Raw genomic sequence first — 117,478 nt, forward strand, 5'->3', positions numbered from 1 at the left:
CACGCAAATAACATGGGCAGTGTGTGATGCCAAGGGCACGATATCTTGAGTCAGCAATTTTATGCACACAACTCTGCAATCATCTTCTTGCCTACTAGTTTTCGAAAATATGTTGACCAAGTAGATCACCTGCCGTGTTTAAAATCTTGTTATATCAGATATGAGCTTTAAGTTTTATTTTCCTTAAGAGCCAAGAATACAAGTTTGTTTTTCAACTGTTGTACTTAAAGTATGCAGGTTCTCTTCATAACTCCTATCAAAACGTATTTTTCAGACATTGAATTAGAAAGCAAGGACGGTCCCTTGTCTAGACTTTCAAACAGTAAATGTGATGTGATGACCATTCCTCCCCTCATGCTACCTATTGTTGTTAGTCCTTGGTCTCACCAGACATTTTTTCCCCTTGCTGCTGCAGTGCATGGTGAGCTGCCCACAACCGTACATAGTTGATAACCTCATCCCATTTGTGCTCCGTCTCACCCGTGCGTTAAATGTTTAAAAGGGTAACCTTGTGGTGGTAAAGAATGGCCCACTCACCTTCTGAATGTATTCCACTCCAAATGAAAAAAAAAAAATAAAAATCAGTTGGAGGGATGAACTTATTAAACACATCAGTAAACTTTACAGTACAAACTATCAACAAGGAGTGACAATAAACTGAACTGAAAGTCATACCGACTTGAATACTAATAGTTTGGCCTAATCTATCTGTTTAGGTCTATCAAGGCATTAGATAGCAGCAGATCTATTAAATGTAAATCCAAAACAACAGTGAGAGAGGAAACTCCAAGCAAACCACAAAGTTGACACCACGTCTGAAGCAGTACGAACATATTTCCTCTTTTATTTACATTCCTTTTCAAATGTTAACATTTTCGCTATAACTTTTGATCAGGTTGGCATTATTTATTTTTTTCCTCATTAAAATAAATTGGCACAATTAAAACATATGTAGACAAAAGTTTATTTACACCATACAACATTTCGTTTTGTTTTTTGTTTTTTTTTAAATATTTTATACAGGGCTGCAGATGGGAGAGCTTGCCGGGGATCCTTCAAGCAGGTTCCGCAGTATTAAAGTTGTGAAATATATTATTTATATAAAAGTGAGTATTATCTTTATTGCATTGAAAGCAATGAAGAATGTAGCCGGACAAACATTCATTTTAATATGACACAAAAGATACTCTTAGCTTCCCCATGTTTCATACTAGAAAGTAAAAAGTGTCGCAATGGCCAAACGGACTGTTATAAACGTTTTAAAAACCTGCATAAATATATACATTGTGCTCCTGGGCCTAGCAGCAACCAGACCCAATGAAGCTGGGACCACATGGCGTGTAGTTTGCTCTGTGAGGTTTCTTCTTGACGTTGTAATTTTTTTTCCCTCTTTCTCGCCAATTCCTTGAAAAGATAATTTGAAACACGTGATGGTAGATATTGTACACCAGGCTGCCCCACACTAAGTACACTAGTGAGAATACAAAAAAAGTAACACTGATGGTTTTCCTTATCCTTTTTCCCCCCATTGTTCCTCTCTCTTTCTCTCTCATCAGTCTTGTATTGGCACATAAAGTCCCTGCCATGCTCCGATTATCCCGACACGAATGCCAAGGCTGTTAGAAAAGTCTGTTACTTGATTCAGTGCAAAATACATCACCTCTTCTCCGTCTTCTCCTCCTTCCCGAGTTTGCATTTTCTTCTTTACTTTTAGACCTCTGTTTGGAAATCCCCCTCCTGGACGTCCAAGGGGAGGTTGACACACTTTTCCCACTCAGCAGGCGTCATTTCCAGTGAGTCCTTGGCGCTAGAGTCTAGTACATTCATAGTGGCGTAATTCTGGTACTCGCACGCTGGGTTGTAGCTCTCCCACGGGTTCTTGTTTGGCATTGCCTTGTCCTGTGAACACGGCCATGTTAGTCACCACCACATCTTTGTCACATGGAGTTTTGTAGCTACAATACTATGCAGTCATCCCCTCTAATCCGGGAATCCGGGATGTGTTCCAGATTCACCTGGAATACTTGGTTCAAACACATTCCAAACTTTTCTAACCAATAGAATGATTTTTAAAACTCACAACTGAAACATTTTCATGAGGGGAAGTAAAAATAAACAATTGAGATAATGTGGTTGCGCCCTTTTACAACTGGGGATACGGGTGTGTTCTCCACCAGTCACAACCACATTAGCTCAGTTTATTTTTTGTATTTCCTCTCTAAAATATTGAACTGCGTATAGATCTCCTTATTGGTGGAAAAAGTTTGGAAGTAGTGTTAGACTGATTATGGGTCGGGCCGATTATTGGGGCCGATATTTGGCATTTTGCCGATTATCTGCATTGGTCTTTATTATTATTCCAACAGCCAATAAGTGACCAATTTAAAACTGGTTAGGGATTATAGTTTAGTCCTATGGCTATAGTACTTTTTATCCAACTGTAAGTTACATTAAGCATATGTTGGATCTTAGTTCTGAGTGATTCCTATCGCATACTGTCAAAATATAACATTTAGGCACTTTCAAATCATATCGGTTGCTGACTATTTGGAAGTGCTCTATCCATCTCTTTATATCATATCAGCCTAGCATTTGAACAGAGGTGTGTAGATTTTTTTCTATTCACTGTATGCTGTTTATATGTGAGCCATTTGCCTCAGTGCACCCGCACTGACTGCGCCAAAGACGTTGTCGCAAATAGGAAGGAGGCTCCGCTCGCAGGCAAGGAATATGAAATGGAAAGTCATTTCTGAGAGAATCACTGCAGTAGATTCATTGGTAGTGGACGAGGGGAGTCGGAAAAAAAGGAGGGAGGGTGTGTGTATGTGCGTATGTGTGCTGATCTTCTCAAGGTTTGTGTTTGCACTACTTGGAAAGATTAACAAGATGGGGCTATGATGGTTATTATTGTTAGAGTATTATTATAGCTCAATGTTTAGAGAAAATCACATTAAATTAACCTGTAAGGTATACTATATTCCTGCTAAAACACAAATATCCCTACATTTTTGTGAGTAGTGTATAATGTGAGTCATAGCTCTGCAAAGTCTATTTAGAAGCCCACACAATCTTCTATTTAATGGTCTATGCACCTCGGATGGCGTATTTTTGATTTAGCGCTGCCTGTTGTTTGTAGATGTGTGTGTATTTCAATTGCCTTGCTGTGATTTAGACGTCTGGCTCACAGTAGCATAGAATATCTCATCCATCCGATTCAAATTGGCTGATTCAAAAATGTTTTATCCATTTAAGATCAAATATGTATTCGGATCTGAAGATTTAAGATTACAGTTTCTTTGCTTACAGTGGTGCCGTTCACATTAGCTGTACAAGCTTTTTGCTTTTTAGTTACTGTTCTGTTAATCGCACAGAGAATAGGAGGGTGGAGTCAAACTGGCAAATTTCAATTTTTCTGAGTTTAAAATGGAACCACCATAGAAGTGTGATAAGCATCTGTGCAAGTACCCGCCAAATTTAAAATATTAAAGACCAGATTTAAGATTTTGTTTACCGAAGATGACCACTTGGAATGAGCAACAGTGGTTCAAATGTATGAATTCAAGATTTTTGCAATACAAACAGTCCTTGAGTTCTGTTTCTACAGTGGCGATGTAACCCAAATTTATATGTCTAATGATTTAAAGCTGGGTACTGCGATGGAACACACACAGTTATACATCCCCCTGGTTCGATAGCTTAGGTGTAAACGGCATTGGCGGATTAATGTCAGATCATGTGTTACAGCCCTCATGCGGCTATTTTGTCGGATCCAGGTGTCAAATAGGCAACTGACATGACAAATATCCGAAGTGACTCACATGGGAGGAATAAAATGGGAATTGTGTCATAGTGTAAACGCAGCCTTAGAAGAACAGCACACACTTTAGGTCAGGTAGGGATGCTGATAGATTAAATCATCTGCCATGCATTTATGGTTTGGAAGAAAAAAAAAAGATGATTTCGCTAAGTAGGTAAATGTGTATGTAAATCAAAGTGCATTCATGGCCTTGCATTGGAATGGATGCACTCTCGATAGCAGCTACATTAGCAAACATCTTTGTTCCCTGTGACTGGCCTGGTGGAGAAAATGCATCTTTTCTTTAAAAAAACAAAAAACAGGAGAGGGTAGGCAAGCTGTCACCCGAATAACCCCGCTTGCCCCCCATGGTCAGCTGCTGCCGCTGTATTCATGCACAAAATATTTTTTTATAACCTCTCATTAGCACAATTACACACAAGTAGCCTGCACTGCACATCTAAATAAGCTCTAGCTGGATTTGAATGTAGCTGAGAGCCACCCCCCACTGGTTTCCTGTTACTCACCATGCTCCCCATATTTGGTATGTCTCGAAATCGGTCCAGGGTTTGAAATTTCTGATTCAGTTCCTGGAACAGCTCCATGTGTCTTTTCCTGGTGTGCATGACTTTCTGCAATGGCAAGGGTTTTTGCTTTGGTATTGACAGCCAATAATGCAAATGCATCTTCTCTCCACCCACTTGCACTCTGATCAATGTGTTAGTGTCAAGGTAGTTTGCTTGTAGGCCAGGTTTTAATCAGATCTGCTCGGGTCTGCATATATACTGTAACATACCGCCAAAATAAAGGAAACATTGGGATGATATGTACGAGGACGGCAGAAGTACTTAATTCCAAATGGCAGGAGTAACCGGATCTAACTTAATTCTTTTGTGACAAATTGCCTCATTTAACGTTTTGTTGGCGTAAGAGGAACCCTTATAATCCAATCTTGGCCCAGGGCTTCTTCCATTTAAAGGGGTTGCTGCGTGTCTACTTGAAGCAAAATGCTCCCTATGCCAGAAGCTTTCGTTCTGTTTCCTTTACTTTGCGAGGGTGCGCTATATATTTCTATATATATGCAGTAAAACCTGATTTGGCAATGCAAAGGAATGCAAAAAACTGCCAAAAGAGGGGTGGAATTTGCACGGCAAGACTAGTGCTTCAAATCAGACGTGAAATGAGCAAATGACTTTAAAAGCATATCGTTTAAAAGTCAGCGCAGAGGCGATGGATGGAGGAGATGAAGGACAAAATGTTGATGAGAACGCTCGTCCTGTTTGTCAGTTGACAGCCTTGCTTTTACCTTAACTACATAGCATGACAATAAATCTTGTAAACTCCAATAAGCTTAAGAGGCACAACAAGTTCGAGTAAATCAAATGACAAACACAAGGATGGCTTTACTCTGTATATTAAAAAAAAAATAAAAAAAGATGCATGTCTTGAGGCAAGGAACATGTTTCCACATACCTCAAAGTCCAAATCGGAATATCGTGATTTTCTTCTCTGTAAAAAGAAAAACAAACATGAGAATATGATGAAGAAAAAATACAGGTCAGAAATAGAACATAAATACTAAAACCTTTATCAGAAAGTCTCTCTTAATGAAAACTGTGGTGCCTTCACTTACGTGATTTGCATTTAAGTCAAAGTTTGTAAATAGCTTTACAGAAAAAATATTTTATTGTTTATTGTAACAAAATACCCCATTTTTTGTGTTGCTACACCAATAGTGACCGTATTAACACCTTGTTATGGTGTCGGTGTTGCTAGTTAAGGTACGTAAAAATACACCATGCCATATTATGTGTGAATACCTCTAAGGAACTCATGGAGATCGTAGAGCCCGTCTCACTCCTCGAGAGGCCAGCGCTTTCCTCCATCTCAGCAAGGAAGTTCTTGACGGCCGTGCGGGGTTCAAAGGGCAGGTTCTGCATCTGCTCAGGGGCGCTGGGGTACTGCTGCTCCAGGTTCACATTCATGTGGTCCACACCCGACGGGCTGATGTTGAAGTCAGGGCTCATCTTGTAATGCATCAGCCTCTCGTGTGGCAGAGTATCCATGGTGATGTTCATCTTGGTGTCCTCCTTCAAGTGAGCCGGGAGGGTAGCTGACCCAGAGAGCGTTGCCGCCGAGGCGCGGGGCATGACAATGTAGTCCGTCTCCATCATCTGACCCTGAGATGGGTGGCCCTCCATGTCGTGGGTGCCCATATTCTGGTCACTCTGGCGCATGGCGTCGTCGGTGCACAGGTAAACGGTGCGGCGCATATCGGCGTTGTTGTCGCCCAGTGACTGCTCCTTTAGCTCGCCCACTCCCATGGGCATGTGCAGTGCTGAAGGCTGTTGAATGATCACTTTAGAGATGATGTTGCCAGGCAGCGTAGAGTAGTTGAGGCCTTCAGGAGCTTTCTCGTCCTCCTCGTCATTGAGGGATATGCGGGAAAGCGTGCCGGTGACGGTAGCAGCGCGACACGAGCCCATGTCCTTGTGGAGGGCTGCCAGGAAGAAGACACATGTTGGACGTACATGTCTGACAGCGTGCGCATGATCATAAGAGAATAATTCCAGGCGATATCATCCAATTTGCGAAGGAAGTGAGTAAAGTGCACTGACAGGTAACATAACGTCGGCTGACCTTTTTGACAGTTGATGCTTTCATCTTGGCAGACTGACACATTTAACAAACGGGTTCATTAGAATTTTAAAGTACCTGTCTAGCAATCAAGTGTTTTTTTTTTTCTGCAATTATTTTCGCCTAATGAATAGGAATAAGAAGTAAGGTTTAAAAAAAATCACACAAGACAGTGCTGCTCAGCTAAATGGACATAAGGTTTCAATGTAAAACAAATGCTTTTATGTTCATTTTATTATTGGTACTTCCTGATAAAGGCTCTGTTAAGTACATTCTCATCAACGGTCGCACTCATGGCGACAGCGTAGAATACGACTTGTGCACTGCTAATATCTGTCATTGTAAAACCGTGCGCACAGAAAATAATCTGTGAAATACGCTGAAGTTTTACAACCATCTGATCATGATTTATTCATGACACCTGACTGCTTTTCCTTTTTCGTGTCAGGTAGGTGCACTTTAGTTTGACAGGACTGCACCGTGTTGAATGATGTGGGCCAAAAGACTTTCTGAGAGCTGTGAATAAGTGTGGTTTTTACAATTGAGTTAGGGTTAACACGTTCCAATTTTTTTTTTTTTTATACCAATTCTTAAAACTTTCTTATCGGTGGCTCAAAAGTACAAAAGAACAAAAGTCTCAATATTATCGATCAAGGAATAATCTCTAAAGGCGCAAACTCCTATTTCTGATGGTGTGGAAAATATTTATAGAAAGCCTAATGACAGTGTGTCATGCATCGTGTAAAGATTTCTACATAAAAGGAGTAGCCATCAGCTGTTTTGATACTGTTTTATTCTCAGATTAAAGTCGATGCTTTGGTAACTGTGAAAAACTCCTGTGGGGATTGTTGGCTGTTATGTAACTGCAGCTATTTTTACTGGATAACCTCTTTTGTTTTGTTTTTTTGCAAGGAGAGGCAATTGTTGTAACAGTGCTCAACATAAATATTAACACCGCATCAGATTTGTTGTAGAAAAAAAGAAACGATTCCTTTCAGACTCAATATTCAATGTCAAAATGCTCTCATAAATGCGGGTCAGTGATTGCAAATTAATTTTGTCAACAGGCAATGTAATAATCAATCAGATAACGTCACAAACAACCAGTAAAGCAAAAAGTTCAGTTAAAAGATTTGAAATTCACAAAACAAGACTGCAGGCGAGTCTAACCCATTATCAGATTTATGAAAATCACTCTTGGCAGTTTAAACTAATGTGCTTTTACCTGATCGGCAAGCGATGTCTACGTCCTTCTCGAAGTCCGTCTGCAAACAAGGGATAGCGTGACAAGTAAAATATTTCATGTGTACTATATGAGAAACACCTCTTAGAATGATGCACGTCATTTAAACCAAAACATGAAATAATTTTTTCAAAGCGTGAATGCATATCTATGCATGAGGATTCAAATGGTGAAGGGAGGGCACGTTGCCCCAGCTGCAAATAACCGTATTGAACTGAGAGCCAGACGGCACTCTGCTTTTGTGAAGACTATTTCCCTCCAAGGGGGTATTACAATACTAATGGCCGATCATTTCTCCAACATGCTAGTGGTATTGTGGCGCGAGATGAAAAGACTGACATCCCAATTTCAAAGGTCGGGCAGAGAGCGATGCTCCATTATCCCGGGAGAGGAAATGAGAGAGATGCGCGCCTGATGGGGATGGGGTCACTAATTTCAATCAAACGGAAATAAAGGGTTGAGCTTTAAAGGACTAAGAGGAGCACTAATGTCATGTAGTATCTATTCAGGGATAATTATGAGACAATAAAAAACAATCCACTGCTAAATGATGGGAGGTGTTGTTGAACCTCTAAGGTAGAGAACATCCTCAAGCTGAGATTTGCAAGTTGCCTCTCATGAAGAAGATAAATGCAATTCATTGTGAGGCGTCCATTCCATCCTCCTCTATTTATCATTATTGACTTATCCATTTTGCACTGAGCTGCCTCGACAGATATGCATGACTAATTTGCATACAAAGAACAAGCTGACTCAGCAAAGTGGCATGACCCTGCTGTTGAGTGTGTACAGTTTTCTGGAGAACATTGTCAACTTATGTTGACCTTACTTTATGTTGTACTGAACACAGGACAGAAGCACATGCATTGCTTTCGTAAATCACATCAAATTCAATTTGAAATGTTATGTCGTCATATTTATGTCGGTTCAGCCGTGGCTCTAACGACAAAACACACTTACCATTATCTGAGCGTGGCCATTAGGAAAGCCCCCTGTTGCATCACCACTAATTGGATCTTGGCAGTTTCTGAGTCGACATCTGAATGCATCTTGGACCTAAGGGCAAGAATATTTCTCAACTTTTCCTCGAGTTCTTATCAATATATTAGGGTAAAATCGGGATGATAAGGGAAATAAATTGTTACTGAGTAGGAAAAAATGGCTCTACCTCTCTCCGTAGGATACAGTGCACCATTACGATGACAAAACCCTGCAGTGAGTCAAAGACTGCAAAGAGGATTTGAAAGAGGATGGAGCGCTTGTCCGTCATGGCGAGCACTGCGGACATCCAGGTCAAGGCTAGCAGAGGCAGAACGACGCAGGAGCTCCATAAAGACGCCCTGAGAGGATTTAAAGGAAGGAAAAAGGCATATTACTGCTGGGTATTGGTAGTTATCTAAAGGCTCTTAATTCACCAGCACAACAACAATGTTATTTTTATTTTTTTGCCATGATCTGATTTATAGCGGTAACAGCAGTTGCCATGGCAGTGGCTCTGCATTATCGAGGTGGACCTGCTGTATATGCAGCATTGTCTTATTGATTCACAGTCACTTACATTGCGTTGCTGGCTGTAGTCGCTGACAAAGCAGTCGTTGATACAACACCACATTTGGCGCACTTGAGAGTCAATCCTGTATGCGGCTCACTCATCTGTCTGCAGGGCAGAAAAGACAACGGCGTGACCAAGCACGCTAACAACCGCAAAGTGTGCGTTGTTGAATATTAGCACAAGCGGCCAGCATGTGGGCGTAAGAGAGTTTCATCTTGGACTTATTCTGCCAACAAAATATGTATTTATGTCGCTCCCGTGAGAGAACTGACCTCTTTATGTCCTATGATATCTTTAACAACATTGAAATAAGATCCAATTCTCTAAATGCTTAAAGCAGAGGTAAATGTTAATTGCTTTGTTTGCTCTACTAATCCTCCTCTAATTGTAAAAGGCAATTTACCTTCCAGCAACTGTTGGAAAATACAAATATACAGCAATAAACGTATTCACTGACAGAAGTGAAATTATATAAATTATGGATTAAGAAAGATGACCTAACTTCTAATGTCACATGCCCCATCGGACATATTAATTAACTAGCGTCAAAACAATATACTAATATAATACAATAGCAAAGCAGATGCTAGACAAGCTAAACATTTTCTTTGAAATTGAAACAGCAAAGCAAATACTTGTGAACAGTATTGTTAGCACCAGAATAGAACAAGAGATCAAATGAGGTATTACTCATGCAGTATTGAAGTAATGCATAATAAAAGAAGAAAAATGAAGGTACTAACAAGGACGTGCTGTCATACCCTGCTCGATGCTTCATCTTCTTGTCCAGTATGCCGTCTCTGGACACTAATTTATTAAACACCAGAATACCGATCACCATGTTGACCTGGAATTGAAGCAGATATCTTCGATAAATCATACCAATGCAACTATTATTTTAAACTTAATGTTAAAAGCATCCTTTGCCGGGATGACATTTTCCATTAGTTGCGAATGATAGATGTCATTGTCCCATTTTTCTCCCCACCTCAATTTTGCGTGTGTGCACTGAGCTTCGACCTCTAGCTTCTGTTTTTTTTTTTTTCCCCATATCTGTCACATTTCAGCCAGGGGATGAGCCATGCCGTGCACACTCAGGCCGGCACGGCAGCCTTAGGAAAAGATCTGCCTAATAAGAAACACTTTCCCTCTCAAAGGCACCTTCATCAAGCATTAGCGGCAACTTTACTGACGGAAAACTGGAGCAGCAGTGTGCAAATTTAGCCTTTATGTAGTTGCTTTACAAATAAATTGAAGTGTTCCTTGTTCATGCTGCCAGGCTTAGGTTTGAGGTGAAAGAAAACTAGACCAAACATTAAAAAAATTTCATCTCTGACTGAATGTCTCTCGCTCAGAAACTTTTATAAAATATGACTTTATTACAGATTCCGCCGCTGAATATTTGTTTCCCCCCCACACACAAAGTGACATTCAGTATTCCAGCGGGATGTCACTCTGACAGATTAAGAGCTTCAATATTTTTATTTTAACAACTGAAACATCTGTAACACATTTTGTGAATACCAGTGAGTTTGCTTATAACAAATTTTCCCAAACTTGAATAAATTTTGTTGGTGTTTATTGTTTCTGTACAACGTTGACAATAAATCAAGACTGTAGCTCCCCATTTTACCACAATATTTCTTGTGCCTCCTTGCTATCGACTTAACTTATACGTAAGATCTAAATTTCGCACCTATCCCCTGTAGTCAAGAATTGGCTCTACTGGCTGAGGCTTACCAGAACAACAGCAGCTGCAGGTCCAACAAAGGCATACAGGAGCCCTCCCTCCAAAGACAGCCAACAGCTGCAGAGAAAGCAGGGAGCAACAGTTAACTTGCAGCCAGTGATTAACATCTGAGTTAATGGCACACAAAATAACATCCATGAGTATTCCCCCCCCCACACACACACAATCATCAGGGGAGTAGGCGCCATATGCCGTAACTCTATTTCCAGATTTTCACACACTAAAGAGATTCTAAACAGTGTTCATGCCATCGCTATCAAGCTGCGATACAACTCGAGAAATTGGGGTCCTGCTGAGCAATCTCTAAATCAGATTGCGTTTGCGGGAACTGTCTTTATGACTCTGTTTCGGATAAGTGGGCCACTGCAGAGGCACTTAATCATTACACTTAAGTGTTATCGTTCATGTAGCGAAGTGAATACTCAGTGGTAGGAAAAAGAGAAACTTACTATAAGGGTGTCCCATAGCCTTTTGTTTTGGTGAATCCCATCGATACAGCAACTACTAAAGCCGGTAATCCTTGAAAAGAAAACAATCAATGATTAGTCAATTTATAAAATTATATGAATGTGTTTATAGTAAGACATTAAAGTTGCAGAACTTAAAATCCCATGTGATTTTTTTTCATAACCAAAGTCCTAGAGGCTTTAGTCATTGTAAGGTTAAAAAAAAAAAAAAAAAAAAAAAAAAAAAAATCCAATGCCCTGGTGTGACGGAATCAGTTCCTCTTCTGTGTGCTCAGAATATTAACGTTTTGGAAAGCGCGTGCAGGTGCTATTGATGTAATCAGTTTCCTGGAGGCAGGAGTCGCATGCGGCCCTTGTGGTCGTCCGTAGTCTGCCTCTGCAGTGCTCACGCACACGCGAGTCCCATAAATCATCGCCCGCAGTATTTCATACAGGGCGGAATTATGAGACAACAGGTGACATTTGCCCTGCATCTCTTTAGTAATCCATTTTAAAATTGCTCTGATTCTGAATGATGACAAATGCCACGTATATTTTTAATCAAGAAGAGGAATCTGGGGGAAAAAAAAGTCTGATTTAGCATCCAATAATCTGTTGAGGCATGTTTCTTATCATTTTAAATGAATAGCTAGAGCTATGTTCACGAAGCAGTGGCTTTGTAATGACTAAGAGAGCCATGTTTGTTGCTAGGTAACAAGAAGAATGAACGTGGGCTCTTTCAAAAACATTTCTTTTCTCTTTTTAAAAGAGACCTTTCTGCTTGTCTGGAAGAAGGAACACTGAACCAGGACATACTCAAATATTTTTGAAATCATGAACAATTGAGGTTTTTTGGAATTTGAATTAGACTCGTGGGTCTATGGAATAAAAAAATAAATAAAATTCTCCCACCAAGGTTAAAATAAAGACATTATGTAGAAGTAATAGGAAATGTTACACAACAGTTGTATTCAAGTCGTACAACACTACTTTATATAATTCATGTGATGACAACTATTACATGTTCAGTGAACAACTCTGCGTAACTTGCTATGTAACCTCTACACTGGAATAACAACTCAGGAACCTCTCTCCCATCCATCCCATAATTCAAGGTTGGTCCATGTTGAATTGAGTGCAAAAGCATCATAGCCTGATAGGATGACGATCCGGCCTCCTCATACAATTACTTTTACAAAACGAACCTTGAGTTGAAGGGCAGAAGCAGTGAGCTGTCAATGAGATATTCTGCCGCTTACTTACCCCAGCCTAGACAGAGAAAGCGCTTGCGGATGAGCCTAGTCCGAACCTTTCCTGTCACTGCCATGTAAGACTGCCAGGCCTCCGTGAGAACCCAGCAGAACGATGCCAAGAAGAAGAAGTGCAGAAGGGCTGTTGTCATAATGCAGACACCCTGATCACAAATAGAAAAACAGTAAAATGTACAATTATCAAAAAAATGCCTCCAAATTCTCATTAATTTGAAAACAAGCTTTGAACATGACAAATCAGAGCACAAAACGGTTCTTGGTTCATGTTCTTGCTTCTGCCATCCAAACACATAATGAAACTAACCTCCTTTGGCTTGGTGAAAATAGCAATCAATTCCCCCTAAAAGCCAAAACCATCAGTACATAAAACATATTTGAACCAGTTGGATATGCAGCATCAGAGGCAGCAATGGCCATAAAGATCTGGCCACGACGTTGCATTCCTCTGCATTGACCCTCATTAGTATGCTGCGGATCCCACACGCAGCCAAGGTCAACTGTTGTGTTGTATGCTGAGCAATGAGAGCAAACAAACCAAAATACTTCTTAAATGACAGAGCAGAAGGCTGCACTGGAAGCAGGAGATAGCATTCCGGCTCAATAATGGAACGGCTCTTTGCGGCTTCATTAGTTCGTCCATCTTTGTTCCACGGAGAGACGTCGCCGGAGGGAGATTGTTTACGAGAGGATTAGAAATAAAGAGGCATCCTTAAGAGTCTTGTCAAGGCACACTGACACTGACTGAGGATACTTTGCACTTTTTTATCTACAAGTAGTGTCATGCAGTCGAGTATAGTGTGAGGTAAAGAGTGAAGTGCATCATTCCATCCTAGCGACTTCCCCTGTAAGTGTCCATTGAGAGAACCACACTAAATCCACCCCCTGCTGTGCACATGGGGTTCAAACACAAGAATAATCCCGTATTACCGCGTACCCGACAAGTGGGTAGGTATTTACTTAAGCCCATGGGAGACATTAAACACATATATGTGGATTGAAACGCGACAAAAGAAGCTTTTCAGTAGCGTGGGATCAAGGCAACTGTGAATAAATGAAGGAGGGTAAAAGTGTGACATGCTTGACACAATTCACAATTTCTTGTACACTTTACAGTATTTCAATTTTTAAAACGTAGTGCACTTAATGAAGTGTCTGGTACAGTAAGTGAAACTAATAACCCATAACTACTTGCAACACAGTCATGCTCTAGTTATGCTTGAAAGTATCAACGTATCAATCCAATCAAGGTCTACTAATAATCCCAAGGCATACTTCAATCGATTGCTCAGTAATGTCACATACCAACCAACCGACCAATATGTAATTCAGAACTCATGTACATTTTGAAGCATTATATTGACAGCATCTGATGCGTTATTATTTCAATAACGACCAGCAATTGAAAACACTAAATATACAAACAGCGTGTATTTTCTATTCACTGCAGAATACTTGTGTTGAATAAACAGCTCTGCTGTTTCCTGGAAACAGGTCATTTGTATTATATTTGCTTTACTGATCTGCCTATACCATTCAACATCACAAGTGCATGCAGATGAATACTTATCATTATGCGCATTATGAAAGCACCGGACGACTGTAGCCAGTCATACAAAACGAGCGAGGATGAAACCGGGAGTTCACACTGGCCTTTAGAAAAGCAAATGTCGGGAGCTCACTGTGTTGGTATCCATGGAAACAAAGAAAGTGAGGAAGGGACCACATTATAATATCATAGAGCTGATAAGCCTGCAAGAAGGAGAACCGTTAAAACATGTTGGTCAGAATATACGTCTGAAGAATTAATTAGACCACACAAGGAAAGTCTCAATCATTTCTATATGTTGGTATATTAAAGAGTAATTGTTGCAACAAACTCTCAAACACCATTACATGATACACTCGTGGCACTGGTGGCATTCAGTGTATGCAAAAGGGGATTTCCGTAATACATTTGAAGAAAATAATACTTTTGAAGTATTAGTAACTGACTCTAATTGGATTAAATTCATGTTGGCTTAACGTTTCATACTAAATCCCTTAGAGCACAAAACAGTTTTATTTGCCAATCATTGTGAATTGTTTCATTATTTACTATTCTTTCTTATAGATTGCAGCAGAACTCTTTGCTTGCTGCAGACTATAAATAAAATATTTCTCATCCTGTAATACATCTAGTTTTTAAGCGTGGAACACTAAAATAATATTGTAAGTTTGCGGGAGTTCGGGTTCCAATTCTAATTTTTGTAAATCACAACAGTGCCCGTGTGTCTTGATTTGCCTTTTGCAAAGCAACATGAAAACAGAGAGGACAAAGGCAAAGCACAGACATGCAGAGGTGACTCACTGAAGCTCCTGCTCCCGAGAGGACACCTCCGCAACTCAGAGATGATTTCTATTAGGTGACAAGCAACCCAGAATCCACAAACAATGGAGCCAATTACATGCACTTCTTTCAAGAGTTGGAGCAACAACAAGTGAGGCGATGTCATGCAGCACAGCAATTAAACCCACACCAGGACTATGTTTTCGCTGGCCTACTGCTCTAACACGAGTTCTGATCAAACTCATGGAATATTTCTCAAATATTATTGCAACACGAGTGGAGTGCCTTAAAAACAAATAAAGGCACAATTATTTCTATTTATACTTTCTTTTCAACAGCACTGAAAGAGCCTGACAAAAAGAATCTAGCTTGCCAATTATTGGTGGAACATCTCTTAGTTCTTGGTGACCAATTAAGGCTCACCATGCAATTACCGGCTCCAAAAACATGAAGCACCGTTTGCTTTCTAAAAAAAATCTTTCAAGCAATGTTATCTTACTTTGGTTGGAGGTCTCTTTGAAATAGCTGTGTCTGATTGTTGGGAGTTATATTTTCAGTATGCTCGAGGATTTTGATCAACCCACTGAAGATACAAATGATGCAAATATATAATTAAGAGGACTCAGTGCGTATTATTTGATAAATGGCGGTCCTTGTAATCAAGACATGAAGATGACTTGATTGAATCAGACAAGGCTTAAAATCAACCCGGTTTTAAAATCCCTCCTTGGATCAATTCTGTGCAGTCATCGTCTTGGCTGCGACTGTGCACCAGATAAATGTGGACCAGCCAGGATTTCATCATGTGTGGATTCCGATTTTGACAAATGCAACAGGCAGAAATATTCTTTATGCAATACGTTGACCTTTCTTTGAGGATTCAAACATAGGTGTGTGTGCCAGCAAATCACATTTTATGCAGTTCCTCTTTCCTGCCATCGTTCATTATCCATGATTTCATTTTCACTGAGCATAAACACTGATTTATGAAGTGTCCTGTAAAAACCTCTGGCAAGGCCATCTTCTTCCTGATAAGTTTTACCTTCACAAAAAGGATCCACAAGTAACAATTCAGTTTGATGAGCGAGCACTCGGCAAAATAAATAATCTAGACTCATGAGACAGGATGGTGGATCTGAGTAAAAGTATAACTTCAATCCCACAATTGACACAATAACATGTCTTTGTAATCTGACAATGTGTCAGCGTAGTGCTGCCAAATGACTGAGGAGGGCATCTGTGTGGGCAGCTAGTAAATCATAACAACTGTTTGCCAAACTTTTTTTGTAATCCTTTACAGGCCACTAACCGAAGCTGGAGCGCTAATGCATATTTATGAGGAGCTGCCATTGTCCTTTTGAATCCTCCTCACTTAAACGTCAACTTCAGCCTTTCATTATCAACAACAACAACAACAAAGAACAAAAATGTCTGAAGTGTCTCACTGAATTGAGAAAAGTACAAGAGTTGCTTTTAAGCTACAGTTGAACTTTTAAGATTGCTGAAGATATTCTCTCAACTGCTTCATTAGTCTTTGACTGAGTGGTGCACCATGTTCCCTGGCGTGTATGTGTCATATGCTACAAAACCCACTGGCAAACTATTGCAGAGCTGCTCATTAGAACCCCCCAACCCTTCCAAAATAATTTCAAGTCATCACTTCAGAGTCATCCGTTGTTTTGTAATTTTTCCTTTTTTGGCGACAAATGTCTAGATGAGCCACATTTGGTCAGTCAGTGTTGCCAAGGACAATATAACTCGATTTAAGACCATCTGACACTCCACCTTGAACTATTCAACCTTGAACTGCAAGGAATACTTTATTTTCCATTCAGGTTATGTTCATACTAAAGGCTTCTTAGCATGGTACCCAAAAGAAAACGAGCCATTTGCTTGACAGGGGCTGCACTAAAGCGGTTACATTCTTGTTTGTTTGCACTCTATAACACGGAGAACAGCTGGCATGCAAAACGCACCATAAAACAGATTACACATCCGATAAATGCAGTTTTTTTTTTCTCTCCCCCATGTTCAGTCTTCTTATGCCTCTTAACAAAACACTAAGAAACATTTGAAACACTTTTCCTGCAACTTAGTCTTTAGAAAATGTTGTGGGAATATGCTTATTTAATGTTAGTTGTATCCTATAAATCTTTTAGTTCCTTCTGGTAAAACTTGAGTTAAAAAAAGAATATAAAGCCAACATTCTCAATTGAGATGGACATCTGACTACATTTTCTTGATTTGTTGTTGACTATAGGGGAAATAATATCCAATTACTTGTTATTTATAATATATATGGTTAAAGAAATTGGAGATAGTAATAAAAATACTACTACTACCAGGAGAGGCTATCATGTTGTCGTTCTTTAGATTGCAAAGCAGTTGCGGCTGAATTATTTGTGCCCCTGCTAGTTGCATACAATTTCCAAGTCATACACCATATTGGCTCAAGACTTGGGAAAATGATATGGACAGAATTTGATTGCTTGTACAGTGCCTGGCCCTACTTTTCAAAGTTCAAAGCATCCATAAGAGCTCTGAAAAGTTACAGGGAATGCTGCATTTCCTTGTGACATCAAACCCAAGCTTAACATGGAAAGTACAAGTCCCCAAATTGCATTCATTTGATTCCATTGTGTTTGTTTTTACAATCATTGGACCTCTATAAATCTCTTTAGAGGCACTACTACCACGAAATGAGGAAATGACACTTACCACATTGTGTGTTTGTGTTTGCCCCACAAGGATCAATATATTGGAGCAGATGATAGATAAGCAGAAGTTAAGCAAGATGATGGATCGTTCCGAGCGGATGTATCTAAGGAAGCAGAGGACATAAAAATGAGACTGCACTTTTAAATAGAAGACACATAATTTAACGTTTTCTCATCATGGAGCAGTCATCTATTACCTCCATAACACGGCGTAGATCACCGCCAACGTGATCAAGGCGAGGCATGACAGACCGCAGCCAACTATCAGCGTCACAGATGGGACCCCTGAGTATTCCATGGTCTGTGGAGCAGGACAGCAGGAGATCCAACATTGCATGCAAGACAGTCAATATTTACTGATGCGCACAGAGGGGACCAGTCCAAAATAAGCCACAACACAATAGGTGCATAATGTTTGTTCATGTGTATTGAAGAAGTGGCTTGTGTAGTGGTCATTGTATTCACCCTTCCCTCTAGGGGAGCTCCAGAGTGTGTGATGCGTTGTTAGGTGTGTCAATAGAATAGAATAGAATAGAATAGAATAGAATAGAATAGAATAGAATAGAATAGAATAGAATAGAATAGAATAGAATAGAATAGAATGCTTTTATTGTAATTGTACAACAGGTATACAACAAAACTGGGAGTGCTGGCAACAGAGGAAGTGAATAAATACTACAACTAAACATGCAAGTATGTAATGCACACACTATGTACTGTCTCCTCCATCTCCATTGCAATGTTACATAAAAGACTAATACTCTAGATTCTGATGTGAATTTATTGTTATTATTATTATTATTATTATTATTATTATTATTATTAAAATGCTCAATACTATTAATTTTAAGTAGCGTGACTGGGGCCTAGCAGTAATTTCTGGACCTTCTGCTGCAAGCCAATGCAGGCCAGGCTGTACTGTACTGTGAGCACTCTATGTTCTCACGGTTAATTTCTCCAATAAAACAAACTGGGACTACAATTTTTTTCCCAATCCATTGTCGTGCATTATTAAAGCCACAAGATAGGATAGTGAAAAAAAACGTATGGCGACTTTAAGCTTATTTTTGAGGAAAAACGCGTGTTAGATGACAAACACAGAGTTACTGTGTATAGACTAGAAAAGACCCCCCGTCATTGCCACACACAAACACGCACAAACTCCACCCTCAGCATCGAATTAACTGGATTAGCGCCCCCTTTCTTATCCTACCCTAAAGAAAAAGATAATAATGAATAAGAACGACGGATCACTTACCATTTCTCTGGGTTGCTGAGCCAAAATGGCGAAGGTAGACACACGATCACATAAGCATTTTGTATGCGAGGCATCTGTCAGCACAGTTCTACACGCCTTTGTGGACCAAGCTCCCCAAGAATCGTTCCTGCAACCATAAGAAGGCGATTTTCAAACACGCTCCTTCCTCATGTGGCGTTTGACGGGACGCAATTCTTCTTCTTTTTTTTATACTTGTATTATTCATACGGCCAGAACATGCGCGAGGGCTACAGAAAATAATGAAATAAACAAATGAAAAAGAAAAGCGCCGCAGCTCTCGGAGCATGCAGCTGTACAGCGCCAAGAGAGCAGAGAGAGCTTCGGCGGAAAGGAGGAGGGGGTTGGTAAGGGAGCTGTCCACATACCCGTGTGCTGATTCCAACATAAACATACCGCGCAGTTATCAATAACGCTTAAACACGAGCGGTCATATTTACCTGCATCGCTTCCTGTGCTTCCTTTCTCTTACTCTGTCTTTCTTTCTTTTTTTTTTATTCCATCCACATGCCTCCGTTCCGAGCGGCCGCTTTCCCCCTCTTTACGCACCTGTTATTCCGTTCTTTTCCTTGCTTTTTTTCTCTCCCCCTGCACTGCTTTAATTAGCAGCCTTTGGACGCTTCCTAGCAAGGATTTTTCACCCTGGAATCAGACTGATGCTGCGCGACTCTTAGCCGGCGTCAGAGAAGGGGGGAGGCTGGCCCAATGAGAGCAGATATGCGCGCTATCGCGGACTGTGTTGACTCGGCTGGGGATCCACTTCCAATGCGGGGATAATAATGCTTCGGGATAATTCCTCAAAGTCATCGTAAGACTAAAAGGGTGGTCGCCCTTGGGCAAGAAGCGAGTAAAATTTGTACCCCGCAAAAGTGAGACCACCCCGCCGGAGCTATGTGAATGGTTGCTACCGGTATCCACTTCACATGACTGTGTTGGGGAATGGGAGCACCTCTGTTTGTTATTCATATTTTCATTTGAGTCGTTAATTGTCACACCAATGTTTCTACTTTTTATACTATAGATAAACAAATTTAAAATAAAATAAACCAAAATAAATCAATAACTCTCCGTGACTCTGAACTTCTTCATATGATATGAGCTAAGAATCACCTGTTACGTGTCACAACATCCAAAACATATTTCCTGACAAAACATATTATCTATCTATATCTATATCCATCTATCTATATAGCTTTATATATCTATATATCTATCTATATCTATATATCTAGTGTATATCATTCCCTTTTAGTTCGTAGTGGTGTCTAACAATGTGTGTATAATATTTTGAACCAAACGATGCAATGCACAAACAAAAAACTCCAGAGCACAGATCTCTGCCAATGCTACACGAGCCTAAATTCAATCAGAAGAGGATTTATAGATAACGACTTCCTGTATATCCCTGAACGTTGTCATTGAGATTCATGTATTATTTACCCGTAAGCTAAAAAAGAAAGAAAAGAAAATAGTGCAACATCAACAATAGCAAACAATAACTGCCTGACAGTGCAAACAAAAACTTAACCATCATTCTAAAGGCCCATTATTTGATACAGCTTTTATATCACATCTAAATCAATCTTGCAGGTTAATGTTATGACTTGTGAGTGTATTGCTAGGTGTATATTAATGCACCAAGCAACCTCTGCTGTGTCATTTGATCAATATGGCAGCAATGTTTATTATTCCAGGAAGGGACAGTGGAGACTGTAGTCTGAATTTCCCAAAAGGGCTGAGCAGCTCCAGCCTGTCTGCTCACACTCACACATCAATAAAATAAAATCTACTATGTGGTCCCTTATCATCTCTTCTTCCCATTCCAGAGCTTGAATTAACAAGTGCTACACGTTTCTTCTTATCTCTTGCTATTCAGCTGACGCATTGGACCGATTCAAATCATTTTTAAGCACGACTCATCTGACTGAGCCTGACAAGATAATAATTAATTAAGCTGAGTGGACAGCTAAAGTGTGGATCCACTTATGATATATAACGTGAAAATCCCTTTTTTCTTTGGCTCAACGACTTTTGCAAAAAAAAAAAAAATCATTTTAAGTGGGCATCATGTAGGCCGTGGACATGATTGGAGAGCTGGCTGTCAATGAGGATCCTCACCATAGCAACAGTCAGGCACACTTCGTCTCTCAGCTCAAGCTCTGGAAATTGGTGGACTTTAAACCATAAATGTACAAATCAAAGCAATTGCAACACTCAACTTTCTCTCTCCCTCTCTCTCTCACACACACACAAACACATCATGTCTATCTGGCAATTAACCTTCAGTTATACCCAAGAGGTCTGCAAAATCTTTGAAATGACTCAAAGACACGACTGAGCATGGATTCATTCCACTGGGGCCACAGATCCATTTTTTAAAACTCCTTTCCAGATAATTGTGTGAGTCTGTGCTGCCGAATTGTATGTTCTTTTTTTTTTTTCTTCTTTTCAGTTTTTACCACCCAAAAGGTGTTGATCCAAGCCAGTCGGAGAACAATTGCATGGCTCCAAGGGGAGAGTGGTCTAGACACGGTCAGTCATCAATGAAAGCCAAACATAGGCCTGTTTGGAAATCAGCAAATGTTTCCTGTACTTGTTGAGCTGACTTTTTGTGCTTGTTTGTTTCAGGTAATTCCATGTAGGGCTGTGATGAAGTGCTGCTCACAGCCTTCAACCAGCCACAGGTATTGATTGATGACTTGTTGTTTGAAATGAAGTCACAACTCCCTTGGTGAGAACTGCACATGATCATTTTCAACTTTGGAGAAGTTTCTGTAGGGGCCAGAGAGGCCGTCTTGTTGACGATTAATATTTGACACCTTGGCTATAGTTTATGACCTTCGCGGTGCATGCTGACTTGGGACTATTGAATGTCACTCTTGATATGAAGACATGCTTAATTTATACAGCCTGTTGACCAGGAGGTGCCTGTGACAACCTGGCATTAAAAAGTCCAGGAGTGACATTTGTGACAAGGCTCCTGTTTAATATTTTTAGACGTTAATATACAAGACACATGACCGCAATGTGACAAAAAGACATGTCGACCTTTAAGCACAGTTGGTATTCATTTTCAGACAAACACCACCAAACCATGTCCTAAAGGTCCTTACAAATTGCATTTAAGAGTTAAATCTGGGCTAGGGAACTTTTTGTTTTTTTTTAATCAGGAGCCATTTACGAGTAGACTTCTATATTAAATTTCTAAAGGAAATATGATGCAAGACGAAGTAAATGCTCATTATGATATACTTGTGGCTTAAATGTTTTGGGGCTTTTTATAAGAGTTCCTCTGAGGTTTGATTTGTTTTTAGGATTGCATGGTGAGACAGATCAAATGCCCTCAAAGGCCTTATATAGCACACAGGCCTTAAATTCCCTCCTTAAATAGTTCCCAAAACTCTATGCTTTTCTTTGCATATGCAATTCATTTGCTATATTTCCTCACAGAAAAAGAGCCGGGTTATATTGTTACCTTCATGTGCAAAAACAATAATAGCAGTTTTAAGTTCTTGCCAGTTCATCCACCTTTTTCTACTGCGAAAAAAGTTAGGAATTTTGTTGCAGCAGCAGCAGCAGCAACAGCAGCAGCACACTCACCTCTCATTTCTGCTCTATTTGACACAGATATCATCAAAATAAGGATAGCATTGTGCACTTCTGATCTGCAGTGCACTTTCCATTAAAAACCTAAACTAAAGGCAACAAAAGCTTTCTCTCTCTCGTAGAGACAAAATCAGATCAAGGGCACATTGGGGTGCAAATGCGGCAATTGGGATGACTGTGACGTCAAAATTTTGACAGCGACTGAACTCAGATATGGAAATGTCAAAGAAACCTAGTGACAAAAGAGCGAAACTATTAAATAGGCTCTTTGTCAAAGTGAAGCAAATTGAAACCAAATAAAAAAAAGTATTTCGCAGAGTAAAACTAGAGTGGAGTATCTTGAACTCTTAAGATGCATCACCAACTTTCAGCTGTGATTCAACATCTGTAATTTATAAAACAGCCTTAGTCCTTCTTCCATGCCCCCCTTATTTTTCAAATTAAATTATCGTACATGAGATAATTGTCTTATAATAAATTTCATTATATGATTGAAGTCATCGATTGATTCTGCTAACACGTCCCTTGTCCCCTTCCATGTCTCATCCCTTTGGATAGGACATTGCCTCGAGCATAAGCCTGCTGAGTTGGCAAGCTAGCGTCATGGAGAGGACGCTCGCTCTGACAATGATTACTTGACCCATACGGTCATCGATGTGACATGCAAATAATGCCCCAGACAAGGTTGAGATAATGCCACTGCTGCAAATGGATGATAGCTTGTCACTTCAGTCTCCATTGTTTTCAATCAAAATACAATGTAGAAATGATTCGGTTTATGTCTTTGGTTTCATAACAGAATGAAAATGACCGTTTTCTTGAAAAATGAGTTGCCTGACTTTTGGCAACACCCAATGTAGAAAAATCTATTAAAAAAATCACTTTGACAAATAAATAAAATTAATGGATACAAATTGATGGATTTTTCCAGCGCAACACCGTCAATAAGAACAATTTCATCTTGCATCTTTAATCTAAATTTGGTCTCATCTTGCAATGTGGCCCATTTGGCCTCGAGCCAGAATTAAGATGCAGCAGATGCTTCTCACCACTCCAAATGTGAATTATTGATCAGCCTTGATTCTGTATGATATTCAAGAGGTACATCTTGTAGAAGTGCTCCACCAAAGTTTCACTTATACATGAATGTTGCAGGTGAAAAATGGGAATTAACATCACCTCATGAATCCTTACAAATCCTTCTCAACCACTATAAAGATTGAGGTGCTTTGTCTCATTTTGTTACAAACTTACAAAACACACCAAATTCTCTCTCTAAGTAGCTCAGAGAGTAAATCCTTCGTAAATCCAGCATGAGTCTTGGCATTGCAGTTAAAATGAACAAAAGAAACATATTGCAAAACCCATTTGGTTTTATATCATAATGTATTAACATAAACAGGAGGAAACAACCGCTAAATAGCAGGATATTTTTTTCTAGCATGTGCAATGCTGAGCATTTTTGAAATGTGTTAAAACAGTGGTGAGATGTGGCTAATCCTGACGTGACAAATTCCAGATTAGTGAAACCTTTTACTACATTTAGAAGATAATCTATGAAGGAGCACAATTTCACTCTTATTGTTCATCTTCTTGTTTTATTTTTCCTGTGTTGTTTACTTGTATGTGCGTTGTGAACTCTGTCTTGTCACCCTGGGATAGTGAGAAACGTAATTTCGATCTCTTTGTGTGTCTTGACATGCGGAGGAATTGACAATAAAGAAGACTTTGACTTTGACTTTGAATTTAAAAATCAAGAAGATAATCATTTGGCTTGAAACACTGTGGTCAACGTAGATTTAGTAGATTTGAAGCTTTAAATGGCAGGGAAATGCAAAAATGGCTGGATTGGAATGTCATTCTGAATTCGGACTGCCTTTAAGTATTATTTGAGACAATCTGGACCCTTTAAATGTTGGCATTAACACAATTTTTAACCAAGGACTACATTTCTAAATATAGTCAAATCTGGGTCAGACTAAAAGTAAACAGAATGAATGAATGAATGAATGAATGAACGAATGAATGAATGAATGAATGAATAAATAAATAAATAAATAAATATCATAGGTGGTGAGTTTAAAATTTAAAGTGCAACTTGAATTATCACAATTTTAAGTGTATAATTTTTACTTCAAGGGTCACCTATTGGTGATTTATAAATGATTATTAAAAATGATCTCATTTAAAAAGAAATCATGAATACAGTACATTCTAAATACATTTCACACCCATAGTTATTTAACAGTATTTGTATTACTTTAATTGTCATGATCTGTGTTTTTGTGGATTTGGATTTTCTGTCTATCTATACAGCCTTTGAAAGCGTCTGATCTGTCTGTAATCCACCTTCTAAAAAAAAATCACCTGTGTCCTAACATTAGATTTTGAATGCTCTTTTGTATCCAGTAAATAAACATTCCGCAACAGCTGCTACACAGCCTCATAGGTTTCAGGCGTATCCACAAGGTCTGACCCAGGCTTACAATTAGTCAGTGCACCAAGCTACACATAAACAAAACTCCCATCCTCACACGCTTGTATTGTTTAAAACAACATGTCTGACAGATGGTATATTTCCCCTCCTCAACGGTGTTATGAAAGCATCTCCTATTTTAATCGGACTCGCCAACTGTGTGCAACGATAATCACCCCGCGGAGTCATTTGCCGATAAAAATGACTGGGTGTGGATCATAAAATAATGGAGGTAATAAACACCGGCTTTGTTGAAAGTCATACAAACATATGGGGAGTTGTCCCAGTTGTGTCTTTTCTGTTTTGAAATAGACCAGCTGCCCTCAAGAAAGGAAAAAATGTCTTCAATCAAAGATATTTTGCTGTAGAAATTGCATCCTCATTGGAGAATGCTCCTTTATGGCTTTCTAATAAATGCAAATTCACTTCTAGGTGAAAGTACAGCCGATGATGATACTTGTTGGTTATGCTATGTAAAGGTACAGCTACGTTCAGGTAAGAAGATGTTTTTGTCTATATAGTGAATAATTCCATTCGTGGTTGATTCAATAAAACCTGAAGTCACTTAGGGTGAAAAAAAGTACTTTAAATTCATATCATTTGGAATAAAATTTATGCAAACATCAGCTACTTTGCTGAAAGATACAAAAGGGAAACAATAGAGGCACCTGCATGTGTTTACAACACACGCAGACAAACTAAATGTGGGCTGAGAGGCTACAGCATATTCAACAATGTCATCATCCAGTAAGCTTGCATTATGTAAAATGTGGGCTTCAATGTTGTGCAGCACATTCAACACACTGAGTCATGGAACTCCTTTGTGCAATGGCTACAAGCAACAACTGTTTCATCCAATACAGTACATGAAAATTGTCCATTTGAGCAGACTGAACCATTCAAGTAACATGCTCCACATTCTGCAAGAAGGCTGGCAAAAGCAGAGTCAGCCAGCATGATCAACCAACATAAAAAATAAATACAAAGAATTCAAAATCAGGACATGCAGACTGGATGATGATGAAAGACTCATTTTGAAACTATGGATGGTGTAGTCTTGAGTGTTGTGAATCCTTTTTAATCCACATTTCCTTATTGATGCATCTTCTCTGGCTAATAGGATATTGATCTAATGTTGTTCTATGTAAAAGCAGAGTTGCGTAACTACTTCTATACTGTAGCTGTGGTTTGAAGGCGTGACTGTCATGAGTCATGGCTGACTCATGTTAGTTTTGATGTAAAAGTGGCAGCAGCTCCTCAACTGAAAACTCTGCACAATATTTTTGCTATTCTTGTTTCCACACAAGACTACACTTCATCCAAAGTTTGTTGGCAGTATTCTTGTAGTTTCTGGAGGAAAGCTTATTCCATGTCAATACAAGAATTAATTTCGAAAAACAAAAGGTGGCTCGTGTTGATGAAGTGAGTGTTCAAATTGGCACTTTTCTCATTTTCAGCACTCTACCTTTCACAAATGTTTTGTAATGATACAACTGGATTTTATAGCCAACAGGATCGTGACAATTGACAATTGAAATCCTGGTATCAAACTTCTCTGCTCAAATATCTTGTTTGTTTTCTAATCTCCATTATTATTGGTGCATACAAGACATCGGCATTATAAGTTTTCAAATACATCCGACACACAAAGACCAAAGTACTGCAATTCAAGATAAACCTCAGATAAATTTTCAGTCATCTCCTTTCCAATCTTCTTGTAAACCCTTTGATAATATTAGGCTGCATCAGGAAAAAGATTTTGAATACTGCTGGATATAATATGCTCAAGAGGTCTGGTATTTATCATGTCTACACCATTCACAACATGCTCCAGGCTTAATTTACCGCACTAACCTACCATTAGAGATTTACTTTTTTCAAAACCATAACAGTTGCCTCCAAAAATCAAATAATTCAGTTATACAGTAATTCAGGACTTAATAAGACTTCACAGCTATAACATTTTTTCTGTAATGATAAATTACTTCCAAAATTCCCAAAATCATTTTTCCTGATTGATACAAAAATAAATTTGTAACTTGCTTGCTTCACTGAACAATTCTCAAAGCTTCACATGGAATTGAATAAGTGGGATGCAGTTTTACTCACATTATGTTGTTGTCCCACAGTGCACAGTGAGGGTTGAGTGTTCCCTGTAAGACATAGAATTGGAGAACATGTTTACCGAACAATTAAATGATGACAACAATTTAAACCACATGAAAACTTTGGTTTGGGAGAGTGTGAATCTGTGCTTACATTGGCCAGGTGAGCCAACTCAATCTCCAGGTGGGACTGGATGGCCTTAGGCTCTGGCCTGACAGTGACAGCAATGACCTTGGAGTTCACAATTGTGTGGTTCCTGAAACGCACACAAAAAATATGACAGAATGAATAAATGTCATTGTTTGAATTATCCTGTCGACAACATTTTCTATTACTTTGAGACCTCGAAAGTTGTTGTACAATAACTGGACACTTTAACCGGCGCAATCTCATAGGAGTCTAATATAAGAGCAATATCAAAAACATTGCCTTTAGAAGGAGGACTATAAACGCAAATAGTTGTAGACAACCATAAAGCATTTTGGACAGCTTTTGGATTCCCTAATGTTTGCCAGAATGAACATGATGCTGATTTGGCCTCTCTTATTTAAGATGTGCTACTTACTAAAGTGCTGTTTCAAAAATTATTACGAGCGATTCAACAGAATAGTCGCTTTTTAGAGGAGAGCAGAAGCAAAGCTGGAAACTGCTAGCCTCACAAAGGAAGGCTGTCTTTCCAACACCAGTGGAGCTGAGAATATTTTTTGTCAGACCTTTTATACGCTTTGAAACTCTTTTCAGAACATACTGTAAAATGGATATCAATGGACTTTTTGTTGAACTCTGCAGTGTGCCGCTCTGAGTGCACCTGAATGACTGCATTTAGAGGGAAGAAGTTATTGTGTTCATTTTAGAACTTTGCAAGCTTGACATTTGGGCAGAAAGGGAACCCTCTTTCGTCTGCCACTTGGTTTTGATCTGCTTTTACTGCTGAGAGAGTTCACTGTCACATCTCACTTGCAGACACACGTCCCCAGCATATACCTGTACACGCAAAAGGCCAGCTGCTCTGCTTCCATTGCAATGGCTTGTCTGGCTTTGGGAGTTGATCTACAACTCCAAGAAATGACTACTAAGCAAATTCTAATGATTAAAAAAGAGAAAAACTTGTATTTTGTATCGTTCTTCGGGTTTCAGTTGAAAATACAGACAAGTTAAACACAGTGTTCTTACTTTGGTGAAGGTAGCATGAGGCCAAGAGTCTTGTAAAGAACTGTTCCTAAAATGAAAACAGGGGATCTCTCCATGTCTAAAGGGAAACAAGAGTTAACAATAGATAAACAGAATTAATAAAAAAAAAGAAACATTTTCAGGAGTAAATTTATTACATTGCAAGAAAACGAAATGTAATTTTACAAAGTAAATCCAAAGCTCATTCGTTCATGTATCATACACATCCTGATATACAATTTAAATGCATTTTCAATGATCATCTTTTAATGCTAAAATCATACTCAAAATTATGAAGTAGAGTTTCTAAAGATTATGATTACATACGTATTTGTTTTTATTTTTTTGCCAGTTATTATTACAACTTCTTCACTCATTCAAACCGTGAAACTTTCAAAACGAAAAAGAATGAGAACAGTTGGGATAACAAATTTGGTGCAGTTTCTGTAGGCATTTATTTTGTTATCTGTGATATATTCCAGTATAGGGAGATAACAGCAATTAACCTAAACGGCAAGCACTTGATAAGAAAGCAGGAACTGCTGAGTCGACTGTGAGTGAACAAGCATGACTAGGCAAGGCTGACCTAACCCCTTCGATTGAAGTTAAGAAATGTGATTTTTATTTGCCAGCTTTAATAATGGCCTCCAGGTTTGTCATTATGCACTCAGTGGGAAATAAACTCGATAGGCAATGAATTGAAAAATAGGAAAGCGACTGCACTGAATAATATATTTGAATAAATGTACGATTAAGAGATTATTTCTATAGCTTCAGGAAGCTCTGTGATATATTGGGAGACCAACCTGCACTTTGGGAGACAAAGAGGACTTTTGGGATGACCACCTTATCTTCAGAGTTCCGAGCCCAGTCCACCATGCCTTTACGGCCCTTCATTGGGAAGTTGATGTCAGTCATGACTGACACGGCTGGAAGTCGCTGGATGCTGGCCACTGCACAAATAACACAGTTAAACGTGTAGGTCATGTATCGATGAACTCAGAGCAGCTTGTATGAATTTAAAGCCCACTTAATTCTCAGCTGACATACCCTGAATTGTTCAGGTGCCAATGAACTGAGAAATAATGTTTTATTATTTCCCAAATCTGCTCGTTAAACCTTTTTCATAAATGTCCTCCATGTTTTAACCCAAATACTTAACCATATATTGAAAATTAAATATTAATGATGACCCCAAGTCGAGGAAACCCAACACTCAGATTTTACCATTTCAGTTCTAAATGTATTTGATTTTAACATTATTATTCAACTTTCCAACAAAGCAAACACAAACAATTATTCATGCAATGGAAAAGCAAGATTAACTTCACCCGGGCTGAGAAAACAAAACATCCCATTACCCCATTTTCCTATTGGCTCCATTAAGCAAGTACATAGAATATAAATCTAATTTATACTACTAATAACTTTCAGCCTTATAAGCAATAACAGCTTAAACTAACAGAAACCGTTTTGATGGTTCTCTGTCTTATAATTATGTGAATAGTGTTTGTGTCATTACCATGCCAACCGAAGACATCTTATTTCACGGTCTATCACAATAGTTCTCAACTGGTATCATCAGCGCAGCCTCATTATTAAGCCTTATCTGGTACTCATTTCATAACCATAACTAAAAATAGCATATTTATCTATTGTCCTCAATAGTAAACAGACTCATTTGTTGAATATAAGAAAAGCAACTCTGTACGCATAATTTTCCTTCATGTGGTAAATATAAGGCAAAAAAAAAGGGCCAATACACCAATAAAAAATATCTCTATTATCCAAAACCCAAAATTGGCAAGTACGGTGGGCCACCTACTTTTCATGTTGCATTACTACTTAGTGTCAGCCCTAGCTTTACTCTTCCTTATTGTAAAAACAACCAATAAGGAACCCATCTTTTTTTTCATAACATGTTATCATAACACAAACAATTTTATTGGTGTATAGTGCTCTTACGTTAATAAACTTTTTTTACAAATTAGTGGATTTCAGTGAGCTTGAATTTAGCCAGATAGTGGTTGTTCAACAGACTAAATAAAATGTACTATGTACTTTTTTGGGGCATTATTACTATCAAACTTCACCTCGGTAAACCAGACAACTGGAGAGGGAGCCCTGGAGCAAAATAAAAAATATCCTTACTGTTGCTTACATAAATGTGCTCCCAATAGAAAAGTACCTAATCCGAGCTCGAAGTGGCACCTGACAACCAGTATACAGGTAATCTCTTTAATCGCTCTTTCCTTTTCTCACCTCCCTGTTGAGGTGCCACAAAGGGTCTGTCCGTGCACAGCGGCAATTCTCCAGATCAAGCAAAACCAGCCTCGGCATTACAAGTGGAGGATAAAGCTGGCCTGTTCTCCACCTGCTATCACAGCCCGTGCCAGTCAGGTGCTGCTTTAGAGAGGGGAATGTGAGGCTAATCTCCATTGATGCAAAAGCCCCATTGTTCATCGTTCTTTGCCAACAATACCATTTAAATCCTGGCAAGGCTCCATGCTGGGATGAAGACTGCGACGGGAGAAGGCGTGTCTGTATGTTTGGGATGATCCAGGAGCGGCCATGAAATCACATTGCAGCAAGTGCGTACGGAGGTGCCAGATGCCGGGTGCGGCAGCCGTTTGGGTGTCTTTTTAGTCATGGGTCACAGCATGAAAAGCAAGACTAGGAGAGGAGAGGCTGCTTTTCACAGCCCAGGGTAATTCTGCATGTAAACGGGGCTTTGCATCTGACGGATGGGGCCCGGCAGCACAAATAAAGCAATCATTCACGATTGTGATGCGATTCACTGCACCGAAAATGTGGTTCATTTTCACATGAGGGAATTATGGCGCTGCTCATTATGTTTGAATGCAGCTCAGCCTTAACTACACTACTCACAAAAATAAAATAAAAAATAGAGAGCGTGGGCTTTCAGGTGAAAATTCACGATGAACCCAAAATGCATTTGAAACTTTGCAAGAGAACTGAATTAGTGTTTTATTTCATGGAACTCTGACTGTGGATGCTATGCTAAACAAAGTCCTCTAGAGGGAATTTAAAGAATGTAAAGGGTGTGCATGTGTGCGCCCTTGAAAAACAACACTTTACTAAACATTGTAATAAGTCAAGCCTTTTGTTACCAAACGCATAGTCGTGGTTTTTAATGCACGTTTTATGGACATGATTTCCTTTCTTTCAAATGTAACTTTCAATCGCCTGTCAGTGTGCTGTTAACATGATGTAAAAGCTGCAATCTTATCATCAACTACTGGTCTAATGTTACCCTGTCAAATCTTAGAATTGGTTACATGTCACACAGGCACGTTAAAAGCTGCTACTAGAGTGTCATTAAGCCCAATTGGATGAAGAAAGAAGAGCCAATAAATGGTCCAAAAATATCAAACACACAAACCTCTTTCCAAGTGTCCTTTGCTTAATTTGTTTCATTTTTTGTGTGCATTTGTTGCATCGTGCTTGCAACGCTCTTCTTGGGGGCCTCCTATCCATCATGATGGAAATTATACACCCTAAAGAGCCTCAGAGTGTCGAGTATTTCCTATAAGTGGGTCAAATGCTGGCCACTGTAAAGAATACAAGCTAGGAAAAAATTCCGACTCCTTTAGAGGAATTGCCTACCAGCCCAGCTGTTCATGCTCACACTCATTTGCATGAATAAATCAAGACCGCTGTTCCATTATTCCATCCCAGCGAGGCGGCATCCATGGATGACTGAGAAATGAAATGCCACTGAGACCCGTGATCATCCACGAGGCAGTGCGACACAAACTAAAAGAACCCATGAGAACATTAGCGAGGAGAAATATTGTTCCAAGACTCATATCAAGAGACGTTTTGTCCCAAAGAAGGGGCGTTTTAATCTCCACTACAACCGGTGGTGCATTAAAAATGGTTTTCAAGCTCATTACAGCTACATTGAATAACTTGTAATTTCACTTCAGCTCGATAACATTCTATCAGACACGCCCACAATGTTCTCCCACATCTCAAACAATCTTGTTATTGCTGAAATTGCACTTTAGTACATGATATGCATTGTGCTGCTCTAATTACACGGATTGGTAGCATCACAGTTGAACAGAGAGCACACATTTGCCATAAATACGCTATTAACATTTGATTAGAATATGACTAAATCCTTCAAAAACGGATTGAAAGATGAAGTGCTCCGCTGAAAACTTAATTACTTATTTAATTAGAAATGCATGGTCAAAGATGACAGTAACTTTTCTCAGTTTCTCATCCTTAATCGAACCAAGCCCCAATTGTAAGCAAGAAATAATCTCTTGGATATCCACCAACCATTAATTATGAAATAATAATGGCCTTGTCTCAGTGTATTCAGAAATTACACAACTTGCTCAGTGTGACATCTGGGCCTGTTGAACTGAATACAAAGTGGATACTATACTTGCTATGACTTATTCTGCTGTGTGAATGGCAAGAGTAGAGTACATGAAGTGCTATTTAATTCTGTAAATGTTGCTAATTTAACAATATTCTTGCTAGATATCGTTTGTCAATGTAGTCAATTGTTTATTGACAAATGAATTCACTTACTAATCTGATTTGGTTTTTTTATAGCTCTGTAAAAATGTGTCTGTCAAAATAGTTGCTATACCAATCATTGGTGGAATGTGGGTTTTCATGAGAATCTAGCACATTTACACCCCCTAGCTCTGTTTTATAAAACATTATTGATCCCCATCAGTTTTTCTCCACATTGTGTTTCACGCACCATTTCTTCTAAATTAATGATAGCTGTAGAAACAGAAGCTCGGAGGCTTACCTAAGTTGCCAGTCATCAAATAAGAATTGTGGAAATCCTTCATTCCCAATCCAACGATGTGGATGAATTCCTCGATGACCTGCATGAGCTCCACCGCTCCGGGATAGATCTGCACCAGACAACAAATTATTAAATAAATCTTAGAGAAAGCACCTCATTTTCCACTCTGCTGCTCTGAGTTCGCACATACTGAGTCTGTCTGTGGGGGTAAAAAATGTGGGGAATAAAGTCAAAACAAATCCAAATAAAAATGTGATTAGAAATAAGCCCGCGGTTAATGCTTACTGAAGCAGATGACTGTGCCCCATTGTATGAGGTCTGGCATTTGAACATTATGATTCTAGGTAGGCCTAGAGCATTTTTTTTTTTTTTTTTTAAATGTATTTGTTTTCTGTAACGTTTACCTGACAGGCCGAGCACACCCCATACTGGTCATAGGGTACATACATATATATTTATACACATGGACAGCTAAGTCACGAAATGAACGTGGATGTTTGATGTGGTGCTTTGTGGTCAGCACCAAGGACAGCTCCACAGGCTCAGCCATTGCCACTGGGGGCGCAGTGTAAGCCATTCCCTCCTGGTCAATAAATCATATGCAAGACAATCCCAGAACTGTCCTGGAAGAGATGAAACCACTATCCGGGCTGCTCGTTCATATACTGACAGGTCACTTCTAAGCACAAGGAATGACGAGATTTGAAAGTATTCACAAACATCGACTTCAGCTTTATTTCAGCAAATGTGTGAGGATAAAATGAGGCTCTCAAGTAATTTAAAAAAGGCCTTTAAGTGGCATTTAGCAATTAGCACCTCATTCTGAGTTTATATGGGGAAAGCACCTAAGGCAGAGCTATGTATGTGTAAGTGTGTGTGTGCTTATGTGAGTGAGGTGCCACAAGTGGATCTGCCAGTTGAGATCCTCTAAGAGAGTCAAATCAGTAGCGGGAGTTGGGGTGGGCGTGGTAAAAAGAAAAGCACATTGCATTGCCCCTTCCGGCATGTTTGACGCACAGCTCAGTCGTACGTATTTCACTAGTCTCCATGGCAACTGTAAAGATGTGAAGGCAGCACAGGGAAATGGCTGCAATAGAGTATCTTTAGACAAAGCTCTTGCTTCCCTCGCCATGGTAACAGTGACAGGAGGTGAATATATAGTGATCCAAAGTAAGGTGATTTATTTTATTTTTTTGCATCTTTAACGTATAGTGTGTGGGCGTTGTATAAACTGAGTGACATGCACTCATTAAGGCAACACAAGGCAGCAAGTGCGGAAAAATGATAACTCTGAGTTCTGGCATTGTCTGTCGAAAGCAAAATAGAGTGTGAATGTTAACTTGGTGGAAATGAAGCAAAAATTCCTTTTTTTCTGCATTTCCTGAAATCTGTTCAGTACGTTCTCTGATACATTTTGCTTCACTGAGTTTCAGTGAGAGAAACAAGCAAATTATAGGCCCTGTCAAACTACAGCTACTATGAATAGGTATTTAAATGCAGTCTATACAAGCAACTGCTGTCAACACCAAAGTGATGTAACTGGATTTCAGTTTGTGTCAGTGTCAGTGTTACCTCATTCAGGTGGATCTGGCAGCGGCATCAGAGCAGATGCCCTCTCCAGACTTGCATCAATCACAGATGGCATCTTTTGTCTAGGTTGTGTATGTTTTCGGGAGTTTCAGCTTACCGACACAAGCCGCTGCATTAAAAAGACGGCATCTCCCAAAGCTCTGACTTGGTGCAACAGAAGATTTAGCCAGGAGCTCCTATTCATAGATAAACGACGTTGCGAGGGAGCGTATTGTTTTCAGCTGAGCATCGTTACTGCAGTGCTGCAGCCCTTAAATATGCATCCTGTGATTTTCCCAAAAACTGCCAATTTCTCTAGCTTGCCAGAGAGAGAGAGAGGCATGCGAGTGGAAGACTGACTTTTAGCTGCTGCACTATAATCAATAAAACATAAAGCCCGAAGTGCAACAGAGTGCTATAAATTCATCTTAAGTAATGGTCTAATCACCCTAATTGCCATGATTTGTATCTGCTATGTGGAACAATGTGCAGAATGAAAGAGCCCTGCAGTGCATTTTATGGTTGGACAAGTCTCTGTGGCGGTGTTGCTGCCACCAAGTGGTGATCTGCGGAAGTAACCATCAAAATGAGGCCACATGCACTATCTGAGGACACTTGCTAAATGACCCCTGTGATTCAGAGCGTTATCTAAGCACAAACCTGACTTTTATTTAAGTCTATGGGTGACATGGCACAACATTGCGTGAGTTTTTAAGTGCACAACACTCATGCTGACCTGAATTATTCACTGCAACATGCCTACCTTCTGTGCATCCTCCCATTTCTCCTTGTTGTCCTCCTCCAAGAGATTACTGATGATTTGAAAGAAATTCTGTGGAAATATGACAGGAAATATGATTAACTCTATCACACACGTGAATTCTCTCAGCTGCTTAAAATGAGCAGCATCTCATTCTATGCATCACTATGAGGTCATAAGTCTGTGCGATGGCATATCAGGGGCAACACAGTCTCCTTGAACGCACCCCTGAAGCTTGCTGCAAAAATATTGAACGCTGGAGGAAATAAGCACAAGCTGCCACCATGGGGGGGAAAAGCAGATGAAAGGGAATGTTTGAGCAGCTGTGTGCATTGTCTTGTTCAGCGGGAGAGAGTCGGGAATGCTTGGGGTGCATGCCTGCGGTCGTAATAGGACCTCGGTCTGATCCTTAGTCTTGTGATTTCGTCTGGTCCACGGTGTGCCTGAGGGAGAGTCTCTCTCTCTCTCTCTCTCTCTCTCTCTCTCTCTTTCTCTCTCTCTCTCTGTCTCTCTCTCTCTCTCTGTCTCTCTCTCTCTCTCTCTCTCTCTCTCTCTCTCTCTCTCCATCTCTTGACACAGGCTATCTTGTTTTCTACTTGAATGCTTATGCTCCCTCTGGTGGTAATGTGCCCACTTTAACACTGCATTAGTGCAGAGACGCGTCGTGGGGGGGGGGAGGTCGAGGTGGAGTGGGGGTGGGGGCTGCTGACTATCTGACTGCACTGTTGCCGGCCCACACACCCCAAAGAGCTCCGGTAATAACCATGGACACAATACTTTTCTCATTTCACAGATTTTTTTTATGGTGAGAAAATGGCTGAATGGGCTCAAGGTCGCCCGTCGACACATTCGACACATGGTCGACACATTCCCGTAGATTATTAGAGACGTTCATGGAGACTACATGGGACCACTGAGAGTTTCGAACATTACTGTTATATCTATTATTCATTTTTCACATGCCTTGAAAATTGTCAGCAAATGTCATGTTATATAAAAGATGCCAAGTTCTTTTTTTTTGAGTCCGTTACATAGTATGTATCTATGGCAGATGAATTTTCCTTCCCATGTTATCTTTCTGACAAGCAAAAAGGATGCAACAACATACATTGCCAATATTTAGAATTCATAAGTCATACAAAATGGCCAGAAAGTATAATTGTCTGGATGTAGTAATCATTCTATGATTCATTCATTTCTTCAAAATGAAGCATGGTGGTGCCAGTCTCATGCATTGGAGTTGTTTTTCTTCAGCGGGAACTAGGGTGGAGTGAATTATGAACACTTCCTTCTGTCTAACATCTGAGGGGTGTACACAGGAGATGTCCTCACAATCTGACAGATTTGGAGCGTTTTTGCAAAGGGGAAATATTGCTACATTAAGAGTGCCGTGATAAAAGCCAACGGTGCTGCAACAAAATATTTGCTTGAGGGTGAGTTTATTTATGCATCCAGATTATTGTATTTGAACAAGGGTGTGTAGACTTTTTATATCCATTCTTTGGGGTAATCTTATAATGACAAAAAAACAATCGTGCCTACAGAGTGCTAACAATTCTTTATTTTGATTAACACTGTCAGGGAGGTATTTGTTTAATCAAATGATTATTTCTGTGTTTGTAGAACTGCACTGCATCATACGTTGAGCTGGATTTATTATTTTTATCTAATCATATTTTACGCCGACCACAAATTTGTAGTTGTTAAATGCTTGATATGGGCATGATTGATTAATCGATTTATCGATAGGATATAGTATCTGAATTCATTATTAATTGCATCTTATACAGTTGAAGCAAAACAGAGCACACAATTGCTTAAGTGGTCATGTGGTTTCTCTTGAGTTTCTAGTCTGCGGTTTGAAATAGAAAACAAGTGTAATGGGCAGACAGATTATAAAGACAGAGTCTCCATTTCTGATGAATTAATTGATCATGATTTTCCCCATCCTTGATGAAGGCAATTTGGTAATATGATGGGAATTGGCCTAAAATCAAACCAACCAACAATTGTCTCTTTTGAGTTCTATTTTGGTGAGTGGGACCTGCAGACAGTGAGTAAATCACACGCGTATGCTGGAGTGAGCAGAGATCCCGAGGCCCGACAAGGGTGTCTTTGAAAGTGACACGGCTCTGAGCACATAAATTATCTTATTGAAGATGCAGGTGGAGGTTTAGCTATAATCTCTATCATTGACATAAAGAGGATCAGGACTGCAGTCAAGCCCAACATGATGAGATGAAACAGCTTAGGCTGTGGAGGAGACTTCTTAATACAATAGAGCCACAGGCTTGTTTGTTAGCCATTGTGCTGCCTCAGACATTTCTCTAATATACGACAGTGTTGGCAGGGTAGATCACTTTCTACGTATTTTCTAGTCCCACATATGTACCACCACTAGATTTTTTGTATTGATGTGCTTTTTCATTGCAGTCACTTGGTCTTCATAAATTACACTGAAAATAAATTTGCAGGAATACAACATTGTCAAATTACACTGGTGAACAGAATTTTACATTTATAATCAAATGTGCAAGTAAACTAGATTTTTGTCTTGCGCTGATTCTACTCGTTAATTTACCTGCACGTCATCAGAAGACGGCTCATAGCTGGCCCTCTTGAAGGTTTCCGTCACATTGCGGAGGATCTCCACAGAAGAAAGCAGGTCGCCGGCATAGAAGTTTTTCCTCTGGGTAAGGTCCAGCAGGTTTTTGGTCACCTGGGACATGCCATCCCCTGCCAGCATCCTCTGTCCCTTCGCAAGGTGGCCCTGAACCTCCAAAAACAGGAGAGAAAAGAACTTGGGGCATCGGCGTCCTTCACATTTTCAACAGACAGCTTCACATTGGAGGAAATGGAGTGAATGAAATATGAAAAGAAAGCTTATTTTCTCAGAGGCCCTTTATATGACACTTAATATTTGAGTCAGACTCGATTGCATTGTACTTCGCAAATGTCTGAAATGAGCCAATGTGAGTAAAAGGAGCTAACTGAAGCAGAAGATACACGTTTAGGGAGGAATTGCAAATGAAAAATTATGCTCAGTCTATAAAATATAAATTGGTAGTGGTATAGCAATACGGTACATTTAAAAAAAAACGTGACAATATTACGACTGCATGTTGTGTGAGTGATAGGATTTTAAATAATTACAATAACAATTTGCGTTGAGAAATATAGTTGATATAGTTTAATAGTATTTTAAATTAAAATTCAATTAAAACAAAAGTCATGAAGGAGGCATAAAAGCTCCCATTTGTTTTTGCTCCATCAGAACGTAATATATTGGAGACTGTTATGCCAAAAATTAAAATGACTTCACATAAAAGACGAGGCGTCGTAATTTAAAAGTGGGCATGTTTTTGAGTGACTTGTAAAAGTTATTTTTAATCAATGGAATTGCAAAGACTACCCCATAACTCCTTTGAAGTGACGGCACAATCTAATGTTTCTGTAGCCCCCCCCAAAAAAAACAGCATTACAATGCAACATTTCCGCCATATTTGGATGACTTGACTCTGTTTTTGTTCTTGGTTCCAACGTAATTGTAGCTCAGCTATTTACATCTGGGTGATTTAAGTCCAATACAGCAATAAAGCACGAGGGAAATGTGAGAAAATGAAGACAATTTATTACAGAACCAGCAATGGCAAAATGTTTACCACTCTATTGAAAGAACGATGTTTAGCCTCAGTGCAACGAGAAAGGATGATTGGTGGGGCGAAAGCGCTCGGGGTGGGTGGGTTACATTTTGATACATTGGGGGCAGAGGATGTGGGAGGGAGCTGACTTTGCACCTACTGATTGCTGCAAGTATCTGAATTCATTTGTTATGCATCGTGCATAGCTGGGCTGCTCCCAGAAGGCCATGCCGCGGTGATCCAAAGAGCAGCGTCGACTGGTCGTGCCTGTGAGATAGAGTGTGCGAGGAAAGGCGACAGATTTGGAGAAGAGGAAACAGTGGGTGGGAGATAAGACGGGAGATGAGGATGCGGCCGCAGAGAGTTTAGGGGTGGGATTAAGACCAAAGGAGAGTTGAATGACAGAAGGGTGCGGCGATGTCAGGGGGGAGTTGGAAACAGGAAATGAAGGAAAGAGAAGAGAAAAGGCCAGACATATTAGTTCTTTTCATAAGATATTTAACAATCCCCTTTTGTCCAGTTCTGCAGCTCATCATTCACAATCAAAATTTGATGCTGCATATTCAATTATGCAGTGCATTTGAGAGTGCTTTTTAAATGTATTAGCAGTAAAACCATAGTCCCGTGACTTGTAATATATGCATTGTGTCTTGTGTGATTAGTGCAACATGCAAAGTTGAGATTAGTTTATTCAAGCATGCAGCACTACTGCTGCGGTGGTTGTCAGGCGATGGAACAGCAAGCTAGAAATAGCAGAACCACCCAATATCCACCCACACGGCCATGCGCATCCTACATAGACGCTCCAACATCACACCTTCCCAGCTGTCGACCTGCTGGAGTGCACTTCACAGATCACCCGGTCGCTCGACATTCCGAGGAAAACTCCCACAGTAAAAAAAAAAAAAAAAGAAACATTTCCCCTGGCGTCCTTTCCTCGCTTAAACCTTTGCTACTGCTTGTTCTCGTTCGTTTTCACTTTTCCACATGCCAACACACACGCTGCGAGAGAGGCCTCAAAGCCACCCCTCCGATACACCTACCCTCTCCGCAGCTAGTAGTCTTCTCGTCTCACACGCACTTAGGCTACACAAAAACATTGCCCCAACAGCACAGAGCGAAGACATGTGTTCCGCTCTGCACACTAACTGCAACCACAATCACGACCAAATTCTAGAATCACAGCACACTAGGATGTTGAATCCAACTTGAAGAAAATTTGTATGGAAATTTACCAAAATCGACAGGTTCTATGAGAATGCTCCTTATAATCATGTGTAGTCCAAAAAATATTTTTCATTACTTTTATTCATCCATGTAGAGGTCATTTTTGGTCATGGTTTTAATCTGCACTAATTTCATATTTTGTAAAGATGCAGAGTTCATTTTTCAAGATGGAAGTACATATGAGCTTTTGGTACATTATCCTGTGAAGAGTTTAATAGCTTGAAGTTATCTTGCAGTAATTGCTCTCTCCTTTAGATGAGTGACATCAGACTTAATTGATAATTCAAGCTGCAGATAGGGACAGCAATTGATACAAATGGAAAGCTTTTTGAACTTTGCTTTGGAGCATAATCATCGAAAAGTATGTGTGACAATATAAATTATTAGCACGTCATATAAAATAAATTGTATTATGCAAATGAGCAAACTGATACCAGTGTAATTCTATAACATTCAGTTGATAAAATTTGAGGGGAACAATTAGTGCAGTGGTTCACATGCTCAGCTCACGTGCACCATTAAAAAATAAAATGAAAAACTAAATGGATATCTGTATGGCCAAATTTTGTTTTTTCTTTAATATTTTGGAAAAACCTGCCCCAAGCTACCCCTCTGTACCTCCAACTGCGGGGTTTTTTTTTTTTTCCTTTTTTTCGTCCGTGGATGTCTGTCAATGTCAAGGCTAGGACGGATCCTTCCGAGCATTCTTGGTACACTGATTGGAACCTTTTCTAAAAAGATTTATATCAAATGTCAAGGCGCTCTGGAGGCGTCACAGTCAGTGGCAAATGACCAAATCAGCTGCCAAAAGTAGACTCCCCCACCCTCCCAGCAAGATGCCATTCATTGATCAGCTAATCATCTCTGAAACATTGCTGCCAAAAGTGCCGTCCAATCTCTCAGCGACAATGTGTGCTCACATCTCAGGGTGTCATTATCTAAGGGGGGAAAAATTCCTATTGGACCAAGAATCACTAATCCACCAATGCTGAACAATCCGTATTTTTTTTTTGGTCTTATTTGAATGAGTAACCCTGACAAGCTGGACGATAGCGTTGGACTTGATCGTTCACTTCCCCAATGCATATGGACTGTAATGGTAAAGTTCTCAATCTCGACCTGAATTTTCATGTTAATAAATGAGATTTGACCTTTGATCTTTTCCAGTAAGGCCTTAGAACTCAAACTTAAAATATATATTTTTGTTTTAAGTTGATGAGCAAATAAAAAAATCCATTACATTCCACTTGCATCGGGGACAAATGAGCCACTGTTCCACCAGATTCTGATAGAGCGTTTCTTTTGTGCGGCACAAATAAGTGTCAATCGAAGAGGGTTGTAAAACGTAATCTAATTGATCTATCTTGGAATAAAAATGCAGATAGGATGGGACGAGATTTTGTTTCTTGTTGTTTCAGTCAGCTCAATAGATTGTTACAGGCAGAGAGAAGTCCTTCAACTTTGTATTTGTGTGTGCCTTCACAATAAAGACTCTTTGTTGCCTTCAACACAACAGCCTTGTCATTATGAGACTGCTGCTGAGTGTAGAAACTGACAGTGTGGGTTGACAAACAAACGGCGTTCCACAATGTTTTGTCTTACAATTTTGGTAATGGTTCAACTTTGGCAGAAATCTGAATTCTACCGAGTACTTTTCTAGTTTAGAAATCTAAAAAAAAAACAACAACTTTCATCTCCACTCAGCTTCATGCTTGCGCTTGTGTTTTAGTCTGATGAGTTCTACTTTAATTATTCGTCAGCTTTGTTTCTGTCATCCTGCCTGTGTTTCTATTCCGACTGAGATTTAGCCTGCGTAGTTCTGCCTTGTCAAAATCCAATTTACATTCTACATGGCTGCAGCTGAGCCCGCGCGCTTGGGTCCACCTGTCTTTCCACATTGCGGCATTATCCACATTTGCGGAAATTCTACCCGCCTGCAACTACCCGACTCCATCGTTCCGCCTCTGGTGGCAGTTGTCACCGGTGATGGGTGAATCGTCGCTTACGCCCCAGCACCGGCTGCCGTTTCTATGATGACCTTGATGATGACAGCAGTGTAAGCGTTGATGCCCCAAACACTTTTTGGACACGTCACCAGAGCTGTCTGGCTGCATTTATGTCTTAAATTGAGTTGCGTTGCTTGTGCTGATCAATATTTCATCCTTGTTAAGTTGGTCCCAGCAGCCCAAATATCCTGGAGAGAAGAAAAAGACCTAATCATGGTCTCCTTGCACATCAGGTCCTCTGAGTTTCACCTCAATTTGAATACAAAACAAAAGGTTTGGAGGTTCTAGTCCATTCAGTGTCTCAGAACGTAGCCTGCTGAGACTTTTGCTGCGATTAATTACTTTACAAACAAACTTGACCTGACCTGATCTATTCTCCATTACAGTCTTTTTCCAGTGCTAAGTGCCAGTGTAGTTAAAATATGAACTATGTCTGCTCTTTTTTATTTTACCCTTTTATCATTGCATCAGGCCGTCCATTATGCGAGCATCTAAGGTCAGAAGATCTGGCACCCAAGTGCTATTATACTCACAAAACTCCTGTGTATTCACCTTCTGTACTGTCCTTCTGTACTAACAGACTGAGCAACTGGCTGATTCCCTGGAAATGATAGAATGTCCTGACATAACAAGGCTTACGACTGGCTGACATTACTGAAGTGGGGCTTTTATTCAAGATAACAAAAATGACAGTACTGAACTTGACTTATCGAGATAAAATATCCTTCAGATGATTCTATATTATATACTACATGAAATTCATCAGTGGCACTCGAATTTAAGTGGAGGAAGAGCACTCAGTGCCAAGTCTAAAATATTTTTCACCCAAGACACCAATGAGTTAATTGATAAAAAAGAAGTGCAATTTCATTTGGAATATTATTATCATCATCATGACTTGTGCATACACATACACATATTGCATATATTCTTATATCACATCTTGTTGTGTGAGCAAATTATGAAATGTGCATCAATTAAATAAATGTATTCCAGATATTTTGACCATTTTCATTGTGTTCGATGTAAAACATGTTAAGATATGGCGTGAAAAAAAAGACTATATTAGTGATAGCAATAACTGATAGTTAAACTTTCCAAATATATATATATATAGTATATATATATATATATATATACGTATATATTCATTAAATTTGTATAGCGCTTTTCAAAAACCCAAAGACGCAAATGCTGCAAAAACTTTTGTCTCCTTGAAAAACATATGTAAGGTGAAGTAATAGTAAAAGTAACCATCCATGCAAGGATAAAATGTAAATGTATCATTTTTTTCAGACATTTATCTTATGGTTTTATATTGTTTATGCAACATGCAACAAAAACATGCCTTGTCTTCCCCTTTACAAAACAAAGCAGTCTGACTGCTCATGGTCCTTCTGCCAAATGTCTAAAAACACATCAGAGAATTTTTTTGATAACAAATGTGCAATGAGTCACAGCCCCGTGCAAATCTGACAGGTGCTGCCAAGAGTTACGTTGCGTGTTGAATTGGGATGAAAGGATAAGGGCATTGTGCCTGGATTTGGCGGCGGAATTCTGGCACCAGATTTAGTGTCACAAGGTTTTGTAGATTTCACGAAAAAATAGGCAAGGAACTTGTAGAACAATAACGCCTGCCATGTAGTTTAAAGATTGCTGCGGTAAGTCAATATACTCTTCTTGAATCACTTTTTCCTTGTATATTTCTTTTATTTTTCCTTGATCAAGCACACAAGCAAAAATAACTCCCCAATGCACATGCTAAGACGTTTAAATAAATTACCAATGACAAATAATTGTTTGTCCTCACCTGTTGCATTGGGTGGACATCTATTAAAAGCCAGTTCCCCAGAAGGTGTTCGTCTCCACAACATCGACACAGCATAATCCTCAGGACAAATCTCATACGGTGCTGAAATTCAAAATGAAAGTATTGTACGGTACTGCGCTATTCATTTGTATTTCCTAAATGCGGCAATCATTTCTTCGCAGTACATTGAAAAGCAATACTAGCAATACGAATCTGTGTGAACACATAATAGCGACATTCATTGTTCAACATGTTGATTCACAAAATACAAAATCAGTGGTGTGAGCTCGAAGATGGATCTATTTTACCAAGAGCTTCTTAACAATGTCAATGTACAGTAAGACAATCTAGCAAACAGCCACAACTAATCAATACCAACTGGAATTTGTGCATCAAGGATCAATATGTTTGTTTTTGCTTTTAGCTCAGCAAAACAGGATGAGTGGTTCTTTTTTGGGGGGCACTATCTCCCCTTGATGTAGAAATTTGTTTTGCGTCAACGGAGGATGTATGTTTGTGGTAATATAATTCATCTCTCAATACCTAAACAGCTGATCGATTGTGTAATACCATATATTGTGCCTCACCTGGGCACCGTTGGTCACTGCACTTCCGGACTTCTTCTCTGTTGCCGTCACACTGATGCCCACTCGTCGCTGCCCCCTGACATACTCGAGTTCGTCTCTGCCATCCTCCGTCACATGACTTTGAGCAGCCGCTCCATGGACCCCATGGGTTCCACTGGCCGTTAGCTGGAACACAGTCATCTTGTTAGGCTCAATCAGAAACATCCAATTTGACAAAGATTTACTTCCACAGTTTGCTTATCTCAGACTTAGTATGCTAGTAATAGTCCAAAATTGAACAAAATAACTTAGAGCACTAAGCAGCATGTGTGTTTTATGTCTGCAAAAGCTTCTCTGCAAATGCTGATTATTTCCCTCATGCTGCCAACGTTAAAGCTTAATAATTTCAAAGTTGCCATAACCAGCAGCAGGTTTTATGCCCTTGTAATGAAGACTATTAAACTGAGCATTAGACAAAACAATGCTACCCTTCAGCAATATGGTAATTCCCATAGCCTGCTCTTAAGAAGCAGCAAACACATGCATTGTCCTGCAACTAACCGCCTACTCTATTGCCCACACATAGAAACCAGAAACTACCAAGTCAGACTGGCCAAAACTATCCAGATGTTTGTTTTGTAGCAAATCGTTTATTATCGGAGACTCGGCACTGTCCTTCATTCCCTCTACCCACACCTTAATTTATTGGTTTGTTTAGCAGTGCGTAATAACTCGCCAGCCACCATCAATTTGATGTGCATAGTCAGTTTTAATCCGCAAGCGTTTGATCGCTCACCTTGTGATACATTTGAATTGCTAAATTGGCTGAGCTCATTAAAGACAAAAAAATCGCATAATGTATCATCACAGTGTGAAGCCAACAACAACATTGCCAAGTTCATTATCACACAAATTGGTGGAAAAAATGAATACAAACACCCTCAAAAGTCTTTGTTACTTTTAGTGCTTCGGTTTGATAATATAGCTGCGAAACATTTCGGCAGACTTTCACAATGAAAGAAGAATAAGTAAGGGAATAAATCTGTGCTCTCTCAGGCTGCAGTGGCAAAAATTGCATCAGGAGATTATGTGAAGGCCTTGGTGTGATGAGACAAGGCTTGATGGCGGCCACTAAGCTGACATCTCTGAGCCTCTAATGCATCAATGGTGTTGACAGACAGGGTGGACGCCTAACCCGGAATTCTATGAAAGGCATACAGCATTTCTAACTGGATTTTACAAATCCAATTGATAGAGCATGGTCTTGAACATTATTGCTATTTTCTTGATTCTTTCGCTAGAAAGCTTTAAAAAAAAAAAAAAAAACGCAGCTAAAAGAATCTTGGGTTCCTGCTAGAAAGAATGATTGCGATAATTGTAATGCAAAATGGGCTTCCATTCATCCCTTCACATTTATGAACTAAGAGCCTCTTTTTATTTATTTTATTTTATTTTATTTTTTTACCTGTGCAGTCAGGATTATGGCACTCTCTGCTTTCTGCCCAGTGACCGCGACACTCCGATCCCCCATGTGCGGCCGCCGAGCACTGCCTGGTCCTCTGCTGAGTGCCGTTGGCACAGGTCACTGAGCAATCGCTCCAAGAGCTCCACTCCTGCCACTGTCCATCCACTGAGGCACCAGCCACAACACAATACCGCATGTCGCAAGTGATGGAAGGAAAATTAATAATAGATAAAAAGGGCAGACAGAAATGGAAGGAGATTTAGAATAAAATCCAGAGGGATAGAAATGTATTAGGCAATGTAAGTACTTCCAAAGGACTAGACCACAGATTTACTTTGATATGATGACTGTCAAGGTGTTCAAGACTATTTAATGCTGTCCATACGGAGGACAAGATCAACTCCCAACAGGGCATAGGCAAGAATTATTGTGAAGTCAAAAATAATGATCAGCACTAATATGACTTTGATGCCAGCAGAATATTATTGACGATTCACAGGGTGCGGAAAGTACTACAGTAGAAGCTTAAATGCACCGCAAACCCTGGATTGATTCAGCTTTGTTCTCATGATTGATTGCAGCACGATTATATGCATAAAAGCTCAACTGCTTCTATTTTTAGCACGTTTTACTCTTTGCTAATTGTAATTGCATAGATGATTTTACCCAGACAATTCCACCAAAAACAGATTGACTGGCTTAAGCGATTTAATAGGTTGCTCAGTCAAATAAGCTATTTTGTCTACCTTGTTTATTGTAATAAGTTTATTCATTGACGTATACGTCGATGTTATGGTAACACATAATACCGTCATTGTAAAACTACTTTAAGTATAAAAAGTGTGTGGTGAAGTAACAAAACTGTGTGGACTGAAAAAGCTGAGGCAACCCTAATTTGATTCAAAACTTCAAAAATGATGCTCAAGAGTGCCATTTTCTAACGTTTGTCGAGTTATCTAGCAGATAGACGATACCTGGGCAAAGGGCTATGTTGCAAAGCTTAGTCTGTGTCTCAGGTCCGTCGCAGGCCCGGCCTCCGTGCTGTGGGGGCGCACACATCCTAGTCCTAGTGCGGTGACCTCGGCCACACGTGAATGAGCACAGACTCCACGGCGACCACTCCTCCCATACACCGTGCACTGCGGGCACAGAGAAGGTGTCAGGCCCGATCAATATCCCCTTCGTCATGCCATTGCTTTAACGAACAATAATAAACTGCGCAAAGCCATAAAAAGAAATAAAATCAATCAAATGTAATTAGCTGTTATTAAGATAGTAGATGAAACAATGAACAGATGGACAACGCGGGGTTTAATTCACAAAGCCTCGGGCATAAGCGTCCGTCAATTAAGTATATTTGGCAATCATTATTTAACTTTTCAGGGTGAAGACTAATTAACGAAGCGGCACATAGACGAGAGAGATCACTGTTCCAGGTTGGTTTGAAGAGACTTCTTAAGTAAAGATGTAGTTGGCGTGTGGCAGGACAGCTTAATTTTTCAGTTTGCTAATTCTTGCTTAGTTGACTGCAAAAGATTTGGCTGATTGGGAACGACAATGGTCTCTGCAAATTTGTCACTGCAATAACGTATCAATAAATATTATGCAACAGAAAGACTGTAACTCTGGTCCCTTACTTTTGATATAAGTCATGTGCTATAAATAATCTTTAATATGTATCAGATTTCATGCAATCAGTATTAAGGTAGGTTTCGACATCAGGCGTGCAAACGATGCAAGAAATGCTCCCAAGGTAGGCAATTATTTCGTCTTTAAGATCAGCGTAAGTCCCAGATGATGCTATTTTATTTTTGCATCCTCAAGATGCACTACTGCAACAATTATTCCTCAATATTTTAAGAAAAGAATCAGTAAAACAGCAATTGTTAGTGAGTGAGCACACACTTTCTTTTCATTTTTCTTTTCATTGCATGCCTCCTCATTAGTTGAGTGTTAAAGGACAAAAGTGTTTTGTTCTAACTTTCTAATTTTACACAGTAGCTGGCAAAATATGTTGTTTGCAGTGAAATTTAATTCAGCATCTACAGCTGACAGATGGCAACTTCCTCCTCAAACTACAGACTGTGTTTACGATTGGTTCAAAGTTTTACTTTGGAAAGTAAAATATGGAAATTCGAGCAGCAAACTTACATTAGTTCACGTCTTGCTTTGGCACCAGATAATTAATAGCAAAAGCAAACCTCTGTGGCCTTATACAGTTTAGATCACCTGCAAAAAGGGTTACAATGTATTTTGTATTCTGAATATTTGCAAAATATACACCAGTCGGACTGCTGTCTTTCAGACCGAGGTGTACACCAAAGGGTTGACACGGGGCTAGATTCTATAATAAGTTTCTTTTTCTATCACTTCTTATCGGAACATTGCTCTAAACAAATCTAAAACTTGACCAGTGACCTGGAACAGGCAACAAGTAGATTTATGGGTAGAAAGTACACTGCCCCGACCTTGGTGATTGTCCGACACAAGGCTGCTTTGTAGATGTAAAATGAATTGAACAAAGGCAATAGTTATATCTCAGGATCAGTGTTGGGTTATTTGTATCTTAGGAAGAAACTGATTGTTCCTGCAAAGCATTAGTTTCAGTCCCCTGCCTCTGGCCAGTGCTTTGATGCGCCAAACTAAAAACATGAAAAGTATAAATGAACACAATGTCTATAATATCTGCATTTGTATCACTGAGGTTTTTTGTGACCACTTTTTTTTTTTTTTTTTTAAATATAATGCTGCAGCGTAGCAAATGTTTTGAGGCCAACCCAATAGAGAGACCGGCCTGTGAATTTGATAGACCGGTTGATAAATTTGCAATTTAGCAAAAGGACATAGTTGTGTTTGTCACTCAATGAATGACTTCGAACACCTTGAATTATTTCTGCCGTTTGATTACGAAAACCATTGCCTTCATCACATACAAGACATTATCAGATAGTCTAATTTTTTTCAGAATTATAACTTCAGAAGGCTTTTCAATTTTTTTCTTTAATAAAAAAGATTTGATTCAGCAGCGGGATCATTATTCTCACAATTGCACATAGGTGGTGGTGGTGGTGGGGGCTAGAAATGGTAAGACCACAAACCTCATTCACTTAGCTGTTGTTCAAAAATACTAAAAATTCATGGGTATATGGAGTTTTCAATTATAAATGCCAAACATTCACTAACATTCTGTCAAGAAAAGCTGCCTTCAAAATAGACCCAGGTAATATGAATTCTGTTTTAAAAAGAGGAGGTTTAAAAAGAAAACTTAAAAACCTTGATGGATGACTCATACTGACTGAATGACATGAGTCACATTGAAACGGCGGAAAAAAAAGAAGAAAAAAAAAGGAACAGGTGCCAAAGATGCCATTTTCAATATTGATATTTCATTATAGTATTAATGATCAATTAACATATATTTACATGCAAAAAGCAATACATCCAATTTTGGCATACGCTGGGTTGGGTACTGTACATGGTTCTACGTTGGCTTGCAGAAATATGAGATGTTTTTATTATGAGTCAGTTCATTTGATGCATAAATTAATATCTAGAAAAAAAAACAAGCCGGTTTGAAGTTTGCTTGGAAGGTAAGTGCCTCAACCCAAGACGCAAATATAGATTAGTTTCATATGAAACAACAAAACAGCGGAATAGGTCAGAAGACAAATATTGATTTAGACATTTGAAAATTACAGTTATGGTCTTTTCTTCACACTCGCTGTGTGTGAAGAATATAAATCACTTGACAATTTTGTTTATTTAACTTTTTAATAAGGAAATAATGTTCTGGATTCATAATTGGCCAAAAAATCAAAAATACATGAACTGGAAGGAATTTCCAATTCCACTATGTGGTTATTTTTTATATTTCTTTTTCATGTCAATCCAAGTCCTTAATACTGTTAGATCCCAACAGAAGTCATTCTAGAGCTGGCTTTCACTCAGCTGTTATTTGAAATGATTCATTCTGTTTCTCTCACGCAGTAAGAACATGGACCCTTTATAACATACTAGCCAAATTTCCACTTACATGTGCTGTATATAAAATTAAGTTCCATTCATAACAGATTTGTATGTGTTGAAAATGTCTCTCCTTGTATTCAGAAATAGGCCACTCTACACTGTTGGATACATTTAGGCACATAATTTAACAGCTCCATCAAACCCCTTTATCAAGCGGTGAAATAATTTCCACATCAAATCACAGTACAAGGCTGCGTTCACACTTGTCTGGTTTAGTTGGGTGAAAACCAACTGTGGATGCGATTGCTCTGCTGGTACTGTTCATTTGGTCAAATGTGGCAAAGAAGCGGCTCCGCGTTGTGAACTTTGGTGCGGAACAGTTCACTTCAGTTGAAGTGTGAAGACTATATTGAAAAAAGACAGCCACTGTTAAAATGACAGCATAACATTCTTGACATGAAAATGAGCAGGTGCTGAAATGGCTATGCATCAGTGCCGGTTGATGGAAGCTTTTCATAACATTTCAATTGATTAAAAAAAAACAACAAAAAAAACATAATTGCTATCTGCAACCCAACGGGTAGCTTTTGTTTATAGGTGAAGCGGACCAAGTGTGCATGCACTCTCTTTTTTTTATATAACTTTGTTTTTCAAAAAGTAAACATCTCAAGTTGAGCTGCTCACATGAACACGGTGTCCAAGAAAATCACAAAGACAAACAGTGACTCATCCAACATAATCAAAGAACTGGACCTCACGCAGCAGGACCACCAGGACTCCTAACAGCTTCACAGCTCAAACCGTGAGAATTATACACACTGTTACCCCCTAAGTGAACCATGAACTTCTCATCAAATGTGATTCCTGCCCTTGTACATTTTTGTTTGCTTTTGTTGTGCCACCACCAGTCCAAAAAAAAATTGTGTTTGGTATGTTTGCACGAAGTAGATCATATTTTAGCTAATTTGTTCTGTGGTTGCCTCTATTTGTACTGGAAGAACATTTTAATTATTCTTGAGCATGAACAAGTGCCTGATAAAAAGACGTGATGACTCATTTGTCATATTATTTGTTCTGGTTTAGGTTGAGGATGAGGGCTTGTGCTATTTTTGAGTTTCCCCTGATAATCTTCAAGGAAATGACGCAGATGTTTTATCAGTTGCCGCTCCGTGCAGAATCAAGCGTCATTAAACCATTTTGCTGCGGATGAGGTGCCTTTTTGTTATATGGTGAAATCATAGCGGTGATAATGACAAAAAGAACCACACATTCACAAAATAACTAGAAAGAAAACACTTGATTAGGAGCGCTTAAAATGATGATTATAATACGTTGCAAGACACATTCCGATACAACACATTTCCTGCCATTTCAACAACAAATGAGTTAAAAGAAACATTCAAGAATCTGCGGCTAACACTACCTGGACAAGGGGCAGTGTTATTGCAAACCCTTGATTCTCTTAAAGGGCCGCTGCAGTGTGTTCCGTATGGTGAGACACATGTTCTTGTTCGCACCTGCGACCCTTGACCGCATGTTACAGAGCAAGAGCTCCACTGGGACCACTCCTCTGCACCTGATTCACCTGTATGGGAGAAGGGTGACACTAGTTAAATGCAGCAATATGGTCTTGGGGGGCGCGGCTAAGGAGTGGCAAAGTGGGCAGTAAAATAGGACGAGGCCAAAGTTAGCCGGATTTCAAGTGGCAAGTTTTAAAGGCACCCAATTGTACACTACACGATTTTTTTTTTTTTTTGTGATCTTTGACAAATAGGTAATGGATTGTTTTGACAGCAATCATTAAGTAAGCGTATCACTTTAAGTCATAACAAATGTGTATTCATACAAAGATCACAAAAAAGTGGGTATCAAAAATTTAACAGTAAACATTGTTACATTCGAACGTTCTTTCAGTTCATCTGTATAAATTTTGCAAGCATTTCAGTGAAACAAAACATGTTGAAAAAGCAAAGTAAAAAAACACCATAAATAAATAAAACTTCATAAGATGATGGTGACATGCAAGGATGATGACATCTGATAAAACAAAATGGAAACTGTGAAGGGGGTTAGTTAAGAGGTGGGAACTGTGGATTGCCCTGCACTGCAGCAAAAACATTTCCTTGACATGTGGTATTTGTACACTTTCTTGTTACCAATAACTTAAAACTCGATTGCGGTTGATCGTCCCCAAAAATGATGAGTCCCTGTAAAAATAAAATAAATAACATTAAATTTGTTCTGTGTTGTAGGCCTTTTAGCCAACTGTGGGTTTTATTATTGTTTATATTTGAATTACTACTGATGCTGTTAATTAAAGTCATCAAATTAAAATTATTAAGAGATAACTGATTCACAAAAGCCCACATGGGACCCAAACAGCAGCATATTTATGTCACCAACACCACAGTACAAATGCCTCGTACGCAATTATTATTATTTTTTTTTTGATGTAATCATTTTATCTGAGGCTTATTGAAGGTAAGTGATCGCTTTAAGCACCCTATGCTCCTTACCACATAGCATACTAACATAAATCGATTCAGCCAATTAGGTATCAGAAAACTGCAGCTAGATTTGGAGATTATAAAATAGACTGGAAGGTGGATCAATTTGTTAAATGAGGCAGCACAGGGAATGTAAATAATGTGAGGATGAAGAACAGAGAAGCACTCCAATAACACACCTCGATAGAGATGCGACATATCGAAAGCGTGTGTTTACAAGTCTTGATGAGTTGGATGTTAATTTTGTGAGATGGTAGGTTGCAAATTAAAAAGGAAATGGACAGTGTTTAAAAGGTGTTAAACAAACAGCAATGTGAACAGAACAACAAATGGTAAACACTTTCCCAAAGCAAACAAAGAACAAAACTCTCCAGAGGAAATAACCCACTAATAAACTAAATACTACGTTTTTTTTTTTTTTTTAATAAAATTAACTTTAATTATAATATAACATGAGAATGAACTCAATATTTTACTTTGGCATTTTATGGTTGACTTTACTTTGCTGTTTTGATTGTTAAGCTCCACTCAAGTCACATTATGTCTTCATTTGTCAGTCATTTGGCATTAAATTTATTATAAATTGGAGAAAACAACTACATCTGGGCCTGAGTTTTAAAATTAGTATTCTGTGAGTACACTGAATTTTTAAACATCTAAATGAAAATATATTAACCATACCCACATTCCTGTCCCATGTTCAAAGTTAATCATAAATAAATGAAACATGTGCCTTATTATCTCTTATGTAGTCATCGAGAATGGGTTGGGAAAATAATAATAATAATAATAATAATAATGATAATAATAATGCAAAACATTTCCACTCAAGAAGGTGCAGTACAAGAGAGAGCATGCATGATGAAATTAAGTTTAGTTAAGAAAATAAAATAGGGAAATATAACTATCATATTACCAGTTTGTGCCATAAATTTAGCAGATTCAGCTTGCTCCTGCAGGGCCTTTGTGTCATGAACTGATCTTGGCCGCTGACTTTTTACTGTATGCTCTCCGATCATTCCATATTCTATGAGACAAAATAGAGGTTGATATGAAAAGCTAGGCTTAGACAACAAACTTATTACATACTTTTTGGTCAGGATGTTGGGAACAAACGCAGTACATGGCTCGAAACAAAGACCACACATGTTTGTATTTAATCTGTCCTTCACTCAAGGGCATAGAACAATGCAACAAATTTAAGGCTGAAGTCAAATTATTAATTGAGCTTGTAATCAGAGTGTCGACACATTGCAAACATGCAAATTAACTCACATCGCTTTTACTTGACTACCACGTCAATCAAACCGACAGCCCGCCCACCCGCTCTCCCGCATAACCAGGAAAAAAAAAGAAACCAAAATGAAAGTAAGATGTGTAAGCTGTAAGAAAGCCACAGAGGAGGGGGTCATGGACATAGCATGCGATTGATCCACAGTTTCCTCTATTGTTTAATTTCATTGTGCTGGACTTAGGCCAAATGAATATATTGTATTTTGAGCAAATTACTCACTTTGTCTTCAACACAGGGACAAAGTGATGTGACAACACGGACAAAAGTAATAGTTTTCTCATCTACCACTCTAATAGCTATCCAATAAATGTCTACTTATCGCAAAGGCAAATTTGTTTAAGTGGAAGATAAGAACCTTTGTCAGTGCGATCCTCTGTGATATAATCATTACCAAATTTTGAACAGGTGATGAATAAAAAAATTGAAATAAAAGTCACACAGTCACATTGCTATTGCTTATTGGTGTCGTCGGGTGGAATCTTCATACCTCCAAAGGTATCACTTCAAGAAACCAAAAAACTGCATTTTTGTTCCACCATTTTCATCCTCAAAGAGAACACGCCATTTTCACTTTAGGTTAGTCAATTTGTTCCAAAAATAAAAAAGTGGTTTGAACAGTAATATTGATTTTTTTGAAAAAAAAAAAAAATATATATATATACAATATACACAACTTGTGACAAAGGAGGTTTCAGCCCGACTTAAGGGCCATATTAGTAATTCAGGCAGTCCAAAGCACCAGTCATTAAAAGGGAGGATTTTCCATATACACCAAAAAATAGTCTAATTCCTAATAGCTTAAAACTAGAACACACTTGCTCAACCGTGGGTGTCAATGAATGCCCCCATGGAAATCATTTATGGATGGAAAAGGTTGCAACAAAAATGTAGCCATTTATATAAATTATTCAAACAGGGCTGGGCCATATAAGGTTTGACAGATTAGACAAAAGTATTATTATTAATTCAAAGGTGCTTGTTTCTTGTCTTTTGAATTCTGTGGCGTTACTGTTTCTCAAATGATCCATAATTGGCTAGTGAGTTTGATGTAGTCGTGATTGTTTGGTCTTCATTCAATTCTTCTTTTGTTGTTGTTACTAAACTACTTAGTCTACTGAACATTGGCTCAAGTCCTAGAGGCAGTTACTGGTATGTGGTTTAAGTCATGCTTAAATATGACCGTCATGTCAGTCACCACATACGTGACATTTTTAATCACACTTTTGTGATAATATTACAGCTGATTGCCTCTCTTTAGATTCAAAGAATTTTGATTGGGCGGTGTGAGAAAGGATGAAAAAAAATGAAACAATAAAAGTACAGAAAAAGTAATTCTATTGTGATATTAATTCAAGTCAGTGTGGAGAGGACAGATTATGATCATTTGTTAGAAGCATGGTGAAATAAAGCGCTTGAACTACATTACTAGAGCAGAAAGCATTAAAATGTGACTCTTGAGACAATGCTATCTTCAAGTAGGGAGAGCTATTCAGAGCTATCAAACGTCTGAAATTGAACTTAAAACGCATGTATCTTCAGTCAAGATTATTGAGGAATAAAATTGTTGGCATCCATCAAACATCAGATTTGATCAATATAGAAATCCATCATGGTTATTTTATATCTTTAGATGAGATGAATCATTGACTTTAGCAGGCCTGCATATAATATAGCATGCATGACAGATTTCTTTTTGAAGACAGAATAAAAATAAAATACTTTTTCTTGCTGCTACAATGAGTCAGCAAAGTATTCGGAAATGGCATTTTTTTTTCTTTTGACTATAAATAAATTGTTTGTATTTTTTCCCCTTGAACCAATGAAGAATATCCAATATTTGGATTACTTTTACCCCGGGAAGCAAATGTTGTCATTTTTAAAGAATCCAGTTAGGACTCAGGATCATACAATAGAGAAATAATGCTGTATACAGCCGTACCGCAAGTTTCTATCGACTTGACATCAACAAATCATTAGAGGTTTGGGAATGAGATTAGGCTATTTTCAGCTAAAGCGTGTTGCTCTCAATTTCAAGAAAACTGATTGGTTGACCTCCATAAATCACACTGCTTAGCAGATTCATCTTATCTCTGTAATCATTTTGAAAAGGAATATCATCCTTTTGCATCTGTTTGATTCTTAAACTGGTCCCTCAGGGTTAGATTTTCCTCTATTCTGAATATGGAACAAAGAAAGGAGCTGACAATGGGCAAGTCTTGCACCATGATTTAAGTTGAATTTGCACCATGACCATACTCGTAACCCAAATTATCTTAACACAAATGATTACTTGTGGCCACTGGGCTGTGACTGAACAGGAAAGCAGAGTTCGAATGTTGAGCTGCCATCATGGTTGAGTCTCATCCATGCCAACTATTCCGGTGAGCCTGATTTGTAGAGCTCAAGAGCTTTTTGGAGCCGTCGCAGCTCAGCGATGCTCTCAGGCCTAATTAGCGTCCATATTTACAAAGATATTCCAGCATGATTTAATTAATGTCCCACAACTGATTCTGTGCCGTATACTTGACAAACAAGTCAAGATGTATCACACAGTCCAAATTCCCAATGTTAATAATTTTTATCGGTATTCTGGCTTTGATCAACTACATGTTGGGAATTTGAGGCTTAAAGCATCAGTGGTGATCCTGCCAGCCACATCTCTACTGTATGGACATGTTCCATGTGCAATTATTTTCGCAGGCTGCCTTGTGTCCAATGACTGATGGATCTAACCTTGTTTGTACTGCAGACCACTGGCAGCAAGGGTGCTACCCGGGGGAAAAAAAATCTCACCTTGGTCCCTTCTATGTTTATGCAGCAAATTTAAAATACTGCTTTTTAGGACCCCTGTCAGTCATCTGTCCTTAGCATCACGCCCCTTTTACGGTAGCACTGGCTGGAAGTAGCTCCTATTTGTTACCCTTGATTTATTCCTGACCAGCCATCTCAAACGGGACTCTTAATGAGTGGCACTTCATTACTGCTGCACTTTGAAGAGTTTAAGATCCCAAAATAGCGACAAGCGTTTAGTCCACGCAGACCAGAAAGAGGAATACCTCATTACTCAATGCTTGTCTTTGATCCACTTCCCAACAGCTGAGCTTAGGAGGCTGGCACATTGTAGTTGAATGTGAAGCTATTTTTGGCTTTGTAAGGGGCTTAAACCTGGTTTTAGAAAAGCTCTGACAATGGGGAATGGCAAGAATTAATTTTAAATGTAACCAATAGAAAGTTTATCAGGATAGGTTTTGAGGATAAATGAATACTTACTATTGTATTTTTTTGTGTGTATCCATCCATTTATTTTCTACACTGTCTAGTTCAGGATCATGGGTGAGTTATAGTGGCCTTCTCTAGTCACTAACCAATCAGACGGCATATCAGGTCAACCACTTTCACACACGCTCACGTTCAAAGCTGTGGGTCATTTCAGATATTTAATGAACCACACATGCTTGTCTTTCCAACGTGGGATTAAGTTGAAGTATCTGGAGAAAACCAACAACTCTAGTGTTTAGTCACTAGCCAATGAGACGGCGCATAGGTCAACCACTTTCACACACACACACACTCACTTGTGGGTAATTTGATATATGATATAATAATATATTTAATATACAAAACAAACTATGAAAATAACAAATTTACTTTAGATATGTTCTTCAACAGAACTTCATCAACTGTTTTTACACTTAAAAAAATCACTTCAAAGCATTTTGGTTGTGTATTTTTATATTAAACTCGCTTCACTGGTAGAAATAGCTGTATGAATTGATTTCTGATTCGCTATAATAATAATGAGTCATATATTGGTAATGAAGAATGTTTCCCAATCAACATTGTACAGCTATTACACAAACATTTTAATTCTGGCACAACCTGAAGGATGGACCCCAGAAGACGTTAAAAATAAAAGAGTCAATTTGTCCTTCATTAAGAAAATGAGGGGGTTGCACTGAATCTAAAAATGATCATCATATTATCTGTCATATTTCTCCTGCCATCTGTTTGCTTGCTCTTGACTCCTCTAATGACTGAGATTGCAGCCAAATTAGAATTCAGTGCAGCCGCCAATGCACCTCATTGAAAAGGATGTGAACTCTCCTAAAAACAAGAAAGAATTCAGAGAGACACTGGGAGAATAGTCCGTCGTAAGCAAGCTTAGTGCATTTTCTTGCGCTGATATGCAAGCAACGAGCGGCCGCTGAGGAAAGAATCCTAAAAATCATTTGCAGCCCATATCCAAATCACCAGGTTATTGAGCAGTACCGTGCTGGGCAACCTAGATGGAGCTCTGACGTTATCAAAGCACTGCATCAAGAAGCCCTGTTGCTGGGTGCTATAAGCAGATGACCCCCCCCCACACACACACACACGCGCGCGAGTCATGCAGGCTTTGGCGCTTTTGTTTTCATATCGCTTCAATTCATCCAAACAAGCATAAATTGAATCTTCGCTGCTGTTGAAAGCCACAACGTTAAATGCATACCAAGCATTACACCCTAACAATGTACCACTGTGAAAACATAAATATTTCATAATAAAAGGTTGGATTAAATAACAGGGAAACTGAACATATCACCAGCAGCAAATGGAAGATCCTCCCTTTCCGTTTCATCTACCCTGTAAGATTTACCCTCTGCATGATAATGCCAGGCGTGTATTGTGATTTCAGTTACGCTGCATGATGCTATCAGAAAATGGATCGGCCTATGGAACGTTTTCAAGAGAAAGCGATGCCAAGCTTGCAGCTTATAACTAGCAAGATCCTCAGCTTTCCCCCCCAAAAAGTGTGCTGAACCACCCATGAGTAAAATTGCCGCCGCTGCAAGGCACAACTGAAAAGGACTACTGTGCACTGACAGAAACAAGGATGGAAGCAGATTACTAATGAAACCGACTGGGAGCAACACGGATAATTCTGAAAATACGCGTATAATAGTATACTGCATTGGATACTTATATTCAGGATTCTTTTGTTTCAGTTATGATTTGAACGTTTATAATTATCCATCCATCCATGTTCTGCTTGTGACCTAATCACTATTTCACTTCATTGTTTATCGTTTGATTAATATTCTTGTATTCATCCTGCAGTTCAATGGCAACCAATCCAGAGTGTAACCCACCTCTTGCCCAAATGTCAGGTGAAATAGTTTCCAGCTTGATGACAGGATAGATGGATGAACATTCTTGTCATCTGCTATTTAGTTACTGTGGTGTATTGGTCATTGGCGGAGCTACGCTATTTATTTTCCTTGGGGGGGCTGTGGGGTGGCCAAACAATTATCAATGGGTCCCAAAAAAAAAAAAAAAAAAAAAAAAAAAAAAAATTTACAAAGCCCAAAAAATGTTCAGAAAATGCTGATAAACATCCATTATGTGTTCCCTAAATTGGACAAGGGGAAATGTAGAAATAAATATTCGGGGGGAATCTTATGTTTTGATATGAAACCATAATACTCTACTTCCTCCTTGGTGGAGGTCTTCGCTTCCTTTTACATTAAACGTCATTATGGTAGTTTTTTTAACTGGGCTAAAACATACAGGAAATGTCCGAGCAAGGAGATGTCGCGCTAGCAGCTCTTGGCATCAATGTGGAAACACACAAGCCCAGTAGATGACCTGGCACTAACACACACACACACACACACACACAAACACACACACACACACCGCCAAGCTCGATGCCACCATGCCAGCCGTGCATCTGTCAAGTGAGAAACATGACACATTTTTATAGCACCTTTTGCATCCACCGCCAGTTTTTAGACAGCACATCTTGTCCTTTTCTGAGCTATTTTGCTTGGCATGCCAAGTAGTGACCTTGGTTTAATAGAGTCATAGTTTGCGTACTCATGGAAATTCCCACACATTCGAACTGAAGATAGACATCAGAAATAAAAATAAAAAAGCGCAAAACACAATACGGGCATTTTCACCTTTAAGAGAGAATGGATGACCACATTGTGAAGCAAGATAAATCATTTCCAACAAGCCCCAAATGAGACTTTCATAATTCATGCTGTCAGTTTTTCCACGGCTCCAATCATGTCTCCTCCTTTTGGAGCGGTAAAACCCAGAGCTTCAGACTGCCACCCTGCATCTATCAGCGTAGGGAACATTGTGTCATATGCAAGTTAGTCATGAGGAAGATGCCTGCAACATGCCCTGTCTTGGCTCATTGACTAAGCTCATGTTAAAGCAAATACCCTCTCAAAAATAATTACAAGGACACAGTGGTGATGCTGAAAATGTCCTTAGACAAGAGCACAACAGCGGCGAGATGGGATTTTTATTTAATAGATTCTGATACTGAGTTGGGGAGCATCACATCACATTTATAACACTTGTTTCATAGATATGCATGGCTGCACTGGACTCTATTTGCTTTGTCCATGCATTATTGAGTCTTTTTTTTTTTTTGCTTGACTCCTTTTAAAAGACAACATTTATATCATTTCCTGATATTTCTATATGTCATGCTAGAAACAGTTTAGGACTTTTCTAATAATATTTTTGATAATGATACATTTCCCACACCCGTGTCATCATTTTACTCAGATTTTCAGTTTTGTCCTGTCTTTTTATCATAAGGATACTTTATGCTAGTCTTTTTTTTCATGAATACACAAAATGCATTTAAATGTTGCCTGAACCTTGATATTCAAGACAAGACAAGACAAGGTGATATTCAGATTATAAATATACAGTGTAATGATCATGTCACACTCAAAAGTGAAGATTTATAGAAGCCTGCACCGTGACAGCTGCTCAAGACAACATGTTGTCAGTTGGAAGTTGAATGTTAATTGACTATAAAGCCATACTATATTGAAACTCCTGGCTTTGGATAGTGTTCACTGGGGGACATCAATATCGACCTTTCATACTGGATTGTGAATAAAAAACTCTATTTTACTGTTTATTGAGTATCATTACACAATTGCAGTGTCAACTGAATGCAAAATATAAACGAAGTTCCTTCCTAATTCATTCCTGTGAGTGACACCAAGAATAATGTTTCCTGTTGTCTTCTCCGGACGTTGAGAACGGGTTCTCAAAACATTCATTTATGCAGATTGAAATTATCTCTGATGAGTAAGTAATCACTGACTCAGTGGGATTATTTGCTTAGATGTGTTTACAAAGCAGTGTCACGTTATCAAATAGGCATGTGCATGTAAGAAAGGAATTACATGATTAGATCAAGTTGCAGCGTTCATTGACGTCATCTCTTGTCATTTGTTATGATTCATAATGCGATTGATCAGCGAAGTTGCTTTGTTGTATTTTGAGTAGAGCGCTGACTGAATTCGATGTAATCCCATCACAAGCACATCGTGACCTTGTGGCAAAAGAATGCATTCAAGTGCTACCACCTTAAAAAATGTGGAAAAATGTATGAGGAGTTGGAAATGAGTAATCCGTGAAAGCTTCTTGTTTTAGCGGGCAGGCAAGGCAGCCATGGGTGGCATTAGTATTGGGAATTAATTATTTTTTAATGTGCACGTCTCCACGATGCAACGCCACGAAGCTATGCACCATTACTGCGGTCAATTAGCCATTTGACATTCTACTGTTGGCCCAGTGTATGGAATTGATTACCGTGTCAAAAGGATTCCCTGCAGTTACCATGTCTTGAATATAAAGCATTATGAGGGAGAAAAAACAAACATGTTTAACATGTTTCAGGTCATTCAGATTACAGTTCACAATATAAAACCTAATTATCCCATACAGATGCACTCATACGTAACAGGATTCGCTTGTTACATATTTTTCCCAGTCAGCAGTCTTATAATTGGACAATAGTTTCTCATTAAAAAAAAAACGGGCAAAATGCATTATTAACAAAATCAGTGTTTCTAAACACATGGTGCGCAGAAGATTATTGCCCCCCACCAACCCCTAAGTGATCTGTGAAAAAAGAAAACATTTTAGAAAGAAAATGTGAATTACAAACACAACTAAACCATATTGGATTAAAAATATTTCATTCTGTGTGTCTGTCTTGGGGAATCTGTCTGAAAAGTTAAACTTTTGCCTTTTTCCTTGATACAGTTTCTTTTGTGAAACACCCGCTTTGTCCATTTGGTGGACTGGAAAAAGCAGCAAAGAAGTACACAGACTAACCAAGGAGAAATAGGGAGGTCTAAAAGCCCATGACGTGGGTAGTCCCACTTCTTCTAGCAGAAAAGCGTCTTTGATTTATTCTGGGTTTGTGTTTATTGTTGTTGATGTACATATCTGCGCTGTAACATGGTCCAATGTTCAATTCACTAAAATAAGCAGACATAAGATTGCCGTTACAGAAAGGCGTACTTTTAGGGCAATATTGACAGTCTATGTAGTCTTGAGTAATGAAAGCACTTCGAAATATTGATAGCAATAAAATAAATGTGGCTGAAGACATTAAATCCCGACTAAATATGTTATTCATCTGCTTCTCTTGGGTTATTGTCCTCAACATATCCCCGTATCGTATATATCTTCATGTGAGTCAAGCCATCCTCCCGTGAGTCATCCTAATGAGAAACCCTATCCACATATAATTTTCCCTCTCATCAACAAAATGTGTGTGGTCGAAAAAGTCTTTTCATGCATCCCCTTCCGACAATCTAATTAGAATTTATTGAGACTAAAGTTAAACCACCAAAAGCTCAATTTTTGCTCTGAGCTTGCTCGTTAAAAGAGACCGGTGCATTAAATGGATAAAGAAATCATAATAATTCAGACTGTTCCTTTCACCTCATTATGGTATTCAGAGGCACTGATTAATGCACATTTTCTGGATTTCCTCCTCATTTTAAAATGGACCAGTGGTCACATAAATCAGCTGCATTCACCCAGTAATTGAATCTCCATGGGCATAAAAGGTCATTTGAGAAATTTTGTTGTGTGCCCAAGAAAGGTTGAGGACCCCTGATATCCTCAATGACAATTCTTTGACACAAACAGATTAATTAATGATATAATAACTCATCAGGTGTTCACAATATAACGCAAGGTCTCTTGGGTTATTTACGTTTAGCTTATTTTGCAGCAAATTTGGCTGCCCCGCTGATTGCTGAGTCAAGTGTTTTTATATACATCAGGCTCTGTGGTATAAATATCATCTGAAACACATTAGCAAGATTGCAATAGGGAGAGGGCAAACGCCATTAAATATACTTTCAGCAAACACCATTTGAGGCTGTGCCAGATTATGAGCTGACATGAATGACGGATTGATCCGAATAAAGTTGACAGTCTGAAAGATCAGTGTGCTCGGGCTTCTCATTTATTGGCTGTCTGAGAGACAAAGACTATTTTCGTGTAGCAGACGCAGAAGAAGTCAATACCTAATGAGGGTCTAAGACAGAACTCGGATCCTTATAACATGGTGGAACTAAGGGTAAATCATCTCCAATGAAAAGAAGGAAAAGGTGTTTGCAAGCCGCAACGTTTTCTTAGTAATGGTGAACCACAAATTTTCCTGTTCATTTGTACTCAACCCATCCAAATCTTGCAAATAAGAGACAACAATAATTACTTTTTGTCTTTCCATCACCAGATATATCAACCTTGAACTGCACAGAAGTGATACAATTTGGTGTTCAACCAACACACTGTTGAAAAATGTGTCTAAAAGATGAATTGGCAAACAATAAAATCATTTAAACCATAAAACAAAACAAAAAAACGGATTTGACTGCAATCAGAGAAACATAAGGAAGTGTCTTGAAATAGTAATTCAGCACAAAGTTGCATGATAGATTTATGTGCCTTTGGCTGTGCAAGTCTCTAAAACTTTAAAAGTTAGACATATCCACATTCTTAATAGGTTTATAGGCTTATATAACATTATGGATTGGTTACAAGTTACACTGCAAAATATTTTGTTGCTTGTTTCATTTCTGCCAATAAAAGAAGCTTGATACTTTCACACTAAGTTTGTTATTCTTTTAGTCAATGTGGAATTCACAGTGCGCGATCATTACCATAAGATCCCAGTATTTTTTTTTACATAAACCAAAGAGCTGAATCATGACAGAATCCATTAAGAGACTCCTCATCAATCCAGGGAAACATTAAGCAGAGAGCTGAAACAAAGTGAAAAAAATCTATTTTAATTTAAAAGCAGATATTAAAAAAAAAGTTGTTGGAAAGAAGAGGAGACAAGAGGGAATCTTGATTGGGTATTGAATATATATAAAAATGTGTCAACTATGCAACTGACAGACACTGTCTACAGATTTTTCATAGTTGGATATATATATATATGAAATTCAGTCCGGCATGATAATGAAGAAGTGTACATCTTTTGCTATAATATTACTTTTGAATGTTCAGTATACTTTGCATGTTTTCTTGTCTTGACACGTTGAACATGACTGTATTCATCATTGCAAATACAACATGCTGCTACCAAGGCCACAGCACCAGACAGATACAAGCTGATTCTGATCTGATCTTGCAATAAGTCACCACCAATGAGCCCTTTCTTTTTCTTCTCTTTTTAAAACCGTCTCTGCCATCTATGGCTTGGCAGCATGTAATTAGTGGCCTCCCATGTGGTCAAAGTACGACCACTTTTTTTTTTCTTCACTTCAAACTCTTCATCACAAGTCAGAGCTTTCTTTTCTCTGACTTCCCTTGAGCTTATGATAGATGCAGACGAAGTAATGCCCATGGGGAATATCACAAAAACTCAAATCAGCGGGAGATTTTCCTTCATTATCGTTTGCCTGCCGTGTCAGTCAATGCACTTTGGATGTAGCTTTGCTTCCAACTTTTCATTTATCCCTACGTTTCTCCCTTTTTTTCTTTGTAGAGATGTGAGCAAATGACACGAGTACCACCATCCCATTATGGGAGAGTTAGAGTTCACCTCCTTGATTATAATGGTATTCATTTGCCTTTCAAACTGTCACAGCACTGTCAAGAAACTTTTCATGGCAGCCGGCTTTGAAACAACACGGAGCAACGGAAGAAGAAAGAGCAATCGAAATGCGCAGTTTGATGTCAAGCAGCAGGGTGAAGCTTTGTGCATGTGTGTATGTTTGCGTGTGTGTGTCAGTCTGGAAACTCCTTATATGCTACGAATAGAAAGCAAACTTATAGTTTCTTTCGGTAACTCCATGTGGTCAGCAGGATTGAAATTTTCAGAGAACTGTTTTGAATGAAAGTGCAAATAAGCCTTACGGTATTCTATTTCTCTGCTGTTTGGGAATAGCCGGGAACAAACGTTTTGAATAAAAGTGCAAAAAAGCCTCACATTATCCTATATCGTTTGGGAATACCTGGAAACAGACCTTTTGTCATCACAAGTTTACATCATTAATTTTAATATGAGCCGATTTTTATAGCTGAAAAGTAGCTTCCGAACATCATGTATTGATCGTTTAAAAATGTTAAGTGCTTATCTTATATAATGGAACATTGTGTAGAAAAAAACTTAACCTGAAAGACCATTTGTATTTTATTTAGTCTGTTTTGGGGTATAATTTTTCCCAAGTTTAAGTTTTGGGGTATAATTTTTCCCAAGTTCATTATTGATGTTAAAATTAATGACATCAATATCCTTACCCAGTGATGTACTAAAATAATATCAGAATAATGCAGAATAGCATGTATTTGATTCACTGTACTTACATGTGCAATTCTAAAGTCCATTTCGGGAAACCTACAGTTCACCCAATGAGTTAACAAGCGATTTTAAATAGCCTCATAAAGCCGGAAGCTTTGGTTTCCAATCCTTAGGATTTCGTTCCAATTAATGGATTAACGCGGAACATCCATACCTACTTATAAGCAATCAATACCAACATAAGGGCATTCAAACATCAACAGACTTGCATCTATATTTTTACATGTGATATGTTTATATACTGGCGACTCGATGGCGCAGTGCTTAGTACGTCTGCCTCACAGTTAGGAGGGCACGGGTTTGATTCCACCTCCGGCCCTCCCTGTGTGGAGTTTGCATGTTCTCTACATCCCTGCGTGGGTTTTCTCCAGCCACTTCGGTTTCCTCCCACATCCCAAAAACATGCATGGTTGGCTGATTAAGCACTCCAAATTGCCCCTAGGTGTGACTGCGAGTGTGGATGGTTGTTCGTCTTTATGTGCCCTGCGAGTGGCTGGCACCGATGACTCCTAGGCTCCAGCACGCCCACGACCCCCATGGGGTCAAACGGTAAAGAAAATTTATGGATGAATGGATGTTTATCCATCAGTAGGGTGGTGCCTTCTAATCTATTCAAGTGCAACTCTGGTAAGGGAAGGGGAGGGCAAAGTGTGGCCTCAGTCAGAACAAGACTTCTTTTGTTTGCTACTTCACTGAGCATCACTGATGTTCTGCGGCGTCTGCTTGATGTAGCCACTGTCCAGGAAAATATCTGCTCATCATTGCCAAGCGAAGCAGAAATAGGCCTACTGTCGCCACTTTCCTTTCCACTTCGGCTACAGTTGAATGGTGGCACATGGAAGATTAAAACACCGCCTAACGTGGGAATCGACCGGGAGCCTTTTAGTCTTTTCAATCCGTTTAGACCGGGAGGAGTAAATATCGAGTATCTTCCATATCACTTGAAAATTAAATCTAAGGATGAAGAAAAGAGAATCTTATGCTTAGTTCCTGTTACCAAGCAACCACGCAGTCAAAAATATGCTCACATTCCTGTCCAGATTCAAGGCATGGTGGAAGTAGTGTGTGTCTATGTGGGGGGCTTATTTTGGAAAAAGCCAGTTAAAGGGCCCAATGTTGAGAGTAGGGACAGCGAATTAAGTATAAGAGTGGTGCTTGAAATTCCTTTAATGAGAGTCGGGCTCATTTTGAAGCATTAAATGCAATACACAAGTTGATGTGACTTGAATCAAGATGCAGCTGGCTGGTTGGGTTTACTAAAGCAATTTGTGGGGAAAGAAGAAGCCAGGGGGAAAACAGAGGGAGTCATTTTCAATTAATTTTGCTGTGTAATCCCACTGACTTTTTTTTTTTAATGCAGAGGAATTATTTAAAATTCAAAAAAACCTGAAAAATCTTTTTTCACTTTGTTTTTACAAATATAGGCCACCCCGTTGATTATGGATTCCGAGCTGTCTCTGGATAAATGTAAGGACATACGTTAAATAATTCATTTGTTATCTTGTGAACATTTAAAGACGACCTGGATATTTTCAATGCTGATGCCATAACCATTTGAATGTTCAAATTATTCATGTGAGCTCATGTCGCTAGCCAAGGCTCTACCGCAGATTACAAGTGACTCATTCTTAACAATGCACAAGTTTTTAATTATAGAGTTACATGTGTTTGCAGTTATCCACACACAGATAATAACCATCCTATATTCATGTGCTGCTGCAGCAGGCTGGACTCACATGACATTACCGCCCACCTCAATGTGGCAGGGCCCGCTGCCTGACAGATGTCAACTGCATTAGAATAATGCAGGAATTCTTTGCGTTGGATAATCTGACTGGTGCGTGGTTCAAGAAATACACATTAGCATTTGAGTGAATGTGAAGCTTTAAAACAACAGAATTTAAAGTGGGATTTGAATGTGTCCACTTTCTCCCTCTTTATTTTCTTAATTTTATGTTTAACTATGTCTGTCCTTACCATGTGAATGCATTTAATAACTCAAGGTCAATACAATTAAAGTGTATTGCAGAAAATAAACTTCACAATATCAGTTTGGATCATGTTTATGGGCCTATTGTTTTGGAAGCATTAAATTCTTAAAATGATTGACATAACATTATGTTTCGCCACTGTGTAGACTTTAAGAGAGAAGAGCTGTTAAGGGTTACACAGCACAAATCTGCGACGCCTCCGGTGCCATTAATCTAAATTAATGCTGTAAAAAATATGTCATAATATTGGACTTGAAATATGATAAATGTTCATTTCAGCCCATCCATAATTAAGTCTCCTTAGTCAAAGAGCTTCCTCGGCCCATGAACGCATCAAAGGTGACCTTATGCTTTTTCTCAAAACAATCCACTAATGATGGGGATTGGCTCTTAAAAAGACTTGACTTATTAAATTTAGTGGAGTGCAGCATTTGAATTTATCGAATCTGTGAGCCGTATAAATGTGAGTCAATGAGTGGAAAACGTGCAATTATCAAGACTTGCTGCAAAACCTCTTCAAGGGCTGCCACTATATCAGAACAGAATTCCAATTGTGATACATTAAAGGAAAATGCTCATATATTATGCTTTTTTCCCCCCTATTAAGATTGAAAACGAGGTGTTTTTGCATTACAAAACATGGAACAAGTTCGCATACTAAATCAAACAACATGTATCGCCGTGACCCAAATCCTTTTGTTATTAACAACTTCATGTTGTGTGTTCCAGATTTACATCCAATAAAGTGTCGGGAGAGAGTGCAGGAATATTTAGTGACAATCACCTACTTTAAATACCCTGCACATCCTTTCAACTCGAGCTGGCTAAATCAGTTGTATATTTTTTATGAGTTAAAATCTTCTGCTGTTGTTTGTATTAATATTCCTGCTCTTGCAAGCATCTGACAGAACCACTGATCCGCATGAAGCAGATTGGAGGGAGAAAAATGGAAATGCAAACAGTCTGGATTCTCCGCTCACGCAAGCAGCAATGAACATTTAGTAAGAGCCGCACAATCCTTCACTCACTGGGGCATTATCAGCATTGTATCAGTTGTCTTTTTTGAGTTCTATAAGTGCCATATTGTATTGGACAAACCCAGGTAGGCCGGGAGGTGCATTCGCTCCATGCACTGGCCTTCCTGGTAATGAGATGGAAGAGAGCGTCAGCCTATTGCCAGCTGGGAGGCACAGTCCACTGGTGAGTCAGTCAAAGTGTAATAGGCAAAGCCAAGACATAGAGGCAGTCAGACTGATGTCACATGTGCTGCAGGACACGCTAATAATAGGATGTGTTTATGGAAATATCAAAATATAACATGCCACAGGGTGTCTTGGCAAGCTTTGGTGGGGGGAGGTTGGGAGGGGGATGACAACATGTACACTGCGATTTCCCATCTGGCTCGCTAACCTTTTTCATGCCTTCCTTGCTCCTCTGTGTCACTTCAGAGAACCATCTAGACGAGACAGTGTTATGTGCACATGTGGGCCTGGAAGTTCATTGATATTTGCTTTGCAGTACGCATCCCGTTAATTATATACTGGGGGAGTGACGTCATCTCACAGGCATGATCGGAGCCGTTCTCACTTTCTACCCAAGTCACAAAAGAGAAACAGCCGCAGGAAATCAGTGCATGGGCCAAGCTACACAGCTATGCCTTCCAAAAGAAATACAAATATTGGGTGTGATGTAATCCCAGAACACACCCCACAAACATGTTGACCATGTCACACTCAAGGGAGGTTGTAGGAAAAGCTGCCTTAAACAATAGTATTGAGTCATAATTTATGCAAATTAATTGTACAACGTGCTGTCACGTATACGCTGATTTTTAACGTGATTGTAATTCAGTATTTGATAGAGACAAATTTCTAATGCCTTGCTATAGAATGTTTTTGTAGACTTTGTTTTCATTGTTTTGTCATCTTTTCCTGTGTCCAATTTCCGTCTTGACTGCTCTCAGTTCTCGTCTTGAATATATTTCAGCTTATTACCGTCAAATCTTTTTTTCTTTTTCAAGGAACACAAATATATGTTGTACAAGTGTATTGTTTGCATTCTTAATTGTTATGCAAAGGCTCATGATACATGCCGAGACTTAAAAATAGCTACATTGGAGTGACATGCATGATGCGACCCACCTGGGGGCCCTGCAAAATGATGTACCTTGTTATTGACTCAGACATGTGCATCATTCATGAGCCTGCAAACCACAATGAGCGACTTTGCTCCTAACTGTTCCAAATAAACTTTTATTTTATTAGCATTTTTCAATGTCAGGTTGAAAGCCACAGATTTCTACAGTAAATCTCATCTCGGGCAAAGAAGTGCCATTTTAAATGCATCGCAGCATGAACGCCGACTAAAGGGATTTAGACTCGGGGAAACCATTTCGGGGTGGAGTGCCTGTGCATGAAGCCTTTTGTATTTTTCATTCTTTTGTTTTTTTGCAGACCTGACTTGTTCAACACAAGGGCAAATCTGGAATAAGAACGCAGCCTCCACTTAGATCTTAAGAAGATTAATTTATGGTATGAATATTCGAATATGCTTCTTACAAAAACATGTTCACTCAGTGGAAACATTAATTCATTATAGTGTCATTTCAAAATTCAACCCGATTTTGATCTCTTTTCGTGTCTGAGAATTAAATATGTGCATAATCAAAGTCTCATATAATATTTAAAACACCACATATGACTTTGCCAAATGTTTTTGGACACTTGAAGGTCAACATACTTCTTGGTTGAAGGGGTCAATTTATAACCTTTCCTTAGTAAACAAAGCCTACATGATTCAATAAACAATGCCAGTGACTATATGATCGCTAACAAGTGTTGAGGGTGGAGGCAGGAACAGGTTGACACAAAACATTTTTTACAAAACTTTGGAACGAGCCAAATGCACAGTAATATACCGTGTTGATAAAAAAATGCAGATGTAACAAACTCATGCACTTCACATGCATTTATTTTCACAGCACATATATACACTATGTTGGTGACAGATTTGTGTGGGTGTTTACTCTGCCAGAGCCAACACATTATCTGATGGGTGGCACTTATTTTCCCTCACTAACCCCACATATTGAATAATTAAAAAAGAACAGCTTGCTCCCATTTTAGTCCAAAACAAGCAATAATTTGAGAGCCCGTCGGACAGGCTTTGCCCTACCCCAAAACGTGAAGGGCCTTCAAAACAAAGCTTTGCACAGTTTAGTTGCACGCTAGGTCGAACAAAGCTGTTTTGGTCTGAGAGGCAGGAATCACATTGCTTGTTTTAGATTTTATTTGTTTTTAGATCTGTTGAGCCCACTACTGATGGCTTGAGTCCATTTGGGAATTCAGTCAGGCTTAGAGTTCTACACCTGACAATCTGCAAGATGAGACAACAACCAGTGCTGCCTCTAAGATCAATTTTGTGTTTTCACACTTAATGTCCAAAAATTCTGTCAGGCCAATAAATCAAACCTTTTTCAGAGGATGGAATATAAAGGAAATGATGAGGGACATTTGTAGGGCAGGCACATATAAAGCACCAGCCAAACATTCAAATATGTTCTCTGCTTGAGGACAGACACACACACAGACACACACACACGCACACAAAATAAAACAGTGCTCTGTGATTTCCACTGTGAACCAGTGTGTCCTGGGGCCAAAATGTGCATACTGGCATTTGTTCGCTGTTTTTTGTTTGTTTGTTTGTTTGTGTTTTGTACCTATTAAAAGCAGCCCACTTGTGAGTTCTGGCACAAAACAATCATTATACTTTAGAATGTAATCAAATTTAGTAATACAAGGCTGAGAATTCTAATAAATAGTCATCTCTGAATTTGCATCTTTAAGAATGCAATTTGGCCAGGTGATGCTATTGGTTACTGTGCTCTTGCACAATAAGTACAGAAAATACAATTAGAGCTTTCCAATCAGTTTTTTGCCTGAGCTTAAGACAACCAAATGAAGACCCTGACTAACAATCTCGACATTCAATTGCCCAAGTAAGTTGGCTGTGTTCGCTCCCACAATGGCGCAAATGCCCCTTTCTATTTAATGAGAGAAAAACTCCACCCATGCGCGCAATTTGCACTAGTCTTGTTCAGAAACAAAACAAAAAATTGGGAACAAAACTAGGGCCATGAGACTTTCTCCTGCTTCTTGCTCGTGAGAAACACATACAAATAAACCAGTGTGCTCATCAAAAACTGTAAATGGTGTGGGAGATTCACCTAATGGAGCAAGCAGACTTGGAGGCTATCCCACATGCTGTGGAAGGAAGAGGATAGAAGATATCACACGCAATTTTAATAACAAAAAAGAACAATGGCTTCATGAGTTCTTTGTTTCCCCTCACACAATTCAACTGTGTTTACATTCCCTCCGCCAAGTGACAAAGCAATCTCTCGCTCCCTCTTCAGATCTACTTGTTTCACCTCCTTGTTCGAAATTGTCACCTCCGATCACAGAAGAAAACTGCTATTATTGCACTTTAGTAACTGTTGAGACAACTTCACAACAGCCAAGCTTTGGACACCGCTGAGCTGATGCTTCGCCAAGATGGCCTTGAGCAACAAACAACATTGTCTGGGATTTTGTTGCTGCAAAGCATCAAGCACCTGATAAGCAACAAACGGAGATCATTGCGTGGGAATTTTACAGGGTTTAGACATTCTTTTAAAGAACAGGAGAGAAAAGAAGTTCATGTAACAACTAAGTGTTGATGACAACTAATATAAAAAAAAAATGTTGACAATAGAACCCTTTTCTAATTGTCTCCATCTCAATGAATTATCCACTCGGGATCAGCACAGTGTGAGAAAGCAACAAAAGAAAAATAAACGGCAAAGTGGCACAGTCAACAGAGGAATGAGCACACTCAGGACCGATTTCACTAAAGGATTGTTTTCTTTTTGCGTGGTGCTACCCAATAAAAATGGAGTGCAAAAAAATAGTGTCTAATTCGCAAAGCATGCACAGATGGTGAAATGTTTCACTAGCTGAGATGGCAAGCAGAATGTGTCTTGGTGCAGCAGTGGTATTGCGCATATTTAAATGAGGCAATGTCTATATATTTGGCAAATAAATTGGCTACCTCTATGCAAATGAGCCTCCTTGATAAATGTCTAATTCATTAATACTTGCAGCACATGCAGTTCGAGTGAAGCAAGTAACAACTACACAGAGCTTGTGCCATTTTAGAGTGCAAGAGAACAAGAACACCAAGTCACTGTGACTATGATGGAATCCATTTTGTAACCCACTCGCATCTCTCAACAGAAAATACAGACGTGCAAATAAGTACATTTATGAACGCTCAAAACACATTTTTGGACATAAAGCAACAAAATGATGACCTTCTGTAAACCTATAATTTCATTATATTTGGAGATGGAGATTGAAGATGCCGTTATTGTGATCAAAAACTGACAGAGCAGCTTTGTGCCATTTGACTGCACAAACCAATGGAGCATTTTAGAGCAAAACTGGGATGAGGCATTTCTACTCATAATTCAATTAAAACATTCTACTGATACACAAATGCTTTCTGCTATTATTTGTCGTAATTTCTCTCCTGCATTAGTTACCGTTTGAACGTTATGTGCACAATAGTGTTTTGACCAGAGGTGTTCAGCAAGGTTGTTCCTCCAAAGGACTTTCTTGAGCACGCACACAGACATTCCCAATGTGGATATTATTTGATCGAAGCGCTAATAGAAATGCCATTCAACAATGATAAGCAAAGTAAGCAGGGATGGACTCATGGATGGATGGAACTGTTGAGGTACAGTAAAGTCTGTTATAATGGATAGTTGTTGACAGTAATACTTGAGAGCAACAAACAATCTCATATGTTGCTGTCGAAAGGCATCTAAATGTCAAATGATACATTTCAAGCAGAAAGATATCAGCACCAGTTGCAATTTCCGTGTATTCACAAGGCTGACATAAAACACACTGAAGTTGTGAGTCATGTGACCCTTTTTCATAGAGGGATGAGCTATCAAAGGTTCTATCAATTGCTCCGCACATTCAAATTGCCTAATAATGAAATCTTTGCAAACAAAGGTGCCTTTGAGTGTATCTAATCAAAGACTAAACTTGTTACAGAACAGGAATGACAGAGATAATTGATTTCGTGGTCATTTTTTTATGACCGACACAACACCGAAGACAGCAAACTGGAAAAGATAAGGATGATCATAAAGCCGAAGACGTCAAAGTCAGTCAGATTGTTTACGCATAAGGCCCAATTAACTTTATCCAAGAAATAATAGAAATGTCCAAACATCGCATATTCTTTGCAAGTGAAGAGTTGAATGCTTACAATTACAATTTACAATTTACATACATTTATTTTATAACCTTATCTTCTAAATGTCTCGAAACTCATTGATTAGTGTTTAGTGGTATCATTTTGTTAACAGAGAATGTTTAAGTCAACCATGGAATTGTTATCCTTGAATTCTTGGACGACACGTGTCACTGTTCTGTTGCTCTAACGTGCAATTACGGTTGTCGAAATGTAATGTGCAACAGGGTTTTCATTCGTAATGTAGCTGGATTAAAAAAAATCACTTGGCAGATGATTAAAATTGGTATTGGTCAACTGGGGGCTTTTACTGGAGAGGGTTTTTTTGGAGGCTGCAACAAGCTGTGGTGGCACCGTATTGATTTACCAATCCAAAAGCATCTCCCATGAGCCCCTTGATTTATTTGTCCCCTTTTGTCTATGAATCATATGTTTGGGGAGTCGTTCACTTCAAGAAAATACTGCAGAAATCATTGACCCATCTCCTTTGTTATATTTGGAACCTGCAGCAGATTTTACATAATGAGTGTGTTAACATTTTACATGGATACTTCCATTAGATCTCAAGGAGAGTCTGGACTAATAAAATCTTATTTTATCACAATGAAGGCCACATTCAGGTAAATTAATTACATCATATAATTAAATGATAAGTAGAAAAAGAATGGCTGATTCAAGATTAAAAACAATATGGCTCTGAAATTGCATTATGTTAACAAAACGTGCGAACATAAGCATGCTTCTCATCTCAGCTTTCGTCTAACTAAACATGCACAATGGAAACGGAAACTCAGATGTTCAAAGAAGTCACCTGCCCAGTTAAGCCCTGAAAACAGGTGTCGTATTCTTGATCAGGCAACAATACAATAGCCAGTCAGTTGGAAACCAGATTGTGCATCCGATCCAATTTCAGCGGCGACTGTCCACTCAGCTTTACTTCGAGTGATCGATTGCAAATTGTATGTTCAGGCATTGTTAAGCCATCTGTAGTAGTTGCGGCGTCAATGTCTCAGCAGTGTTGAGGCATGTTCATTGAAGCAGCACTCTGCAGGCCTGGTGGAGATAAATGCTAAGTCCTCTCTATGCACACGGTCGCTATATGTAATTGTAGTGCAGAACTCTGACAAATGAGTTTAAAATCTGCAGCAATATTGGCACTTTAGAATGCGCCAAATGTGACAGCCGTGTTTTGTATTGATTTCTAGTGACGGAGAGACTGAAAACGGACTTGAAGAGGCAGACTGCGGCACACACATTCCACGTTTGACCGGTTTCAGTCAGGCAGGCTATGAATACTGCCTTTTAAACCCAATCACTAATAAAGCTCCCTTGTGTCCAAGCGAGAGGATTCAATCAACTAACTTCTGCAGCCTTGCAAATATAGTATTGCGTTTCAGCTTGGCTTTCTTTTTATGATTACTACGGTGACTTCCATATTCTAATACCACCAAAGGCAGAGCATACCGTAGTGTTAGGTGAGACATTAAAATGCAACAATCATGCAAACGTTGTATGGAAGTGTACAAGTCATACGCTACATTAAAGTCACATTAATATTCCATCATAATGGACGGTATAGTAGTGTTTGTAATATGAGCGCCTGTCTCACATGCATAGTGCAACAAAATGGCAAGAATTACCTTAAGGCACTTTACAAACATGCTGTTTGAAAGGAATATACCCGTAGACCTTGCCTTTATTTAATTTTCAAAACTAAATTTTCCATACATTTTGTAGTAGCAGCTACATTAACACTACAAGTGATATTTTAAGCCATATTTTAACATTAACTCTCCCAAGCATGAAAAGAAGTTAACCAATGTTAAACAATGAAATTTGTACTCACCATTAACTTTAATGGGCATTAACGAACATGGCGAGGGAAGTTGCTTACCATAAAGATAAACCCAGCTCATTATGACGTACATCCTGTTCTTCTCTTATCAATATTACTACCTGGATTCAATCAATTTAATGCTCTATGGTTATTAGCGCACTCATGTTAAGAGTTTGAATCGCATTGTGTCATCATTATTTTTGGGAGGAAAATGAACTTTTTCTTTTTATCCTTTTCATTCACAAAACCACAAAAATCCTACGAAAATGGTACTGGCCTTAATAATGCTTTCTCTGCAAGGTCACCCTTCCCCATTTTGTGAGGGGGGAGGATAAGCACCTAGTCCACACAAACACAAACAGCCAGTCAGTCATTGCAAGCAAATGTCATCTGTCTTAGTCAGTGATGACTGGCATATGCTGATGCCAAGCATTAGACATCATCCTTCAAATAAATCTGTGTAACGATGACTGAGGCAGAAAAACAAAAGAGGGAGCCACTTAATAAATAACTGTGCGTATATGCATATTTTGTATTTCATATACCCCCTACCAAAGGTTATAGATTGTATTGATGCATGGGTAGTGTTTGTTGCCCATAAAAATGGTTTTAGCACCCAACTGAAGTTTTGTCTTTATTTTTGGCATCCTTTGAGAATTGTTTTAACTCCATTAGTGACTTGATTAAGAGTCACTTAAGTTATTTCATTGTAATTTCCATGGACTTCCTTTTAATGAGGAAAAACACTTGCAGCACTGTTGAGTGCATAAAAGCCTGCCACTCCTGACTTTTTTCATACAACTCATGCATAAAATCATTAACTGGAAGGTTTAGTTGAAGGCAACTATAACAAGCCAATCGAGGTCACTGGTGACGCACTGGTTAGCACGTCCACCTCACAGTTCAAAGGTTGCGGGTCCGATTTCACCTCCGGCCCTCCCTGTGTGAAGTTTGCATGTTCTCCCCGTGCCTGTGTGTGAATGGTTGTTTGTTGTGTGCCCTGCGATTGGCTGGCAATCAGTTCAGGGTGTCCCCCGCCTACTACCGAAGACTGCACGCCCGCTACACCAATTGGTCAGTCAACAAGTCCAAGGAAATGATCTTGGCCAAATTCAATTGGGTCTACAATCCCTTCATAAATGAATCTGTGTGTACTAAAAGCAATGAATCTAAAACACTGGCTGCCTTTCTGCATGTTAATGGACCATTGCCAAAAGACGGCTATATAGTATGTCGAGGCTTCCGTTCCAAATAACACATATAGATACATGTAAGCAGCATCTCAGTATTGCGGCCATCCATAATCTTAAAACACTTGCCATCGCGACTGAAGAGATGCCAGTGAGTGCGGTTACAGAAGCCCCTTGAGAAAGGATTGGATTTCTCCTCCACTTCCCCACATAGACTTTGAGTGACAGACTCATTTGCCAGGGTTTGTGGGTGGATGTTTATGCAAATTCCTCTTTGCTGTGGGTAGAAATAGCCATCCACTGACAGGCCAAAACCAACTGGGTTGAAATGAAGGAGCATGCAACTAAGAGGCTGAAAGCGACACATCATTTGCATTACCATCTTCGGCATCACCTTACAAGGGCCAAAAGAGAAAAAAGAAAATATTATGCCCCCTATACAAATAAAGTCTGAATAGGATTTGGTGTTTGCTTCTTTGAAATGATTCAACAGTGTTTATTGACACAGAGAACATTTCTCTGATTTGGTACAGGACCGCAGGACATGGCTCTAACATGCTCATGTAAAAGGTTATGAATGTATACTTTGAAGGATGAGCAGTGTGCAGAAGCACACACAAACAGAGTTTGCGTTGTCAATGCAGTTTTGGTGTTATTGAGCTGCCTTTTGCATGACGGTATCAATTCTTCACATTACTTATTCTTCCTGCTGACTGGATTGGAAACAGATTCACCGTGTTCCCTCTATTGTGCTGGGATATTTTCTTTGAGTGAATTATGCACATGATGGAAATAAACAAATCTAATTTGTATAATAAGAGGATAAGACAGTCTTCTTCATCTACAGAGACTCATTACTTTTGTTTGTATTCATATAGAAGCCTTTTTGAAGTCAGAGAAAGCAATAGTGGCTTGCTTTGATTCGTGAAGTCCACTTCAACTCATAAATTGCAAAATAGAGTCTGAACGCTGTGATGTTGGAGCAAGATGCGCAATTACAAATGGAAATGTGATATTATGCCTTTGTGGCCATGAGACAGTGATAAAGAAAACAAGGTCTTTTGAGTGAACTTCAGTCAGCAGCATTTGTGTGTTTTCACCAGAGCTATTATTGTCCATGAGTCACCGGTCAAAATATTTTTGCTTAAAACCTTATAATATCCTAATTCAAAACCCTAACTTGAAACACAAACCTAGTTTGAAATACTAGTTTGAAATCCTAACCCTACTTTGAAACTCTATTTTGAAACAAAAAAACCCCCCAATTTGTATAAATTTTCAGGTGCTCGTTTAAATCATACGGTGTTGTCTCGAGAACATCATGTGCAGCTTCTTCATCTTATAAAGCTCATTATTTGAGACTTTATTCTGATTCCTCTTGTATATGAAATTATAAAAGGCCATAAAACCGCTGAGTCTCGTAAATTATGAGTAACGGAATGTTAAATGAAAACAGATTAGCCAATGGCTGATGTCCTTCATGTTTATTTCTACCCCTTACGGAAAATGAATACTTGCCAGATATGCACTGAACAAATTGACCAAGTGTATTGTAACTAAAAACAATACATACTTACTGTTTTTCTAACAATGTGTATTTGACTATCCTAATCCAGAGCAGTATTTTTCCTGTTCTCAAATCCATAAATGGTGTCGACACTTTGACCACCATCCTGTCGGCAGTTGCGCTATGACAACACTGCTCTTTCATTTGCTCAGAGACAGTTGGCAGCACACGGTCTGATAGCAGGTAGTTATCACTCCGACTCCCAGTTCTGGCGCCGCTGAAACACAGCCTCCGGACTGCGATCACAAATCCATGTCAAAATTTGAACAACGGTTTGCACAGCTGATCATCATCCTCCAGTCCAAGTGGCTCGTAGAAACATCCACGGGGATACAACACAATACACCATGTTGGCGTTGAATTAAAACTTGAAAATTGTGTTTTTTATACCGTGTGTACTTTTTTATCGCCCACTTCTATCATCCACCTTTGTATAGTATCATGAGTCCTTCAACATTACTCAAACAGCCATCCAAATGCAAATATGTTCAGTTGGTCCCTTTTTTTGTACACTTGCTCATATAATATCATAGATATGGTTTAGTTTCCGTTTTAAACTGTATGAGTGACACGATATTTCAACAGTTTCAACAAAAATAATGCAAAGTATTATCTTTATAAAGGCCGGCATACATTTATTTTATTTATGTATTCATTTATTTGTTTTAGAAACTCTTTAGAGCTGGTCCAGTTCTTGTTCCAGTGGAGAGTTGCATTTCAAAATGACAAAGAAATAAATTCCTCTATCCCCTCTGATTTGTATGTTCATTTACCTTCACTGGTTTAATGGAAATTGAGACGTTTTTTCCATGAGCAACCTAAGTAACACACAAACTACTGAGCTGAACACAATATGTCTCACTCAGAGACGTCTTATTTAACCGTACGTTTGCTTGTGTAGGTGTACCCCAATGTTGTGGGTCATGATTGTCCAATTATTGCACAAAAAGATGTCTTGGACTGTCACAATGGTTTTTGTGGTACTTCAGTCAATTGGACTTACTTGAAGTGACCATGTCTTTTACTAACAACTTTCTTTCCATCTCAGCAGAAAGGACTGGGAAGGTTTAGACGAAGGAACACTGAGGTCACGGCTATGAACGCTAGGTATAAAATGCACCATGAAGGCTTTCCTGGGGAAATGTTATTATAGCTGCCTCTACGGTGAAGTAATTCAATGTGGAATTTTCAAAAGAATTGTAACGTGATGATATTTTCTCGAGATTAACCTTAAAAAATCATATATAGGGTAAACCAAAGAGATTAAGGGCTGTCTCGCTGAAGCCTCTCCTTCACTGAATTGGAACTAAAATGGCCTCCAAGTGTATGGAACAATGGGGGTGAGCATAATGCAGTGTGACTACTGAGTGACTTGACTGAGATCCAAAGTGAATAAAAGGCCGCTCTATGCGAGGCGGCAGGGCTGAGCTGCGGCGGTACTCATGACTGCGGCGGGTGACGGCACACTGGAGCCTTGCACCACGTTTCATTCCCCGATAAAATCTCAAAGCCATCTTCTATGCAGTCACAAAGCAGAATGTTCAAATGAAGTAAATGCAAGTGTGCAACCAGAAATCTGCACAGTATCACATTTAGAAATGCAGAGTTGTTCCTCTTTCATGGTCATTTTGCCATCATTCCAGCTAAACAAGGCTATGAAATTCAATATGAATGAACTGTCATGTTTTAGGTACACACATTGCATGGTTGCCTTTAGGACCAAAAGCATCCTTTCTAAGGATGGAAAAATTAGCAGGACTCATATTCGTGTTTGTAACCTAATTCTTGTATTAATACAGGGTTTGGAAGCCCCCTTTGCGGACTCATTAAATATTCATTTTAATATCTTTCCTGCTTATGAGACCCAATTCTTGGTAGCATCATGAGTTTTTGAGCAAATTAAATACATTACAGGGACAACAGGCTAACTCCACACAGGAAAGACCAAAATTTCAACCCATAACTGAAAGAAAGACTCACTACCACATACCCGAAAACACCACCTTACATGGATCTAAAAACGTGCTTATATTTAGGGAAACACATATCCATTTCCTTTTAAAAATGTAAATCTAATTGTAAGACGGTTGGGCAGCCAAGGCCACATGCGATACATCTCAAGCACAACGCAACAGTTTGAAGCTTCATTAACAGTCTACACAATGAAATACAAACAAGAATACACTTCCCACCCCAAAGCAATGAGACGTATCGACCCTGATCCTCCAATGACAGCGGAACAACACAAATAATGAGACAGTCGACCATAGCCGAGGGGAAAACGAGTCGGAAGAGGAACAAAATGAGGGGATACCTCGTGAAGCGGCTGATTTCTCGACACTAGGAGCGGGTTGTGGAAGATATGAAGGTGCCCAAAGGGAATTAGAGGATTTTAAGGTTTTATCCTATACGTGGATAATAAACACCAGCATCTGCAAAGACTATTAATGGAAGTTTCTGTTTTCACTACAATTTATGTACACAAAGGAATGCACTGTAATATTGGAAAAAAAAATACTACGATGGTTAGCCGGCAATACGATCCATGAACCATTTTAAAATGTTGGGGATTTTTTTTTTTTAGGTTAAAAGTCACACTTATCTAAAAGCAGCCTGGACACGTCATGCGGAAATCACAACGCTGACAAACACATTATTTCACCGTTGGGCACTGGCGAGTCATCATGCTGTTGCATGTGGTGAAAAAAAACAGAACACACACGCACACTCACATGCACGCTCATGCATGCACACACACCAGGGAGCAGGAGAGAGAATTAAATCACAGTAAGTGTCAGTGCAGCACTGTGCTGCCTGCTTTTACAACTTTTATGCATGAAACAGTGACAGCTATAAAAATAAAGCAGCATAAATGAGTCAGTAGCTGGGTTAAGAGTTTCCATTGCGTCGCTTTGGTCTTGAAAGTGGCACAGCATCAACGGGTGAGGTCTGTCTTTTGTCTGTATAATCACCTCAAATATGTACGAGCTTTAACCTTTAAAACGGTCTACACGCTGCGTATGCAAGACAAACGGGGACGCTGCGGCAGCGTGTCGTGCGTACAACCTCCAGCCAGGCCTTTTTGATTGGCTCAAACGGCCTCCTCTTCAACAGGAAGTTGAGAAGATCAAAGACGAGCGATTGTATCAAATACAGCCCTTGTCGACTGTTTGTAACGCTTTATTCTTCATCAGAAACACCCACTCTGTCACTATGACGCCTGTAGGAGAGACAGTGCTCTTTTAAAACCCAGTGTGTTGATCTCCCCCGTTATCCAGATGAAAACGGATTTATTCAAACCTCCCATCAACCAACACTATAAATAGATGCTAGTGGAAAATCTTCTGAAGGGGGGGAAATAAGCTGTGCTCTTAAGCTGATATTAACATGCTGAAAACTGTCAAATGTTATTCTGGAAAAAAGAATTCCCTCCGTAAATGAGCATAACGCTGTTGTGATTTGATCAGAGGGTGATCTGAATTATGATTATTGAAGCCATGCTGTTTCTTCTCAACTCCTGTAGCATACATTATTTGAAAACAACATTTTCGTAAAAGCACAAGATGAGTGGCACTTGCATTCTTCACAAATATTTAAAGGAGACGAATGTAATTGCTGTTTACTTAGATTTTTTTGGACTGGGGTGGTCTTCAGGTGTGACGTGTTAACTTTTAAGCAACTTTTAAGATGACCTGAATGGGTGGAGAAAATTCCTAGCCAATTGTGGTTGAATCGGAAAGTTAACAAATACAAATTTAAATAAATAAATATGGCTTACAGATAACAGCATTGGATCGATTTTGGATTAGATCACCGTTTACCGCGTAAATATGTAACCACCTAATGCACGTTGCAAGCAGCTTGCGATTGATGATGTAATGTGTGTACATACACTCTTGCACATGCATGACACACGTGCATGCACACCCACGACTAAATACTACTACTACTACGACTACGAGTACTACTACTACTACTACTACTACAAAATAGCATGCAAATGTAAAATTCTTACACTGGTGATTCATTTTAACCAATGCACACTATTTGTCATCAGAAGTCTATTTTCATTGTTGTAATTGTTCTTTTCCATGAGAAGAGTACTGTTCTGTGTGTGTTATCACTTAAAAGTTCAAAAATGACTTCTCAGCACCATTTAGTAGGGTCTCAAAGGCAATGGCAAAGTACCTGAAGGGTGGAGCTACACACAGAGGTCTTTGTTGATTGGTCAAAGGCATCATGCACTTTGTCAGCATTCGGCTTCGTGATAACCATAATGCGGTAAACCAAACAGCGTTCTACAGCTTGGTGCAAATGTGGCTTAAAGTAGATCTAGACTAGAGTGATTCAGGGTTGCCATGGCAATGACAGGGACACTATCCTTCTTATTACAAGCCGATGTAGCAACTAAGCGATGTTAAAGCGTGAAGCGGCAGCCACCCAACAGCCAAAACGACGGCATAAAAGCATATTGTTCTTCCCATTGTGATCTCCGGGGAGCAATTGCTGCAACCGTTACTTCAATCCCACAAGGGAAAACTGATGTCCCATAACATTTGCTTCCTCATTATTTCCCCCACTAATCAAAAGGTTCATTCATGACATTGGTGATGAAGGCCACTGCTTTATGAGTCATCACCGGATATATCACGCAACACTACCTGTTACTTGACAGTCAGCTACAGTATGTGTCAAGGCAGCCTTATCACAAAGCTCCACAGTCTATCATGACCTTATCAGAAGCATTTACCGTCGAAAGCCAATGTTCTAACATGTTGCATTGCTCTATGGCAGCACGACACTGAAATCACATAAGCCGTTAGTCTAATCATGTTCATTCTACTCCTCGATTTATTCTTGAAGCTAAACAACAAATGTTGTATTGTGTCTGCCCAATCCAAGATGCAAATGGCATGGAGCCCAAACTTGCCTAATAAAATATCATTTTTGAAATAATTCTGACAACGTATCCTGTATTTTGTTTACTGTTGTCTAAATTGATGAGCTCCCAATCCCCCCCAATAACTGTGGAACCTCTGAGGCCAAAAACAAAGGGCTGGGCCATAGGGTTGGTCAAAAGTACGGCTCAGACATGCTTCCGCCATTTCAAGCATGTAGTGCGTGACGATCACGCCACATTTAAAGGGAATGAAAGCACCCGCTTTAATTGGCCATGACTGAAGTCATCTGTGACCATTCACACAGCTGCGAAGCCCTCCCTCTTCCAGATCCGCCGGCCCACACTTGCCTGCTAAATTAACAACATTGGATCCACTCCGTCTCCACGCAGAGCCTCAATCTTAACAGTAATTTGCTCGCATCTTGCTTTTTACGTTCTTGTCATGTATGACGTCATGGTATTGCATCTTATTTCATAATTGTGAAAAGCCAAACACATAGCTACAATTCATTATTAGATACCAGACAACGCAAAAGGTTTTGAGCAACAAATTACTTCCCCAAATTTGGAGTTTTCGGCTCCAGAGGCTCCACGGTAATAGTTTCTACCCGACTCCAAGCTTTGTTGTCCAATTAGTGGGGTCGTAGCCAGCTAATTAAAACTCTACTGTATGTGTGCTCTTTGTTTCATGGGCCATCACGCTTGAGACATGCAGTAGGAAAAGGGCAGAAGAAGGGAGTGATCGACGTGCACATTGAATGATCTATGCATAAACAGTGCTCCATTACTGTGTGAGCACAGAAGGAGGAAGACATAGCTGCATACTCACCTTCTTTAGGAGGCCGCTTCACTTCGGCACTGAGATTGCAGACCTGGCCTGCGTGCAGTTGGGGCGACAAGCAGCCCTCCGTTTGGGCGTTGAGAGGTAAAACCACATTGTTGAGCATCAGCATGCTCTCCGATTCTCCGTCTCCTAAATGCTGGGGGCACGTGCATTTTGTGTAGACGATGCCGCACGTCTCAACCGTGCCCTTCTCTAATTTCAGGCAGTTTTCCAGCCATGTACAAAGCACTTGACACCCAAACTGGCTGGGGCTGGCCTTATTCAAGACCAGAAACTCCACAATAGACTTCTCCTCTTCTTCCAGCTTCTGCAGCGTCAATCCGTTTGAATCAGAGGGGAAAACCCGCCGCAGCTGAACAAAATTTTTGTCGTAGAGCAAAAATACATAAATATTCTTCGAATCGCACAGGTACACTATTGACTCATTCACCTTGAGCAAGGCATTAATCTTTTCATGAGAGTAGTGATCAAACTGATAGGCGAGGAGAGAATACTCAGAGCAGCTCAGGTCTTGTTTGTATAGCTTCAGGTAGATGCTGTATTTGGTCGGGTCTGGGTTCTCCAGTGTCCATGTACAGTTTGTATAGTTCTTAGGGAACATTTCAGTCACAGAGTAGGATCCATAGATGACCCCCTTCACCAGAGTGGAACACCAATAATCTTGGGCACCAGTTAATCCAAACATAACCAGAAGATAGGTGGAAAATATATAAATCAACAGGTTTCGAACAGCCTTCATCCTATGTCATTGGGCCTGCAAGGAGAGATGAGGAGAATTACACAGAGAACAACACAGATGATCAATGAATTAACGGGATTCGTGTTTCCCCATCATGAAAATGTCAAGACAAATCCAGCACATCAACAGCAGCAGTATGTTTTTTTGCACCCCATCTTGCCACGCTTCACTACTGTACTTTGTGCAAACATTGCCACCTTGTGGTTACTCCGGCCATAATTTATTTATTTCTACCATGCGTGCATGTTTGTGTGTTGGGGTGACACGGGGGGGACATTTAGACGTTGACTGGCTCGTGCTGGGTCCAAAACGCAAACAAAAAAGCTTGCAAATGATCATATGTAAGGTTAAAGTTGTTTGCCATCAAAAGGCGTGTGTGCATCCGCGTGTATGTTTTTATGCAGGTTGTCTGATGGCATTAACACAAATAAAGCACATGGATGTCATGCAAAGAATTTGCAGAGTATATTTTTTTCTCCTAAATGTGAGTCTTATTTTATTTCGGTAGCGCAATTTGGTAGAGGCGGTGCATGCGTGTGTGTGTGTTCGCGCGCGCATGTGTTTTCTCGACGTGCACGGGGGCGTGTGGACGAGATGAGGATGGAGGGGGTGCAATGCCATGTCCTGATTGCTTTAATCCTGCAGGCAATGCAGCTGCGAGCGGGTGCGTGCGCGCGCGTGGGTACGCGTGCTCGTCCATGCAATTGAGGAAGTGGAGGCGATGAACTCCACGCTCACATACACATACACGCACATGAGCCAAAAGACCAGAATGGGGAATGGAATGGTGGCCCCTCAACTTATTTGTCGTGCAAGGTTCACAGGGTGTGGAATCAGCTGTGAGCTCTAAATCCACGCGGATCCACATGCTTTTGCAAGATTCATGTGCAGGGGCGTCAAGGGGGAATCAGTATTCCGGAGGACGAGGAGAAATGGGTCGTCAAGAGAGACACGCTCGGTTTTATTGCCGAGGCTTCTAAAAAGCAATCATCTCTCTGGAGGTAATGTGAATGGAGACACGGTGCCACTTTAAAGTGGTGTTTGCCTCTTAAGAGACAGATCATCGCTTTAAATAAACATATCTGTTCATCTGTGTGGATTCGTGAGAAGGGCTACGCAGCACACACTCGTCAAGATTATTTCAATGCAAAAACTTTAACTGACACCAACCACGCATATAAATACAAATAAATCAAATCTTACCTTACACCGCGAAATCTATGGCTATTTTCCCAACATACTTGACAACATCCTTTATAAATCAAGTCTGCAGCCCTCGAGTGAATCCATACTCCAACACGCACGCACACACACGCACACAAGTCCGGCGCAACAAGATGCTTCAGTGGGTGGGAAAAAAATCAAATCAAATAAAATGCGTTACACTCCGCTTTCCCCGCTCGTATCCACGGTCCTCCTCCTCATCATCCGCATGGGCTTTCCCATCCAAACTCAAATGGAACCAAGCGACAGTCACAGAATTTCAGAGACTAAGAGGGGAAAAAAAATTAAAACATTTTGTTTTACAGTAACATCACGGGTTTATTCGCCATCTCTATTCCATTTCCAAGCAAGAAGTCAAGCGTCACCCTCTCGTCACGTCGATAAAATAGAGAGGAAAGAAAAGATCCGTCTAGAGTGGGTGGATGGGAGATGTTTGGGGGGCCAGTGAGGACGCAAAAAGGCGCTTTGCTGGCTGCTTGCAGAGCTCCAGGAGCGGGCTGCAATAACACGTCACACTCTCAGCACCATACACACGTACGTTCACTTCTTACTGCGTCTGGCACCAGCTCCCACTTTCTTCCCTGCCCTCCTCCTCATTCTCCTCCTCCTCCTCCTCCTCTTTTTTTCTTTCCGTTCCCCCCGCACTTAATTCCAATCTAAAGGGGTTCCCCCCCCCTGAACTGGACCCTTCTCACTTATGCTCAGACAACGTTTGCAGCATTCAGCATCCTGCAAATATATGGAATATTTCAAGGACTTTTTTTTTCTTCCTAGATACTCGTGTGGATGAGATTAACGGTGTTTTCCAAAATAAAATCTGTGCCCTCTGTCACTGGGACCCGATTTGCTAGTGCCGTTGGACTGTTTGAGTTCCTGTTAATCTTTCTGTGCATTCCTTGGCACTGCGCTGGGACAAAATATCGTGACTGTATATACTCCGGATTTATACTCATTTAGACTAAAGAAATTGCACTTCTTTTATTTTGAACGTTGTTGTCTTTAAAACAGGAATTGATATCAGCATGGGCCAAATGGCGTCTCCTTCTTTGACATTTTGTCAAAAGTTTGATGCAACAGCCATTTCCCAAGTTCCCCACCAGGTAGAGTAGCAACGCTTCAATTGACTTGCATGTTTGAAGACATCCTGATCATCATTTCATGAATTGTGCTTGTCAATGACTATGAAATTGTTGTCTTTTTGTGGAATTAAAGGCACAGCATTACTATTTCTCCACAAGGATTAACGCAGTTGCGGTCAAAATCCGTCTCAATTTTCTGCCACTACTCAGTCTAGTGCAAAACATGATGATGATGGTGATGATGATGGTGATGATGATGATGATGATGATGATGATGATGATGATGATGATGATGATGATGATGATGATGATGATGATGACACTGGCTATTTTGTACGGCGGGGCAAGTGAGGTTGTGCCCCATTATATCGAGCAGATGACACAGGTGAGGAAAAAACTACCTTACTTAACCTTAAACAGATTTTTTGTATCTGCATTTAATGGGCTAAAATTCAATTTGCCACCTTTTCCCAACATTTTATGGATAACGGTTGTGTATTTCTACTCTGGTATCACTTGGGAAAGCTCCAGACTAACCTATATAACTCAATGTTGCTGTTGTGTGTTTAGTGTGAGTCAGTCTTAAAACATATTCTTCCTAGCAACAAGTGATCATGCCAATTTGTGCAAAACAGTTTTCTGGGTTGTAGCTTAACTGTAAGTAGCCACATTTTAACCATAGACTGATTTCCAAACTCTTTGTGCAGCATGTTAAATATTTTTTCCCTGTTTCTGTATTCTTGGACATGATGTGTATATCAGCAGTAGCTCTTGGGTACAAATAAAATAGTTACTTGATGAACACTTGAACTCTCTTTCATTCACAAATCAACACTCAGCTAAATCCAATGTGAGAAGAGGCTCACACTGCTGGTCTGCGACAATGCAGCATCAAAAGGTTTGCACTGGCTTTCACTGCCTATTGCTGCAATTCACGGGGAGAATAGTGGTTTAATGGACGTGAGATGGGAGCGTTAGAGTCATGTGAAACGCTTGCTGTTCACATTTCCTTCCATTTGTACAGGAAGCAGGAGAGCTTTTTCTCTCCATTCGCGGCTAATTTTTAGCAGGTGCACATACAGCATGAACACCGTGTTTGTCGGTCTGCAGTCTTCATACATATAAAATCATTGATGAATGAGAAATTAATTGGCATGACCCTCGCACTTATTGGAGCTCGGTTCATTTACATACATTTTGAAATATTTGCATATCTACAGTGGAAAGGAAGGCATGAGCTAAGGCTTTGAAGATAGAAGCAATCGTTGGCCATTACAATTTGCTTTTAGTTTTGGAGCGTGTGTAAGCTGCTCTAATCATTTTTGCTGTGCACAGTTAACTCTCATTAGCCCGGCCCTCTCTTTCAGGCTACGGTTGAATGTCTTCCATTGGAACAAATGCTGCATGAATAGGCTATTTGTTTACATATTTTCAGTCAAGTTTCAGTGTAAAATATTCTCCAAAAAAATACCCAAGCCATCCATCATGATGATCTAAAATCTTTTAGTCTAAAATAACTTCTGGTTGTGTAGGGATTCCATTCAAGATTTGTACTGCATTCATCTGAGACCTTGCATATTAATGAGAGCATAGTTGATAGATTGAGAGCATTTTTCAAGGACACAAAAACAACAACAAAAATAATGTCTTCAAGCTATATAGTCACTCCCTTTCTGATCTTAAAATAGAAACATGGTTTAAAAAAAAGAGAGACGATATTAGAACCATTGAGCTAGAAGGCAGTGGTATTACAGGCTACAAAGAGGTCAATGTCTCCCATGGTGGATTTTCCAAAATTTGCAAACATTTCTCATCTACTCATAGTTGTAGTATCTGTCATATTATTCTGTCAACTCAAGGATCTGTTAGAGCACATGCTTTGTGAATTATTCATGACCCCGTTTAAAGAACATCGCTATTATCACATGCTCCTGTTCCTGTTTACGCAATTGTGCACATACATGCTGCACGTATGTTTTTTTAAAAATATGTATATGTTTATCAAATGGAAAAACAAAATCATTTTGATGCTAGGACGGTTTTATTGCATTTCTTACAAAATCCATGTGACAAGCCTATCAGGCGTATATCGTCACAAGGCATCCGATCAGACGTGGTAGCATGGTGGAGTAAATATATGTAAAGCATCACTCTCATGGAAAAATTATGAGGCTCTCTTTGCTGCCTAGTGCAAACATTTATTCATATACATAGGCATGCAAGCATAGTATATAGGTTAAATTCTCCAGGCACCAGTGAAATGCATTCAGCTTTTCATCACCAGGTAGTCCATATGTTGCGTATGTCTACGGCTGCGCACGGTGATAATGGCCTCGTCTCTGTTGGAATCTCAGCATGGTGACTTATTGTTAAATATGAAGAGAGCGTTCTTGGGGGGAAAAAAAAGGCTTTCCTGAATAGTTGGATTTGTTTTTGTACCCAGTGCCATTGCGGAACACATTATTCCTTGCTGTGTTTGTCTTTACATAAGTTCCACTTAGATCCATAAATGTCGGATCAGGATGAGTTATTCTCTTGTGCTGGTTGTTTGCGTTGCTGCTTGTTGCATCACTTAGTTCTGTTTACTATAATTTCTTGAGAGTAAAACACATTTGTATAAATGGAGGTGTAAAGTCGGCAGATGGTTTATATATATATGTAGAAAAACATCCCGAAATAAGTAAAAAATAGGCAGAAAAACGAACATTTATCACACATGTCACTAATTTCATCAATATTTTACTACCTACTCCTACACCCACTTTTGCACCACTGCTGTATATGGAATAAAATGCTTAAATAAGTAAGTTAAAAATAGTATGTGGCTGAAACATTTGCTTCATAGTACAAACGTTCTGAATCTGACTCTTTGCCCATAGGTATTAATGTGCGTATAAACATTTGTTATCGTAGTTGTGGCCTTTGCCTGTGACCAATGCAAAGTGTACCTTAACTGTGGCCCAATGTTGGCTGGCACAGTCCAAACTCAAACGTGACCCTGAAATACAAAAAACAATCTTACGTGTATGACCGTGAGAGCGTTTCGTACAACATTGAGCATTCCAAAATATTGTGAAGACAATTGTGCTTTCAAACATGTTCAAATTGGGACAGCAGTTGTCCTTCAAAGGACGCATCCACTCTACCAAAAATACAAATAAACATGGTTGAATTAAATCAATATTTTTAGAGGGTAATCACAATTATTTCTTTATTTTATGGTTAGTTGTTTTATATTTATTCAGACAACAAACCTTATAGTCTTTGATTGGTCACCAAATAATGTCATATAATGATGATGGAGTAGCGTACAATTCAGTTTCCTTGCAGACAGGGTACAGTATATTGCATTTTCCCTTTGTTTTTTTTTGTTACTGTTTGTGTAACATAAATGTTTTATTATCGCTCTGCAGGGATTATTCTGAAATATCTGACGAAGTTAACGTTTCAAACAATATCCTACAAAACATGCCCGATGTGCTCTAAGGTCAAATGTTTAATTGATTTTGTAATGTGTTTTGTAATAATCACAGTTTCTACCAAATCAAAAACAGGCTTGAGAACAGCAGGCTATCTGTCCAGTAAAATCTAAGCCCGTGCTAGAGTTCTTGTGTAAAACCTACGGGGCTGTCTTTGCTTTAAGATGTGAATTTCCACTTTATTAATATAATATCTGCTTGACACATTGAACATGCTCACTGAACATTTGCATTATGGACTCATGTTTATATTAACGCTCTTCTTTCGTCTTTTCTGTGTCACCATCAGGTTGTCCTATGGTTGGATGCAATCATCACACTAATGATGTTCCACTCTATTAACAAATTAAAATCAGAGCGCTTTCCTCGAAGTCTTTCTCGCAATTTTTAAAATATTTTCCTTTCATATTTAATTAAAACTGTTACAGACATTCCCGGATGTTGCAGTTGATATGAGATGAGCATTCAGGGCAGGTCTTGGACATTGTCTTGCATGGCAATCATAAACTCCTCAAATGAGTGCAAAGGGAAATGCATGTTAACCATATGAGAAAATCAATGTGTGTCAAAAAGATGCATAGTTGAGGTTCTGTGAAGATATACTGACCATACAGTCGCTGCATCAAAATGCAGATAAGACCTCTGACAAGGAACTATGACGCACATTACTTTTGTCAATAATTGCTAAATTGCTAGGAGACATGCATTTGATTGTACCCATTTCAAACCGCAAGCTTCTACGAAAATACAGAAACAAAGGAAACCCCAACCATATGCACAGTAAGACCGTGCCAGACTTGTGCTGAGAGCCCATGATGTCATTTTTACAGGGCCAGGATTGTAAAATGTTTATTCAAAGCCCAGACGTCAGCAGAGATGATAAACCTTGACAGAGTCACATTGGAAGCCCAAATGAAAAGCAATTACAGTATATGGGACCACAGAGGTTAAGCAAACATGTAGTATTTGACTAATGCTAAATGTGTAGGGTGGGATATGTTGTTTGAATGGGAATTTAAGGACATCAAGCTTTATATTCTGATTTAAAAAGAAAAAACGGACATTACCAAGCATATCACAATCACCGTGTTTCGGTATGACACAATAAATGACCAGTCTTAATAAAAGATCAGAGATGTGCATGCAGTCCAGTGGTTGCTACAATGCTTCAGTGGTTTACCAACTTTCTAGAAGTAAGACGTTCACATTGAAATAATCCTTCTTTAAAAATCAATTCAGTCTTGTTACAAGGACACAAGCAGCTGAAGGTCTACACAAGCAACCTTTGTGTCTGTAGCCTTGACGGCAGAGTGGGCAGAATGTGTGAGGGGTCAATCAACCGGAACTGGCTTCATTGGTTAGAGTAAATTCCCAAACAGGATTGTGTCATTTCAAGCCAGTATATTGGTATTTATTGACATTATATTGGGATGAAATCACAATATTTGTATATAGTATATAAATATATATACTACATATATTTTGTTCCCAGAAAAGCAATAGCACAATGCTTGTGTTGGGAAATATGTCAAATATTATTATTAGATTCTATGTATCAAAGTGTGGAAGATCTCCCAGTATGTGACAGTTCGACCTTGTGCTCATGACTTGGGAACGTGTGTCTGGCTAATCATAAGTCGCATCAAACAATAAACTGGCTGAAGCAGACAAACGTCTTGGATTAAGTAAAATCATAAGTGCGCCATGAGAAGTATGCATCCCATGCGCACAAAGACTACGTCTTTGTTAAACTAAAACTGTTTTATTGAAGTCATCAGAGTATCAGGAGATGTCCCGTACTGTTTGAGAAGCTATGCATTTTTGTAAACTCCACCTATTAAGATGTTGACGACTTGAACTCACTCACTACATCTTTGGGATTGATGGTGTTGCGAGAGCATGTAAGAGATCTACGTATGTGTACCTGTTGAATAGGGACATATAAAGGAGACGAATAGACAGGAAGTAGGAAGACATGAACGAAGGTTGCACGCATGTTGACGGATGCCAATGAAGTGAATGTCTCACGAAAGATCGTCTCCCGACTGGATGTTTACCGAATGCCTAAATGCGGCATATTATGGATATACAGAGTGTTGAAAACGGTTCAATGTTTTTTTGTTTTTTTTTACTTGCCATGCATATCTTATTGAAAATATATGTGTTGGATTACACATGTTTTGAGTCTAATTGCATCGCCGATGTACTTTGTTATAAGATACCAGCAAACTTTAGCAGGCACATTCTCATTTTATTTTTACAACAGAAATATGTAAGGATATACGTATGTGTGACCTAAACTGTGTCAATGCCTGCTTCACATTCCTCTCACATTTATATTTGCCTTTTCCATGCCTGGTAGAGAACAGAATTTTAAATCATTGCGAGTTTTTTTTTCTCCTTGCGGTGTTCCTGTTCTTTTTTTGTGTGTGTTTTTGTCTGAGACAATGCTGCTCTGCAATCCCTGGGGCCTTTATCCGTTTCCTTTGAATGTGGTTCCAACTAGCAGGCCATAGACTCCCACAAACCCACCTCTCTGGCTTTGCAAATTTTGTATGAGCTACTGCCTCCACACTGGATTGACAAGCTCTCTTGTTTACCGTCCTTAGTAGAAAAGCAAGTGGCTCTGAAACTAGAAAGAATCTTTTCACAATTTTTAGAATGGCGGGTCGGGGGGGTCGATATACTTTGCAACAAAACACACCATTTGACACCATCAACCAAGTTGAAATTGATAATGTATCCTACAAAAAGTCTTTGTTGTTATTTCCAGGAAAAGTTACAATTGATATTGAAAGTTTGCCCAAAGAAACACTACGAGATGAAATGTTGGTCTAAATAAAACAAAACATAAATACATTTTATCTAGGGCAAGCCAAAGTCGAAACCAAAATGAAAACGTTTTTTTTTTTTTGCCCTTACATCATAAAAACAGGTAATAATGCACTAAATTATACAAAGGGTCCTTGACCTCTCCAAACTTCTGAAAGTGGGGCAAGAATAAAGATGTTGTTTTTCTGGGCTAGTCACGCACCCTGAAACCAGACACTGTAACCATCCATCCATTCACTGAACCGCTTATTGCCAGCCAATCTACAGTGGAACCTTAAATATTAAATAATTTGGTGCTGTTATAGTGATTGACGAGTCCAATGATTGTAAGAGCAGTGCGGAAGATATCAGCCTATCACGGTACGGTCTAGTCACGTGGAAGAAGTTGGACATAAACACAACAATAGAACATGAAGCTATGCATTGTGATTGTGAAATCTGTTATTATTAAGTCTGATTGAATCTGGGTTTTTTGTCAACTTAGCTTAGTCGTGGTGTCTTTATTTCAACCGATACAGTATGTAGGTTTTTCAATGAATAGAACATAACTCCTTCCCTCATTAGAAGCCCTACAATCCCATCCAGTACATGGAAAAGGAATCGTTATCATTTCATAGGTTCTCTTGCTGTCTATAGGGATGAAAATGTGAAAGACTGATAACATATCTGCAAGATTTATTCAACACAAAGGAGCCGAAGAAATCATGCTGACAAAGGCCTGTTAGAATCGGCAAGTGGCAGTCGGGACAGAGAGCGCCGTCCTTGTTAATCAAGGAGATCAAAGGTCACATTGGCAATTATCAATTCTGAATGCACATGATAACAAACTATCCTTCCCATCAATCATTCGGCTTTCATTTGCCTCGCAAATTTACCGTGCAGTGCGGCTTTTAAAAAAAAAATGACATTCTTGTGAACCCGCAGAAAGGAGCTGCTTAGCCATTAATAATGGAGATGACGGTAGTTAACCCTGTAAAACAGTGATTGGTTGAAGCCTGCTTGTGACTCCATCTTATGCCAAATCAATCACGAGGCGCTAATCAATCTATGTCACCTTCACTTTTTACCCCTATTGTGGATGTGGTCGACTGCTATAAAATAAATCTGATTCACATTTCACAACACCAGCTAAATGGTGCATAGGTGAATTAATTATGAGCTGTGCAAAGAAATCAGATTCTATAGTGGACCTTTTATTGCTAACTTCTGCAACCACAGTCCTTCCTATAATAGAGGTTTTATATCGACATACCCTGAAGCTGCACTGAACACTTTTCAGAATGTCACGCAGAGACATTTTTATCATCATAAGTGCGGCTTGCTCATTCTGGCCTGCATGGGCCATATTTTCTTTGTAGCAGTGTGGAGCTGCTCCCCAGTCAGAAAAGTCTCACATACTTGTACGCCGCTAACTGGCGCAGCTTTTGTAGCTCTGTGGACAACCGAGAGATACAGCTAATTAAAATTTACATGATAAAATAATTAGCCTCCCTGGCAGACAATGACAAGTGAAATTCTTTGGTAATCACCCATATTAACTGATAAGAAACTTCTCAAGCGTCTCACCATTTGCTTTCAAAGGACGCTGTTAGTAATTCTCACACAGAGATACGCCTCTAATTTTATAAGGGGCACCTGAGTGAGACATCACAGAGAGCACACATGGTCCATTTGGAATTCCCCGTACTGTGAGGGGCTTTAAAGCAGGGCTCATCTTATTATCCATACATCCATTTTCTATAGTGCTTGTCCTAATTAGGGTCGTGGGTAACTGGAGCCTAATCCCTGATGACTCAGGCTGAGGTACGCTGTACTCGCCGGACTTGTCGCCAGTCAATTGCAGAGTGTATTAACATCCATTCACACTCTCATTTACACACCTATGCATGATTTCGTCTTCAATTAACCCTGCATGAATGTTCTTTTCCATTCTTACTATTACTTGCCATCCGTAACACATTTTTAAGTGTACATGCAATGTTTAAAATATCCCATATTTGCAGGTAATGAAGATGTGATGTGGAAGTGAGTCACTCGCCATACAGCCTTTCATATCTCATATTTTGACATGTCACGGAATCAAAGATTTATTTTTCTGAATTGTGCAACCTTCTTTTGTATGTTCTTATTCTATATTATATATTCTAGTCTATATTTTTTGTGGCTCCCCTGAGGTTGAGAAATGACCATTTACAATAAAAACAAACCAGGGCAATAAGTTTACTTTGTATTTGTTTTTATTATTATTTTTTTTCTGAATTGTACAACCGCACTTTGTATGTTCCTTATATTTTTTAAACTCCCCCGAGGTTGAGAAATGACTGTTTACAATAAAAACAAACCAGAGCAATAAGTTTACCATATATTTGTGGGCCAACGTTTCCTTGATACAGCATAACATCCCGTCTCACGAATCATTGTGTATTTATTTCAGTGAGAATCAGCATTTGCACAGCAAGTCAGTGCTAATAAAATCCAGTAAAGCAAGAAAACAACTTGAGGCTGACACATCCATATTATAGACCACTAAAGTAGGGGCATAGCTCTTCATTTGCTCCGAACAGGAGAAAATGAAGCTATTGAACATGCAAACAATCAAAATCAGGACCATGGACAGGGTCAGCTAAATTGTGTGGTTGTCATGGCAATGACAGGGATTTTATTGTCCTTATTGACATTATCCCACCCAAATTAAAAATGTATAAGGGGTGAATTAGTAGATTAAAAAATGCAAGATTTTGTATGTACCATTTTTTAGCTTGTTTTAAGGTGGTAGTGGTAAGTATTGGCTGCGCACTGTGTCTTACAGTGCACATACTGTAAGTGTCCAGTCAGGAAATTGGCGGATTTCCTGACAGCCGCTTTATCCTACCACTGCTTGTCTTGGGCACTTCCACAAAAAGCTGCTTCAGCTTGATGGAGTTTAATAACTACTGTAGATTACAGAACAAAGACTTCTTTTTTTTTTTTTTTAAACCTTTTTAGGTTGTTACATGTTCAAGTGTTCAGTTCGGTTTTATTGCGAGAAAAATTAAAAACACATCAGTCAATGTTGAGTGTGGCTCTCGCATTATGATTATGGACATTGTGATTTATTCATCCGTTTAATTTTTTTATCCCCCTCTGTGACCTTGAGTATATATGGTTGCTCATTTGAATTCTACCATGTCTCTGTATAATAAAGATTAATGCTCATAGATTAGGGTCTTCCAGTGGTGAGTGGGACACATGAGAGGCTACTGAAATTCAGTACTGTGAAAGGGTAAGACTGATTTAATGCCTTTATATCGAGTAGTGGCCAAACATGAATGAAATGAAGGCATGATGTTTCCTCCATTATGTTAATGGTGATGACTGTATACACTTCAACAAACGTGTTTCATAGTTTATCACTGAATTTTAACACCATTTATTTACATATTACATCAGATACGGGACGACTGGTTCCATGGTATTATATTAAAGATGTAGATGTCAGAAATGTGAACAATTCTTTAATTACTGGACGAAATAGCAGGTGACTCCCATAATGCTAACTACCATCTACCCGGAGGGTTGTCGCCCTTCTCGTAAAATACGGAATTGTTCCTTATTTGGCTGTTAGGTAGAGCAAAATAAAACATAGGATATATTCAGGACAGCAAAATTGTCAAGGCAGGAGCTCACACAACCTCAGCTACGACAGTGCTGAGTGTGCAGATAAATGGAATCAAAAGATTCTAGCAGATTTACAAATTCTTAAAAATATATATATAGACAATCCAAATGGGAATACGGTATGGGAATTATGTGATTCACTTCAAGAGTTTTGTAGGTTTTGTGAAACGTGTGCCTTACCTGGCTGTTTTTAAATGAGTTTAATTTCTATTTGTGTATGAAAAATGTGTATTCATTTATATCCAATTGACATTCGATTGCCAGCAATTTGATATACAGGAGAATCTCATTAAACTTGTTCACGTGGCTAACATTAGATTGTAATTTGCTCTGCTTTGTTGGGACTTTATTATATTTGTGTCTGTGGAACCAGAAAAAAAAAAATATTGATTTGGATGACGTTATAATGTGCTTGAAACTTTACCGAGCCTTAATCTGTGGTGTGTAAGGTTCTTGTTTACGTTTTCTCTGGGATCAAAATCCACCACATCATTCACTCAATTAGCACTTTTGAGTCAGGCCTGTTCGAGAAGCAGCCGCCGTGATCAACCTGTCTACTATAATGAGGCAGGCTGAAAACTGCCTTCACGACTGTCTCGCTGCATCTGCACTGCCTCTCGTGATATTCATCTGCAGAGTGTGATGTGACTTGTCTATCTGGGCTGGGAGGGTTTGTGGGACTACTGCCTCCCTTGATCTCATCTGCTTTCAACAGCCTGAATGGGCATGGTCAACTTTGTGCCTCTGTCATCACAACCGCACAGCTCAATCCACAATTACTCCCAACAAGTCAAATCCCTGCAGTTGCCATTTACTACGACTCGCTCCTCTGTGTACATAATGTTTCAGAGTGGGTGGTGAATTTTGACAGATTTACCTCACAGCAACTCATTTCATTTTACTCATGCTTCTGTGAGAATGTGAACGCCTCCAGCATTAATTTTTTACAAGCTTATAGCCTATACCAGATCAACATTGTGCTTATTATTTGTGCACCAGTGTAGTCGATTAATCCTCGCAGTATAGATTTTAACCTGTCATGGTGCTTCAGAGACACTAATGCAGCCAAAGAGTGAAATATAAAGCTAATTTCCATTAAACTCCCCCTTTAAAGCAATTTTTATGATATCTGTAAAGTTGAAAGATGGCAAATTCTAACTTGTGTCTCAAAGCGATTAAAGACTTACTTTTAAATTGTCATCAAAGCAAAACAGTCCATCTAGGCCCATTAGTATTGACTGAATCTCCATGCCAACGCTCAAAGGAGAGTACAAGTCCCTTGTTGAACATTGTGATGAAATTAAGCTAATTAATGTATGCAGTGTCCCCCATGAGCCTACAAAGTCACCTCGCGCTTTATGGAGCTATTTGAGTCTCTTCATGATCTCACTGATTTGAGGGTTGACCTTTTCAAAACAACAATAAGTGTGTATTAAATATCTTGAACTGTGAAGGATGACAAATTACGATGACATCACAATTAACTCGCAATAGGTGGAAAACAATTGTTTGAAGTCTTAATGTAATTAGGAACATAATAAATTGCACACAGCACGCATCGGAGTGTTCGAACACTGGCCTCTTTCACTAACATGAGCTCTGAGCTTTGAGTCATGAATTGTATATGGCAGCTAATCAGTCATCATTGATTTAGCTAGCAACGAGCTGCAAAAGTTGCACGCTGTATCTCCCAAGCGCTCCTTGTTGGCAAACATGACATATAAATATATTCAAATGCATGGCACCAGTCACAGAAAATCCAAATCTAAGTCCATTGTTGACAAAAAGACGAACACCAGCTGAGATTTGGATCAAACCATTGAAAAGGAACAAATAGAAGAAACCTACAAAAATAAAAGCGAGTAAACGTATACCTGCTTTTATGTACATGTACATCACTTAACACGACCAATATTTTTGTTCGGTCAGTAATGAAAGAATTAAATGAGTTAATAAAATAAACTTCCTGCAAAAATAAAGCAACATTTAAAATGACCCTAATCTGGGTTTAGAAGTTTCATAGCAGAAGGAATGAAGGACTTTGAGTCCCTGTTAGTTTTCCATCGCAACACATTATAACATCTGCCTGTGCAAAGGTTTGTTGCTTGGCCTAACAAGAACACATTTAATAAAGCACTTGATGATGAATGATAAAAAAGTGAAAAATTCAGAGGACCTCCCAGACTGCATGAGAGGCCATGTTTAGGATCCCACAGATGTGCTTTCGATTGGAGCTTCCTCCCATCCCACAACCCACCCACTCCCTGCGAATGAATAGTGTAATATATTAATGGGGTAATCTCTGGAGCATATCTCTGAGGGAGATGTTGAGGAACAGTACAAAAAGATCCTATTATTCCCTCTTGAGGCCTGTGCAGGTGTGTTAATACGCTATTGGAGCTGTTTGGAGCACTCACGTTCTTTGATGACAAGTCCACCACCTTCCCCTCACTTCCCTCAGCCCTGCACTCATGCAGACAACCCGTCACGCCGCTACTACAGCCAGGTCCCCGGCATGCGAATGACCCATCGCGCCGCTGTGTGTTACGAGAGGAGCCAATCTGCTGGGAGGATGATAAATGATGACCATGAGCTAGCTACCGCTCGGCTTGTCAGATAAAATTTCGGATAGGGGGGGATGATGAGGTTGCCACACTGAAGCCTGGCTTGGGCTCACAGCAGGGGATGTGAGCATAGGATTTTGTGCCACCAATTAATGTTTGTCTTGTTTCATGTCAAATGACCACAAAAAAACACTGCCCCCGCATATATAGAAAATTTATATTCCGTCACATCATCCGAGCGGCATTAATGTTATTGAAGGTGTCTTGGTATTCAGGGTTAACGATTTTACACGAACACATTTAAAATCCTTAAAATATAACCGAAAACATTATCTGTAACAAAGGCTTTATGGTGGCGACACTTTGACAATACAGTTGATTCATTTCTTAATTTCTCTCAAAATTTGAAACAGTTGGCCAGCATCTCGGCTTTAGCTTTGTTTGACATTTAAGATTCCACAGCGCAAAGCAACCAATTGTAACGATGAGTCAGCTATCATCCATCCATCCATCCATCCATCCATCCATCCATCCATCCATCCATCCATCCATCCATCCATCCATCCATCCATCCATCCATCCATCCATCCATCCATCCATCCATCCATCCATCCATCCATCCATCCATCCATCCATCCATCCATCCATCCATTTTCTATACCATTTGTCCCCACGGGGTCACGGGCGTGCTGGAGCCTGTCCTAGCAGTCATCGGGCAGTAGGTGGGGGACACCTTGAACCGGTTGGCAGCCAATTGTAGGGCATACAGAGACGTACACCCATCTGCACTCGCACCTAGGGGCAATTTGGAGTGCTCAATTGGCCTACCAAGCATGTTTTTAGGATGTGGGAGGAAACCAGAGTGCCCGGAGCAAACCCGCACGGGGAGATCATGCAAACTCCATACAGGGAGGGTCGGAGGTGGAATCAGACCAGCACCCTCCCAACTGTGAGGCGGACGTGCTAACCGGTGCTCCACCGAGCCGCCAATGAGTCAGCTATGCAAGTTTAATTCTTCTGACAACAATGGGTTCTGTCTGGAATTAATAAGTAAATAAATCAAATTATCTATACCAAGATGAGACAAGTTTAATACAAATGTTCACCAAACTCATTCAGAGAGTGAAGAAATCAGAGCATAAAAATGCCCTGTAAACAAGTCACAGAAGACTTCTTTCTTCATCTTCCTCTCAGTAAAGCAGCTATTTCTCTCTTCTACCTCACTCTATGACACGAGTGGATTTATGCGTGTGTGTGTGCGTGCACGTGCAGCGCAGCAGCCATCTGGACAACACGTTTAACAGCAGAGGGTGCCAAAGCTATTTAGGATTGTAGTGCCTAGGCATAGGGCTTGCTGCCTTTAAGCCTCCCTATAAAGGACACAAAACAACAATCCTCTTTTGTGATTTAAGAAAATACATTTTTCTCAAGGGAGTAAAGAGACTACTTCATAAAGACAGAATCAATTACACCCCCCCCCATTGGTAAGTGATCCCCACCAAATGAACCATCACCACGAAATCACATAATCCCTGAGAGCTGCTCTCGATTAACATTTTTCATTAGTGTCACACCCAGGTGCCTGCAAAGTAGACGCTAGTCATCTGTCAGCTTTGCGTTTTACTTCAAACTATTACATTTTACTGCAGAGGCTTAAGAGAGAGGGGGTAGTGTAAAATAGGGTTTTCCTCACAATAGAAGGCAGTAAAAATTTTGCAGAGGGGTCTCCAAAATGCTGTGGCAAGTGTGGCATATAAAGCATGGTACACTCATAAAGACAATTGGACCGATTTTGAGGCTGATTTCCCTCATCGGACAAAAGCCAGTGAACTACAAAGAGCTTTGAAGATGATCCGGACCTTTGTTTGATTGTGATTTATTAGTTATGAAGACAGTGACATGCCCATTTTTATTTATGAGATCTACTGGCTATAACTCAAAAACCTTGTAAAGTCAATTTTTTTTCAAAATCACAAAATATATAAATTTTTACTGGGCTTTATTTGTGGTTTCAGGCATGCAGGTCAGATATGTTTCATTATCTCCTAAAGGTGTGACCTACGTATGTTATCTTCTCGGTGGCCTTGCCAGAACAATTTAAGATCACTGCTGATGGTCCTAATGTGCATTTTTTCACCTGACATTTATACCACAGGGGGTCTCTCAGATTGTCATTGCAAATAGAGTGTATGCACATTGTGGGAGAGGCGGGAAATATACAGCTCAATGATCTTGAATTGCCAGTTAAGAGATACAGCTATTTACCTTTTTATGCCAAATGATCTTGAGAGGCAGAAAACCAACAAGAGCTGCAAGAGACAGTTGTCTGATGTGTTTGGCATGGATTAACTAAAAGCTTATTTGTATACCTTCTCTGTCACTGGAGCTGAAATCCGTCAGACAATTCACTATTTCAAAATAATGTGCAAGCTGTGAAGTGTGAAAAATGGAGGATGTCCAAAGTGTGCATCTGCGCACAGAAATTGAAGTCTCTCAAGTCCCTAAGTGAAAGTGGTCATTTGTTTCATTATATAGGCATGTAACAATTCCTCAAGACAAAATGGTTTCTGCAAAATTCAGTCTTTTTAAGTTTTTCTCAAAACCCAGACTGCTGTGTCATTGCGGCTTCAAAACATGATTGTTTGTGATTGCTTTTTTCCACCTGTATGAATTTCCACCCCAAAGAGTAAATTTAAATTTAGTTTAGAAGCTAGTCCTCTATGATTTATTTTAAACTGAGCGACGACTGTGCACTGAGTGTGTTTTGTCAGATGGAGTATTATATTTTCACGCCAGTTAAACCACAGGCAGCCCCTCTCTTGATAATATCACACAACGCGTGCATCCATCATGGAGGCATGTTGACCAGTGAGGAACAATCACAGGATTTTCCTGGACATACTATTATGATTCCAATAAAGTTTTTGGCCAGAGCTGCAAGTGACAGCTGCCAAGCTTATTTCTCTAACCTCACTTTCACCAGAGCACAGACTGCGGCACATGCACCAGTTTCCAAAGATGTGCAAGCATGCAAAGCAGCAAACCCTCAGAAATTGGTGTGGTACACACAGTGCTTATGCCCTACAAGCAAAACCCGGGTAATTGCAGTCCAAGGTCAAAAAGTGTGAAAAGCATCACTAATCCAAGACCGTACATTTCACTGCTCATCACCTCTTTCCACGTCATCAACTCTGATGGATGTCATTACAATGTTTCTATGTTTTAGAACATGTTTACTTGTTTAGCCAGCAACCTCAAAGAGCAGCTGATGAATCCCTTTCCGCTGATGTGGGGTGCAAAGCTCCAGCCACTTCACATAATGTTGCATCCAGCATGGCCCACAGTGATGGCCAGTCAAATTGGATTAGGCTGAGGTGGCTCGGGGCTCCTCGGCAGCTGCTGCTGTTTGATATGAGCTTTAGGTGTGCTGCAAGTGTTCACTTGGCTTGACTTAAAGGACTCACAGATACACGTTAATATTTTATGTGACAGCACAGACTACAGTGCCAAAGAGTGATTGGACGTACAAGAAAGAGAGCATTAGAATGTCTGATACCTAAGTCGGCCATTTCAAGGCGATACAGTGATGAAATTAATTTGCTTCTTTCTGACTCATACACATTCTGTAAAAAATAGAAATAAAATAAAGCATTGTACACAAAAATATTTAGGAAACAATCTCACTGCAAAAAAAAATGTTTTAAACAATTACAAAAAAAAAGTTCTCATATCTGTGAACTGAGTATTTTCTCCTTCTGTGAGACGAATGTAGAAAAAATCTGGAGATACTTTTGTGTTTTGAAAAAAATTGCCGATGGCAATCACATACTGTGCAAGTGATCTATCTAAATGTCTTTTACATACCACAGGGGTGCTGAAGCGTAACTCTGACATCAGGAGTCCCGGCCGCAAGTCAATACCAAGCCAAATAACCAATCGGACTCACCCAGAAACACTGATGAGCAGTTTAGAGTCAACAATGCGCTCAACTTGTGTTTTTACGACGTGACGGAAAACCCGCATAAGCTCAGGGAGAACATTTAAACTCCAAACATAATAAAGGCAGATGCAGTAACCACATGCAGCACCATTTTACATACCAATTTACAAAACTATCTTTTTATTCCATGCACCGGCTTTATTGCAGTTGCATTTTTCATAACGCTGTGGGCATTCATGCATAAATCTTCAGTGAAAGCTATAAAGCAGCACAGCAAATCCCTGCGTGTCACTGATAAGGCTTTACTCTGATAGGAATCACAAGGCATTGGAGTCCGCTGGATCAATAAGTGCAAATGTTCTGCCTGCACCCAACCACCAATCATGAAGACAGAGAATTACTGTCACATGATTGACAAAGTAGGTCTGCTGAGCCTAATGACAACATGATAACAGGAAAATTATGACCAATGGCATGCCCAATCACACTAACCACTCAGTTTTAAAAAAAATCGGTAAGAAGATAAATAAATAAAATTTTAAATTTCCGTCACTCATATTTAGTTTCCTTTGTGCCGTCATTTCACTCTATAGGATATCTGCAATTGTAAGAAATCTGGTGATTGAGCGACAAGTAACTCACCGTTCAACCATCTGGTTGGACCACACTTTCTGAGAACCTACCTTCATGTTAAAATACAAAAAAAGCAAAGAGAATTCATAGGCATTGTATTTTCCTTCATTTAGTCTTACCCTAACAAGATAACGCCGCAAACATATCAAATATGAACCACTGTGCTTCATCATAATCTTAACAATAGCCCTCCGAATGGTCACTGAGCATCTGTGGGGGCCAAGCACTTGGCTCAAATGTGACTGCAAATGGCAGGTCCTTATTACTATAACATCTTGAAAGCATTAAAATAGGAACAAAGGTGAGTTTTGAAAAAGGACATAACCAGATGATTCGGCCATCTTGATCAGATTGTAAAGAAAACGTTGACCCAAATGGAATATTCTAATAGAGGAGAGCAGAGGAGCATCTGCTTGCTGTTCTAAGCCTTGGGTCCTCCACATGACATGACTAATTGCACTGGGTCGTTTACATTTAATTATCCACTCCAATGCTCATCAAGGACTGCACATCTTTCACATGACATCTTTAACAAGTAGTCTATTTTTTTACCTTTTATGTTTCATTAATTCTTAAAAATGACTAAAAGCAATTGAATCCATAAGGCTTATATGTTAAACATGAGTGAATTTACACATAAATGGACTGCACATGAATATCTTAGAAGAATGAATTTTTATTGCAGTATTTGCTGGGCACACCACCAGAAGGTTATGAACACATTTGAGCTCTCTTTTAAACCCTTTTAAAACGTGAAATTTGAAATATATAGATAATGTTTGTTATGATGAATGAGATATTCATTTATTTATTTTTTGCTACAAATGTGATTTTCATCTTCGTGAAACAAAGACATTTTCATCTTTTTTTTTTTATGTGCAGTCAAGTTATTTAATTTTGGTCGCCATAAATATATGTCATAATATGTCATTTACACACATTATATTTGATTGCACAGGGTCCTGTGGGCTTAACAGCTTACATCCAATAGTTCAAGGAGTATAGACACCAGCAGGTATGGCCACCTGCAAACACTGAACAGAAAGTAGGCGAGCCCAAAGTGCAACGCTTAATTAAGACCAGCCAAATAAGTCCAGGTGGTCCGCCAACTTCCCTGAGGACAGAGTGCAACTTGAATGTTGACCAAGGTGAGCAACAATAGCCCCAAGATCACAATAGGGACATTAATTTTTAATGTAAACTAACTCATGTCTAGTTGTGGGCAGATGGTGGTGAGCAGTGCGCTTGAATGTAGTTGTAGCTTTGTAAAACCCTTTGCTGGAGCTGCTTAGTGTTGGATTCTTTGTTTTATTGTAGGCAATGAAAACAAATGGAAAAGTAAATAGCAAGTAAAGAGTGCGTGCTGGTGTCACACCAATTTACTATGAGGGAGAAATGAAAAGCCAGTGATACTCCACAATATGAAGTCTGACTTCATTCGGAAAGGAATGAAACTATGCTTCTTCTTACTCCTTTCTGAATATCTTTTTTTCTCCCTTTTTTTTTTTCTCTGTGTTTATTTTGCTTCCTCAATTTCATTTGGTTTTATGAAGGGATTTTGTCTGATAGCAAACGGGAAGCTCGGTATTGTTCATGTATTTGAATGTTCAGAAAAAAAGTTTTCAATCAATCAATAAATCAATCAATACTGTAGATAGAATATTTGCAATAAGCATTTGTTTTATATTTGCTGTATGACACAATAGCTCAGTACTCTACTAGGAATTTGTTTGTGTTGTGCCTTTCATGTGACATTAGCAAGGTTGCTTTGGCAGGCCTAATTAATTGCAGAAACCAAATTTACAGCCACAAATGTCTGACTGACCTCTAGTTTGTTTATTTCATTGTTTAAAAAAAAACAACAACAATGTGCCTGCAAGCAAAGTCTCTTGGCAGCTGCAACGTTTAGTCACAGAGTTAAATCATCTGTCTATTCTCGTCGGGTTTATTTGATGATTCTGCTCTCTAACGGTTGTATGGGATGACAATTAGACACCCGTCAACTGCAGGTATGCAGATGATTAAATTCATGAGGATGTGCAATATGGAACATTTATTTATGTTTGAAGGTTGTACAAATTTGAAAGGCAATTGTCACTGATGTAAAATAAATACCCTTACGGAGGAGCACTTTTAAACCTCTCTGACCTAATCATATATTTGTATAACATACAATGTCGATAATGTATCTCATTGTGCCGATGTACATAATGAGTTTGAGTGTCTGCATAATCTATATAAATTACATATGTCACAGTTAAATGTAATATACTTGGATTCATTCCCTCCAACAACTTCTTGTTCATATGAATGTGGCAAAACAAAAGGTGGTAATTTTCTGCTGGTGATCCTTTCAAAACACATCCACTCAACTGTAAAGTCAAGTCAGGCACGCTGTTCTGTTTTTCTTTTCTTGAATAAGGTTTGGAATTCCAGCTGAGGTAGCTAATTATGATGTCCATGTGTGCACGCCTGAAGGTTTGATATTTTTGAATGCCAAGCTCCATTTAAAAGCATTCACCGTCAGTTTATAGAAAAGATTGACAACCCAACAATGGAGGAACCATTCTCTTTGTTTTAACCTCTGGTGACGACGTTTGCTCTTTGACGAAATTGTGACGGACACAGTTGGCTTTTTCTCTCTGACCTTATCCATGTGCACCAAGCGTATATGTACCCCTACAGGTTGTGAAAAGACCTACCCATGTTTTGAGCTGGTGGAATAAATGTGAAACTGAGCTTGCAGGTTAGATCAGCTCCGAATGACAGCTTGTCCTTTCCCACTAAATTTCAATTTAATGATTGTATGCACTGAATCGAATGGAATTTCCAAATCCTATTCCCTCCCCTCCTTGGGTAACAATGTCTGTCCATGAGCTACAGTATTAAAAATAAAACTGTAATTCTCAAATAATGATTCATACAAGTCCCTAGTTAGACGAGAGCAACGTGTGGATGTGTACCTAAGTGTTTCTTGGAATGGAATAAAGTTTGAATACATGTGTGTAGTAATCCTGCTACATGAGAAAAAGTCCTGCTCTTCAAAATACATTTGGGAAAGAAAAATAGCCAACCGATGGGTTTTAGGGGCTCAAACTTACAATCGCTACAATACTTTAATGTAGTTTGTTGAAAAGCTAGCAACTATCATGCAACAAACATAAACTTGGGTAATGACATTTGACTAGTAAGATTGATCTTACAGGAGATCAATTTATATTAATGTGCTCTATTCTACTTTCAATATATATTAATGTAGGGTGTAAATTTCTTTCTTTGTATGCATAGAGGTATTTCCTAAGCATTCTTTTAGCATTTAATGGAGCTTGTGTTAATTTTTCATGAACCTTGCAGCCATGGATGTGCAACAAGGGTCAACATGGGTTTGTTGTACATTTTATTCAGGACATGTTAACTTGAAGGCATGAAGATTTTGAAATTGATAATATTTAAACACATTATCAAAATAGCCAGGGTTAAAATGTTGCCTCCAAAAAATATACTTTTATTTTAAAACAAATGGCCAAAATAAATTTGTATAGATCTTGTCAATTAAACACATTGACATTGTGGGTGTTTAAAATAATTTGCTTCCCATGTAAGATTTTTATGGGCACATTTTTATATCTATAATTAACAATGGCCTTGTTAACTGTATTAATTGATACAAAACAATGCAGAAAGAGATTTTTTTTTTAATTCACCTTCTCTTTACATGTAGACATTTTCACAACTTCTCTATGCAAGTCAGACCTCATGTGGAAATAAGGAGGTCATTTCGAATAAGGCAGCTCTTAGGCAACTAACAGCTTCAGATAAGCCACCACCGGAAGATTTTGCAATGCGGGATGTCTGCTGCTGATACTCTCAAAGTATACCACAAACTTATTTTCAATTATTTCCATTGACACGTCGGTTGAGTGGTTTTCCTGACTCCAAGGAAACAGATCCAGACTTGAGGCTGAACATCATAAAAGTTGCATAAAATGCTGCTTGGAAAGATGAAATCAAATAGCGCCTGCTTTCTTGTGAAACACACTGAGGTTTGCAGGGATGAGCAGCAGATGGAAATCAAAAAAATTAAAATAGCTAGCACAATTCAACGGTAGTGTGTTCATAAAACGTTTGCAATCACACTCATAGGCCAAGATAGTCAAACAGTTTTGGTGGCATAAAACCTAAACATTCATGATTACTTGCTGCCAGACTCAAGGCAAATCATGAAAAATAAAATAGCAGTCAGATATAACATAATGCTCCCATTGTTAAGAGAAATTTTAATGACCAGGCATCATGTATGACACCGTATTGGTTATTTGGGTCACTCTGCATTTTTCCAACATTGCCTTGTCAACTGCAAATACAATATATTAGGGTAACTGTGGTGTATATTAAATACCATGTTGTTTATCAAGCATAAAGTGAATATATGAACATACCCGTAATCACGTTTGATGAAAATAACATTAATAATATTGGTTTTCAGATAAAAGTAATAAAACTATCATTCAAATTGCATTGAGTAGAACAGTAGACTATTTGATGGTGGCACTTACATGGGATGGAAAACCAACTCATGAGCCACAATCGGTCCCATGGTTGCAGTATATTATAAGTGGATACTTGGAATTATGATGGTATTTTATGGTGCCAAATCATCCCAAAATTCACCGCCTCCTCATGATTTTTTCAGTGGCAGAACAAGAAAACATCCCCAAATGAATACAAATAATGGTTAATGATCATGGAAATACTTCATCAAAAATGGAAATTGTATTTGATTGGACTACAGAGAGGTGTACATGCATGTAAATTCCCTTCAAAAGCAATTGACAGAATGAAAAAGTTGATGCATCCCTAATTATTTAAATTAGCAGAAATACAATTAATCTATTCCATTAAAAAGATAATTTTCTCTCACTGTTTAATGTTTTCCATAGGTTTCCATTTATATTGTATTTGTTTATATTTTTGATATACTGCACCTTATATATTTAGTTAGTGAGGTGCAGTAGAACTTGCAGTTTTCTTTTGATTAAAATTTTAAAATTCAAGAGTGTTGTTCATGCTGTCAAAAACTACTCTCAAAAATTCAACAGACAAAGGTGAATGACTCGTCGTTAAAGATGATGATACAAAATGTATACTATGTCTGGAATTCAGACTCTGGATTAATAATGGCTAGTTAAAGGTAAAGAAAAGATTGTGGGAAAAACACTTCCATCAAAATCTCAGCGCAGCTCAATGATGCTGAATGATCCCTCTCAAGCTCGACTGGATAAAGTCAAACGTCTTGGTCGCAAACATCAATCCTGTTTGTGGCTGTTATGCTGCAGGATGTTTTCTTGCTCTGCTGTTCAACAAAGCCCCTCGCAATGAATGCTTGGAAAAGGCCAAGCTGTCGTTCTGCAGCTTGGGGCGGAACATCTGTCTTCTGCAAGCATGTGCATATTTAGCAGATATGGGTGCAATCTATCTACATTAGTCTTGTACATTACAATTACTAACAATTGTTGGACTTTCTAATCAACAAAATACAGTATTTGAAACCACAAATATGTCCATGAAAACACATTCAAGGTAGAGAAGAGTTATATAGCCATGCATAAATGAGCTTTAGCCGTCATTAAACAACATAGGGACATTGATGCATCTGTGAGGTTCACTTGCAAATATAATGACATTGTCCATTTGCTGCTTGGACAACCACGAAAAAATGATGCATGATCCTGCTTGTATGCTGTCTTGATATGGGTCATCTGAAACATGGCTGCGGGCCCTCGATTGAACTCCTCTTGAGACGGGCTGGTGGTTTATTCCAGATATGTGCAGCTGGAGCTCATCTTTGCAGAGGAATTGGCCAAAGCGACAACTCAGTGGGCAAGACCCATCCAACCAAATGTATTAACATACTTTTTTGGACTGGACAAAAAAGACAGGTTTTTTTCTTTGTTGGAATCTGCACATTGTAGTGTGTTATTTTTTTTTTAAAATGCTGTTTTTAAATGAGGATAAAATTAAACTATCCAGGAATACACTCCATACATTGTCAATGTGGAAAATGAATATCCTAGCTGCAAACGTCAGATTTTTAATCTAATATCTACATAGGTGTATAAAGGCTTATTTCCAGCAACCATCCCTCCAGTCTTCTAATGGGCCATTGTGTTTGCTAATTGTGTTAGAGGGATAATGGATGACTAGAAAAGCCTTATGCAATCATGTTAGTTTTCATGGAAAACACGAAATTGCCCTGGTGACCCCAAACCTTTGAACCAGTGTCGAAACTACGGCAAACCATATTTGGTGGCCTGTAGCGTAGACTAAAATTGCTTTCCACTTTCAGTCGTACATTTGGTCTTGCTCCCTCCCCATTTTGTAGGATCTCATCTCCTGTCATGAGAGCTGTTCAAGTCCCACTTCAACTGTTAAAATTCTCTTACCATTTCTTATCTGTGGAAGAACACTTGCGAATGACCCAAACATAATCGGGAAAATAAAACACTCAGTATCTACTGTAACGTTTCCATTTAAGATTAAACCTACATTTCCGTTCAATTTTCCCCCCACTCGATAGAACCAAATTTGTATTTCCCAGGCAAGATAACAGAATAAAGCAGCATTGTGTTTATTTCTCCTTTCTATGCAATTTCCATCACTGAAACAAGATTAAAGGAAAATATTGTCAAGCACAATAGGGTCATAGAGACCACTTAATGGACGCTGTGGTTGCCGCTGAAAGAAAGGCTCTGCTGATTTGGATGGCTGCTCTTATGACAATGATAGATGGTGCTTTCTGCAGCCTTGCAAGGTCCTGCTGTGCTGCCAGTGACACTCGGGAGTCACACTAAATGCCTGGGCCCATGTCAGGGACCCGCCATCAATGCCTGAGGGGAATGTGGGTGAGATTATCCAGTGACACGTATCCCATCAAAAGTTTTACAGCATTGAGCAGCGGATTGTGACAACAGCAGGGGAAGGCATATGTCTACACCCTTTTAAGTTTGGACTTTTATTGGCTGCTTTCTGTCATCTTTGTGAAGCTCCATTGTTATTTACTGTGTTTTTTTAATGTATTTCCTTCACCGTATATCTACAATTGTTAGCCATCGTTGGTTGGAGCACTGCCCAGTCAGGTGATAGCATTTACGAGAATGTGCCCAGAGTATAAAACTCACAATCATTTTGCAACTTCTGTCTGTAGTCACACCATCAATAAACATCAGTGAACATGTTCCATTAACAGTTATACCTGCCTAAGCCAAGGTCATCAGCCTCCACCATGTTTAATGCATGATATGGTATGCTTGGTTCAAAAACAGTTGTTTTCATTTTCAGTATACTGATGTTGAAGTCAGCATGTGAACTTTGGGTGGTCTGATGTTCCTCAAATCATCATATTTAATCAGGTGTTCGAAGGAGGTTGTGACTTTCACATCGTGTCTAATTATAAAATGGAGGGAAACAAATCAAATGTCACAATTACCTCAAAATAAGTTTTAAAGTGAGTTCAAAAGGTGAGTTCGGTTTCTATGCAGTGTTCCCATTTTACAGGTGGTTGCAAAATTGAGGTAAATGTTGAGGTCTGACAATGTCCCAGCACAGGCTTTCATCCCACAGGCCCCATGCGACCTCATGTTTTAAGCAAATATGCTGTTTGCAGACATGAAATCCCCAGTGAAAATCTCAGCTATAACCTTCAGCAGGCTATCATCACTTAATAAACTGCTCTGTTTTAGGACTATTAATTACTGAAGACAATTACAAATTAGCTGGTTGCTGTTTAACACATGATTAACTATAATCATTTTCAATATTATAGTCCTCACTTCCTCACTGTTATTCAAAGTGTCTTTGTGTAAATTTCTCATGGGAAGAATTATTAAATATGTGTTGCTGATCAAGAATGTTCTCAACCCATTTTGAAGACAAATAGCTTTGGCAAAGGCAGACACAATTGCATGTTGAGTAATGTGAGCATGATTCTGATTCTGAAATGACTTTATGTGTATTTCCTTTTGCCATAATCCTCAAGGCATTATGATTGGGAAAAATTGGTCTAGGTAATAAATTCTTGTAAAAAGAAACTTTTTATACTTCGTGTAGTGCCTCCGTACACAAAAAAATCTAAATGTCATTGACGTAAGGGAATGAATTATTTTATTTCATATGTCAAAAAATATATAGCAGAGATGTGTAGTACTGATGCTTCAATTTTTTTAGTAGTGACATTGAGCTTGCTCTTGATAGCAATCATCATGTTAATCAGAAATAATTAGTCTTGGTTCCAATTTTCCAGGATACTCCTGCAAGAAGTGTGGATTAACACCCCCCCCCCCCCCCCCCCACACACACACACACACACACACTTACCCCAGCACAATTCAGGCATCTGGGAAGATATTTGCTTGTTATTGTTAACCAATCTCTCTGAGGCATTCACTGAGGCCAATTATAATGTCTTGTGAGAGACGTTTATATTTGCAAAAGGTCACATTGCTCCAATTCCAGCGCATATTTATCAAGCAGTCACAGCCCCCCTGTAATAATTAATCAGTTGAAGTATTGCAAAGTGAAATCGGATCTTATACTTTTGACCATGCTCAAAATATTGTATAAGATTATTTTAGGTGATTGTAAATTACAGAGTTTATCTATTCCGTAAGTGTGCATTATTCAAGGCAAAACCCAAAATTATCGTTTTGAGGTTCATATTCTGATTATATTAGCACTATTATGCCTTTTGTCACATATCAACTGCTGTACAGGTTTCCCAACTTTTATTGAGCCAAGGTCCAAGATTTGCACAAATCTCACAACACGCCTCCAAACAAAAGTGTCACAAAAAGAATGTCTCAACATGTTCACAATTTTACTGGTTAATGGGTTACTGTACACTTTGTTCTTCATGGGTGGCTGCAAGGGAAGCCAAAGAGGACAGCTCAAAATTGGAAATTATTTTTAAGCAGAACACTTGCTATGGAAGCAGAGTGTCTGTGCATCACATAAGATGAGTACTCATTGTCTATCTCATTAGTTTAGTGGGAGAGAGAGGTTTCAAGTTTCAACACACCCTGATAGGTGAGTCACTGTGATGAGAGAACCATCAAGCAGCCATTAGAGCTTAGCCCAATAAAAGCCAAATAAGTATAATAAGATATTTAAAGGGGACGGGAATAACATTTTCACTCCATTAATCAGCTCTGTCATTACAGCCGCTTCACATCAGGTAACCTTTCTGAGATGGATCTTGAATACCTGCAAGAGTTAGATAGTTTAATGGGAATTTCTTCGCACATCAGAGAGTGCCCCAAGGTATTATGGCTTCTATTGTTCTGCTTTGTGAACATCAAAATAGTTTTCAGCATTTGCAGAAATGCAATGCAACGCTCCACAAAATCTTCATTCCTGATGTGACATCAACTGAATTCAAGAAAATATTAAAGCTCACTTGGAATGTTGGGTCATGCTCCAGGAGTCGTCATACGGACTCCTAACAACAGATCCCATCTGTTATCGTGTTTAGGAAACAGAGAAATCACACTAAGGTTTGCAAATATAAACAAGGTCATATAAAGATGAGGAAAGCCCAACAGTGAGCTGGAGCTGCGGAAACAGGCTGCTTCTCTCGCAGCACTGTTGATCAAAGGTATTTGAAGTGAGATTGAAGTTAGCAGTTTTAGAGAATGTTTTTCAGATAGAGTGCCTGCTTCAACAGCTTAAAGTGTCAATCCAGCGCATTCCGTGGTCAGATGCCTGAAATCTTTAGCTCACCAAGTCCGAGCGCAACACTCACGGCAGAAATGCATTGTGTTACATTCTGAAAGTGTGCATTGTCTCATGCGCCTCACATCAAGGTATAGGTATTGTTGCCAGAAATTTAAAGCCAGATTTTTGAAGCTTTTGAAACGCTTACAGGAGAGATGCCAATGCAGGGCCTCTTCATCTTGATTTCTGTATAACACAAGGTCATATGGAATTTATCTACAGAGCTGTTTGGATTATCTACGTGTTAGCAGGAGAGTTGAAGGGTTCATTGGTGCTAATGTTGGCATCACAGCAGCTTTTGAAGGACTTTTGGAACGGGCTACCAAACGAAATACAATTTGAAATACTTTGAGGTCAGCTTTGCTGTTTTCCCTGCTTTAATTTGTTGCCATTATAAACATTGTGGAGTGTCTAAGAAAAGTATTGAAACATATCCTGAGTTTGCATTCTAAGGACATTTTACTAATATTGACAATATATGGAGAGAAAAAAAAGTCAGGTTACTTGCAGCTAGCAGAGAATGAATTTATAATGGAATGAGATGGAATTTTCTTGCAAAGTAAAGTTTGGAAAATGTTGCTGCCTTTGCATATAATGTGTGGGTCAGTGAACATATTTGCATTTCCAATATGGTTGTCTTATATATTTTATTTTTACCTCAACAGCAGTTAAAGTACATGCCATGCACGCTTCGTTGTTTTTTTCTGTTTTTTTTTTGTCCACAGTTCCTGTCTGTGACATATTTTTGTGTCTGCCTTCTGTAGAAATAAGTACACGTACACTTTTTGTTATCCTGAAGACCAAAAATTGGGACCAGGCAAATGCCTTTATGCACTATGTGCTCGTTTAAAGCTACTACCAAATATTGTCAAATTAAAACATGAAATTGAATCTTGAGGGCACATCATACATTATTCATACGTCACTTTTGACAGATACTGCATGTAAAATTTGACAGGACATAATACAGTCAGATATTTCATTGTAATGTGAAGAATAAGTGTCTAATATAACGTACTTGCTGTGTTTGATACAACACATTGCAACTGTAGAGTGATTATTTTGTAAGATTGCAATTGGTAGTTGCAGATTGAAATATTACTCAAATATTTAAATCTCTGGACCAAGGTCTTGAAATATAGGTCTATATGGATATTACGTGTAATATTCAAATGTTATTCGTGTGTCAGTGTATCAACTCGAATTTACAAAGCCAAAGTAAGTCAAAGTAAGCAAACCGCATTCTGTACAGACAAAAGACGATAATGTGAATATGATATCACATTGAGTGTCAGGGGAAATATAGCAAATAACCTTCAGCACGCTGTATAGAAACAAGAAATTACCTTTAAAGAACCAGTGTGCTGACTCAGGGAAGCTACAAAGCATTGGAGTCTCACAGCTCACAAAAGCACCATCGAAGGAACCCAACCACCCACTGAAGACTACAGGCAGGAGAACAACACATCAGCTTAGATGTGACCACACATTATTTTCGACACATCACAGCAGGAACACCATTATGTTACTTTATTTTACGACTGTCCACTTAATGTATCCTTAAATTGTATAGTTTCATTCCAGGCACCCAAAGAAATAACAAATTGCCCAAATATGTTTCACATTATTCATTGAGATAAAAGATTATATGTAAATATTTTATTAGGTAAACTGACAAAAATAAATAAACTGAGCCACATGAAGGACCTCACACAGGAAAGCCAGAGCCCAGGTTTTAGTCCACAACCTCTGCACTGTGAGGCGCTGTGCTAACTAGTTGTTCATCGAGCCGTAGTAATTAAAATAATTAATTACTAAAGTAAATTAATTACTAAAGGACTAAGTAGTCATTAATTAAAGTAATGCATTGTAATTGGAAGAAAAACTTTTTCTGAGTCACCGGTAAAAGGCCTTGATGTCTTTACAACAATTCTTTACAGTTCGATCCGGCTATAAAATCCTTATAGAATTGTGTATGGTGCAGGCGCAATATTGTGAAGCGACATTGTCCACATATATTACCTGCACCAATTTCTGCCTTACAATGTGTCTCCATGGACAACACTCTGACATTGTTGCCGGGGAGACCAAAATAAATGTCATCACGGTGAACTTTTGTTGTGTTGCTACCTTTCAAAAAGAGGTGTGTGTGTGTGTGGGGGGGGGGGACTTCTTCTGTACCACTGGATACAAAGATATGCTCTGTCCACCTTGATTCATGTTCTAGCCACTATGAATCATGGCTCGTCCCCATCCAATTACCATCCCTTAATATATCACAGGAATACCACGAAAATCACACTTGGAAAAGTCAGAAGAGTCTTGGAGACAACTGTGGCTAATGGACAGTGGTGGCATTTGTTTCGGACTGAACCACAGATGTAATGATTCAGGTGGACAGAGGCTGGGTCTACTGATAAGTAGGTCAACAGTAACATATCTGTTCTTGAGCCTTTTTCTCTCTTCACTTTATTATTTTGTTGCAAGGGAGAGTTGTGTTTCAGCAAAAACAAGAGTAGATGAAAGGCAGAGAATACTGCACGTTCAAATTATATGCCCACAAGGATCTCCAGACACTCCTTTTTTAACTAATGAATTACCCAAATGATATTCATTAGGAAATCTAAAACGGAATCTGTATAGCAAAAGTGCGGTTCAAGATAAATGTGTCAGGAATAATTGCTAGTGAATGCTATAAAATAATTATGATACTTCAAACGTGGACTTCACTTGGGCTTATAACTGGGAAGGGATGTTTTGGACAACCTTGACCTGCTTGAGTGGGAAGTCATGAGACATGAAACCCAGTAGTATTAAAGCTTTCATGTACTACATCTGCTTTGTTCTCAAATTATTAAGGGATCTGAGGCTGAGGATGTAAAACTCTGCATTGCGCAGAAGATATTTTTACTTATAAGAGAGAACATTTATTTATACAGGGAGGGTTATGTCCATATTATGTGTACAAATACTGATAAGATGGGAAAAGAAAAATATAGTATAGTTGACCGGATGAATTTGTGCAGTTTGACAACCCTGAATTCAACCTAGCCCAATTGCTTGGGCTCTGCGCTTATTTTTAAACAGAAAAAAAAAGTATGAATTCCAGGTTGAATAAAGTTGGGACCCGGTAGGAAAGGAAATACAAATGGAATATGATGATTTGAAAATGTTTTATTCAATTGAATACCCTAAAAAATGTTTTTTAGTGTTCAAACTGATTAAGTTTATTGTTTTCCTTTCAAATATTCAAAATGTTTTAATATAATGCCTCAAACATTGAAAGAGCTTTAGAGACTACTCAGGAACAAA

The 117,478-nt window shown here is 39.1% G+C and overlaps 1 protein-coding gene and 2 long non-coding RNA genes across 12 annotated transcripts; 2 read left to right on the forward strand and 1 right to left on the reverse strand.

Annotated features, from left to right (window-relative positions):
• Positions 1 to 816: 816 nt before the first annotated feature.
• On the reverse strand, positions 817 to 86,770 carry adgrb3 (adhesion G protein-coupled receptor B3). Of its 8 annotated transcripts, XM_088384791.1 has the most exons (32): positions 86,194 to 86,769; positions 84,682 to 85,005; positions 84,237 to 84,603; positions 53,604 to 53,714; positions 51,604 to 51,765; positions 47,189 to 47,353; positions 46,215 to 46,379; positions 44,771 to 44,935; positions 44,184 to 44,285; positions 39,301 to 39,407; positions 38,081 to 38,275; positions 35,503 to 35,571; positions 33,171 to 33,279; positions 29,179 to 29,325; positions 28,376 to 28,451; positions 27,356 to 27,458; positions 27,206 to 27,249; positions 18,997 to 19,123; positions 17,936 to 18,039; positions 17,740 to 17,842; positions 12,688 to 12,838; positions 11,428 to 11,497; positions 10,969 to 11,035; positions 9,972 to 10,075; positions 9,235 to 9,333; positions 8,845 to 9,016; positions 8,637 to 8,732; positions 7,659 to 7,698; positions 5,617 to 6,296; positions 5,270 to 5,305; positions 4,324 to 4,428; positions 817 to 1,899 (listed from the first exon to the last, which is right to left on the reverse strand). In XM_088384791.1, the coding sequence occupies exons 2-32, from the start codon at positions 84,988 to 84,990 to the stop codon at positions 1,711 to 1,713; spliced, it is 4,539 nt and encodes a 1,512-aa protein (XP_088240917.1). In that variant the 5' UTR covers positions 84,991 to 85,005; positions 86,194 to 86,769; the 3' UTR covers positions 817 to 1,710. The 8 variants fall into 8 exon arrangements, with proteins under 8 accessions (XP_088240917.1, XP_088240915.1, XP_088240916.1 ...); XM_088384789.1 differs by having other exon boundaries at positions 38,081 to 38,269; positions 84,237 to 85,005; XM_088384790.1 differs by having other exon boundaries at positions 9,990 to 10,075; positions 84,237 to 85,005.
• LOC148393220 (uncharacterized) lies at positions 83,729 to 85,444 on the forward strand. Of its 2 annotated transcripts, none has more exons than XR_015860272.1 (3): positions 83,729 to 84,001; positions 84,115 to 84,332; positions 84,454 to 85,444. It is a non-coding gene; the product is annotated as an uncharacterized LOC148393220 (long non-coding RNA). The 2 variants fall into 2 exon arrangements; XR_015860271.1 differs by having other exon boundaries at positions 84,123 to 84,332.
• LOC148393221 (uncharacterized) lies at positions 85,712 to 95,710 on the forward strand. Of its 2 annotated transcripts, XR_015860273.1 has the most exons (3): positions 85,712 to 85,991; positions 87,223 to 87,314; positions 95,608 to 95,710. It is a non-coding gene; the product is annotated as an uncharacterized LOC148393221 (long non-coding RNA). The 2 variants fall into 2 exon arrangements; XR_015860274.1 differs by lacking the exon at positions 95,608 to 95,710 and having other exon boundaries at positions 87,223 to 88,095.
• Positions 95,711 to 117,478: the final 21,768 nt, after the last annotated feature.

This window comes from Syngnathus floridae, chromosome 9 (genome assembly GCF_059516105.1).
Source record: "Syngnathus floridae isolate MCC-2025c chromosome 9, RoL_Sflo_1.0, whole genome shotgun sequence".
Taxonomy (NCBI): Eukaryota; Metazoa; Chordata; class Actinopteri; order Syngnathiformes; family Syngnathidae; genus Syngnathus; species Syngnathus floridae.

What these genes read in the sequence shown, in the direction of transcription:
- adgrb3 (XM_088384787.1), bottom strand. Translation starts at nt 84,990, where the DNA reads ATGAAGGCTGTTCGAAACCTGTTGATTTATATATTTTCCACCTATCTT. An exon ending in ACTGTATCCTACGGAGAGAG is followed by an intron (nt 8,733 to 8,844) that starts GTAGAGCCATTT and finishes TCTTGCCCTTAG; the next exon opens with GTCCAAGATGCATTCAGATG. An exon ending in AGACATCGCTTGCCGATCAG is followed by an intron (nt 6,297 to 7,658) that starts GTAAAAGCACAT and finishes TCTTCCTGGCAG; the next exon opens with CCCTCCACAAGGACATGGGC.